General features: G+C 36.3%; 6 protein-coding genes across 13 annotated transcripts in view; 2 read left to right on the top strand and 4 right to left on the bottom strand.

The window, feature by feature from the left end:
* Positions 1-14, bottom strand: part of LOC128211177 (uncharacterized) — a 2,042-nt gene extending 2,028 nt beyond the window's left edge. The window contains exon 1 of the mRNA XM_052915631.1: positions 1-14. This exon is cut by the window's left edge and continues 2,028 nt beyond it. The gene's annotated coding sequence lies outside the window, so the exon portion shown is untranslated.
* A 10,681-nt stretch (positions 15-10,695) lies between these two features.
* On the bottom strand, positions 10,696-22,742 carry LOC128212143 (pre-mRNA-splicing factor SLU7-like). 2 transcript variants are annotated; one of them, XM_052917435.1, is made up of 14 exons: positions 22,697-22,742; positions 21,142-21,340; positions 20,641-20,791; positions 20,175-20,255; positions 19,620-19,784; positions 19,240-19,320; positions 18,824-18,946; positions 17,925-18,019; positions 16,194-16,261; positions 15,506-15,702; positions 14,282-14,386; positions 13,814-13,924; positions 13,105-13,353; positions 10,696-12,739 (listed from the first exon to the last, which is right to left on the bottom strand). In XM_052917435.1, exons 2-14 carry the CDS (start codon positions 21,309-21,311, stop codon positions 12,566-12,568), a joined length of 1,770 nt encoding a protein of 589 aa, XP_052773395.1. In that variant the 5' UTR covers positions 21,312-21,340; positions 22,697-22,742; the 3' UTR covers positions 10,696-12,565. The 2 variants fall into 2 exon arrangements, with proteins under 2 accessions (XP_052773395.1, XP_052773394.1); XM_052917434.1 differs by lacking the exon at positions 22,697-22,742 and adding an exon at positions 22,254-22,506.
* Positions 22,743-24,388: 1,646 nt separating this feature from the next.
* LOC128212243 (dentin sialophosphoprotein-like) lies at positions 24,389-38,381 on the top strand. The gene is made up of 7 exons (XM_052917605.1): positions 24,389-24,678; positions 32,027-32,140; positions 32,470-32,667; positions 33,197-33,342; positions 34,324-34,496; positions 34,892-34,951; positions 35,250-38,381. The coding sequence occupies exons 1-7, from the start codon at positions 24,479-24,481 to the stop codon at positions 37,302-37,304; spliced, it is 2,946 nt and encodes a 981-aa protein (XP_052773565.1). The 5' UTR covers positions 24,389-24,478; the 3' UTR covers positions 37,305-38,381.
* Positions 38,382-39,410: 1,029 nt separating this feature from the next.
* LOC128212373 (nucleolar protein 16-like) lies at positions 39,411-85,018 on the bottom strand. The gene is made up of 7 exons (XM_052917809.1): positions 84,880-85,018; positions 82,435-82,543; positions 81,326-81,407; positions 80,805-80,911; positions 79,148-79,262; positions 42,236-42,436; positions 39,411-40,848 (listed from the first exon to the last, which is right to left on the bottom strand). The coding sequence occupies exons 1-7, from the start codon at positions 84,978-84,980 to the stop codon at positions 40,766-40,768; spliced, it is 798 nt and encodes a 265-aa protein (XP_052773769.1). The 5' UTR covers positions 84,981-85,018; the 3' UTR covers positions 39,411-40,765.
* Positions 42,943-77,683, top strand: LOC128212372 (testicular haploid expressed gene protein-like). 6 transcript variants are annotated; one of them, XM_052917802.1, is made up of 11 exons: positions 45,015-45,363; positions 47,815-47,889; positions 55,079-55,109; positions 55,407-55,454; positions 69,874-69,936; positions 70,169-70,303; positions 70,636-70,773; positions 72,119-72,166; positions 72,955-73,102; positions 75,744-75,851; positions 76,188-77,683. In XM_052917802.1, the coding sequence occupies exons 1-11, from the start codon at positions 45,348-45,350 to the stop codon at positions 76,476-76,478; spliced, it is 1,101 nt and encodes a 366-aa protein (XP_052773762.1). In that variant the 5' UTR covers positions 45,015-45,347; the 3' UTR covers positions 76,479-77,683. The 6 variants fall into 6 exon arrangements, with proteins under 6 accessions (XP_052773763.1, XP_052773768.1, XP_052773762.1 ...); XM_052917803.1 differs by lacking the exons at positions 45,015-45,363; positions 47,815-47,889 and adding an exon at positions 42,943-43,101; XM_052917807.1 differs by lacking the exon at positions 47,815-47,889.
* Positions 85,019-86,081: 1,063 nt separating the features above from the next.
* On the bottom strand, positions 86,082-115,580 carry LOC128211628 (phospholipase DDHD2-like). 2 transcript variants are annotated; one of them, XM_052916615.1, is made up of 20 exons: positions 115,428-115,580; positions 109,588-109,896; positions 109,125-109,364; positions 108,853-108,969; positions 107,835-108,019; positions 104,892-105,035; positions 103,689-103,712; positions 97,420-97,570; positions 96,958-97,099; positions 96,466-96,568; positions 95,937-96,042; positions 95,503-95,627; positions 94,515-94,652; positions 93,896-93,991; positions 93,448-93,551; positions 92,645-92,879; positions 91,192-91,285; positions 90,756-90,938; positions 90,247-90,385; positions 86,082-87,459 (listed from the first exon to the last, which is right to left on the bottom strand). In XM_052916615.1, the coding sequence occupies exons 1-20, from the start codon at positions 115,567-115,569 to the stop codon at positions 87,003-87,005; spliced, it is 3,234 nt and encodes a 1,077-aa protein (XP_052772575.1). In that variant the 5' UTR covers positions 115,570-115,580; the 3' UTR covers positions 86,082-87,002. The 2 variants fall into 2 exon arrangements, with proteins under 2 accessions (XP_052772575.1, XP_052772576.1); XM_052916616.1 differs by lacking the exon at positions 103,689-103,712.
* Positions 115,581-144,179: the final 28,599 nt, after the last annotated feature.

Below are 144,179 nucleotides of genomic sequence, written 5' to 3'. Positions count from 1 at the left end.
TTTTACTCGTGCGATCCGACTGTCGTCTGGAGTCAGGGGGATTTTACAGCCGATATTTATAGCAACGCGGCGCTCAGTTGGTACAGTTGGTACACTCAACTCAGATATATCGATAACAAACGCACCTATTGACAATTGTAACAAGCATGGTAAAAATAGCTATTTTTGTTAAATTTTCAGGATCGAATATCAAAAGTTCAATTAGTGTTAATTAGATGTATGCATAACTTAGATAGTAAATACGAAATGTTCCAAATACCGTTCGAAATAAATAAGATATTGATATTGTTTCGATATTAAATTATAAATAGGCTTGCCAACCTCAGCGGTATTTATATGATCAATTAACATATTTCAAATAAATCAAATAAAACATTATAAACTACTACGGTCGGTGACCGGTACCAAAGGCTCTTATTGCGACGTACCGGCTACGATACTGAGGATATCATAATAAATACAAAAAAAACAACACACATCTACGAGCGTAAATACGCAACGTAGCGGTTTTTTTTTTTTTTAAAGCTGCACTCTCACAGATTGAACGTTTTGACAACTTTTTTTTTATTTTTTTTGTCTTTGAACGAGCAAATTTTTGCGTAAATATCTGCGAACCATCAAGAAGACTGCTGACAAAAGATCAGATCGCAGCTTTTCATATTTCCGTCCCAAAATTGATGTTTGATGCATTTTCCTTAAACCGTTAGTTTAAGCCATAAAACATTAAATTTGGAATGGAAATAATAAAATCTGCGATCTGATCTTTTGTCAGCAATCTTTCATTACTGGTTAGCAGTTATTTACGCAAAATTTTGCTAATTCCAAGACAAAGAATAACAAAGTTATATCTCAATATCACAATACGCAAATACACGTTATTTTATGAAAAATGTTGAGCTCCGGTCCCAATATCACAATACGCAAATACACGTTATTTTATGAAAAATGTTGAGCTCCGGTCCCAATATCACAATACGCAAATACACGTTATTTTATGAAAAATGTTGAGCTCCGATCCCAATATCACAATACGAAACTACGCGTTATTTTATGAAAAATGTTAAGCTCCGGTCCCAATATCACAATACGCAACTACGCGTTATTTTATGAAAAATGTTGAGCTCCGGTCCCAATATCACAATACGCAACTACACGTTATTTTATAAAAAATGTTGAGCTCCGGTCCCAATATCACAATACGCAACTACACGTTATTTTATGAAAAATGTTGAGCTCCGACCCCAATATCACAATACGCAAATACACGTTATTTTATGAAAAATGTTGAGCTCCGGTCCCAATATCACAATACGCAACTACACGTTATTTTATGAAAAATGTTGAGCTCCGGCCCCAATATCACAATACGCAAATACACGTTATTTTATGAAAAATGTTGAGCTCCGGCCCAAATATCACAATACGCAAATGCACGTTTTTTTATGAAAAATGTTGAGCTCCGACCCAAATATCACAATACGCAAATGGGTTGAGATTCTGGCCCAAATATTACGTAACCTTTTAGTCAATTCTCAGTCTCTATCTCAACTTATTTTACATGTTTTCCCCTTTTTAAAATTGCATTCGCTTATAGAGTATGTTGATAACAAACATTTGGTCAATACTTTAGAGAGCAGAAATAATACTTGACTCCAATCTATTACTTATTTTTTTGAGTTATTACTTGAGTACACTTTGTGCTCTATATTGAACATTTTGAATATTGAGCAATGATGTTTATTAAAATAATACACCAGAGAATGTGTTTTGAAAGGAGTAAAATGTTTGTATTAAATTTAAAATTTGAGAATGTTGTTACGTCAGTGAATTGAGCGTGAGATTAAAAATAAATGACATGAGTATTTTGAACTATTTCCGTGATATTGGGCTTGTATTGTTAAACATTGAATTGTTTTAACATGCGGAAATGTAACAATAGTAACTTATTTCGTGTATGTATTTAGGTTACAAGTATAATTGACATAAGTAACACGTCATAATTGAATATTTTTACTGTATTTTCACCCCATTCATTCCGAGTTTCAGACCACGGTTACTCAGACTTGCCCTAGGTCAGCGACCTCTGCAACGATATGACAACAAGTTGTTCACTTTAAATTAAGGCAGTGTGTGATACCAGAATTACATTCAATTAGGGGAGGTCTCGGGGTGGGGTCCTGGGATTGACGTTAGAGGGTGCGTAACTTAGGAGTGCAACATATTGACATGCGCCCCTCCATCAGAACTGAAATCAATAGGATTTTAAATGGTGGCGGGGGGGGGGGGGGTATACTCCCCCAAGACAATTTTATTTTGAATAATTCAAATCCAAAATGGTGCATTTTATTACTTTTTTCTCTGATATTGACATGAAAAGTAAACTTCGACGATTTTAGGGGGATACCCCGGATCCGCTGGTGGGTCTGATGGTGCCGGGGTTAGGGTTATTGTACGCACGTGTTTACTGGATTATTTCCATTTGTAAAGCTAGATTGACACACTAGCTGTGACCCAGGTCTGAGTTAATATTTGAACAACTCTCGATGACCTCTCCGAACACAACACTTCATTACTTCATCGAGCTAAGAGTGCGACAAAATATTTACAAATCGTATGAACATACAAACGTTTGTGTGAGCGAAAGAAAACTTCCTTCAGTGTCAATAATAAAAGCCGGATGTCTTAGACCTATCAGACTGCTTCGTCTTATCGTATAGTGACCCCTCGCCCTTTTCGGTTAAGTGTTATTAAATAACATGTGGGATGGTGTGACAAACGTTTTTGGTACGCGGTACTCGTGTTTTAGGAGTATTCGGGTAAACAGTTGGATATGAAGGAGTATTCAATCAGTTTTCGTAAGCAAGGAGGGTTGTAACACCTCAATAAGCAGGCACGCCAGAGGGAAGAGAGTTACACCTCAAGTAGTAGGTACGCCAGAGGGAGGAGAGTTACACCTCAAGTAGTAAAGGTACGCCAAAGAAAGGGCAGTTACGCCTCAAGTAGTAGGTACGCGAGAGGGAAGAGAGTTACGCCTCAAGTAGTAGGTACGCCAGAGGGAGGGCAGTTACACCTCAAGTAGTAGGTACGCGAGAGGGAGGAGGGTTACACCTTAAGTAGTAGGTACGCCAAAGGAAGGGCAGTTACGCCTCAAGTAGTAGGTACGCCAGAGAGAGGGCAGTTACACCTCAAGTAGTAGGTACGCGAGAAGGAGGAGAGTTACGCCTCAAGTATTAGGTACGCCAGAGGGAGGGCAGTTACACCTCAAGTAGTAGGTACGCGAGAAGGAGGAGAGTTACGCCTCAAGTATTAGGTACGCCAGAGGGAGGGCAGTTACACCTCAAGTAGTAGGTACGCGAGAGGGAGGAGGGTTACACCTTAAGTAGTAGGTACGCCAAAGGAAGGGCAGTTACACCTCAAGTAGTAGGTACGCGAGAAGGAGGAGAGTTACGCCTCAAGTATTAGGTACGCCAGAGGGAGGGCAGTTACACCTCAAGTAGTAGGTACGCGAGAAGGAGGAGAGTTACGCCTCAAGTATTAGGTACGCCAGAGGGAGGGCAGTTACACCTCAAGTAGTAGGTACGCGAGAAGGAGGAGAGTTACGCCTCAAGTAGTAGGTACGCCAGAGGGAGGGCAGTTACACTCAAGTAGTAGGTACGCGAGAGGGAGGAGAGTTACGCCTCAAGTAGTAGGTACGCGAGAGGGAGGAGAGTTACGCCTCAAGTAGTAGGTACGCGAGAGGGAGGAGGGTTACGCCTCAAGTAGTAGGTACGCCAGAGGGAGGGCAGTTACACCTCAAGTAGTAGGTACGCGAGAGGGAGGAGGGTTACACCCCAAGTAGTAGGTACGCCAAAGGAAAGGCAGTTACGCCTCAAGTAGTAGGTACGCGAGAGGGAGGAGAGTTACGCCTCAAGTCGTAGGTACACGAGAGGGAGAGCAGTTACACCTCAAGTAGTAGGTACGCCAAAGGGAGGAGAGCTACGCCTTAAGTAGTAGGTATGCGAGAGGGAGGAGAGTTAAACCTCAAGTAGTAGGTACGCGAGAGGGAGGAGAGTTACGCCTCAAGTAGTAGGTACGCCAAAGGGAGGAGAGCTACGCCTTAAGTAGTAGGTATGCGAGAGGGAGGGCAGTTACACCTCAAGTAGTAGGTACGCGAGAGGGAGGAGAGTTACGCCTCAAGTAGTAGGTACGCCAGAGGGAGAGCAGTTACACCTCATGTAGTAGGTACGCCAAAGGGAGGAGAGTTACGCCTCAAGAAGTAGGTACGCTAGAGGGAGGAGATTTAACCTCAAGTAGTAGGTACGCCAGAGGGAGGGCAGTTACGCCTCAAGTAGTAGGTACGCGAGAGGGAGAGCAGTTACGCCTCAAGTAGTAGGTACGCCAAAGGGAGGAGAGTTACGCCTCAAGTAGTACGCGAGAGGGAGGAGAGTTAAACCTTAAGTAGTAGGTACGCGAGAGGGAGGAGGGTTACACCTTAAGTAGTAGGTACGCCAAAGGAAGGGCAGTTACGCCTCAAGTAGTAGGTACGCGAGAGGGAAGAGAGTTACGCCTCAAGTAGTAGGTACGCCAGAGGGAGGGCAGTTACACCTCAAGTAGTAGGTACGCGAAAGGGAGGAGAGTTACGCCTCAAGTAGTAGGTACGCCAGAGGGAGGGCAGTTACACTTCAAGTAGTAGGTACGCGAGAGGGAGGAGAGTTACGCCTCAAGTAGTAGGTACGCCAGAGGGAGGGCAGTTACACTTCAAGTAGTAGGTACGCGAGAGGGAGGAGGGTTACACCTTAAGTAGTAGGTACGCCAAAGGAAAGGCAGTTACGCCTCAAGTAGTAGGTACGCGAGAGGGAGGAGAGTTACGCCTCAAGTCGTAGGTACACGAGAGGGAGAGCAGTTACACCTCAAGTAGTAGGTACACGAGAGGGAGGGCAGTTACACCTCAAGTAGTAGGTACGCCAAAGGAAGGGCAGTTACGCCTCAAGTAGTAGGTACGCCAAAGGAAAGGCAGTTACACTTCAAGTAGTAGGTACGCGAGAGGGAGGAGAGTTACGCCTCAAGTAGTAGTTACGCGAGAGGGAGAGCAGTTACACCTCAAGTAGTAGGTACACCAGAGGGAGGGCAGTTACACCTCAAGTAGTAGGTACGCCAGAGGGAGGGCAGTTACGCCTCAAGTAGTAGGTACGCCAGAGGGAGGGCAGTTACACCTCAAGTAGTAGGTACACCAGAGGGAGGGCAGTTACACCTCAAGTAGTAGGTACACGAGAGGGAGAGCAGTTACGCCTCAAGTAGTAGGTACGCCAGAGGGAGGGCAGTTACACCTCAAGTAGTAGGTACACCAGAGGGAGGGCAGTTACACTTCAAGTAGTAGGTACGCGAGAGGGAGGAGGGTTACGCCTCAAGTAGTAGGTACGCCAGAGGGAGGGCAGTTACACTTCAAGTAGTAGGTACGCGAGAGGGAGGAGGGTTACACCTTAAGTAGTAGGTACGCCAAAGGAAAGGCAGTTACGCCTCAAGTAGTAGGTACGCGAGAGGGAGGAGAGTTACGCCTCAAGTCGTAGGTACACGAGAGGGAGAGCAGTTACACCTCAAGTAGTAGGTACGCCAAAGGGAGGAGAGCTACGCCTTAAGTAGTAGGTATGCGAGAGGGAGGAGAGTTAAACCTCAAGTAGTAGGTACGCGAGAGGGAGGAGAGTTACGCCTCAAGTAGTAGGTACGCGAGAGGGAGGAGAGTTGCGCCTCAAGTAGTAGGTACGCGAGAGGGAGAGCAGTTACACCTCATGTAGTAGGTACGCCAAAGGGAGGAGAGTTACGCCTCAAGAAGTAGGTACGCTAGAGGGAGGAGATTTAACCTCAAGTAGTAGGTACGCCAGAGGGAGGGCAGTTACGCCTCAAGTAGTAGGTACGCGAGAGGGAGAGCAGTTACGCCTCAAGTAGTAGGTACGCCAAAGGGAGGGCAGTTACACCTCAAGTAGTACGCGAGAGGGAGGAGAGTTAAACCTTAAGTAGTAGGTACGCGAGAGGGAGGAGAGTTACGCATCAAGTAGTAGATACGCGAGAGGGAGGAGAGTTACGCCTCAAGTAATAGGTACGCGAAAGTGAGGAGAGTTATGTCTCAAGTAGTTGGTACGCGAGAGGGAGGAGAGTTACGCCTCAAGAAGAAGGTACGCCAGAGGGAGAGCAGTTACACCTCAAGTAGTAGGTAGGCGAGAAAGAGGGGAAGAACGCCTCAAGTAGTAGGTACGCGAGAGGGAGGAGAGTTACGCCTCAAGTAGTAGGTACGCCAAAAAGAGGAGAGTTATGTCTCAAGTAGTTGGTACGCGAGAGGGAGGAGAGTTACGCCTCAAGAAGAAGGTACGCCAGAGGGAGAGCAGCTACGCCTCAAGTAGAAGGTACGCCAAAGGAAGGGCAGTTACGCCTCAAATAGTAGGTACGCCAAAGGAAGGGCAGTTACGCCTCAAGTAGTAGGTACGCCAAAGGAAGGGCAGTTACGCCTCAAATAGTAGGTACGCGAGAGTGAGGAGAGTTACAACTCAAGTAGTAGGTACACCAAAGGAAGGGCAGTTACGTCTCAAGTAGTAGGTACGCCAAAGGAAGGACAGTTACACCTGAAGTAGTAGGTACGCCAAAGGAAGGGCAGTTACGCCTCAAGTAGTAGGTACGCCAAAGGAAGGTCAGTTATGCCTCAAGTAGTAGGTACGCGAGAGAGAGGAGAGTCAAACCTCAAGTTGTAGGTACGCAAGAGGGAGGAGAGGTACAACTAAAGTAGTAGGTACGCCAAAGGAAGGGCAGTTACGCCTCAAGTAGTAGGTACGCGAGAGGGAGGAGAGTTACACCTCAAGAAGTAGGTACGCCAGTGGGAGAGCAGTTACACCTCAAGTAGAAGGTACGCTTGTGGAAGGGCAGTTAAACATCAAGTAGTAGGTACGCGAGAGGTAGGAGAGTTACAACTCAAGTAGTAGGTACGCCAGAGGGAGGGCAGTTACACCTCAAGTAGTAGGTACGCCAGAGGGAGGGCAGTTAAACCTCAAGAAGAAGGTACGCCAGAGGGAGGGCAGTTAAACCTCAAGAAGAAGGTACGCCAGAGGGAGGGCAGTGACACCTCAAGTAGTAGGTACGCCAGAGGGAGGGAAGTTACACCTTAAGTAGTAGGTACGCCAGAGGGAGGAGAGTTACTCCTCAAGTAAAAGGTATGCGAGAGGGAGGAGAGTTACACCTCAAGTAGTAGGTACGCCAGAGGGAGGAGAGTTACACCCCAAGTATTAGCTACACCAGAGGGAGTGAAGTTACACCTCAAGTAAAAGGTACGCCAGAGGGAGGAGAGTTACACCTCAAGTAGTAGGTACGCCAGAGGGAGGAGAGTCACACCTCAAGTAGTAGGTACGCCAGAGGGAGGAGAGTCACACCTCAAGTAGTAGTTACGCGAGAAGGAGGAGAGTTACACCTCAAGTAGTAGTTACGCGAGAAGGAGGAGAGTTACACCTCAAGTAGTAGTTACGCGAGAAGGAGGAGAGTCACACCTCAAGTAGTAGTTACGCGAGAAGGAGGAGAGTTACACCTCAAGTAAAAGGTACGCCAGAGGGAGGGCAGTTACACCTCAAGTAGTAGGTACACCAGAGGGAGGAGAGTCACACCTCAAGTAGTAGTTACGCGAGAGGGAGGAGAGTTACACCCAAGTAAAAGGTACGCCAGAGGGAGGGCAGTTACACCTCAAGTAGTAGGTACACCAGAGGGATGGCAGTTACACCTCAAGTAGAAGGTACACCAAAGGGAGTGGCCTGACACCTAAAGGAGGGGGGTAGTCGCGCCTTAACTAATAGGAACGCCTCAGGTAGGAGAGCAACGTTTGCAAGAGATTCGGATATAAAACGGGGGATTAGTCAGAACGCGAGTGGGAGGGGGTTACATTCGTGTTTGGTATGATCGCATGGAAATGTTTCTGAGCAAGGGCATCTGTGGTGATGATGCGTGTGGACTGTGGAGACATATAGTTTAAAGTATCCTAGACAGAGGATTTCATGTATGCACTGAAAAGTTCCCTTTAACACGCAAGAAACGTCAGATTATCTTTATTGGCACGGTATGTGCATATTTTGCGGGATATACCCCATAAGAAGCTATGCTGTATAAATTGAATGCTTACTCGAAAATGATTAAATTCCGTAATTAACAGGCCTTGGCCGGGGACACTGCCTTGCATGTTTACATGCACGTTTTATGTTTCCAGATTTATTTACATTTGCACCGACAAAGGCGAAATAGGTCAACAATGTAATGCCATCTGCAGGTTGTTTGTTATTAATTGCTATTGTTTTTGATGAGGTTAAATACATCGGGCATTTAAAGCCTTAATAAACAATTACAAAATACGCGTAAACAAGTTCGTCATTAAAACGTCACGTATGGAGCAGAGTAAAGGAAGAATATTCTAAGAGATTGTTGCAGTTCTGCTGAAAAAGGGCAGAGCAACACAAACAGAGCTTTTTTTTCAAACGGTCAAGACGCTGAATAACTCAAGAAATAGTTATCTGGATTGATTGGACTTGCAAACACATTGCGGCGACTACAACGGCGAATTCCGGGCTGTGGTAATAACGAGACGTGTTCTTAGAATCTAGCTAAGGCAAATGACGTAAAAATGTAAACAGCAATACAAATTTCAAGTTGTTGAATCAATTATTACGTTCGTTCACCTTGCCGTATAAGCTGTAGTATTTGCATCCGGAAACAGCCCCGTAGAATCCTGGGGGTCGTAGTCAGTTCAGCCCGTGACGATGCTAGCCAGATTACCGATCACTCAGTGTGTAAATACTGAATACTTCAACAAGTCACAAGAACAATCACAACATTTACACTTTGGATAAAAACAAACGTCATAAGTCCATAGCATTCGTTAAAACAAACACGAAGGACATAACATTGATATTACTGGACATGTAACCAGCCCGATCGAAGAGCTACGGTCAACAGCGAGCAAAAGGCCAACACTGACGTTTATACACTAAAGTCGTGTTTGACATAGAATCTGCACTGAGTTAAAAATGCTGTATATCTGACCTGAATAGCTCAACAAGCCCTGCTCCATAGGCCACCATGGAGATACTCACTAAATTGACAATCATGCAAGTCTTCGAATCAGCTCATGTCTGAGTCTTTTTAGATGTCATCAGATCATTGTACATGTGTATAAAATAGTGAGACTTTCTCGAGTGTTATCGCATCCAGCAAAATGCCACCATCGTCGCAGCATCAACACTATGCAAGAAGGAAGTGTACAATTAAACTCTGACTTCTTAATATAATTGTTTTTTTCTTACTGATTACTTTTTCGATTTTTTTAACAACGAATGTCTGTTTACCCTCTACTTTACATCAAGTGTATACATAACTAATACCTTTATTTTGTGGATCTTTCTCTTGCCTTTATCATATCAATGGTGATAATGGCGCATATTATAGGTTGAGGATATTTCTAATCTTTATTTGAATGCATTATCATTTGTAGCTCATTTGACTTAAACGATAGAAACGACATATGGATTGTGTACACATATACAATAGTTAGCCTTTATAAATGTTTAATTTTAATTAATAGCTACGTGGCCCCAAAACCCAAAATAAAAAGCGCCAAAATACTGAAATATCGCTAGTATTGTTTATATATGTACACTAGCCATGTTTTTTTTACTTCTTTTTTCATTAAAGTGAAATGAGTTTAACAGGATATAGCATTAAAATCAAACATTTTTCGTTTGCATCAAACTATATCGTGCGCCTTTAAAACATTGTTAAGTTTTCCTTTTATCTAGGAAAACATATGTTTCCCTTGGCTGACTTGAAAAAAATCATTAAGATACTATATGAATACGGCCCTGGTTTCTATTCTGAACGTTGGCATACTAGAGACAGTCCGTAACAACAGCGTCACATAGCGATCGCCAATGCTCGTCTGTTATTGTTTTTCTTATCCGAACAAGGGCATAATTCAACACATTAAAATTAGTTACGGACCCTGCGTATGCGTTCTTTCACTGACAACATTTGTACCAAGTTTCATTAGAATACCTTGAAACGTTTACCCCAACGCCGGCGACGACGACAAAAACTCCAAGGCCATCATGCTACCTTGACTTTCAATCCGAAAACAGGCTGTCATATTTGGCACGCTATCAACTGCTGTTGTTTTTGTGTTTTTCAATTAAAATTCTATCACGTTCTCTGCTTGCATAATATATCATGTTGATTAAGAAAGAAACAAAATACTCGTTTCCTTTATCAATATGCAAATGGCTAAAGTATGTAAATGATTAGCTACAAACTAGTTTCTATTTACAGGTACAAACAACACATTGAGTGATGAGTTGGTTTTCTTCACATATTGATTTGTGTGCAGTGATTCAAGAGGAGAACCAATATGCCTCCACTAGTTTTTATCATCTTATAGACCGTTATTATACCAAAGGAATTGGAGACATGTGTTTTTCTCCATAATTAACAACACCTTCTGTCACGACCAGTGTTCGAGTTCAGACGTACTGAAATGTTATCAATGGTTTTCTCAGATGACATTGGCCAAGGTTAGCTGGAAGACGGTTATCAACTGAAATATTAGTAGCCATTATTTGATTAATTTTCCATTGAATTATTCAGATTAAGATGTTCAAATAATCATAACGGTTATAATTGTTTTATTTAACATTTAATATCGAGCGTTGGTATGTGATTAAAAAATATTCACTGTACCTATAAGCATTTCTGAAATCAACATTTCAGTCCAAATGGTGAGAGTTTGTACATTATTATTCCTATTGTCTAGGTTAACATGGTTTTGATTATCATATTAAGGCCGTTGCATGGATGTAGAAGTATATAACATCAGCAAATTTGCCATGATAGGGAAACATACATACAACATATACATAATTATATACAACATTATTTAGTTTATTTTTAAGAATCCCAATTCGTTCATGATGCTTATATAACAATGAAATACCCATGATAAAACATTGTATACATTTTAACGAAGTCCAAGGCTTATCAGCATGGATACTGGTAGTTTCCAATAAATAACCAGGTTTATCCACTTGTTTTCAGGTAATATGACATTAATCAAATTATGTATTTGACTTGTTCAAGTTATAACATACAACATGAAATATTTATCATCTATTAGATTTTTAGAGTAGTCCTATACAACTAATATAAATAAGATTAAAACATGTTTGTGTACAAAATAATTTGTTTGTCCAATGGAAAGGCAGTATTTTTTAATTTTGCAGAACATTTGTTTTGTTAAATCAACAGTCAGCTGTAATTGATTTTAATCAGGCAGATTGACTGATTTCGACAGAGGCTGGCTCTCAGACAAACCATTATTTTGAACACTTTTAAAGCAAGTTAATGTTTATTTATATGCAGTTATCAGATTAAAGTGGTCACCGAGTATGCACCAAGCCTATCCATGTTTAATTTGATAAATGCATATTAACAAACATTTAAATACATTCTTAAAACACACAGTTTTGTTGTTTATATACATGTAGTTAAAACTAGCAAGATTTAAAAAGAAATTAAAACTGATCAATGCGGATCATTTTGGCCCAATAACCATTTCAACCATGTCATATTAGGCCCTGTGACAAACTCAGCATGGTCCATTTTAGCCTGGTTTTATTATGTATTGTATCAGCATATATGTTCTCAATCCAAACAGAATAAATATTATTTTTAAGCATTTCCGTTATTTACAGACAAAGATTTGATTTTGTGTATGTTCAAGTTAACATGCTTGTCCATGCAATATATCAGGACATATTTCATATATTTGTGATAAAAATATACATGTAGAGAAATTAGTTTGCACCAAACTTGTTTTTGGGATGATCTGATGCACAGTCTTATACAACAAGTTATAATTTCAGAATGAATTCAATAAAACAATTAAAAAACACAATATAAGGACATATTGTTCCAGGGCCGAAATGGTAACTTGGCTTATTTGACCCAATTACACGTTTTTCATGGTTTCTACAGGAAACTGGCTTAAAGATGCATCGGTGCAAACAGTTATTTTTCTTACTTAAAACAGTAAACAGCATCAGTAATCCATCACAGTTGAATGAACTTTGCTTGAAAATATAAAAATAAATGTATCACAAATTGAACCGTTACAACTTACACGTACCTCCATGGACCTTAGAAATATATCAGAACAACACTGCATATAGAAGTCTGAATGTAGAGTCCATAAAGTGTCCAGGCATACCCAGTACTAACACAATAAGTTCCAATTGGTATGATGATTCACAATCAGAATCCTTATCTCCAATGTTATTACTAAGGCAGAAGTTCATGAAGTTTATAACATGAATCCTTATCAGGTCGACAACAGCGTCCTTTCATTTTCCATTTTTATTTATAAACACTATAGATAATGTCCACGAACTTGAACCACATTTTAATCATTCCGAGAAGTGTTCAGGTGAAGTGGGATGATCAAGTGTCCCACGACAGAGTGTCAGTTGAGTTCAAGAACATAAATTTATGATAAGGTCCATTATAAAATCATGAGAATAGCTCAGGTGAAGTGAGTCATCGGGTCCTCCATTCGAGGACGCTTCATCCTCCAAGCCTCCATCTCTTCCTCCGTTGGGGCCTTTGCCTCAAACATGCTGTTGTAAGGACGTTTACGCTCATCAATCGCCAACAGCTGCTCCGCCCGCCGCTGACTCTCAGCTTCCTTCTTTAAAGCCTGAAATAGTCACAGATCAGCATTTTAGCATGTTTTCATGAAACACTCTATAAACATATATATATATATATCACTCTATAAATATACATGTAACTTCATTAAGAAAATTTAGGCATAATACTCATGATAATCGTTAATAAATATACATGTACATCAAAGGTGAAAATACATGTATATCTAATAAACCTGTTAACTAGATTCTTTATCTAGAGCAAGTTGGATCATTTACTATTGTAACAATGCTTTTTGATTAGAATAGAAAACTGTTGTATGACTTTATTCCAGTTTGTGTGGTAAACACTCATTATATGAATGTCAGAGTGAAAGATAAACAGAGGTGTTCCAAATATAAACCCTTGCCCTACCTTTGCCAGTTTCTTCTGTTTCCTTCTCTCTTCCTCCTCACTATCTGCGTCACTCTCTTCGCTGGATGAGCTGCTCTCACTGCTACTGGCTCGCCTCTTCTTCTTCCTCTTCCGATTCTTCTTCTTTTGTTTCTTCTTCTTCTTTTTCTCCTTCAATCTCTCCTGATGTTCCTCTTCCAGAGACTTCTGTTGGCTTTCCTCTTCTTCCTCACCTTCTGAGTGCACAGCCTCAATTGGTATCAAACTTTGCTGTAAAGATATAACAAATAATGTTTAATAACCTGCAACAGTAAACTGAAAATTACAACCTTAGGATTGCTTTGGCATTAGTATGGATGCTGTTCATTTACATATATTAGATTTCGAATGAACATATACCCAGTAGGTGTATTTTATTCATAGCTTATAGGCTAAAAGCCAAAGAGTAGAAAAATACAGTACATAATTATCATAGTGAAAAACTTTATCTCAACTTTATGTTCATTTTTGCAACTAGCTAAAACTTTCCACTAATATGTATCAAAAATAACGAAAATATAACACTGAGATAATTCTAATATATGACTAAAATCTTTATTGCCGGAGTAAAACTTATATTTCAACATTTGTCATGTACAGATAATGTCATGTTTAAGAAATTCTAATGCCATCAAAACAATACTTCAACTCGGAGAAAAGTTCTACAATCCTTCCAATATTGGAGACATACCTTCTGTGCAGCCTCAATGCCAGCCAGACCTGTGCAGTAGGACTCTTTAATGAACGAACAACAGCACTTGAAACCCCAGTGGCCCGCGCTCCAGTACGAACCCCATACGCTCTGTAACATATCGTATCAGATAACATACATGTATTAATGTATACAAAATAATTCCATAAAAAGCTAAAGAAGATTCCTACACAAATTTTGTTACTCAAATGTTACCAAAATGGACAAAACTGTGTTAAGCCTAATCATGTTTCATAATTATGACATTTTTTCAATATACATGGAAAACCCTTTTCAGAATAAAGTCTCAAATGAAAAATATCTTAATTTCAAAACGTATATAAGAACATTTTTAGTGCAGGTAATGAGATATTAATTTATTAAATTTATGAAAGAAATATTCCGAAAACCCTTGGCTTTAAAGTATGTGAACACAAAGGTTATTCTCTCATTACAGTGTGTACTTACGGTGTGATTGTTAATGAGGACATCCTCCTGGTACTTTGACCGAACCACAGGCTTCTCTGTGCCCTTGATAACCGTGCCATGTCGCGAATACTCCGTGTAATCCTCCTGTAAAAATAGCAAATGTTCAAATGATTGATTTTTATGACATTGCAAAGGTATCTTGTAAGTAAGGCTATAAGGATGTTTGTTTCAGTGTAATATCGCAATATATATCTCCGAGTGACCATCAGAAGCTTTATTTCAAGAGAAGCGTAGCCAAGAGTGAAATAATTAGTTTTCTGTGTTAATGAGGTGAAGAATCTTGCACTCTTGTGATCTTACACTGAAATATCTTTTTGTTTCATTAAATGCCTCAAAAGGATACAAAATGACAGTAGTTTTTCAGAAAAACTGCAAAGCTGTATGCCAATGTAACATTTCAGAAATGACCTCATTAAAATTGAATCCCAGCCCTGTGTGCACTGACATTTGATATGGATGTCAGAGTGGGCTAAAACTTCAGAACTGTTTGAAACAGTGAAATATACCACAGTGCTGGCATGAAGCATTACCAAAATACCACATACCTAAATGAATACTACTTAACTAAACACAGCTAAATGCTGTTCACCTAAATACAAAATTATCTCTCTCATATACATGGAAATAGATGCATTTTTTCATTGCTGTCATGTAGCAATTGATCATTAAAGATTTGATAATGGATAACAAGAGTACCTGCATGACAACACTGAACAAGACCAGGGCTATGACTAAACCTCAACATTTTTCCTTAAAAAGAAAAACAGACAATCTCAAAATCATAGGAAATCAAAATTATTTTCTGAGACATGACCAACAAGTCCATTCTTTTCAGCTATTTCTGGAACATCAGCACTATATTCATTTCAGACTCACGACATCTGTGCATGGCCTTCAGTAGATGTATCTTTAAATATTAACTTTTATACAGCATGTTTGTATGTTTACTATTCAATTTTGTGAATGTTTATTATACACATCTTGTGATCAAGGATAACAGATAATTCATTTTAAATAGGGTCCATTGACTTTTGCTGAAGAGACAACATAGTTAACCAGACAGTATGAAATATAAGGACTTAGGTTGGAAAAGGACTTAGGTTGGAAAACCCAATCCCGTGGATTTTTAACATGTTCAGCATTAAGTTTTGAATCAAAGGAGACAACTTTTCTGGGTTTATTAGACTAACAATGAGTACTAACCGTTTGTGCGAGAAGGAGCTGTTTGGGTGGGGCCTCAAGATGTTCCTCCCCGCCATAGCGATCAAGAATTGACTGTTTGGCATCTGTTTTCGTGTCCTCCTTGCGTTTTTTCACCTCCCGGGACAGCAGGGCCAGCTTGGTCGGGTCTGCCTGCAGGTGCACGTCAGCCCCGTGCTCGTAGGCATCCCAAGCAAACACTGCAAGTAAATAGTTGTGAAAGTAGAAAGCTTTGTTTACTATTTAGTTTAAACTCTATTTGTATAATAAAGTGCATTGAAAGGGAAAACCATCTGCTTCCATGTCCACAAAATGTTCTAAAGAAATTGCTCAAAAACAATGAGTTGTACTTGTCCATTTCTTGCACTAGAATGAGTTGTGATTGAGATTTTTTGGGGGAAATTGAGTCCTGCACAGTTTTGTGGACTAACTTTATTTTTTAAATGCATCCTGCTGATGAACACTTTACTGTAGAAAAATGATCATAAAAGACCAGTGAATAAATGACACAGCAAAATCAATCACTGCCTACTATAGTTTATCAATGCCTGTCATTCACATATGTAACACATCGTGTGTAGGTTTCCGTAGCTTATGGCCAATACCAGCATCGTAAATAAGCTTACTTCTTCGACTGAAATGATGGAAGCTTATGTTATATAAAGTTGTATGTGAGGGAAGTTCAACTTACTTTGGTTCTTAGCAAACTGCTTGGCATCTCCAGAATACCGAACAAAATTGTCTCCGTGGAACTCAGCCCTGGAAACATGATACATGAAGTCAATCATTCAAAATATCTAAACATCTCTTAAACGTATACTTAATATCAACATAAGCTATTGAAATACCATATTGTTTACAGTGAAAGACAGATACTGAATGTAAATTTTACTTACTGAAACAAACAGGAATATATATATATATGTTTAGTATGATCTGTGAATGACAGCGAATTCAAAGAACAGCAACATCAGATGTTAAGTGAAATAATTCATACAGTGTTAATGCTATGTATGTGCATTCTGCTTGAGAAAAAGGTAAATGAGACTATTTGGAAAGTCAATAGCACCACAGCCAGATGCCAAAAGGGCATGCTAGTAACTCAATAAATACTAGTTTAAGCCATGCGTTAGTAGCGAAGAATTTGAACATAATGAATTTCAACAAAATAAATGTAGGAATTTTGTTTATTAAAGAATTGATAGTTTTTAACTGCCAAATACGTCAAGTTTGTATGAATTTATAATACGGTAGTACTTTAAGTTTAATCAAAACAAAAAGAAAGTCTTGCATTTAATTCTATGCAGGCAGGAGGGTCCATATGCTGGTCTCCATGAGAACAGAAAGGTGCTTAAAAAAGGACAGGGCCAGCACCCTTCCATTTCTCTTTCACTAAAACCCTATAATAGTGTCTATATACATGTATCTTTATGTATTGTTACTGTTGTGATGTGAACAAAGGTTCGATCAATATCTTGCAGTATAGGACCAAACTACAGGTGGTTGTACAGGTAGCCATATTGAATTGACCACCTAAATGCCAAAAGCCCAAGCCCCTCCTCTTTTTCTAGTCTCAAAACTTACAATGAAGGATATGAACAAGCCCACACATTCAATGAAACGAAATATGATAAATATAAAAGTTGAAAGAACTAGAACTGTAAGCCATAGGCTAACGAATACCCCCCACCCCTCCATGTCTAGGTTGTTTGCCCTGGAGTTAGGCCGGACAAAGCTAATTTTGCCTACAAGGGGAGATAACTCCAGTCAGGGTCATGTGACCTGTACCAAATTCACAGAGGCGAATGTTTACAACATGGCCATTAATTTCTGAAAGTTTGATAAAGATTTGTTGAATAATAACAAAGATGAATCCCGGACAGGGCTTATTTTGCCTACTTTAACACATCAAGGGGAGATAACTCTGGTCAGGGTCATGTGACCCGTACCAATTTCACAGAGGCGCAAGTTTACATCATGGCCATTAATATCTGAAAGTTTGAAAAAGATTTGTTCAATAACGACAAAGATGAATCCCGGACAAAAAAAACCGGACGGACAGACGGACAGACAGACGGACAACCCAATTCCAGTATACCCCCCCCAAACTTTGTTTTGGGGGGTATAATTAAGGGAAATTACATAGATATGTCATTTTTCTCAACTCTTTATGGCATATTCCAAATATGCTAACAAACTTTATTGACTTGAAAAGAGCATTCAATTTGTGGTTTCTAAGTTATTTTCGCAAGGTTCAATCATACATTGCACTTTTTAGGACTTGATTCAAGTTTGGTTCTGTCAATTAAACTACTGCTTATGGACCTAAAATTAAAAATTAGGCATAACACCCCTGCCAATAACACCTACAGAAGCCACTGAAAATACTTCCAACAGACAAGCTGTAATGACAAGGACTTACTCTTTCTCTTTGCTTGTGTTTTTGAAGGGATCCTCTCGCATGGAGCGCGTTTTCGGGTCATAATGGGCAGAACTTGTGTCCAAATTGAACAAATACTGAAATGGACAAGTAAAAACTCTATTTTTAAGATGATGAGATCATATGTTATAATCTTTAAAAAAAGACTTACCTTTACTTAGAAGCTCAATTGGTCAAATAATACAGTAAACAGGGGTGTACCATATCAGTATACATGTAGTTCATTACCAAGGCAATTTAAACTATTTATGCTAGGGAGTATTATTCGAGGGTACATGCACATGTAAGAACCTTGAAATCAATCAATAGGCCAAGTTAACTGGTAATAGTAATTAAATAAAAGAGTAAAACATATAATTATGCACATTACATATATGTTAGTATTGTATTCAGATCTTGCGATCAAGAATAGCTGTTGAAAGTATAATGTTCTTTTTCCAATGGGGCCTTTTGGTTGAGACAGCAGAGCGGAAGGTCGTGTGAGATACAAGGGACAGTCTAGCTCCTATTTTGAATATGTTTAACAACATGCCCAGTGTAAAGCACCCATACACAGGGAGACAACTTTTCTGGGTTAAACCAGTAATAAATCCTCAAGTTGCAAAATACTACCCTCAGCACATTGGTGATCCCATACAATTTTTGTATCTTTTGAATGTTTCATTGGCTGATTACAATTTGTATATTTGCTTATTCATTCATGTTAAATCGGACATGAGTGACACATTTGTTTGGTGATTTTCAGTATTTATTTTTTCTGCACATAAAAACCTTTCAAATGATACCTGAATAAGATGGGGTCACCAGGCATATTTGTGCAATGAATACCTTAATAAGATGCACCAGTACAGCAATACACGAATCAATCCTGTAAACCTTACCTTAGCTGTGTCTTCTCGAATACGTAGATTTCTGACTGTGATTCTCTGTTTGGTTTCAAACTTCTGCCCGGGCATGTCCACATCATCAGCATACTTGTCTTCATCATCAGAATCTCCAGCCACCTGAACAACAGTACAAATATATGTAAGTAGTTTGTGAATCAATGTTTAAAAACAAAAAGAATAAGAGAATAAAAAAAATACATATTAACAACATAATCATCTGGACATTTGATAGCATTTTATCATCATGATAATAAGTGATTTATATGCTGTCATAGAAGCCATACAAGACCTGTTATAATAAAGACAAATAAAGGACCATTACTTTACACAATATACATATGAACAAAATAAGAAGAAATATAGTTGATTGGTGGTTCATTCAAAATAAAGAATATGTAGTTCTATCATACCTTTTCCTCCTCTATAACTTGTTTCTCACTTCCATCAAGGAAGTTTTCTTCTATCTTCTTTTCTTTAAGCAGACGTTTAGCCTGAAATAGAGAAAAATGGAGTGACATATATGAGTAACCAGTAGTAATTAATTTTGATGATATAGATACTGGTTAAGCTGTACCTGTGACTTCAACCAACAATACACAGGAGATCATGATAGTACAAGTATAAGTTAACTTATTCAAGAGACAAGTATGAATGCTTTCTGGCAGGGTGAAGTGAATAATCAATACAATTTGGTTTCAATAATAGTAAACTTCATGACAAATCAAAGAAGGGTAAACAATGAGGACAGGGACATGTGCAGATACACAGCTAGTTTTTAGGCCTAAAGTACCTCTTCAATTTTCTCAAAATCCTCATAGATTTTCTGATGCTCGTCTGGGTTGTAACCATTCCAGCGGTCACGTTTCCCCTCATAGTCAAACGCCAGATCTGACTGTAGGTGCTCATCTGGTGCAAAATTATCACCAGTAAATTTGGCTCCTATCTTTCTTGGACGCTGTATTAAAGAATAAAGTAGTTACAGTTAGTTCATCATAGTAATGCACGGCTAATACATAAATGTATGTGTACATCAAGTCCATTTGCTTCATCATGACATGAGATATTGTAGATAACTGGCCTTTTGCAACCGAAAAATTATTTCTGTATGTGTAAATATGAACAAATATACTGAGCAAAGCAGAGTGTGAAGCTTTGGGTAACAATATCATTAGTGCATCTTTAATCAAGTTGGTTTAAACCTATTACTTTCATAAAAATATACAAATGACAATATATATTACATTTTAAATATTTAAGAATTTGATTGGAAGCTTAAAGCTTAAAAAGACCATCTTCTCTAGAAAGTAGTGAATTATTTCTATTTTAATTTAAGTGTCCTTCTTACCTCAAGGCAGTCTTTTTTCTTGTGTGTCATTGCTCCACAATTTTCGCATGCTCCCTTCCGAAACTTTGTGGAAACTGGACCCTGGAATTATACATTTTTTTGTACAGTTTGTATTTTCATTATACATTGAATACAAATCAATTGTCAGATGTGTATAAAGAATATGAAGTTAAGTCAGATTATATCTATCTTTGCAAAGTGCCACTATCAAGAACTTGGTAGATGAGTGTTGAAAATAGGAAACATCATTAAGTCTTCATACTAGTGCTTTCTTACATCAAATATTATTTTATTTCAAATGAGAAGTCAGATTGAGAAATTAAGTCTATTAAGCTTGTCAAGTTACAAAAACCAAGCTGTTTACACAGAAGTTAAATACTATCATCAGCATCAGAGTCTTAATTAACAGAAGTCTGCAATATAATTCTGGAGAACTACAAACGAAATTTAAAAAAAGACAGTTTACCTCCTTTACACCTTTCTTGAACCATTCCTGCAGGTCGGAGAACCGTTTTTGTTTCTCTGGCTGAGGGCGTTGATGTTTTAATGTTGGACGCTGCTCCCCAAAAAACCAGGGCACCTGCATGATGTACTGTGGAATGTGAGGGTTGATGTCACTGAAATATTATTGTTGTATCTATAAACAATGTAATCAATACAACAAATTATGCATGTGAACTCAGAGTAAAATATTAATGTTATACATAAATTACAATTAAATTAAATGTAAGACATGAAACGGATTTAACCTTTTAACACATAAGTACCTGTAATATAATTATGGTTGTCCAAAACTCTTCACATGATTTTGTTTACATCCCACAATAAAAAAATAAGTTAGAATCAAGCAAAAAAAATACAATAACTATATGATGAAGTTATTCTTTATTTTGTAATTCTCAAATCCTTTAATTAAAGAGCTTATAATGGAAATCTTTTCATTATCTTTTCGAAACGCATGACTTACTTGCCATCCTCATCCTGCATAGCAGGGACAGTACCAGCCTTTCGTGCCTCTTCTAGCTCCTTCATCTTCTTGTAATCCTCACGTGATTTCTTCTGTGGCTCATCACTCTCCCCTTCAGTTCTCCCTTGCTTTGCCACCACAGAGGGTGGCAAGTTTGAGATGAACGACATCTTTATTTCTTTATGTTAATTCTTGTTTACTGAAAACAGAAATTGTATAAGAAACAGACGATGTATCAATTGGTGTTGCTTATTCTTTTCCTTTATTTGAGTAAGTAATTGCGTTTCGCTTTAAAAGGTCAATAAAACAACACGATCACCAGCGATGCCAGCAATAAAACCCGCTGTAGCAGTCTTCCCGAAAATGTAAATATTCTGCCTGTCACTTCGGAAGTGGTTGCCTGTCCGAACAAATATTTGCCTGTCTGAACAAAAATGTCATTACTTAGGCCTAAAAAAAATTACATTTGGTTCGGGTTACCTGACCCTACCTACGGAATAGGTGCGGACCCTACCATGTCAGTTTGAAAAAAAAATGAAAAACTAAAAAAAACCTACCTTTTTTTGAAAATGATGTAACCCTAACCAAACATGTTTATTTTTTAGGCCTTAGTATACATAAAGAGTAAAAATATGAATGTCAACTGTTTTCAATGCTTGCCTGATATAATTCACAAAAAAACAACATATAAACACTACATGGACATGTCGTTTAGTAAAAATAAACACACTTGGCCTCAAAAAACTATTTTAACAATTGGCGAAAGACTATATGTATAGTTATATTATGCATCCATGTTGGATAATAATGACAAAGATGTTCAATATATACCCAACAGTGATCTTAACCGGATTGAATTTGTCATTAGTGTCGTTATTTTCACATAGATATATTCTGGCTCACAGAGACCTTCTACATGTACACAACCTGTCAGATTTGTCCATGATTTATAGATATCAGGAAACTTGATAAACAATTGACACATGTAAGTGTTTTTTGATATCTGAACATATTTCTTTTGGCATAATGACATAAATAAATGTGTTGAACAGTAGGCAATAATATTTTCGTAGAAATTTGAATTTTTAATGGAAATAATTTCAAAATTGTGCCTGCGAAGATTCTCTGTGCAAGGACCATTCGCTACTTTTTGCTGGGATGGTGGAAGTCATAAGAAGTCATTGTTAAAAAATCATCGGAAGACTCGTTGGCGGCCAATTAGATGGACTAAGAAGAAGTGAGAATGATTTAAGACACTCTACATAACGATATTAGGCTATATGGTTTCTGACAGATTTCAATTCCATCCACACAAAATAAAAATTAAATAATGAAATGCAGTTCGTTGAGTTGTCAAAGCAAATGAAATTTTGCTTGGGTCACTCGCGAAAATATATTACTGGCCAGAATTTTTTTTTAAAGGTTACAAATATCCAAGAGGTCCAACCATTATATTGATTAAATAAGAATGATGTTATGATGCCACAGATTCAATGATTTTCCTCTAACAAAGTAAAAACATATGATAAAAAATAGCAAAATAATGTTTATTTACGTTTGCGTGAAATATTTCCTTGTAGAAACCGCAAATTTGTGGTGACATACAACTAATCAAATAAAAGCTAAGCAGTCGTTATTTAAAACGTTTATGGTACGATCGATCACCAAATTTTAAACCTGGTTTTAATAGTCCGTGAATCTATTTATGATTTACCGATTGTAGCAAATATTGGAAAATATTTCTTTCTTTTTTTTACACAATTAGGCGTACTTAATTAGTGTGGAAACAAGACTTTAAATGTCTAAAAATAATGTCGGCCGAAGTGAACCATCTATAGCAAATAGCTAATTATAATAATGCAGTTCACTCAGATCAAAGTGACATATGACACAAACATTCTTTAAATACTAGATGGTCTGTAATAATTCTGGCCTTTTTCTTTGTGTCATCAGTCAATGTTTCAATATAGACTAGCATCAGCCATGTCCGTTGGATACCCATATGCATCTCGTGCGCTTTGAACGTAACCGGCAGAAGTCACGCTATACGATGTAATATATGTGAGCGTTGGCAACATCGCAAATGTGATACTGGCGTGTTTATATTTATGTTTATATTTCATTATTCTTTTTTATAGCATTGATGTTTTTAAATAATCGCTATAACTTTGAGTTATCGATTACATGATTAAATAATAAATATAGGATGCTACATAAATACGATATAAATATATAATGATTTTAACATATTCTTATGAACACACATATATATCACAGTGATCACTAACGTCCAGTATCGCCAGAAGCAGCTGATCACCATTTAGTGGTCATTGCAAGGCGACTGAGAAGTAGCTTCAACACCTCACTTAAAAACCGAATGCGGAGTGGTCCATGCTTGATTATGAAGCAGGTACATATAATAACATGACATCACATAAAGATATGTACTGGGTCCCACTTACTACATTTATACACATATAATAAAAGTTTAAAGGGCTTAAATCATATCTACCGCTGATTAATATCTAGATGTAAATATGAACGCTATTTATAAATCTAAGGAGTTATCGGATACTGGACTTACCGAAAGTTTTTTAGCGGACACAGAAATGATTCCTTAACATTTGTCCATACATACATGTACGTACAGGTCTGTTCTTGAACTAAGTTTATATACCGGTACATAACCAAAATACACGTTATAAATGTCGTCTCAATGAAGTTTCGGACCAATAACCTATAAAGCTACTCCCGAGAGATGTGAACTTTTTTTCGAAATCATACGGTCGAGAATGACTATACACCACTTAACCTCTCAGGGTGGTATTGATTTTGAATGGTGACACATCGGTTGAGCAATATTGTGAGGATTCAAAACCTGCTATATACTGAGAGTAGCTTAATTATTAGGAAGTGGTTCACTTAGTCCTGCATCCCTGTGTGGGTCCATTTCTTGGCGACTGGAAGGCAGAGGCGGCTGTTTCAAAATTATCATTATTGAACTGGCACGAAATGAAGCCTTATTTACATTAACTAAATATGTTGCCTTACTGTTTCAATTTACTTTCTACATTATGTAATCTGTGATTTATATGCCATATAACATGACCCATGATTGGAATAAAATTTATCTTATCTTAATATTGGAATCTTGTGATTCGTGAACGTTCTCACAATGGTTGGCGCGGGCCGCTGACTGCTGAGTAACTGAATCGTTAGAAAAATTGTAGTGACATGTAACCGAAAACGCGCACCTGCTTCATGAGATGAAAACAAAACATTTTAATCAGTTTTAATTGACTTACCATTGTCAAAAGGATTGTTACATATTGATTCTATGATGCATCGAAGCAGGCAAAGTTCGTTTATCACTCGGCAAAACCGAGAGTATGGGTATTCATCAAGGGTTGGAGATACTGCGAAAATATGTGCAAGTTTGACATCCGCAATCAAAGCCCATCGAACCTGGGACCCAAGAAAGACTGTCAGCGACACGGACCATGGCGGTGTATTCAATTTTGGTTTCTCCAAGAACGGGTAAATTTTAAACTTACGAAAAAAATCATGTCTGCAACTGTTGTTATGACTTACTTAAGTTACTAGCCAAGAGATGTTGGTGATGATGGGTGGGTAAGGGTTTTTAGATGGGAGCAAGACAAATCGGCCCCTTACCAAATCGGCCTACTACCAAATCGGCCCCTAAGACGTTTCGGCCCTGCCATTTCGTCCCTTTAATTAAAATGACTCGAGACGTTTCGGCCCCTTAGTGATTTTCAACAGAGACATTTCGGCCCCTTTATTTTATTTTTTATCTTGAGTATAAAGAAAAACATTGTAGGTCGTCTTATAAATGTAAATGAGATCTGTAAATAAGTTGTAAATAACATCTTTAAATTTACAAATAGACAAATATGCATGAAAAACATTGATATGACTGATATAAAAAATATAATTAAAATCTAAATAACTATTAACCCTGATTTTTAATATAAAATGTTAGAAAATCTAAGAAAGTTTATTTGTTATAACTGTTAATTATTAATTGATCATTAAAGACTTCAAAGAAAATGTGTCTTTGAACCATGCATTCTTTACAAGGCAAACGGTAAGTGTTGTGGGTGTGAAAAAGACATTCAAAGAGGGTCCGTTCAAAGACGTGTGAATGAATAATTGTCTTTAATTTTTTATTGTTGTTTACAGTTGATTAAAGAAGATTTGAGTAATATAAACACCTTAAGTATATATATTAAATCGTTTCTAAAAGTGGGTACCATTTGTTTTAAACGTGTTGCTGTGCTACTGTTAAATTTTCGTGTATTGGACATTATTAACGCGTTGTTGTTCTACTTTTATTTTATTGTGTAATGGAATTTTGTTAAAAATTGTAATGTCTGATTCGGATTTTTGTATTGAGTGAGATAAGGTTGTGAGACCGTTGGCAGCATTGAGTCTGCTATACAGGTAGGTGCAAGTAATATGTTTTATAGACACAAAAAACGTATATAAATGTATAACACTATCCAGGTATGGCTATGTTTACCGCTAAGTACTCCCATAACTCCCATGTAATTTAGATTAAAATGCACATACCGCCAAAGGTCTATCAAAGCTGTTGTCATTGACACTGGACTGGCTTTCGTGGTTTTTATTTTGCAATCTTTCCTGATTACACGCGTGTCTGACTTGTGATTCCCTAGTATAAATTTTTTGCTATGTTTCTTTGTTATGTTTATTGTATCAAAAACGGTAGTGTTTAAACATAATTCTGTAGATCCTTAGGACATACGCGATGTACATATTCTTGTTTCTTTTGTGTTGTATGTATCTTGCAGTATGTATAACACCGAAATCATTACCTTTTCATATTATACCTTAATATCGATAACATTCTCACAATATTTTTTATCAAACTTATGATAGAATAGAACTTATGTTATTAAGCAAGGTTTTTAAAAATGCCTTTACGTTTCAACCATTAATTTGTTATGTATGTGGTCTACTATTGCTCCAGAATAATTATAAATTATTATTTTTGACAATTAGTGTTTTATCTATACATAATTAGAAAATAATGTTTGTTTTATAGATGTGACTTGCAAACAAGTGACAACTTGATAGTTCTACAGATATTCTACAACAAATATGCATTTTAAAAAGAGTAAAACAATATATCCATAATAAAATAATCATATTCTGTTTGAGGTGCGAAGAGATAATTGGTATTATTCTGTAAGTGTGAGAATTAGCGGTTGGGAAAGTCGGAACAAACCTTGTACACGTATTCATAACCTTGTAAACACAAAGTGTCATAATTCCAACGTCTGATACCCCTGTGGAATGTGACAATTCGCCATAAGACCGTCTGTCTAAAAACACCTTTTAAGCCAGTATGGTTTTGCATACGTATTCAATATAAGATTAATAATAGTTTTTTTTCATCCTTACCTGATTTAAAATATAAATTCATAAAATGTATAACTTATGTCTTATAACTTTATTTATTATTAAATTGTAGTTAATAAGAAGATGTACTGTATATTAATTCTTATAAAAAATCTGTTTTCTTCTTTTCATAAATCATTATCCATCAATTCAGATGTTTCGCAGTTCGCCACTGCGGAATCGTTCCTTGATGAAACTTCAAATGAAGTATCCGCTCTAGACGCCAGGATCATGGATGAGTGGGACTCTTACGATTCGCATGATGTCACCTGCGAGGAGTTCCTGAAAAATGTTGGTGCCATCTACGGCGGGCGATAGGTGTTTGGTCAAGACTGATGTTAGACAATGGACATGTCATTATACATAATATTACCAACATAGTTATATGTAATATTTAAAGATTATTTAAAAAAAAAAATGAAGTTTATTTTTTTTTTCTTCTACTCTTTTTCATTTTATAAAAATATCTCGTGAATAAATTTTTACATGTTTTCAAGTGTACAGATATTTTCTTTAAATCTATTTTTATCTATACCTTTGTATGTATGTATATAGCTTTGTCTATTAAAATAAAAAAAATGAAATTACATGTTTTTTTACTTATATTTAGAAATAAAAAAATAAAATGTAAAGAAGGGCCGAAACGTCTCGGTAATCAGGGGCCGAAACGTCTACGGGATGGGGCCGATTTGGTAAGGGGCCGAAAAGGTAACCGTTTGAGCTAGGGGCCAATTTGGTAAGGGGCCGATTTGTCTGGTAGCCTTTTAGATTCTTGGGTCGGTTTAGAATTTCAGGTTATCGGTAATTCCACCGACCGTAGATTCTTTCCAAGTTTATTCTTTATTTGTTCAATTTGACGTATGAGGCTAATTCAGTTGGCAAACTAAACAAAGTTGAGGTTGTCCTAGAATAATTAATTATGTTCTGAGTACATGATATTTCCTCTTCTGCATTTAAAATACAAAAATCCCAATGGTTGACAATGGTTCTCAAAATATTGGATACCACCTTGCAAGTGTGGTATTCCATTAGTATTTAACGCTCTTAATTTGTGCAAAAAATTATGAAACTTGCCACCGGGTATTGAAGAAAGTATTACTTGTTAAATCTGTGGATATTCAACGGAACATGAGACATCCCTGCACACTCAACACTGATTGAATAAAATTTAACTACACTTGACTGATTAGCTTGCATTTAACTTTAGGTATACGGACACCCTTTAATGTGCATGTGTCACCAAGCTGTAAAAGTGGGTGTCCTCTGGGCTCTCTAGTTTCCCCCACAACACAAGACCACACTCTTGCGTAAAATCTTGCCAGCCAGAGTGATTAATATAATGTTGAAATAACTTGTTTCACAATTGATGTAAAATAAAAAAAAAACTAAGTATAAACTAACCCTTTCATCACTGTGAACATTTTATTAGGCTTATACCAGCATGTTATAAAATTTTATCATTGGAACACATCCATACCAAAAGGAAATTATATAGATTTTATGAATATGACATGTCATATGCAGAGATTTTTCATCGCGTCAATTAAAATGTGTCAGAATGCCAGCTCACTTTTTGACGGATGTCTGCCTGGGAGTAATATAGGTTTGGTTAGGACTTAGGGTAAGGTTTAACAGGAATTAACTTATCTGCCTCAGTGGGTATTTGACTGTATGTCATTGATACCAATAAGCACTCTTACGTGGCAAAAACTCAACTTGAACTCTGACCCTGGGTTATGAGGTACACATGTATGTACAAGTTTTATTGTCTCAAACTTTTAGCTGTGTCTAAAACATGTTTTATTGCATGGTTCATTTTTGCATGCTCCGCGAGTTGACTTTTAAAATAACTTCAAGTTGTTCTGTCTGTCAAATGTGCTACTTTAGGGTGAATGTATTTGGGTGTTGTTTTTGTTTGTGAAAGTTTTGGAGGATTGATGCATATTTGGACATCATGCATTGTTTTGATAATTTTGTAACCTGGTTTTGAACCTGACTTGATTGCAATGGATATAGCCAGCTCAAGGACAGTAACATTGATAATAATAATATGTTGTTATCAAGAAATTACTCAATTGACTGTCACATTTTGTGAATGATACAAATGGACCAAGACTATTTAATACCAGTTGCAACTGGTTTCATATGTTTAATTATCTAATAAAACAAGACATTGACCCTGTAAGACAATAATCTAGAGCACAGAACAATGAGTAAATGAATAGATACCCTTTAATACTGATTTTTTTGTAAACATTAATACTGCAATATATTTTACAGTATTTTTTTTAAAACTATATGAGGTCAAGGTATTGACGAAGCCTTGGTGTCACTTTTGTTGTTTTTGTCTGCAATGCAGAGTTATGTCCCTCAATCAACTGAGAAAAATGGACAGGTGTTTGTATTGCCCTGTGTTTTCTTGTTTTTAGAGTCATTATTGTTAATCTCCATAAGTACCTCTTAAGATTATCTGCTATACGAAGATATTCTTTTTCTTGACTTAGTTTATGAAGTCGTCATAACCCTTAAAGCTGCACTCTCAAAGATTGAACATTTTGACAACTTTTTATACCCCCCAAAACAAAGTTTGGGGGGGGGGGGGGGGTATACTGGAATCGGGTTGTCCGTCTGTCTGTCTGTCCGTCTGTCCGTCCGTTTTTTTTTTTTGTCCGGGATTCATCTTTGTCGTTATTGAACAAATCTTTTTCAAACTTTCAGATATTAATGGCCATGATGTAAACTTGCGCCTCTGTGAAATTGGTACGGGTCACATGACCCTGACCAGAGTTATCTCCCCTTGATGTGTTAAAGTAGGCAAAATAAGCCCTGTCCGGGATTCATCTTTGTTATTATTCAACAAATCTTTATCAAACTTTCAGAAATTAATGGCCATGTTGTAAACTTTCGCCTCTGTGAATTTGGTACAGGTCACATGACCCTGACTGGAGTTATCTCCCCTTGATGTGTTAAAGTAGGCAAAATAAGCCCTGTCCGGGATTCATCTTTGTTATTATTCAACAAATCTTTATCAAACTTTCAGAAATTAATGGCCATGTTGTAAACTTTCGCCTCTGTGAATTTGGTACAGGTCACATGACCCTGACTGGAGTTATCTCCCCTTGATGTGTTAAAGTAGGCAAAATAAGCCCTGTCCGGGATTCATCTTTGTTATTATTCAACAAATCTTTATCAAACTTTCAGAAATTAATGGCCATGTTGTAAACTTTCGCCTCTGTGAATTTGGTACAGGTCACATGACCCTGACTGGAGTTATCTCCCCTTGTAGGCAAAATTAGCTTTGTCCGGCCTAACTCCAGGGCAAACAACCTAGACATGGAGGGGTGGGGGGTATTCGCTAGCCTATGGCTTACAGTTCTAGTTTATTTTTTGCCTTGGTACGAGCCAATTTTTGCGAAAATCCATGGAAACCAGTTATATAAGACTTCTGACAAAAATTTGATTGCAGATTTTTAGCTTGACTATTCGAAGAATAAGGAGAGCTATGCTACTCACCCAAGCGTCGGCGTCACCCCTTGGTTAAGGTTTTGCGTGCATGCACACATAGGTTAATATCTCATCAACTACTTGAGGTATTGCATTGACACTTTATACAATGGTACTCAACCATCCAACCTATTTAATTAACCAAGTTAGATAACTCTAGTTTGCATTTAATGCCAATAATAGGCCTTTTTTATTTGACTTAGAAATTCTGGTTAAGGTTTTGCGTGCAAGCACACAGGTTAATATCTCAGCAACTACTTGAGGTATTGCATTGAGACTTGATACAATGGTACTCAACCATCCAACCTACTTTATTTACCAAGTAAGATAACTCTAGTTTGCATTTAATGCAAATAATAGGCCTTTATTATTTGACTTAGAAATTCTGGTTAAGGTTTTGCATGCAAGCAGACATAGGTTAATATCTCAGCAACTACTTGAGGTATTGCATTTAGACTCGATACAATGGTACTCAACCATCCAACCTACTTAATAAACCAAGTTAGATAACTCTAGTTTGCATTTAATGCAAATAATTGCCCTTTATTATTGGACTTAGAAATTCTGGTTAAGTTTTTGCGTGCAAGCACACATTGGTTAATATCTCAGCAACTACTTGAGGTATTGCATTGAGACTCGATACAGCAGTACTCAACCATCCAACCTTCTTAATTAACCAGGTTAGGTAACTCTAGTTTGCATTTAATGCAAATAATTGCCCTTTATTATTGGACTTAGAAATTCTGGTTAAGGTTTTGCGTGTAAGCACACATAGATTTATATCTCAGCAACTACTTGAGCTATTGCATTGAGACTTGATACAATGGTACTCAACCATCCAACCTACTAAATTAATCAAGTTAGATAACTCTAGTTTGCATTTAATGCAAAATAATTGCCATTTATTATTCGACTTAGATATTTTGGTTAAGGTTTTGCATGTTACAGCATTTAAGTCAATATCTCAGCAAATATATCATGTCTTGCATTGAAACTTTACATTTGTATTCCCAACTATATAACCTACTAAATTAATGGAAGTAAGGTAACACTTTTTTGAATATAATGCAAATTATGGGCCTTTATTATTTGACTTAGAAATTCTGGTTAAGGTTTTGCATGTAAGCACACATAGGTTAATATCTCAGCAACTACTGGATGTATTGCATTGAGACTTTATAAAATGGTACTCAACTATCCAATCTACTTAAATAACCAAGTTAGATAACTCTAGTTTCCATTAAATTCAAATAATGGCCCCTTTTTTATTCGACATAGAAATTCTGGCAAAGGTTTTGCATGTAACCACTTTTAAGTCAATCCTTACACTGAAAAGCGGCGGAATAGTCGAGCGCGCTGTCTCTGTGACAGCTCTTGTTTATATTAAAGTTCAAAAATTGATGTTTTAGATTTATGCATTTTTCTTAAACCGTTATTGACCCATAAAACATTAATTTCTGAACGGAAATATGAAAATCTGCGATCTGATTTTTTGTCAGCAATCTTATATCATTCGTTTGAAGATGTTTACGCAAAAATTTGCTCTTTCCACGACAAAAAATAAAAAAGTTGTAAAAGTGGTAAATCTGTGAGAGTGCATCACCCATATGTGTCTTTTGCATTCTAGATATAAAAAAAACATGAATTAGTTGGGATGGTACATGTATCTTAAGTACACATGTAACTAATGTATGTTATGAATGTTGATTGATAATGCTAAAAAATGTATATATATATATGTACTGGAATATGTTTGAGGGCTTTGAGCAAGATAAGTGTTCCTGTAACTAATTCAATATGTATATAGAGTTATAACCGTATTGCCCTTAGCTATCAGTAGCCCCTTGTTTGTTTCTGTTTCTTTTGTTTTCAATCTCAAAGGCAAATTTGTGAATTTGTGTCTTTGTGAAACAGACTCTTACTTCTATTTGTGTTTCAGGTCATTGCTGGGTGTTGCCATGGAGAGGAAGAGTGTTCTGTTGTTTGATGCTCTCAATGGAAAACTTGTGGCCAAGAAGACCAATGCCCACACAGACTGCGTCAATTGTGTCAAGTATGAAATCACTTATAGCAAAGATATGATATTGTTTACAATCACGTGAACATGGCCATTGAGTATATCATGAGATGTATAATTTAGATTTGATAATCTTAGACCATTTTGTTAGCCATTCTTATCTTTTATGTACACTGCACCATATAAGTAAAAATAAATTTATCATGACCAAGCTTAAAGTTAAATGACATACATGTACATGTATTTAAGTTAAAATTAGATTATGATCAATTGGTTATCAATGGCAAACAGCTCAGTTCAAATCAAATTAATCAAAATATTATAATTATTAAGTAGATTTTAAACACACCATTGCCCCTTTGCAGGTTCCTTGATGACCGTCTGTTTGCTACCTGCTCTGATGACACCACAGTTGCATTATGGGATGCCCGTTACCTGAAGCACAATGTACAGACATTCCGGGGCCACTCAAACTGGGTGAAGAATATAGAGTATGACTCTAGCCAGGGGGTTCTCCTCACATCCGGCTTTGATGGCTGTATCTACACCTGGAACATTAACAGGTAGGGGTCAACACATTTGATTGGAGCACAGTATAATGCTTTTAAATCTGTTCTAATGTTACACATGTATATTAAAATGATCAAATAACATGTCAAGGGTTTATGTTATATAAAATATCAGAGTCACCCTGTTAGTTTGTCAGTACATGTTTTTATAATGTTCTGCGTGTTGGTTCATTGGTTGGATTCCTGTCTGGGCTATGAACAAATTATGATTAGTAAATTTGTAAATTAATTTGAAGAAAAACTGTTTGTACAGCTTGTATTTTAATACCAGATTTACCTTCCAATAAAATTTTAAATAAAGCAGAAACAAATGAAATGAGTTTATTAAAAATGTTCATGAACTATGTAAAAGCTAACAAGTTAAATTTTACTGAGATTAAACCCTTCCTTAATTCTAGATATAGTACATAGTTTTCTTGGTATTTCCTAGTTGTAGTAGAACTAATTTAAGTAAGTAAAATAATAACAATTAACTTGTGGATTAGTTTTAGATTTTAATTAATAGACCATTCTTTACCACCAGGTACAGTACAGAGGACACGTCTAACCGCGTGTTCTACACGAGCGGCCTGATGAGGTCCAAGTTGTCGCCCGACTTCTCCAAGCTCATCATCTCCACACATGAGGGCTATATCATCATCATACATGACCTAGATCTCTCTACCCTTGGTAAACTTTCCATGCTAATACAGGGCCTGGCTTTGCTTGCTTTTATTTAAGGACCCTGTCTCATTAAAGGATCTGGATCCTCACAATTTTTTTATCTAACATCTGTGGACATTCTGTGGGAATGTCACAGATAACAAGTCAACAAGTATAACACAATCCTTTTCCTCCAGCTTGTTTACAACTTAAATACTGGCTTAATTTAATTTTTAAGAAATGTATAGAAAAAGAAAAAAACTGACACTAAGATTATTTCACTTTACGACTTAATGAAATTTTGTTATCTTGCTACATATTGGTGTAAATTAAGCACCAGGAAATATGAACACAAAGTTGAGAGAATAGAAAAAATCTAGCTGTTGTAATTATATGTTAAATTTCCTATTAGCATTCTAAAAATTGTGTTTTCATCAACTGAGCTGTTAATCTTTAAAATGTATACATGCACAATGTAAAAATATGTAGAGATTCTGGATGATAAAATGACATGTACGTTTTACTTCAGATGAACTTAACTATTTTATCAGGGTGGCTTGACTACATGTTTACAATTGCATTGCAGCCACCATTTCAGTGAACTGAATCTGAAAAATGCATTAGTGTCAGGTCTTAGTAATTTGATTGATTTGAATTATGTAATAGTTGCTGCACCCACGATGAAACATGAGCACTTCAGCTAAAGGACAGCGTTCAATAACTAATAACATGTGGTATAAGTGAATAGCATTGTAAAATATCTGCATTCTTGTTATCTAGTTGTTCAACTCTGCCAAGTTGTTAGGGTTCTGATATGAAAGTTAATATCTAGAATAGAAAGGAAACACTCTTAAACCTTGTTCTATTACATAAAACATTACTTTAGCAAAATTATTGTAAACAAATAACGTACCACACCTTGAAAGCCATAAATAAGCAAGAAAAGCAAACAATATAGACATTTTGTAGTAGTCAGTTTTATGTAAATGGTATCTCTTGTTTTTCTAGGTGAGGACTTGAAAGGGTTCAAGCCCAACATGTATCGTCTGATGCAGCGTAGCCAGACACCGCTGAAGATCGGCCTGCAGTACAACCATGTGTTTGAGCAGGACAGGAACCGAGTGGAGTTCATAACTGACTGGCCAGCGGGGAATGAGGCCAACATCATATCATCACTGCAGGTTTGTGGGATAGAAAGTTAGTTTGTACTAATTTCTTTTAGTTCAATTGGAATGAAAGTTGACTGGTGGAACAAGTACCAACTTCCATTTGAGTGGCCACTACAAACTTTTCCTGGTGGGGTTGATCCCATCACATCTTTTGCAAGACATAGACATATATATGACCATTCTAGGTCATATCTAATAATTAGATAATCCTCTCAGAATTGCTATATTCAAGTGGATAGCGTCCACAGATCAGATTAAGGATCAGAGAGTCCCGCATTAGATGACCACTTCAAGTTTTGTTAAAAGTTATAATTTAGGAATGGTGAATGATTCTTAATCATATACACATAGCTTAGATTAAACCTGTTTGTATGTTTATGCGATCACAGCACTGTTGTATATTGTAGGTTCATCCCCATGGCTGGTCCATCCTCTCACGAAACACAGACTCATCAGAAAATACAGAGGTACACACTGGGCAATATGCAATGTGGAGCCTTTTTTTACTTACATTTGATTAAGAGGCGATTACTAAATGCTTCTTTTAGTTGGTTGGTTTATACCAAAATGTTTCTAAAATAAAGTTGTGCTCTAGCTAAAAAATTACTTGGAATTAGAATGGGTTTTTTCATGTCTAATTTACTGAATGAAAATATATGACAGAGTGTTAACAAATACAATTCTATGCTTAAAAATAAAGTAAAATGTTGCTTTTATTAAAACATTTTAATACTATTCTTAACAGTTCTTTGTTTCTATTATCAGTGGACATGTGTCCATGATCTTCAAGACTATGGTGAGGTAAAGAAGACCCCATCCCGCCCGTGGGAGGTAGCATGGACAGCCCCTCACACTAGCTCAGCCTACTGCACCTCAACAAACACACCTGCTTACTCCTCCCAGGCACCATCTGCTAGAGCTAGAGGGGGCAACCAGTCTGCTGGCTCTGTCACTGAAAACACATCCTCTGCTGCTGGAGATGGAAATCAGTCAAATGAAGAAAACGTAAACCAGTCAGATGATCCTGGCACTGAAAACCAGTCTGCTGCTGGAAATAACGACCAGTCAAATGAAGAAAATCTGAACCATTCTGCTGACTTTGTCACTGAGAACCAGTCTGCTACTGCATGTAGTAACCCGTCTCATGAAGAAGATAGAAACCAGGCTAAACCTGGAAACAGTAACCAGCCAATGGAGGAGAACATGAATCAACCTGGTGTTGATGAGAGCTCTTCTGTATCAGCTGGCAATCAGTCAATGTCTACGGGGAGTAATGAGGAAAATGAAGGTAGTAGCAGTGCTAGTGCTAACCAAGAGCGGAATCTTCAGTCACTTAGTCAGGCTACAAATGCTGACAACTTAGCTAATGATGGATCACAAAATAATTTGCAAAGTGACCAAAATGATAGCAGCAGTGTCCCAGTGAGGGACAGTCTACTACCAAGAGAAGACATTGAATCAGACAGTTCAGAGGGTGAAACCTCCTCAACTCAACCGTTGAGAATCTCGCGAGGAGTGGGGAATGGTTCTGTGAACCCAAGCCTGAGACCCGTGCCCCCTGCTAGTTCACCCCTTATTGCAGGCCCCATGCATAACTCCCTGATTCAGATCAGGCGGGGCTCCAGACAGGATGACGGCAGTTTCTCATTCTCAATATCTGTGCACACATCAAGTGGACGAACCATCATGTTCAGTCAGGAAGATATTGAGGCAGATGATGAGGAGGATAGAGACTTCAGAATTACACCTGTTAACACCGAGTCTAGAAGGCAAAATGAAAGTAATGGTACGGATAATAGATCAAGGGTGCAGGATAGAAGTAGTGAAAACACCGCCCAATCAGGTTCAAGTAGTAGAGGCATTAACCAGAGTGATCAAGTCTCAGGTTTGAATCTGGGTATAAATGGGAATAGAAGTAGTTCATTAAGTATTGAAATTAATGACATGGATAGTGTTGATGTTGACAATAATGACAACTCTGACGTTGAGAATGAGAGTGAGCATGACATTATTGATGATGTGATGATGTTCCCAGATACTGACAGCTCTGATGGTGAAGAAAATGATCCAGTTCAAGGGAGTGTCAATATAAACTGGCCAAGCCATGCAGGCCTAAACAGTGGTGTCAATATTTCCATACAGAGTAATGATGATTCCAATGATGAGCCAATGTTTAGACACACTGGACCTTCAAGAATAAGGCGAAGGGCGATAAACACTGTAAGGCAAAATGCATCCCCCTGGTCGAGAGCTTCTAGCAACCAGACAGACAATTCATCAAGTTCTAATTCCAATTCACAAAATGTTGGTAACAGACGTGTGAACACTGCCGCCAATAGCAATAACCCGGCCCCTGGAGGGTCGGTCGATGTTCAACCACGAAGTAATTCCTTTATGTTTGTGCTGGAGTCAAACTCAGGCACGAGGAGACGGAGAGTGCTCAACCTGAGCTATCTGGACACTTTAACAGAGACAGAGAACTCACAGCTTAAAAAGAACATTCACACAAACACGAATCGCCTCCAAGGCTATATGGAAGAGTGTAATGTAGGTCGTGGCTTCATTAAAGAGGTGGCATTCAGCTCAGATGGCAGATTAATAAGTTCCCCATTTGGGTTTGGTATAAGACTGTTCTCATTTGATCCACAGTGTAACGAGCTCTGTGACTGTTATCCCAGATCCCCGGTCAAGCTCTATGAAGCCACTTGCTCTCTAGCTCATGTTAACATTGTGGTTGCCACACAGTTTTCACCCGTACATAACTTGGTTGTTTCAGGATGTCTCGATGGCAAAATAGCTTTCCATCAGCCTGTCCTTTAAAAGTCTGCAATATTGTTGTGTTACATGGTAATCAGATCTGAAAGTTCATCAATTTTATTTTTTGTTTTTATGTTACAAGTCAATATGTACATTCAAAGTATATGAACAGTTACTTTAACTGTTAAGTTGTCATGTACATGTAATTTTTATTGGAATTCTTCATGGTTTGTACAATCAATTTGTTTCTTGAACACAGTGGTGATCTGAGGATGCTGTTAATGTTAGCGGTAATTGAAGGATGATGTTTCATTAAGAAGGCAAAACTTTACAAAACCTTTGTAATGTGACAAGTTTTAATCTTAGTATTGTAAACTTGACAACTTCTGTTTTAAAAAGGCAATCAAGGAAAATGTTTTTTTGTTTAAACCAGTATTAACTGGTAATAATAATTGGTATACAATAAAATAACCCTGGTGCAGTTCACCTATGTTTATTTTTGTTATTGATTTACTTTCAAATATTTTTTTGTGTTCATTCAATTCCAGACATTATAATTATGGTAATGGTAAAATCATTGATTCTAATTTTAATTTCGTCTGTTTTTCGAAGAAGGAAATCGAGGTATTGTGATAGTCTTTGGGTTCTTGGCGCACGCATCGGTTTTGTAGGCGTCGTGCAAAAGAAACAATTTGGAAATTGCTTATAAAACGTTTCAATATATTTGAATGAAAGTTGATTAGAAGCAGCACACTGTAGTGCACATGAAAATCGTAGTAAGACCCATAACTCTGACTTGACTGAATGTCACGTTATGAACCTTTTTTGACTGAATAAAGCAGACGATGTGTGGAGTTCTTCTCGCAGTGTTCTTATTGGCATTGTTAAATTACCTTTTGATTGGATTATAAGAACAAACATTGCAAGGTTGATCTAGAGCATGTTTTGTAGCAATTGAGGTATGGACTGCTGCTCATTTTCCCTGATATATGATGCCTACATAAAGGTAGTGAACTAGTCTAATATCAATGTCAGAAAAGCGCTTCTTTAAACTATGCATGCAATTACAGATAACAAGGTCATCTTCATTTTGTTTTGTTAAGTGTGGTATTCCATGTCTTATTAAATAATGAAGAACTTTTAAGTTTCATTATTGTTTAGCAAACATTTGTCCATATCCCAAACCTTATACATACCGTCAATTATGTTGCCATAGTAACTTGATGTTTTTCTAACGAGTGGCAACAAAATGACAAATTCCAGCTTTGCTGGACCGTGGATCAAGATGTTGGAATCAAGCGGCCTGCATACATACAATGTTTTTGCGATCACGACTAATGCCGTTACCTTTCGGGCAAGTTTTATTGAAATATATTCTGCTGAGTACAGTTGGCGTGGGCAGTTATTCCTATAAAGTGCGTTATAAACCTATGCTTCGTCCTGTACGCACCACTTCGTTCCCCTATCGTCAGCTTATGTACAAAGTTCTACAAAGCATTAATGACAAGTTTTACATCTGTTTTTGTAACACTGGCCATGAACTTTCAGTATAAAAACAAAAAAAAAAATGTACGCAAAACATGTCTTCTCGTGGTGAACATTTGTGACAAATGAAACATCTATTTTTGTGACAATGACCACGAACCTTCAGTCAAAACCACTCTACGCAAAACATCGCCTTTCTATAAATATTTATGACAAGTTATACATCTATTTTTGTGACATTGACCTTGAACCTACATTGGTGATGAATGCGAAACATTGTCTCCATATGGTGAACATTTGGGGTAAATAACACAAACGTATTTGCTTGTAACATTGATCATGAACCTACAGACTTTGGTGGCGTATGCGAAACATTATCTCCGTATAGTGTACATTTCTAGCAAGTAATACAGCTGTGTTTGTGACACTGACCTTTGGACTTCAGAAATGGATGTTGTATAAGCAACATCGTCTACCTATGGTGGACATTTGAGGCAAGTAATGCACTGAATTGACAATCATTTTGATTGGCACGTTCTCTGTTCGGTGAAATGCTCCAGTAACCACGCATAATCCCCCGGGAAGATGCAGACATCAATTAACTGTGTAATGCTAAACGGCATCACTGGTGTAAGTATCCGTCATGTCGTGACAGAAAATGGGGTGCAAACAAATACCATCACGGCAAGTTTAAACTTTTATTAAAACATTAATGAATAATGAAACAACTTGTGCAGATCTATAACAAAATGATAAATGGTAAAACACCGAGCTTATGGCTGAATAAAACAGATATAAAGGAATTAGCAAATATAAAACCTTAAATCGAATATGCATACAAAAAGAATGCCCACGACCTGTGGACTATCAATACAAAACAAATAATAAAGTAATGTCAATAAAACAATGCGTAGGAAATTGCGCTGAATGTTTTCTCTTAATTGGGGTTTCGTAAACTAGAACTTTCGCAGTCTGGTACCATAGCTCGTCCATTTTTCTAAGTTGATTTAGGGGCCACAACTCAACACGTTGTCGACAGAGTAGTGGGACTTGCTACTCATGTTCACATTGCCACTGTTAACACGCGCACCAAGTTTCACGTCAATTCTCTTATAACGTCCGTGGACGACACCGATGCAATGACAATACCTCCAAAAACACAGACGACCTAAAATGGTTATTTGAAATTCGCCAATAAATGTTGCCAATGATGTTACTAAATGTAAGATTGGATTTACCTCATTGTACCTGTTTCCGAAAAGTATTACTGTAACATTAGTCTGCTTAAATCCTTTTAGTAGTAATGCAAACAATAGTACATAAAACCTTCAACTCAAAGTCAGTTGGTGGCAACAAAATTTCAACAAATCAAAGAAACAGGGAATCAATCAGCAATGTCTAAGTGATAAACAGAACAATTAAAACATGAATATAATCTAAGTACAAAGTTAACAACATAACGATGGAAACATGTTAACAAAAGTGCGTCAACATATAAAACGGTATCCAAAAATTGCCATGTGAAAAGTTACAAAATTTACTGCATTTTAAATTACAAAAGAGCTCTCACACGTTAATAAAAATAGATAAAATCACACACGTTTTTTTTCCAGATTTTCACTCTATCCATAAATCCATATTCCAGGGCTTTAAGATGGAAACCGGTTTGGCATTACTGGAGATAAAAACAAAACAACACACACATACAACACAGCTCAGTCAAATAAATGTGTGTTTAAGTGTAAAACTATGCAAACACTTAAAGGGTAAGACTATCTAGCACTTTCTCGTAAATATGGTTTGTACCATGAACACATCTTCAAGAAGTAGTTCATGGTCTTTAGCAAGTAGTTCAATACTTTTCGTGAATAACCGCCACAAAAATGCATTTAGTTTTGATTAAAAACCTAGTATTCCTTTGTACAAAATTCAGGAAAAACTTTTACATGTTTATAAAATTTAGTCACGACTAAGTATACTGTTCATCTCAAATATCGTCATTCTTTTAATGATGCACGTGGGCAGGGTAACAACATTCATCATGTGACTTCCGGGGGTGCATCCCGACTTCGCGGTGGCTTCCGGCCAAAGTTCAGCTTCCGTCGAACTCTACTCAGTGTCACTGTAAAAGAAAGGTGTACAATTGTAAGGTTGGACACATAAAGGCCCCCCCCCCCTACCCTGTGAGTGTTCTTTTACTCCCTTCTCTACCCAGTGAACCCTCTTTAACTCCCTCCCCTATCCAGTGACGCTCTATCACTCCCCCCCCCCCACCCAGTGAACGCTTTATCACCCCCTCCCCTACACAGTGAACTCTCCTTTACTCCCTCCCCTACCCAGTGGACGCTCTATCACTCCCTCTCCTACACAGTGAACTCTCTGTTACTCACTCCCCTACCCAGTGAGCGCTCTATTACTCTTTCCCCTACGCAGTGAACGCTCATTTACTCCCTCCCCTACACAGTGAACGCTCTTTTTCTTCCTTCCTCTACCAAGTGAACGCTCTATTCCTCCCCCCACCCAGTGAACGCTCTGTTACTCCCTCCCCTACCAAATGAACGCTCTATCACTCCCCCTACCCAGTGAACGCTCTTTTACTCCCTCCCATACACAGTGAACGCTCTTTTTCTCCCTCCCCTACCAATTGAACGGTCTTTCCCCCCACCCAGTGAACGCTCTATTACTCCCTACCCTACCAAATGAACGCTCTATCACCCTCCACCCATTGAACGCTCTATTACTCCCTCCCCTACCCAGTGAACGCTCTATTACTCCCTCCCCAACCAAGTGAACGCTCTATTCCCCCCCCCACCAAATGTACGCTCTATCACTCATTCCCCTACCAAGTGAACGCTTAATTACTCCTTCCCCTACCCAGTGAACGCTCTATTACTCCCTCCCCTATCCGGTGAACGCTCTATTACTCCCCCTATCCAGTGAACGCTCTATTACTCCCTCCCCTACCCAGTGAACGCTCTATGACACCCTCCCCTACCCAGTGAACGCTGTTTTACTCCCTACCCTACCCAGTGAACGCTCTATTAATCCCTCCCCTACCCAGTGAACGCTCTTTTACTCCCTCCCCTACTAAGTGAACGCTCTTTTACTCCTTCCGCTATCCAGTGAACGCTCTTTTACTCCTTCCGCTATCCAGTGAACGCTCTTTTACTCCCTACCCTACCAAGTGAATGCTTTTAAACTCCCACCCCTAACCCAGTAAACGCTATATTACTCCCTCCCCTACCCAGTGAACGCTCTATTGCTGATAAGGATTTGTTTTCTTGTGACATTTTGTGACTCCTCGTGTGCCTTGACTCTTTATATGTCTTTAAATATTATCAACGTTACCAGTTTGGCTGTCGTATTACAATATTGCTATGGTATCGTTACAGAGTGGTCAATATGTTTTACCATTTTTGCACATGTTGATTTGCCTAAAGAAATAACTGACATATTGTATGAGAATTTGAGCATGTGATTTTTTAAATGACACAAATACAAGTTCTAACCAGGCGGCTCAACAGTCAAGTTCTCGTTCTCAACTACTTCCGGCGACCGCGTGTAGTGGCCATTTCGGCGCGCCGCCTCGTATTTCCGCGTGACGCGGCGGTGGCAGCTCCCGCTCGTGATCGCGGCACAGGGTAGGGAGCGGGGGTCCGAGGCGACAGGGCTGAGCTGAAATTGCTCACATGCGCCACACGCCGTCTCCACTGAAATAAATAAATAAAATTATGATGATAATAAGTATATTGTATAAGCGCTTCAAAGATTATGGCTGAAATAAAACATGTTCAAGACGTTAGGTCCCGACCGAACCTGCACACGCAACACGTATTCAAGCGATCCCTGCGCTCTTAATGTTTATTTGGAAGCAGTTATCTGAATAATTCTTCTCAGCATCTATTGACAAATAGATGCATTTCCTTGACATTTATACAAAAACAAAGAATCTTAATGTTTAAAAGTAACTTTAGGACAATATACATAAAAGTGCTGTGCAAGGCAATATCAGTTCTTGTATCGAATCCAAGATTTTCATCATCTTTGATATCACGTACACGTGATCTAATTGCGATCTCAATCAAACAATGATCGCTTGATAATGAGCAGGCATCAAATACAATATTGAATTTCAAGGATATTGCCAAATTTAGGGGTTTGTTTTTAACTCTTATTACATATGTGTAAGCTCAGAACAGTGGATCGCACACAAGTAGCTCATGTCGAACATTCATTGCAAAAAGGATATGAACTTATTGTATAAATGTAATACGGACTTGGTTGTACGACAGACGTTAGTGTTTTAACGTCAGTGTATGGACGTTCTAGATGCAGGCAAAAAGGTCGCCGCGGAGTCTTACTGCCGGCTTTGTAGGTAATGAACCATTAAAATATACTTTATTTAGATGCCCATTTATTAATTTACTAAAATTATTTTAGGAAACAAGCTTAATTTTAAAAAGAAGGAATCAAATAGTCATTGCTAACGAATCTTTAATACCACTGCTTATTTCATAAAAGCCACCGAAGACAGCATCAATATCAGTGTTGTCATAGCTCACACACATCGTTATATACATGTACGGGCAAGACGGCGAACCGTTAAATGATGTTTTGTTAATATGTGCAAAATTAAAATTATCAGCTTTGATGTTTATATAGTTATTTCCTTCATTTTTGAGAAAGAGTTTTACTAATGAGTAACAGATCTTTTAGCAACATAAACGTTGCAATATTACACCAACAGTACAGTTCTTTTTAACGTTTTAGCCGCTTTGCAGACACAGTATACTGAGATAACGTCATTATTTTATGTTATTCAATTTGCACTTTAAGGTGGCAGGGAGGGGGGATGCACAACCGACAAGCTCCCTCAAAACTTTCATTTTATTGAGGTATTGTAATGACACGTATATACAATCGTTCATGTATTTTAACCCTTCATTCAAAAATACCTTTTCACACCTTATAAAGTGGGTCAAAATAAGGTATCGGTACTTCCTAACATTCAACCAACTGGGGGGGGGGTGCACGGGCCCCACTTCCCTGATAGACCGCCACATTCGCTGATGTAAAAAGCAGAAATGATCTTGCAGTTATGTTGTTGGCATCATTTTTTAACCTTGAGTGATTATTTATATGTTATTTCTGTACCAAAAATGAAATGTTTATATCATGAAAGATACAAACAAATGTTGTTACGTCCATATTTCGACGTCATCCGTTTCTAACACTCACTTCGGAAATAAAAGTTTGATTTTTAGAAAGTTTTTCTCAGACTTGTTTACCATTATTATATTTTACCAAGACATGTAGATAGAACGCTCCATGTCGCTTCTATTTCTTCTGCTCGTAATGTCAAGACTTTTGTCACATTTAACGATGTTATCATAACTGGTAAGAACAGAATCCATAAAATGCACATTGTGAGGGAAAAGCCAATGTTCTGAAATACCAAAGATATTAACATCTTTTTGCAGTAGACATCGGATAAATAAGATGAGCTAGAGAATATACTGTTATATTCCATGTTACAGTATTCAAGTTCATAATGGCATGGTTATCAAATAAGTACTGTATAAAGTGCGGTGATATTTTAACTTAGTAGGTATAAGATCATCTTTGATTGGAAGCATTATCATGAAAATAGCCATAAAGGAGTGACTACATTTCATCAGACCACTACGCGATTTTCTATCTTATGACCATTACACCTTAAAGCTGCACTCTCACAGATTGAACGTTTTAACAACTTTTTTATTTTTTGACTTGGAACGAGCCAATTTTTGCGAAAAGCCATGGAAACGCGTTATATAAGACTGCTGACAAAAACTTAGATCGCAGATTTTTGTATTTAAGTTCAAAAATTGATGTTTTATGCATTTTTCTTAAACCGTTAGTAACAGTTTAAGCCATAAAACATTAATTTACGAAAAGAAATATGATAATCTGCGATCTGATCTTTTGTCAGCAATCTTGTATCATTGGTTTGCAAATTCATTTTATTAATAATTATGAAATTAATTATGAAATTTTAAGAATAAAATGCCATAAACGGGCTGAATTGAAAGTTTGAAAGTTTTATTGCCTTTCTGTCAATTGGAAAAATATATTTATTAATCACATTTATACAAATGTACTTTCACTATTATATACAAATGCTTTTGAATGGTGTTATAGATTTTATCTATTTGATGGCGTTATACGTTTGACCTATTGTATTTGAATCACAATATATAAATCGGCTATATACAAATCGATCGTTAGAACTAAAGCCGCCGCGCATATTGGATTTCATTTGTCATTAACTGAGTTAGCGTATTATCAGAGCATGCTTTATTTCATTTCAGTAATTTAAAACCGGACGTTTAAATAACAATTGAAATGCTATATGATTTACACTTTCATTGAAAGTAAAAACAGAAGATCACGTGACGTTGCGCGCCGACAATAGAACGTTGCTAGGAATCCACGTGACGTCGTTGAGGACAAGGCCGCCAAAACCGTACCATAACATTGACATGTGCTTAAGTGATTCTCATTTAATGAGATTTTAATTTGGCTGAAAATCGTGTTCATATAAACGATATAATAACTGGATTTATACTCAACTACTGAATAATGGCGACATTACAAGGTATGGAAGTTAACTTATTTGTGTTCAAGATAAGATTAAGCAAGCAGCCTCTTCAGACCCACTTGTTTTGTTAGGATACTTGATTTAGTCTATTGGTAGACGTTAATTTATCTTATTTTCTCTCAATGTTATGTAATGCTGAACTTTTAAATGACCTTATCTCGAAGGAATCGGTATTACAGAAACAAGGCTCGTTAAAGCGCTTAAAGCGTATGTATAGACAGATTAAAGAATAAAGCTATTATGTTACTCTTGGAAGAAACCCATGATTACTTAAGCGCCTAGGCGTTAAATCATCAATACATAAGACATAAAATCGTTGAGTCCAAACAGCATTCATGTACATAAAACGTATTGAACAAGAAATCATGGAAGTCGGATAAGAATAAACAATTATACAAATAAAAAAGTGACATACATGAAAGCAGCTATCGAATATACTTGACAAGTGACTAGTTGGTTGCAGTATGTTAGCTGTACAAAAAAAGATTCTATACAGCGTTCAAAACCCTACACTTGTTAACAAAACCTCTGAGACAAAGTCATTAATAAAGAACACTAGTACATTATGCACCAGCGCAATGTATATGTACAGGAATAGCAACTTATTAAATGCATAAAGCTAGTCAGACCTTAATGGGAATCATTTTAAACTATTACCGCTTGATTAATTCTTGATGTGTATCATTTCCTGGATTCAAAAACATGTTTTATGAGAAATTATCAGTCAAATAACAAGTTTATTTAAACTTGAATTACCCTACCTCCATTTCAGATTTTTTTTATAAAAAAACGACATCACCAGAGAGACAAGAAAAATATTTATTTTGCAATGTTTTGGGTAATAATTTGTATCATAGTAACAAGAAATATATTGCTTTCAGAAATATCATTATTGGCCACATCACCAACACATAAAATCAAACTGTATATGGTATTTCAATTTTAACATACTGCTTTGACCGCGTACAGATTTGAACATCGACGTTTTATAGCCAAATCAACAAGTTCAAGAACTACGCCTGTCTTTATTAACAATTAACTTTAACCTTTAGGAATCATAATACAAGGAATCAATTTTTTTTACCGTCTTGTTTAAACAAAGTTTGAAATTTCCAACCATCTATTTAAGCCGTGCCTGCAAACAATGAAATCTTTAAAGAAGCTTATATTTATGTGTAGAAATGTATACTTATTGAATTACCTTTTAAAACAAATACAATATACACTCTATAAAAATGTTACTACCTAATATAAACAAAGAAGAAAAAAAAGAAAAAAAAGAAATGTGCTTCTGTTTGGATTCGAACCCCTACATTAAAACCCTCAAAGGATTTGAAGTCCTGTGATTAAAACATATGCTAAAGCAATAATATTGAAGAGAATCACGTGGAGGTTTCCATAAGGGATGTGCTACCTTTAACATACAAAAAAACAACGAACCACAACTGATTTTGTTTCTGAACTTTAAAAGACCAGGGTTGGAGTTCTGTTATTCACGGGTTAGAAACCCCGGGTGGTATAAATGTCTACTGGCTTTCAGATACATGAGGTAATATACGCCAATCAATATCACCTTCTTTGCCAAGTCAGATCCAAAAAAAGAAGAGATTGCCTAATACAAATCCAAGTTTATCGCTCATATTATTGCTAGTTGAAAGTATAGAGCCTACAAGTCGGATATTGCACAGTCTCGTTAAAAGGTTATCCTTGCTTTAATTGTAAAGATATGGCATACACTTGAGAAGCCAGGAGCGATCTGGTTAAATAACTTAATAACGAATCGCAGTGGCCAGAAGCTGCCCAAAATACTGACCATTGGTGTACGAAAGAAAACAATGACAGATATACTAGATTAAATCGAACTGACGTTTCGTGAATTTATAGGACAAAAATAATGTTTTTCCCACCCAGATAAGTAGATCCAAATATTTGGCCATACTGAAAATCCTTATCTTGCCAATGGTCAAAATTAAAAAGTGTTACCGTATGTACAAAATGAATTAAAATACAGTTTTACTAAAGTCTGTACTTTGTTTAACTGAGGTGGGAGAAAAGGCATCTACATGGCCGCTCGTGTAAGATAGGTTCATCCGAGCCCTCGAGAGAGGTATAAATATTAGCTCTAAGCTCCTTAATCCTTACTTATCATGTATGTAATTTGTCTTTGCTTTATGTACTTATATAAAATAAATATTGTTTAAACCAATGCTCGTGCAGGGTAAACCTAGTTGCCGCAAAACACTCAACTCTCGGGTTGGGGTGAAACTACATTACTAGGGAGGATACTTATATATTTGGAATGCTGAAAATTCAACAGACAATCCTGGACAAGTCTCCGAAAAGGAAACATTGTTTGCTGATTTAGGGATTCGGTCAATATGACTTATATTAGACCGTTCAAAGATTTTCGCGCCAAAGCTTAACACCAGCCCAATTTATCCATTGTAGAAGTAAGCTTTAGGGGCTCGGATAACGAAAGCGAGGCCCGCCTATTCAGAGATACGACCCCAAGAAAGAGTGGTGGTAAGCAGGACGGCACTGGGTGCATTGTAACCACTGTCGGTATACTTAACTGATCACTTTCTGCCTTCGAAAGTTGTGTGCTATTATACGTCGGTTTCGTATTACATATGATTTGATATGATCCGTGTATATTTGAGCATTCACTCTGTTACCAAGGTTTCCACTCTGGTACCAAGGTTTCCACTCTGGTACCAAGGTTTCCACTCTATAACATACATCACGTCTTACTATTGAGACAATGTACAGAAATGTAGTTCATGCACCAACAGATTGGACTCTGAAAACTAACGTTGATTTCTGCTTGTTTGCTTTGCATGTACATGCAATTAAATACCTGTTCACATCACGAAATAATAATCATACTGTGATTCTTTGCGTATAGCGCGATATATTTATAATGTATACACATGTTTTAGCTTTACAGCAGCTTTTTAGGGTTCTTTATCAACCACTACCATTGAGTTCTTTACCAACCACTACCATTGAGTTCTTTACCAACCACTACCATTGGGTTCTTTACAAATCAATACAATTGGGTTCTTTACCAATCACTACCATTGGGTTCTTTACCAATCACTACCATTGGGTTCTTTACCAACCACTACCATTGGGTTCTTTACCAACCACTACAATTGAGTTCTTTACCAATCAATACCATTGAGTTCTTTACCAACTACTACCATTGGGTTCTTTACCAACCACTACAATTGAGTTCTTTACCAATCAATACCATTGAGTTCTTTACCAACTACTACCATTGGGTTCTTTACCAACCACTACCATTGGGTTCTTTACCAATCACTACCATTGGGTTCTTTATCAATCACTACCATTGGGTTCTTTACCAATCATTACCATCGGGTTCTTTACCAACCACGACCATTGGGTTCTTTACCAATCACTACCATTGGGTTCTTAACCTACCACTACCATTGGGTTCTTTACCAATCACTATCATTGGGTTCTTTACCAACCACTACCATTGGGTTCTTTACCAACCACTACCATTGAGTTCTTTACCAATCAATACCATTGAGTTCTTTACCAACCACTACCATTGGGTTCTTTACCAACCACTACCATTGGGTTCTTTACCAACCACTACCATTGGGTTCTTTACCAACCACTACCATTGGGTTCTTTACCAACCACTACCATTGGGTTCTTTACCAATCAACACCATTTGGTATCGTTTAACTTCACTAATCACTATAATTGACTTTCTTTACTTTGCCAATCATTATCACTAGTTTTCTTAACATAACCATTGGGTTTCCTTGCATTACAATCACTATCATTGGGTTTATGTACCAAACCGTCGGATTTCTTAGGAATCCCTATTTTGGATTTGTTTACTCTGCTAATCAGTTACATATGGTTTCTTCACTCTACCAATGCAATGACTTCCATCAGGTTTTTGTACTCTACCAGTCACTTCCAATAGTTTTCTTTACTTTACCAAGCAATACCATTTGGTCTCTTTACTTTACCAAGCAATACCATTTGGTTTCTTTACTTTACCAAGCAATACCATTTGGTTTCTTTACTTTACCTGCAATACCATTTGGTTTGTTTACTTTACCAAGCAATACCATTTGGTTTCTTTACTTTACCAAGCAATACCATTTGGTCTCTTTACTTTACCAAGCAATACCATTTGGTTTCTTTACATTACCAAGCAATACCATTTGGTTTCTTTACTTTACCTGCAATACCATTTGGTTTCTTTACTTTACCTGCAATACCATTTGGTTTCTTTACTTTACCAAGCAATACCATTTGGTTTCTTTACTTTACCAAGCAATACCATTTGGTCTCTTTACTTTACCAAGCAATACCATTTGGTTTCTTTACATTACCAAGCAATACCATTTGGTTTCTTTACTTTACCTGCAATACCATTTGGTTTCTTTACTTTACCTGCAATACCATTTGGTTTCTTTACTTTACCAAGCAATACCATTTGGTTTCTTTACTTTACCAAGCAATACCATTTGGTATTCTTTACTTTACCAAGCAATACCATTAGGTCTCTTTACTTTACCAAGCAATACCATTTGGTTTCTTTACTTTACCAAGCAATACCATTTGGTCTCTTTACTTTACCTGCAATACCATTTGGTCTCTTTACTTTACCAAGCAATACCATTTGGTTTTCTTTACTTTACCAAGCAATACCATTTGGTTTCTTTACTTTACCAAGCAATACCATTTGGTCTCTTTACTTTACCAAGCAATACCATTTGGTCTCTTTACTTTACCAAGCAATACCATTTGGTTTCTTTACTTTACCAAGCAATACCATTTCGTTTCTTTACTTTACCTGCAATACCATTTGGTCTCTTTACTTTACCAAGCAATACCATTTGGTTTCTTTACTTTACCAAGCAATACCATTTGGTCTCTTTACTTTACCAAGCAATACCATTTGGTTTCTTTACTTTACCTGCAATACCACTTGGTTTCTTTACTTTACCTGCAATACCATTTGGTTTCTCTACTTTACCAAGCAATACCATTTGGTCTCTCTACTTTACCAAGCAATACCATTTGGTCTCGCTACTTTACCAAGCAATACCATTTGGTCTCTTTACTTTACCAAGCAATACCATTTGGTTTCTTTACTTTACCAAGCAATACCATTTGTTTTCTTTACTTTACCTGCAATACCATTTGGTCTCTTTACTTTACCAAGCAATACCATTTGGTTTCTTTACTTTACCTGCAATACCATTTGGTTTCTTTACTTTACCTGCAATACCATTTGGTTTCTTTACTTTACCAAGCAATACCATTTGGTCTCTTTACTTTACCAAGCAATACCATTTGGTTTCTTTACTTTACCAAGCAATACCATTTGGTCCCTTTACCAAGCAATACCATTTGGTTTCTTTACTTTACCTGCAATACCATTTGGTTTCTTTACTTTACCAAGCAATACCATTTGGTTTCTTTACTTTACCAAGCAATACCATTTGGTATTCTTTACTTTACCAAGCAATACCATTTGGTTTCTTTACTTTACCAAGCAATACCATTTGGTTTCTTTACTTTACCAAGCAATACCATTTGGTCTCTTTCCTTTACCAAGCAATACCATTTGGTCCCTTTACCAAGCAATACCATTTGGTCTCTTTACTTTACCAAGCAATACCATTTGGTCTCTTTACTTTACCAAGCAATACCATTTGGTCTCTTAACTTTACCAAGCAATACCATTTGGTTTCTTTACTTTACCAAGCAATACCATTTGGTCTCTTTACTTTACCAAGCAATACCATTTGGTCTCTTTACTTTACCAAGCAATACCATTTGGTCTCTTTACTTTACCAAGCAATACCATTTGGTTTCTTTACTTTACCTGCAATACCATTTGGTTTCTTTACTTTACCAAGCAATACCATTTGGTTTCTTTACTTTACCAAGCAATACCATTTGGTCTCTTTACTTTACCAAGCAATACCATTTGGTCTCTTTACTTTACCAAGCAATACCATTTGGTCTCTCTACTTTACCAAGCAATACCATTTGGTTTCTTTACTTTACCTGCAATACCATTTGGTTTCTTTACTTTACCTGCAATACCATTTGGTTTCTTTACTTTACCAAGCAATACCATTTGTTTTTTTTACTTTACCAAGCAATACCATTTCGTTTCTTTACTTTACCAAGCAATACCATTTGGTTTCTTTACTTAACCAAGCAATACCATTTCGTTTCTTTACTTTACCAAGCAATACCATTTGGTTTCTTTACTTTACCAAGCAATACCATTTGGTTTGTTTACTTTACCAAGCAATACCATTTGGTTTCTTTACTTTACCAAGCAATACCATTTGGTCTCTTTACTTTACCAAGCAATACCATTTGGTTTCTTTACATTACCAAGCAATACCATTTGGTTTCTTTACTTTACCTGCAATACCATTTGGTTTCTTTACTTTACCTGCAATACCATTTGGTTTCTTTACTTTACCAAGCAATACCATTTGGTTTCTTTACTTTACCAAGCAATACCATTTGGTCTCTTTACTTTACCAAGCAATACCATTTGGTTTCTTGACATTACCAAGCAATACCATTTGGTTTCTTTACTTTACCAAGCAATACCATTTGGTTTCTTTACTTTACCAAGCAATACCATTTGGTCTCTTTACTTTACCAAGCAATACCATTTGGTTTCTTTACATTACCAAGCAATACCATTTGGTTTCTTTACTTTACCTGCAATACCATTTGGTTTCTTTACTTTACCTGCAATACCATTTGGTTTCTTTACTTTACCAAGCAATACCATTTGGTTTCTTTACTTTACCAAGCAATACCATTTGGTATTCTTTACTTTACCAAGCAATACCATTAGGTCTCTTTACTTTACCAAGCAATACCATTTGGTTTCTTTACTTTACCAAGCAATACCATTTGGTCTCTTTACTTTACCTGCAATACCATTTGGTCTCTTTACTTTACCAAGCAATACCATTTGGTTTTCTTTACTTTACCAAGCAATACCATTTGGTTTCTTTACTTTACCAAGCAATACCATTTGGTCTCTTTACTTTACCAACTAATACCATTTGGTTTCTTTACTTTACCAAGCAATACCATTTGGTTTCTTTACTTTACCAAGCAATACCATTTCGTTTCTTTACTTTACCTGCAATACCATTTGGTCTCTTTACTTTACCAAGCAATACCATTTGGTTTCTTTACTTTACCAAGCAATACCATTTGGTCTCTTTACTTTACCAAGCAATACCATTTGGTTTCTTTACTTTACCTGCAATACCACTTGGTTTCTTTACTTTACCTGCAATACCATTTGGTTTCTTTACTTTACCAAGCAATACCATTTGGTCTCTTTACTTTACCAAGCAATACCATTTGGTCTCTTTACTTTACCAAGCAATACCATTTGGTTTCTTTACTTTACCAAGCAATACCATTTGTTTTCTTTACTTTACCTGCAATACCATTTGGTCTCTTTACTTTACCAAGCAATACCATTTGGTTTCTTTACTTTACCTGCAATACCATTTGGTTTCTTTACTTTACCTGCAATACCATTTGGTTTCTTTACTTTACCAAGCAATACCATTTGGTCTCTTTACTTTACCAAGCAATACCATTTGGTTTCTTTACTTTACCAAGCAATACCATTTGGTCCCTTTACCAAGCAATACCATTTGGTTTCTTTACTTTACCTGCAATACCATTTGGTTTCTTTACTTTACCAAGCAATACCATTTGGTTTCTTTACTTTACCAAGCAATACCATTTGGTATTCTTTACTTTACCAAGCAATACCATTTGGTTTCTTTACTTTACCAAGCAATACCATTTGGTTTCTTTACTTTACCAAGCAATACCATTTGGTCTCTTTACTTTACCAAGCAATACCATTTGGTCCCTTTACCAAGCAATACCATTTGGTCTCTTTACTTTACCAAGCAATACCATTTGGTCTCTTTACTTTACCAAGCAATACCATTTGGTCTCTTTACTTTACCAAGCAATACCATTTGGTTTCTTTACTTTACCAAGCAATACCATTTGGTCTCTTTACTTTACCAAGCAATACCATTTGGTCTCTTTACTTTACCAAGCAATACCATTTGGTCTCTTTACTTTACCAAGCAATACCATTTGGTTTTCTTTACTTTACCAAGCAATACCATTTGGTTTCTTTACTTTACCAAGCAATACCATTTGGTCTCTTTACTTTACCAAGCAATACCATTTGGTTTCTTTACTTTACCAAGCAATACCATTTGGTTTCTTTACTTTACCTGCAATACCATTTGGTTTCTTTACTTTACCTGCAATACCATTTGGTTTCTTTACTTTACCAAGCAATACCATTTGGTTTCTTTACTTTACCAAGCAATACCATTTGGTTTCTTTACTTTACCAAGCAATACCATTTGGTTTCTTTACTTTACCTGCAATACCATTTGGTTTCTTTACTTTACCAAGCAATACCATTTGGTTTCTTTACCAAGCAATACCATTTGGTTTCTTTACCAAGCAATACCATTTGGTTTCTTTACTTTACCTGCAATACCATTTGGTTTCTTTACATTACCAAGCAATACCATTTGGTCTCTTTACTTTACCAAGCAATACCATTTGGTTTTCTTCACTTTACCAAGCAATACCATTTGGTCTCTTTACTTTACCAAGCAATACCATTTGGTCTCTTTACTTTACCAAGCAATACCATTTGGTCTCTTTACTTTACCAAGCAATACCATTTGGTTTCTTTACATTACCAAGCAATACCATTTGGTCTCTTTACTTTACCAAGCAATACCATTTGGTCTCTTTACTTTACCAAGCAATACCATTTGGTTTCTTTACTTTACCTGCAATACCATTTGGTTTCTTTACTTTACCAAGCAATACCATTTGGTTTCTTTACCAAGCAATACCATTTGGTTTCTTTACCAAGCAATACCATTTGGTTTCTTTACTTTACCTGCAATACCATTTGGTTTCTTTACATTACCAAGCAATACCATTTGGTCTCTTTACTTTACCAAGCAATACCATTTGGTTTTCTTTACTTTACCAAGCAATACCATTTGGTCTCTTTACTTTACCAAGCAATACCATTTGGTCTCTTTACTTTACCAAGCAATACCATTTGGTCTCTTTACTTTACCAAGCAATACCATTTGGTTTCTTTACATTACCAAGCAATACCATTTGGTCTCTTTACTTTACCAAGCAATACCATTTGGTCTCTTTACTTTACCAAGCAATACCATTTGGTTTTCTTTACTTTACCAAGCAATACCATTATGTGTCGTTTAGTTTCAACCGTCTTTCTAAGAACTTACATATTATAAACTTTAACCTGCCAATTCCACGTCAGTAGACACAGATGCAAGCCCGACATATACGTATAGATACTATACACGGAAGTTAAGTTTGAAAGTCGCTTGCGAAATTCCGCTATAAACTTGCACGTGTTGGCTCGCTGATAATCTTATACATGACACTCCACGGGTCATTCTGGGAGTGTACAATTAACACATACCTAGATGACGTAGTGTACACGTACCCATGTTTCCCCAACAGGCAATGCTGCGCAATATCTCAGCCTCTCAATTCTTTCGTTCTATATTACTTCAACAAACCACGACCGTGTTATTTTACCATTAAATGAACCATTTTCTATTTTCAGCCGAATACGAGAGGATTCGTGACTCCGGAAGGTAAGAATTTCTTATGTTTTTTATGAATATTTAATATTTGATTGATAGGTTTCAACTATTTTTAGAGAATCAAGACCATCATTTTCATTTTAACCTTTAACATAAAATTACAGACATATACACGGATTTTGCGAACTTAACAAATGTACTTATAAATATTGCACTGTATCACTAAATGCGATAAATGGACATTATGTCTAGTGTACTTAACGTCAATGACTGAAAGTTTGTTGCATTGAAATATAATGCAAATACATCCATTGTTAAACATTGATTCACCATATTTCCCGTATAAAGCCGACGGCCGGGCTACGGTAGGTCCCGTACAACCATCGTTACGAACAGGTATCTACATGCACGCGTGCTTCATTTGGCGGTTGGATGTACGGGAGATCACTTAAAGGGACTCTCGTGCGAATCAGGTTCAGATCTTGCGGGTGTGATGCGAACACAGACTGCTTACAACAATGCTCAAACATCATTGGATTTATAACAAAAGAGTTTTGTTCAGAAGTATTTGAAAAAAATGCTATGCCTTTATTTGACGAATCCCGCTATTTAACACTATACATATTGAATGGCATAATTTTTCTGTCAGTTGTTGTTTGGTGTTTATTACAGAACAAGAAGGAAATAATTTTAAGATCTGAACAGAATTTTAGAAAATGTCGCCAGTGTAAAATCTGTGAGAGAGTCCCTTTAATTGTCTCTATGTTTACGGCAAGTTTGGAGTGTAGTTTCCAGCATTTAGCATGAGCATTTAAAGCTTGGTCATGTCTGTTATACGTGCGACAAGAGCGCCAAAAGCGGATGTCAACGCCCGTCCGTTTTCTCAGTCAATTAATATACGTAACTAGATATTTATATAAGCCACGGTTATGACCATTGCTGCACATCATGCGTATTGTGTTGAAGTTAAGGCAAAACTTATCATTGTTACCTCGGCGATTACGCCTCCGACGACTACATCAATGTTATGACAATATCCGTATATTGAGTTTTCCCTTGAGTAAGAGACACCTTCCGATATTAAAGTCAAATGGAGAAACTCTCCACTATAACGATCAAATGGAGACATCCCCCACTATAACGGTCAAATGGAGACATCCCCCACTATTACGGTCAAATGGAGACATCCCCCACTATTACGGTCAAATGGAGACATCCCCCACTATTACAGTCAAATGGAGACATCCCCCACTATTACGGTCAAATGGAGACATCCCCCAATATTACGGTCAAATGGAGACATCCTACACTATAACAGTCAAATGGAGACATCCCCCACTATTACGGTCAAATGGAGACATCCCCCAATATTACGGTCAAATGGAGACATCCCCCACTATTACAGTCAAATGGAGACATCCTACACTATTACAGTCAAATGGAGACATCCCCCAATATTACAGTCAAATGGAGACATCCTACACTATTACGGTCAAATGGAGACATCCCACACTATTACAGTCAAATGGAGACATCCTACACTATTACAGTCAAATGGAGACATCCTCCACTATAACGGTCAAATGGAGACACCCTGCACACTTTCAGTCAAATGGGGCCACCCTCCACTATAACAGTCAAATTGAGACACCCTACGCTATAACAGTCAAATGGAGACATCCTGCACACTTTCAGTCAAATGGGGCCACCCTCCACTATAACAGTCAAATTGAGACACCCTACGCTATTACAGTCAAATGGAGACACCCTCGACTATTACAATCAAATGAAAAAACTCTCCACTATTACGGTCAAATGGAGACACTCTCCACTATTACGGTCAAATGGAGACGCCCTCCACTATTACAATCAAACGGAGACACCCTCCACTATTACAATCAAATGGAGCCACCCTCTACTATTACAATCAAATGGAGACACCCTCCACTATTACAATCAAATGGAGACAAACTCCACTATTACAATCAAATGGAGACACTCTACGCTATTACGGTCAAATGGAGACGCCCTCCACTATTACGGTCAAATGGAGACGCTCTCCACTATTACAATCAAATGGAGACACCCTCCACCTTTACGGTCAAATGGAGACAGCCTCCACTATTACGGTCAAATGGAGACACCCTCCACTATTACAATCAAATGGAGCCACCCTCCACTATTACGGTCAAATGGAGACACCCTCCGCTGTTACGGTCAAATGGAGCCATCCTCCACTATTACAATCATATGGAGCCACCCTCAACTATTAAAGTCAAATGCAGAAAAACTCCATTATTACAGTGAAGTGGAGACACCTTCCACTATTACAGTGAAGTGGAGACACCCTCCACTACTACTGTCAAATGGAGACACTCTCCACTATTACAATCAAATGGAGACACCCTCCACTATTACTGTCAAATGGAGACACCCTCCACTATTACTGTCAGATGGAGACACCCTCCACAACTATTACTGTCAAATGGAGACACCCTCCACTTTTACGATCAAATGGAGACATCCTCCACTATTACAGTCAAACGGAGACACCCTCCACTATTACAATCAAATGGAGACACCCTCCACTATTACTGTCAAATGGAGACACCCTCCACTATTACAGTCAAACGGAGACACCCTCCACTATTACAATCAAATGGAGACACCCTCCACTATTACAATCAAATGGAGACACCCTCCACTATTACTGTCAAATGGAGACACCCTCCACTATTACAATCAAATGGAGCCACCCTCCACTATTACGGTCAAATGGAGACACCCTCCGCTATTACAATCAAATGGAGACACCCTCCACTATTACTGTCAAATGGAGACACCCTCCACTATTACAATCAAATGGAGCCACCCTCCACTATTACGGTCAGATGGAGCCACCCTCCACTATTACAATCAAACAGAGACACCCTCCACTATTACAATCAAATGGAGACACCCTCCACTATTACAATCAAAATGGAGCCACCCTCCACTATTACAATCAAATGGAGACACCCTCCACTATTACTGTCAAATGGAGACACCCTCCACTATTACAATCAAATGGAGCCACCCTCCACTACTACAATCAAATGGAGCCACCCTCCACTATTACAGTCAAATGGAGACACCCTCCACTAGTACAGTCAAACGGGGACACCCTCCACTATTACAATCAAAATGGAGCCACCCTCCACTATTACAATCAAATGGAGACACCCTCCACTATTACTGTCAAATGGAGACACCCTCCACTATTACAATCAAATGGAGACACCCTCCACTATTACTGTCAAACGGAGACATCCTCCACTATTACTGTCAAATGGAGACACCCTCCACTATTACAATCAAATGGAGCCACCCTCCACTACTACAATCAAATGGAGACACTCTCCACTATTACAATCAAATGGGGACACTCTCCACTATTACAATCAAATGGAGACACCCTCCACTAGTACAGTCAAACGGAGACACTCTCCACTATTACAATCAAATGGAGCCACCCTCCACTATTACAATCAAATGGAGACACCCTCCACTATTACTGTCAAATGGGGACACCATCCACTATTACAATCAAGCGGAGACACCCTCCACTATTACAATCAAATGGGGACACCATCCACTATTACAATCAAGCGGAGACACCCTCCACTATTACAATCAAATGGAGACACTCTCCACTATTACAATCAAATGGAGACACTCTCCACTATTACAATCAAATGGAGACACCCTCCACTATTACAATCAAATGGAGACACTCTCCACTATTACAATCAAATGGAGACACCCTCCACTATTACAATCAAATGGAGACACCCTCCACTATTACAATCAAATGGGGACACCATCCACTATTACAATCAAGCGGAGACACCCTCCACTAGTACAGTCAAACGGAGACACTCTCCACTATTACAATCAAATGGAGACACCCTCCACTATAACAATCAAATGGAGCCACCCTCCACTATTACAATCAAATGACGCCACCCTCCACTATAACAATCAAATGGAGACACTCTACACTTTTACTGTCAAATGGAGACACCCTCCACTGTTATTGTCAAACGGAGACACCCTCCACTATTGCGGTCAAACGAACACACGTTCTACTATTACTGTCAAACGGAGACACCCTCCACTATTACTGTCAAACGGAGACATCCTCCACTATTACAATCAAATGGAGCCACCCTCCACTATTACAATCAAATGGAGACACTCTCCACTATTACAATCAAATGGAGACACCATCCACTATTACAATCAAATGGAGACACCCTCCACTATTACAATCAAATGGAGACACCCTCCACTATTACAATCAAATGGAGCCATCCTCCACTATAACAATCAAATGGAGACACCCTACACTATTACTGTCAAATGGACACACCCGCCACTTTTACTGTCAAATGGAGACACCCTCCACTATTATTGTCAAACGGAGTCACCCTCCACTATTACTGTGAAACGGAGTCACCCTCCACTATTACAGTCAAACGGAGTCACCCTCCACTATTACTGTCAAACGGAGTCACCCTCCACTATTACTGTCAAACGGAGTCACCCTCCACTATTACGGTCAAACGGAGACACCCTCCCCTATTGCGGTCAAACGGAGACACCCTCCACTATTACTGTCAAACGGAGTCACCCTCCACTATTACTGTCAAACGGAGTCACCCTCCGCTATTACGGTCAAACGGAGACACCCTCCACTATTGCGGTCAAACGGAGACACCCTCCACTAATACTGTCAAACGGAGGCACCCTCCACTATTACTGTCAAACGGAGACACCCTCCACTATTACTGTCAAACGAGTACACCCTCCACTATTACAGTCAAATCGAGACACCCTTTACAGTCAAACGGAGACACCCTCCACTATAACAGTCAAGCGGAGACACCCTCCACTAGTACAGTCAAACGGAGACACTCTCCACTATTACAATCAAATGGAGCCACCCATCACTATAACAATCAAATGGAGCCACCCTCCACTATTACAATCAAACGGAGCCACCCCCCACTATTACAATCAAATGGAGACACCCTCCACTATTACTGTCAAACGGAGACACCCTCCACTTTTACAATCAAACGGAGACACCCTCCACTATTACAATCAAAAGGAGACCCACTCCACTATTACAATCAAATGAAGCCACCCTCCACTATTACAATCAAACGGAGCCACCCTCCACTATTACAATCAAATGGAGCCACCCTCCACTATTACAATCAAACGGAGACACCCTCCACTATTACAGTCAAACGGAGACACCCTCCACTATTACAATCAAACAAAGCCACCCTCCACTACTACTGTCAAATGGAGACACCCTCCACTATTACAATCAAACGGAGACACCCTCCACTATTACTGTCAAACGGAGACACCCTCCACTTCTACAGTCAAACAGAGACACCCTACACTATTACAGTCAAACGGAGACACCCTACACTATTACAGTCAAACGGAGACACCCTCCACTATTACAGTCAAATGGAGACACCCTACACTATTACAGTCAAACGGAGACACCCTCCACTATTACAGTCAAATGGAGACACCCTCCACTATTACAGTCAAACGGAGACACCCTACACTATTACAGTCAAACGGAGACACCCTCCACTTCTACAGTCAAACAGAGACACCCTCCACTATTACAGTCAAATGGAGACACCCTACACTATTACAGTCAAACGGAGACACCCTACACTATTACAGTCAAACGGAGACACCCTCCACTATTACAGTCAAATGGAGACACCCTACACTATTACAGTCAAACGGAGACACCCTCCACTATTACAGTCAAATGGAGACACCCTCCACTATTACAGTCAAACGGAGACACCCTACACTATTACAGTCAAACGGAGACACCCTCCACTTCTACAGTCAAACAGAGACACCCTACACTATTACAGTCAAATGGAGACACCCTACACTATTACAGTCAAACGGAGACACCCTCCACTATTACAGTCAAATGGAGACACCCTACACTATTACGGTCAAACGGAGACACCCTACACTGTTGTCTCAACAATTTTAGAGTCAACTTGAATTTATCTGCTGCCAATGACGAAGCTTTGTCAATAATGACGGGATCTTAGTGCACGACAACTGTGGAATTCAGCTTGTATGATATCCGCTTCTATAACAGTTTGTTTGGAGGGGAGGGGGGGGGGGGCAACAATACACATACATATATCATTTTTTTGACACATTAATATATCACCCTGCATTCTGCATTTCAAGCGCACGTTTATTATTTCTCGGCTTGTGGGTGCAGTAATTCATACGCAGTCACTGTGGCTGTAAAAATATACCCATTACAGGAATATAAAGCATTTGTTAAAGCCAAGATTATCGCAGCTGCACGAATGTAAACAAGTGCATACGTGTGAGTTGACGACAAAGAAGTTGTCCACGAGAGCTACGGTGGTGAATCAGTTGTATAGTTTCACTGTTGAGAGATTGCCCCGGACATAGAGCAGGAATGCTTGCATAGTTTCACTGCATTCGGAACTCCTCGGCCATTTTTTTCAAAAACAACCTCGGATGTATGCAGGTATATCAGTTGAAGTAGTTCGTAAAATTTTGAATTATATCATGAATTAAATGTAGTGTGTTAGAGTTGTATTTATTGATATAAGTTTAAATTGATTGCCATTGAATTGTATTATTGCAAACATAATTAAATAGCACAAGAGTAAAGTCACAAAGTTTAACTGCTAAATAAAATTACTACGCGATCTACTTGCAGCGGACTTAAACGTACCACTTTTTTAGTATCTAAACCGTCTAAATACATCCGAGGTTGTTTTTGAAAAAAATGGCCGAGGAGTTCCGAATGAGTTTCACTGGTGAGAGATTGCCCCGGACATAGAGCAGGAATGCTTGCCTTATAAGAAAAATAAGAAATCAATTAAGATCTGCCTCGAATTGCTGTTAACCATGTATAAGATAATTATTGACATTAAAACCAGACGTATGAGCGTATGACTCATTCCTCAGTCACGTGATTTTTATCAAGCCTCAGTTCCAGGGTTGGTATTTGGAACAACGCTTTCCAGTTGTTCACTTGTTAGATATAGATCTCACCTTGAGTTGAGTTTTTTTAAAATTTAAAATTCTCCACGTGAAACAGGAATCGGCAAGATAGCATGGGAGGCCAACGCGCCTTATTGGTTTGAGGACAGCACGTCTAGTGGGCTTGAACGCATCATACACATTTAACAAGTATAACATTGAACACTTAGACATGCACTTACAAATTCTTCAAAAACATTTGCATTCTCTACTCTCTATGAGGTTATATTATAAAAGAGACAGCCCTATATATGAGGACTGGAGCTCCATTCATTATTCTACAGACATGCTGTGTCTGATGCCTCAACATTGTATATGAATACTGGAGCTCCATTCATTATTCTACAGACATGCTGTGTCTGATGCCTCAACATTGTATGTGAATATTGGAGCTTCATTCATTGTTCTACAGACATGCTGTGTCTGATGCCTCAACATTGTATATGAATATTGGAGCTTCATTCATTGTTCTACAGACATGCTATGTCTGATGCCTCAACATTGTATGTGAATATTGGAGCTCCATTCATTGTTCTACAGACATGCTGTGTCTGATGCCTCAACATTGTATGTGAATATTGGAGCTTCATTCATTGTTCTACAGACATGCTGTGTCTGATGCCTCAACATTGTATATGAATACTGGAGCTCCATTCATTGTTCTACAGACATGCTATGTCTGATGCCTCAACATTGTATATGAATACTGGAGCTCCATTCATTGTTCTACAGACATGCTGTGTCTGATGCCTCAACATTGTATGTGAATATTGGAGCTCCATTCATTGTTCTACAGACATGCTGTGTCTGATGCCTCAACATTGTATGTGAATATTGGAGCTTCATTCATTGTTCTACAGACATGCTATGTCTGATGCCTCAACATTGTATATGAATATTGGAGCTCCATTCATTGTTCTACAGACATGCTGTGTCTGATGCCTCAACATTGTATATGAATACTGGAGCTCCATTCATTGTTCTACAGACATGCTGTGTCTGATGCCTCAACATTGTATGTGAATACTGGAGCTCCATTCATTGTTCTACAGACATGCTGTGTCTGATGCCTCAACATTGTATATGAATACTGGAGCTCCATTCATTGTTCTACAGACATGCTGTGTCTGATGCCTCAACATTGTATATGAATATTGGAGCTCCATTCATTGTTCTACAGACATGCTGTGTCTGATGCCTCAACATTGTATATGAATATTGGAGCTCCATTCATTGTTCTACAGACATGCTGTGTCTGATGCCTCAACATTGTATATGAATATTGGAGCTCCATTCATTGTTCTACAGACATGCTGTGTCTGATGCCTCAACATTGTATATGAATACTGGAGCTCCATTCATTGTTCTACAGACATGCTGTGTCTGATGCCTCAACATTGTATATGAATATTGGAGCTCCATTCATTGTTCTACAGACATGCTGTGTCTGATGCCTCAACATTGTATATGAATATTGGAGCTCCATTCATTGTTCTACAGACATGCTGTGTCTGATGCCTCAACATTGTATATGAATATTGGAGCTCCATTCATTGTTCTACAGACATGCTGTGTCTGATGCCTCAACATTGTATATGAATACTGGAGCTCCATTCATTGTTCTACAGACATGCTGTGTCTGAGCCTCAACATTGTATATGAATATTGGAGCTCCATTCATTGTTCTACAGACATGCTGTGTCTGATGCCTCAACATTGTATATGAATACTGGAGCTCCATTCATTGTTCTACAGACATGCTGTGTCTGAGCCTCAACATTGTATGTGAATATTGGAGCTCCATTCATTGTTCTACAGACATGCTATGTCTGATGCCTCAACATTGTATGTGAATATTGGAGCTCCATTCATTGTTCTACAGACATGCTATGTCTGATGCCTCAACATTGTATGTGAATATTGGAGCTTCATTCATTGTTCTACAGACATGCTGTGTCTGATGCCTCAACATTGTATGTGAATATTGGAGCTCCATTCATTGTTCTACAGACATGCTGTGTCTGAGCCTCAACATTGTATGTGAATATTGGAGCTCCATTCATTGTTCTACAGACATGCTGTGTCTGATGCCTCAACATTGTATGTGAATATTGGAGCTCCATTCATTGTTCTACAGACATGCTGTGTCTGAGCCTCAACATTGTATATGAATATTGGAGCTCCATTCATTGTTCTACAGACATGCTATGTCTGATGCCTCAACATTGTATATGAATATTGGAGCTCCATTCATTGTTCTACAGACATGCTGTGTCTGATGCCTCAACATTGTATGTGAATATTGGAGCTTCATTCATTGTTCTACAGACATGCTATGTCTGATGCCTCAACATTGTATGTGAATATTGGAGCTCCATTCATTGTTCTACAGACATGCTGTGTCTTAGCCTCAACATTGTATATGAATATTGGAGCTCCATTCATTGTTCTACAGACATGCTATGTCTGATGCCTCAACATTGTATATGAATATTGGAGCTCCATTCATTGTTCTACAGACATGCTGTGTCTGATGCCTCAACATTGTATGTGAATATTGGAGCTTCATTCATTGTTCTACAGACATGCTATGTCTGATGCCTCAACATTGTATATGAATATTGGAGCTTTATTCATTGTTCTACAGACATGCTGTGTCTGATGCCTCAACATTGTATGTGAATATTGGAGCTTCATTCATTGTTCTACAGACATGCTGTGTCTGATGCCTCAACATTGTATGTGAATATTGGAGCTCCATTCATTGTTCTACAGACATGCTATGTCTGATGCCTCAACATTGTATGTGAATATTGGAGCTCCATTCATTTTTCTACAGACATGCTATGTCTGATGCCTCAACATTGTATGTGAATATTGGAGCTCCATTCATTGTTCTACAGACATGCTGTGTCTGATGCCTCAACATTGTATGTGAATATTGGAGCTTCATTCATTGTTCTACAGACATGCTGTGTCTGATGCCTCAACATTGTATGTGAATATTGGAGCTCCATTCATTGTTCTACAGACATGCTGTGTCTGATGCCTCAACATTGTATGTGAATATTGGAGCTCCATTCATTGTTCTACAGACATGCTGTGTCTGAGCCTCAACATTGTATGTGAATATTGGAGCTTCATTCATTGTTCTACAGACATGCTGTGTCTGATGCCTCAACATTGTATATGAATATTGGAGCTCCATTCATTGTTCTACAGACATGCTATGTCTGATGCCTCAACATTGTATGTGAATATTGGAGCTCCATTCATTGTTCTACAGACATGCTATGTCTGATGCCTCAACATTGTATGTGAATATTGGAGCTCCATTCATTGTTCTACAGACATGCTATGTCTGATGCCTCAACATTGTATGTGAATATTGGAGCTCCATTCATTGTTCTACAGACATGCTGTGTCTGATGCCTCAACATTGTATGTGAATATTGGAGCTCCATTCATTGTTCTACAGACATGCTGTGTCTGAGCCTCAACATTGTATATGAATATTGGAGCTCCATTCATTGTTCTACAGACATGCTATGTCTGATGCCTCAACATTGTATATGAATATTGGAGCTCCATTCATTGTTCTACAGACATGCTGTGTCTGATGCCTCAACATTGTATGTGAATATTGGAGCTCCATTCATTGTTCTACAGACATGCTATGTCTGATGCCTCAACATTGTATGTGAATATTGGAGCTCCATTCATTGTTCTACAGACATGCTATGTCTGATGCCTCAACATTGTATGTGAATATTGGAGCTCCATTCATTGTTCTACAGACATGCTGTGTCTGATGCCTCAACATTGTATGTGAATATTGGAGCTTCATTCATTGTTCTACAGACATGCTATGTCTGATGCCTCAACATTGTATGTGAATATTGGAGCTTCATTCATTGTTCTACAGACATGCTGTGTCTGATGCCTCAACATTGTATGTGAATATTGGAGCTCCATTCATTGTTCTACAGACATGCTGTGTCTGATGCCTCAACATTGTATGTGAATATTGGAGCTCCATTCATTGTTCTACAGACATGCTGTGTCTGATGCCTCAACATTGTATGTGAATATTGGAGCTCCATTCATTGTTCTACAGACATGCTGTGTCTGAGCCTCAACATTGTATGTGAATATTGGAGCTCCATTCATTGTTCTACAGACATGCTGTGTCTGAGCCTCAACATTGTATATGAATATTGGAGCTCCATTCATTGTTCTACAGACATGCTGTGTCTGATGCCTCAACATTGTATGTGAATATTGGAGCTTCATTCATTGTTCTACAGACATGCTGTGTCTGAGCCTCAACATTGTATATGAATATTGGAGCTCCATTCATTGTTCTACAGACATGCTGTGTCTGATGCCTCAACATTGTATGTGAATATTGGAGCTCCATTCATTGTTCTACAGACATGCTATGTCTGATGCCTCAACATTGTATGTGAATATTGGAGCTTCATTCATTGTTCTACAGACATGCTATGTCTGATGCCTCAACATTGTATGTGAATATTGGAGCTCCATTCATTGTTCTACAGACATGCTGTGTCTGATGCCTCAACATTGTATGTGAATATTGGAGCTCCATTCATTGTTCTACAGACATGCTGTGTCTGATGCCTCAACATTGTATGTGAATATTGGAGCTCCATTCATTCATTGTTCTACAGACATGCTGTGTCTGATGCCTCAACATTGTATATGAATATTGGAGCTCCATTCATTGTTCTACAGACATGCTGTGTCTGATGCCTCAACATTGTATGTGAATATTGGAGCTCCATTCATTGTTCTACAGACATGCTGTGTCTGATGCCTCAACATTGTATAGTGAATATTGGAGCTCCATTCATTGTTCTACAGACATGCTGTGTCTGATGCCTCAACATTGTATGTGAATATTGGAGCTCCATTCATTGTTCTACAGACATGCTGTGTCTGATGCCTCAACATTGTATATGAATATTGGAGCTTCATTCATTGTTCTACAGACATGCTGTGTCTGATGCCTCAACATTGTATGTGAATATTGGAGCTCCATTCATTGTTCTACAGACATGCTGTGTCTGAGCCTCAACATTGTATATGAATATTGGAGCTCCATTCATTATTCTACAGACATGCTGTGTCTGATGCCTCAACATTGTATGTGAATATTAAGCTTCATTCATTGTTCTACAGACATGCTGTGTCTGAGCCTCAACATTGTATATGAATATTGGAGCTCCATTCATCATTGTTCTACAGACATGCTATGTCTGATGTCTTAACATTGTATGTGAATGTAGGAGCTCCATTCATTGTTCTTTATTCATGCTACTATGTCTAGTGCCTTAACATGAATACATGTATCACATTTCAATGAATGAACCATATATTGCATTATATCACCTCCAATCTGTAACTATTAAACGATTTGTTAGGGTGTCAATCAGAGGGAAATGTGTACAATATACCCAATCTTTCTCACAACGATCCAGCATGGGCTTTATCTAACGATTGTTTAAGTAAATAAATCATTTACCCATTTATTAAGACAAATATTATGACGATTGGTTAATCATTTATCCTCTTGAGTGCTTGATGGATTTGTTTGATAAACCAGTTACAAGTTTAAATACTACTATTACAAAGCGCATTGTCTCTACACACTATACACAAGTGCACATATTTGTCTGTTTCACTCATACATCATTTTGATTAAAGTGTGCATTTTTGTTTGATCTTCTCTTTTGCTTTATCTTTCCTAAACGACATTTAAAAGCCATTGATAACTTAACTTAAACTTGTAATCAAAAATGACAGAAACATGCTTTAGCAATTAGTAAAGCCAGTATTTGTCGGAATGAAATGGCATGGTTACAGACACATGATGTTAATACAACTGCACAAGTCCAAGCTTCAAACTAGATTCCAAACCTTCGTTGATTTGTTGTACTTGTCATAAAGGAGCAGCAAGAGACGAAACGTTTGGAGAAATCATGCCTCCGTAAATGGGATCGCCGGATGGACCGAGGTGATAGCCGAGTTTTATAATGATTTCGCGGTCAATATAAACTGCATAATTAGCAGCTAATAAGTAAATAACTGTTTAATAACATGCTAAACTGTTCCAGGTCTTTATAAACAGACGGGTTAATATGGCGTTTTTGAAGTGATTTTCCAGCGTTATTATGACGTCATTTGATTAGCTGTTTACGGTCCGAAAAAAGACAGTCAATATTGTCTTTTATTTTGTCTACGAAAACTTGCTTTTCGTCCAATCATGGACGTTTGTTTATAGCTCATGTAATAATATTTTTATTTGGCGGGTTTCGTTTAGACTTCGCGCATGCGCGCTGGCTAGAATAACAATTTCTCGCGCGAAACACCAACGAAAATAATACAACCATTGCAGGTTAATCGCCGTTAGATCTTTCGAAGAAGATACTACCTTGACATATCAAAGAATGATGTTACCTTCTTTTAAGGACACGTTGTTGTACTTAACATCAACATTCGGTCTTCCAGAGTTGATCCGCGTAAACAAGGAGAGAGAAGGATTAATTACATGGATTAGAGCTAGCGAATTTGCTAATCTTATCGGCTCTCATGTCTGCAAGTAAGGACATACTCTGGGAGTATAAAGCTTACATATGTTCTACGCAAGTTGGCTTTAATGCTTCTGAGGGGATTATGGACAACTATGTTCTAATGTTACCGGGCTAGTAAACTTGGAGGTGAATTAAGACGGACTTTGAACTTCTCTGGTCAAACATCTGAGTGATAATTACTTCGAAAATCAGGGTTCTTAGAAAAATTATAGCAAAAAGACGCGGGATTTAGCGAGCAAGACAGAGAAACAGAATTTAGCGAGTTAGGTAGAGACACGGGTGTTAGCGGGCAAGGAAGAGACACGGGAGTTAGCGAGCAAGGCAGCGACACGGAGTTTATCAGGAAAAGCAAGACACAATGGCACGCGTTTTGCCGCCGATTCAGGAGAAAGGGGGGAAGAAACATACCACATATACCCGTCATTCGCCCATCAACTCCAAGTATCATAAAGGATGTTACTTAACAGACATTGAAACAACGAAGAAAGTGGACGACTTCCCTATTCATATGGACCACTGGAAATTTAACTCGGGTGAAGCGAATGAGAAAATGTATGTTTAACAATTGTTGAAAATCCTTGTGTGAGGTTTCGAAGTTGATGTTTTTAGTACTTTTTACAGAGGAAGTCGAAGTGTGTATGATGAATTGCACGCTTGCGTGGTGTTGGATTACATTTGCATTGCATAGGTTGCCTCATCAGTCTGTTACTGTCATCATTATTTTCACGATCCAGTTGTTCACAATTTCACGGTATTCTTAAAACCTAACGTTGCCTTTTTATGCTTAGTATTATAAAGTCCCATATAATCATGATATCGAAATGCCATCTTACGTCCAGGTGCATGTACCTTCAAATAACATATCCATAATAGTAGTAACTAGAGTTTCAGTTATCTCGGTAACAGTACAAATATAGTTATTCAATCCTGAAGATTTTCGCCACAAGCTTAACGGATTAGAGGGTGGCTCATGAATTACAGACATATACATTGAGTCACTCGCCTGTCAACGAACTGTCAACGTTTTCAGCAACGAAAAAATGAAACGTTTAACCAAATAGCATCTGTTTCAGGGAGCGCCTGCTGCAGCTTTCCCAGCCTAAAGAACCCAAGGTAGAATGGTACACGAGTGTCGGGTGAGTTGCCAACGTCTGTGCCGTTGGCATTCCAGACTTTTTTTGAGTGTAGAATAGAATAACTTTAAATGAAAATTGAAGTTCCCAACGAGACAAATTAGTTCTTCAGTGACTACCAACTTATATCATGGCTCTATAGATCTTTTAGCCATTGTTGTATTCGTATCCACCGATTTTGATCCGACCTGTCTATTCCACATATGCCGTCCCAACCCTGTTTGATATTTTACAGACCACATGTGCGCTGGGGAACACAAGAGATGATCTGGCCAGTCAAACCAGAAGCTCTACGGGCGGACTCGACGGAGCGCCTCGAAACACTCGCCCTCCCCAAAGTTAACTTCCTGAAAGGCGACAACATTAACAGGTTGGAGTTGTAGTCCTTTTACATAGAGTCTTATGTGAACACGTGACACGTTTTAGATCTGGTCTATCCAAAGGTGAAGTCACATATACAACACCGCTTCTGAATTCAGATCTTGGTTTCCATGTATATTCCACTTGGCGTAGACATCCGTTACTTAACAGTTCAGACTGCTCAGCAACAACTTACGCGCAGTTGTTGCATGTATGCCTTATTAAAAGTACCATATACATGTACGAGAAATGACTATAGGCCATTTTCAATGCGCAACCGTATTAACGTCCGTTTTTCTTTCAAGAATATTCCTTTGTAATCAAAGATTTTTTCTGTTGCAGGTCGCAGTTTTTCTACAGCTGCGGCCGGTCGTCGGTGCTATGGAAGGTCCGCGATAGCGCAAAGCGTTCAACCTCCACGGAGCGCCTCAACATCCTGGCCGAGCCTAAGCGCGCGCACAACGAGTTCAAGGAAGATCGGTAAGGTCACAATATTCAATGTTAAACTTATCCGTGGAATGGAGGATCGGTCAAGGATGACAAGCCCTTTCTTTAAATACATGTACACTTGTACAAGGCCTGACACCGTAACACTAGACCATAGATACGGCCGCCTATGAACCCAGTGGGTTTGGTAAAACTGTAAAATCTTTGTCCATTACGTAGACCTGAAGCAAAGATGTTTGCTGAAACCCACAGGATCGGTGGTGTTCCAAATATAAGACTGCATGCTTTATCCGGCTAAGTCTATATACCACCGAGTCGGTCAAAACCGCACCTGTCGGGAATCAACCGCTCCTGTATGTGTTCATGTTGAAAACGGGAATAGTAACAAAACTATTCGGTTTGGTACCTGCGTTTCAGATTTAGAGCTGTGGTGCTTGAGTATTCTGATAAAGCTCTATGTACAAACAAGAGGAGTCTGCGTGTGACCTGTTATATGTATTATATGGAATACAATATCCTGTAGTCACTCAGTTTTTATGAACACGTATGATTTGATCACGCCAAAGAGGCAAGTACCATATAACATTATAAATATATAAGTATATTAATTATAGATTTCCATTAAGGTACGTATTTCCGTGCTATGTCGTCTGGTTACCTTGGTAACGTATGTGTTGTAACTGTTGAGTTGGGTACGTGTAACGGGTATTAATAGGGCGGGGTTCATTGGAACTAAATGGTGAAACATGGTAAAAAACATTGCTTTTAACCATTTGAATTAATGGGTTATAGTTTTAAAGGACTAGTTCCAATGTTTGTCAAATGAACGAAATAGACCTAGCAGAACAGAAACATGGGTTTCAATTTATTTAGCTGGGCTTTCTGCCGATGTCTTACCAAAGATGTCGAAAAAACGACGAATTATTAATTTAATGTATAATATTCCCCTGTACTTCTGTTTTTATTTAATGAGTTATAAAGGTTCCATAGAATTGTCGTACCATAGTATTTGTAAATATATACATATGCCTGGTCTTTTGTGTAGAGAAAACTTGACGTTTATATTGTATTACTCGCAAGAGGTTACAATACTTGGCTATTCTTTTACTCAAACGTATGTTTTCGATAAGCTTTCAGTAACAACAATTACTCGGCTAATTTGAAATCGTGATGAATAATAATTTTAAATGTTATTAATGTAAGGATTACCCGTCTTTCTCTCGTGTATCCCTGCTGTATGCAGGCAGGACAGCACGCGAAACGCGCTAAGCCCAATCGTTATGGTTTAACCCCCGTGATTCTCTGTACTTTGATTTAAATGATGAAGTTGAAAGGTATTAAGTTGTTCTTGTAATTGAGTTGTTGAATGTAATTTCAGAAATTTCAGAAAATATACACATGCAGAGAAGTTAACGTTTCCAAATATGTATGTGTTGCCTTTTATTGACTAACAAAGCTGTCTTGGGTTTTCAGCAAATAACGTCTCATATAACCCTGCAAGCTTATCATGTAACTTTGATAGATGTACTGTGGCTTCGAATGGCTTTTTTCTTCTTTGATATTCTGCATAATTCCTAATCAATCTTTTATGAAGCTGCTATGAGTGTAACATCTATTAATGATAAAACTTTGGCCTAACCAGAACACGTTTTTCATTTTATTTATTTTACCAATATTTAAATGAGAAAACTTTGGCCGACCCAAAATACATTTTTTATTTTATTTATTAAGCCAATACACGGGGTTATGCAGTTGAAATAAATGATCAAAAGTAATAAATGCCTCAAATGAGCAAATCGTCGGGCATGTATTGTCCTTTCAATAGGACCTGTATATCGAGAGGTGAAAGGGAAAGGGTCTTAAGTGACATGTAATAAAGCAACAAATACTAACTTACCGCTTTCACCCATAGATATATATATATATATATATATATATATATATATATATATATATATATATATATATATATATATATATATATGCATAATTTACCGCATCTCATTTTTTTTTATCGGGAACGATATGTTATGCAAGAATTATCAACAACGTAAGAATTAATGAATATGTTGCATGTAAAATTATGTTGCAAAAACTCATAAACATGTACATGTAATTTCTGGCAGTAATCCGAATAGGCGAAACCAGTTCCTGTTTGTCTGAATGAATCAATGTCACATGATCATTTTACTAACCATTACCATGTTTCCACAGCCCACAGTTCAAGTACAGCTGTGGACGTCAGAGCCCCATCTGGGCAACGAAATCCATGCCTTCCGGTGGTGGCGACAGAGAATACACCAGCGAGCTAGCTAAACATAAGAGACCCCACCGAGACTTCAAACCAGAGAAACCTATTCAGGTACATTGTAGAAACCATTCAGGTACATCGCAGAAACCATTCAAGTACATCGCAGAAACCATTCATGTACATTGAAGAAACCATTTAGGTACATCGTAGAAACCATTTAGGTACATTGTAGAAACCATCCAAGTACATCATAGAAACCATTTATGTAGAAACCATCCAGGTACATCGTAGAAACCATTTATGTAGAAACCATTCAGGTACATCATAGAAACCATTCAGGTACATCGTAGAAACCATACAAGTACATCATAGAAACCATTCAGGGACATTGTAGAAACCATACAAGTACATCATAGAAACCATTCAGGTACATCGCAGAAACCATTCAGGTACATTGTAGAAACCATTCAGGTACATTGTAGAAACCATACAAGTACATCATAGAAACCATTCAGGTACATTGTAGAAACCATACAAGTACATCATAGAAACCATTCAGGTACATCATAGAAACCATTCAGGTACATTGTAGAAACCATACAAGTACATCATAGAAACCATTCAGGTACATCATAGAAACCATTCAGGTACATCATAGAAACCATACAAGTACATCATAGAAACCATTCAGGTACATTGTAGAAACCATTCAGGTACATTGTAGAAACCATACAAGTACATCATAGAAACCATTCAGGTACATTGTAGAAACCATACAAGTACATCATAGAAACCATTCAGGTACATCATAGAAACCATTCAGGTACATTGTAGAAACCATTCAGGTACATTGTAGAAACCATTCAGGTACATTGTAGAAACCATTCAGGTACATCGTAGAAACCATTCAGGTACATTGTAGAAACCATTCAGGTACATCGCAGAAACCATACAAGTACATCGTAGAAACCATTCAGGTACATCGTAGAAACCATTCAGGCACCATTCAGGTACATTGTAGAAACCATACAAGTACATCATAGAAACCATTCAGGTACATCGTAGAAACCATTCAGGTACATTGTAGAAACCATTCAGGTACATTGTAGAAACCATTCAGGTACATTGCAGAAACCATACAAGTACATCGTAGAAACCATTCAGGTACATCGTAAAAACCATTTAGGTACATTGCAGAAACCATTCAGGTACGTCGCAGAAACCATTCAGGTACATTGTAGAAACCATTCAGGTACATCGGAGAAACCATTCAGGTACATCGTAGAAACCATTCAGGTACGTCGCAGAAACCATTCAGGTACATCGGAGAAACCATTCAGGTACGTCGTAGAAACCATTCAGGTACGTCGCAGAAACCATTCAGGTATGTCGTAGAAACCATTCAGGTACGTCGTAGAAACCATTCAGGTACGTCGCAGAAACCATGCAGGTACGTCGTAGAAACCATTCAGGTACGTCGCAGAAACCATTGAGGTACATTGTAGAAACCATGCAGGTACATTGTAGAAACCATTCAGGTACATTGTAGAAACCATTCAGGTACATTGTAGAAACCATTCAGGTACATTGTAGAAACCATTCAGGTACATTGTAGAAACCATTCAGGTACATTGTAGAAACCATGCAGGTACATCGTAGAAACCATTCAGGTACATTGTAGAAACCATTCAGGTACATCGTAGAAACCATTCAGGTACATTGTAGAAACCATTCAGGTACATTGTAGAAACCATGCAGGTACATCGTAGAAACCATTCAGGTACATTGTAGAAACCATTCAGGTACATTGTAGAAACCATTCAGGTACATTGTAGAAACCATTCAGGTACATTGTAGAAACCATTCAGGTACATTGTAGAAACCATTCAGGTACATTGTAGAAACCATGCAGGTACATCGTAGAAATAATTCATGTACATTATAGAAACCAATTCAGTTGTAGAAACTCAATCTTGAAAGTTGTAGAACCCCCTTAGGTACGCAGGAGAAACCTATTCAGGTACTTAGTAGAAACAGTTGCTGATACTTATGCATAACTTACAAACTGCCCTAGCTACGCTACACTTCAAATACAATCCCAGTGGGAATGACCATATCGGATAGATATCAGCTTCAAGTCGGCAGATCAGCCCAATGATGCCCGATTATGGTCCAATATTATTCAAGTATGTGTACTGGTACACTGTTGATAAATTGTGAATCATTTACTTGAATAACTAAAATACTTTATATATTGAATACTTTATGAGTGCTTTTGAACCGATCAGAAAATAAAGAGATCCATTATCGGACCTTTATAGATTATTTTTTTATACAAATTGATAATCAACTAAGTATCTTTGAGCTTGAGCTTGTCTCGCACAGGGCGTCAAGTCCACTGTGGCAATAGTGGAGCGAAATGTGTTAAGTATTTAAATTTACTAAATAGAGAAAAAATAGATTTATGTGAAACCACATGTTATCTGAAAGAAAGTCGAACCGATAATGAACATAAACATTTACGTTATATGAAATATACCGGTCCGACATCTATCCGATATGGGGTTGCTTACTGGGATGAACCGTCACAAAACATATCCATGAACATATAACCTTGTAGGGGTTAAAACATACTAGTTTGCACAGTGTTGAATGTGACACGTTATCCTGTCGCCAGTACTTGAAATACAGTCCAGGGAATCCATATGCATTTTCAATTCCTTCAATGTTCATCGATTGATGTTGCTTGCAGACAACCATCCCGCACGCTGCCTTGAAAGCGGAGGCGACTGAGCGCCTTTTGACTCTGTCCACACCCAAGCCACGGCCTGACGGACCCTTCCGGGAACCAGACTGGGAGGTAGGGGACTCCACAAAGTTTGCAAGTATTCAGGTTGTATGTATGGGTCCAAAACCATAACCATGTATAGGCAGTCAGAGTCAATAAGAAAAAGGGAACCTTATTTAAAAGAAGTGCAATTGTCACATTCTAGTGGTTTTCCTTACGGTGCTGGTGATCTTCAAGTTCTTCCAGTTCCAGCAAAGAGGACCAGTACGGGGAGCAGTATACATCCACATAATCATGACCAAATAATAATAAAAAGACATTCTTGTCTCTGTGAAAAATACATTGATATAAAGAACGTTAACCTTAAAAGGAGCCAATATCAGTTAATTTAAAACTTTTCTCCTGCAGGTTCCGGGCAGCGCAAAAAATGCGACCGCCTCCTCCCGTTGCCTCGAGCTGGCACGGCCCAAGCCGGCGGTTGACGGGTACCTGCTCCCACGTGACGAGCAGTGGGGCGTGACCAAGGCGGCCAAACGTGCGTCCTCCACCGGAAGAATTGACGAGCTTTCCAGACCAATCGTCCGGGCGACCATGGATCACGTTCAGTTTAACCCAGACGCTTTCCTCGTGAAACCATTGGCACTTAAAGGCGCTTTCCCGCCTAGAGTTGAACAACTTTCTCGACCGATTGAGCGTTAATGGTTGAACAGTTTAGGCAAACAATTTCTATAATTGAATACAAAGATATTGTTTTAAATTAAATCAAATTTAAATAAAGAAATACTTACAAAATACTAATACTTTCTTTTTCAAACCATTCCTAGAGTTCTTTCAATCGGATCTGCCTGAGCTAAAGGTGCAATATTAGGAGAGTACCGTAGTTTACATAATTAGAACATAATTCTAACAAATATTTAGGCAAGTATACGTACGTCGTAGTTGTTTTAGTGAACAAAATACAACTCTTTTATTGCGAACTTACTTTAACGGGCGCATAGATCTAGAGACTTCCTTTAATCATGCATCTATTTTTCTGTCAAAATATAGCAAACTTCCTGCCGTAGTATGTGTATATCCAATATCATTTCACTGTTGATATTTGTTTGAAAGTGACTTATTCATTATGATCATGTCGACAAGATCGGATGGACATTAAAATCTACAGATTACATTAAAAACGCCAAACAAAGTGTTACATTCGGCCTAAATCAAAGAATATTCACATTTGCTTTATAATGGGCAAAACGTCTGAATCCGTCTTGTGTTACTATCTATTTACGAGGTGAATATTTCTGTTTGAATATTATATTCTAATGTATAACTGTGTGAAATACGCATTTGATAAAACCATACAACGGAGAGAACGGACACTGTATTCGCCCCCCCCCCCCCCCCCTGTGATATATGTTTTGTTGAGTTTGTCTGTTGCTGTTCTCTGTTAAGCATATTTTCTCTCTCTTTTTCTGTATAAAATGTCTGAATGTATTAAATACCTTGAGAGGTCAAATGTGATTCTGCTTTGTAGGTCAACTTTGCTCTTAAGTAAGTGATGTTTTATACATGTAGTATGTTTTATTGTTTCTTATCCATGTAAATACATGTTCCTTTTGTTATTTATTACCAATGAAGTATTATGAATACTGTCAGTATTAATTCAAATTTAAGTGTTTATGATAGCATGATTGATAAAGCAATTCAAGTTGTGTGTTTGACATTCAACTTTGTACTTGTCTGTCTTATTCAACCAGCACTTCACCTTAAACAGTAGAAGGTATTTTGAAAGAGTAGAATGCACATTTACTTGTTATCATGTACTAGTAGTTTAAACAAATTTTGGAGATTTTTTATTTATACTGTTGAAAATAAAATGTACACGGTTTCTAGAAATAACCACAATAAAGAGTATGCTCTATGTGAGAGTTTGTGTTGTAAATTCTTGAGAAACAAAACCCCAAGAGAGCCAACCATTCCTGTAATGGGCGAGGGTACATGTTACAACCAAGTGCCCAGATATCATCCTAACTAACAGGAAGCCGAACCAACCCGATATAAATATTCATACAGGCGAAACATATATATGGAGATATTTACAAGTTACATGATAACCCTATAACACATGCAAGTAGACTTGATTTAATATATGCTTTTGTTAAACAAAGTAGGTAATTACCGACGGCGGTCAATAATTAGAATCTTTCATAATTTGATTAAGCTTATCAATTTCATTCTTCTTCAGACCAGCTATTGACACTAGTTTAATTAATGACGCTAGATGTTAACTTTTAAAGAAACAAGACAGACTTCCAACATTGTGTACAACTATTCATGTTTTATGCAGCATGTGGGGCACATATAGGAACAACATTAGCCAATATCAAAGCTCATCTGTTTTTCTAGGGTATGTTAAGGGGCCTAACTAAGGGTATAACTTGATGAATACTTAAGCAGGAGTTATGCAACTTACATGGTGTCTCCATATTGTAATGTGCAAGGTTTTAAGTGAATGACTTCACAAAGGAAAATGATTAATTGCTAAAGGCGTTTTTCATGCCAGTAAAAATAAGGTCATATGGTAAGATTACTGCATTTTTTTGTCTAAAACATGAACATTGATAAAACACCAAGTAATTGTTCTATATTTAGCACTTGATTTTGTGAGCTCGAGTTCACTTAAATGCTTCAACAAGACCAACTGCTCATTGGAAAACTTTGTGAAAATATAACTTACCAGGGCTGATTTTTGTTAGCAGTGGAATACATGAACAAGAGACATACATACTTCAATATTTATTCAACAAACAATGAAATCCCATTTTCACACAGTTCCTACAAACACTTTTCAAGAGACGTATTCATTGACATAATCTTATAAAAATTAAAGAATTGTTTTTTTTTTAAACTTTTGACACAGTTTTACATTTACAGGTAAACATTCCTTCATTATATTAAACAGAAACAAAATCTTCAAGATGTACATAGAGTCTTAACTATTTTTTATAACTTACAAATTCTTTTTAAAAAAAACATAGGATCTGTAATATATATAACCAGTAGAATTAGTGATTGCCTTATCAAAGCTTGAGACATTTTTTTAAGAAAGTTTTCACTTGAAATTTCCCTGCATGCATTGATATAATAAGCTGAAAAGTGGATATTCCTCAGGCGCTTTACAGGATGTTTCTTAAATTTAATACTGCCAGGGACAGAAATGTGCCATCTATTCTGTATTCACTTTCAAAACTTTTCAGCTCTGGTAAGCTACATTTATACACAGTCTATGGTCCACAGTGCCAGCTGACTTCTTTCCATGCAAGATATATAAGTTTGTGCCCGAAACACTTCTGTGGCATAAGTTCATTTTGCTTTACCTTTGGACTTTAAATATGCAGCATACTGTGGGCCAGTGTTCTTAAACATATTGATTTTCTTCTTGATCTGTTTAGGGGTCTCCTGGTAGTGATTTCTGGGGTCCCTTGCCATTGCCTGTAACAGCAACAAGTTCATTGAAATCTCAAGTTCAAGTGTAAAGTGTTTGGCCCCAATATCACAAAAACACTCCAGTCAAATCTCAATCTCAACTCATTTTACCATACAACATCAATAGCTATTCCAAATTGTATAGGTTTCTAACATTTATAAATCCGTATAATGTGATGATAAAAAATATTTTGTCAATATTTCAAAGAAACCATATTCTAGAGTCAATATTTCAAAGAAACCATATTCTAGAGTCAATATTTCAAAGAAACCATATTCTAGAGTCAATATTTCAAAGAAACCATATTCTAGAGTCAATATTTCAAAGAAACCATAATCTAGAGTCAATATTTCAAAGAAACCATATTCTAGAGTCAATATTTCAATGAAACCATATTCTAGAGTCAATATTTCAAAGAAACCATATTCTAGAGTCAATATTTCAAAGAAACCATATTCTAGAGTCAATATTTCAATGAAACCATGTTCTAGAGTCAATATTTCAAAGAAACCATAATCTAGAGTCAATATTTCAAAGAAACCATAATCTAGAGTCAATATTTCAATGAAACCATATTCTAGAGTCAATATTTCAAAGAAACCATATTCTAGAGTCAATATTTCAATGAAACCATATTCTAGAGTCAATATTTTAAAGAAACCATAATCTAGAGTCAATATTTCAAAGAAACCATAATCTAGAGTCAATATTTCAATGAAACCATGTTCTAGAGTCAATATTTCAATGAAACCATATTCTAGAGTCAATATTTCAATGAAACCATGTTCTAGAGTCAATATTTCAATGAAACCATGTTCTAGAGTCAATATTTCAAAGAAACCATGTTCTAGAGTCAATATTTCAAAGAAACCATAATCTAGAGTCAATATTTCAAAGAAACCATATTCTAGAGTCAATATTTCAATGAAACCATGTTCTAGAGTCAATATTTCAATGAAACCATGTTCTAGAGTCAATATTTCAATGAAACCATAATCTAGAGTCAATATTTCAATGAAACCATGTTCTAGAGTCAATATTTCAATGAAACCATAATCTAGAGTCAATATTTCAATGAAACCATGTTCTAGAGTCAATGAAACCATGTTCTAGAGTCAATATTTCAAAGAAACCATGTTCTAGAGTCAATATTTCAAAGAAACCATGTTCTAGAGTCAATATTTCAAAGAAACCATGTTCTAGAGTCAATATTTCAATGAAACCATAATCTAGAGTCAATATTTCAATGAAACCATGTTCTAGAGTCAATGAAACCATGTTCTAGAGTCAATAGTTCAAAGAAACCATGTTCTAGAGTCAATATTTCAAAGAAACCATGTTCTAGAGTCAATATTTCAATGAAACCATGTTCTAGAGTCAATATTTCAATGAAACCATGTTCTAGAGTCAATATTTCAAAGAAACCATAATCTAGAGCAAAACTGTACTTGGGTCAAGAGCAATGAGTTGTATGAAATTACTTCTCTTGCTGTAGAATTATTTTTCTTAGGAAATTTTTTGTGATTGCCGTTCACACACAAGCCTACCTTATAGTCATCGCCATATTTATCCATCATATATGTGCAGTACATGACCTCTGGCTCGGATAACTTGTTTGTCTTGGCTGCTGGAATATTGGCCTCCTGCTCCAGAGCTGTAAATATGTCAATAAAGCTCAATTACCATAACATTCTACTTGTATGTGCAAACTCATCTAAAAGAGAGTAAATGAGGAAAGGGAACTCTTTCCATGCACCGGAAATGAGGCTCAAATATTTTGAGATCTGGTAAGCCTTAAAAAGTTTTAACCAATAGAATATAAACAATAACATTAGACTTAATTAAAATTGATTTTATTTTTACTTGTACTCTTAATTGCCTCGCTTCTAAAACAAAGATTCTGAGAGACGCAAAGACGTAACAAAAGATGGCAGCCAAATCCCATAATCTCAAACTCTTATGTTTTCCAGTTATCTTGCAAACAATTAATTTTTATAATTGATTTAATTTTGTACAATGTGTTAAACTATGAAATGATTTCTTTTTGAAAGAGGAGAAGACACCTCACCTTTGACAACAGACTCTTTCACAGGCTTTTTGTTGATTTTCTTTATCTCAGAAATATCCATTTCCATCGGTGTTATGAGCTCCTGGAAAGTTCAAATGACAATGATAAAATAAAAGAGAAAGTTAATAACCCTAGTTAAAATGTGAATTTGTAAGTATTATTTGTAGTAAAAACAAAATGGACACAATTGTCTTTCTTCCAAAGTCCATAGATCAACAATAGTTATAGCCAGATCTATTGGCAACGAAATACTACACATCATGGCTATCACAAAACATCAACGCCTTTCTTTTAAAAGATTAACTTAATAATAAAAGCTATGTTCGATATTTTTCAAGCATATTTTATAACGATTTTCTGTGGGACAAGTTAAAAGCTAAAATGGCAAGAATCACACACCTTTTCCTCATTTTAACTGTTTGCACTCTTAACTTTAATTGTTTGGAATTATATTCCCTAAGTATTCATTACGGCAATTTCACTACCTTTTAAAGCTATGTATGAAATAATATGGCAGCCCAGTTAAATTCTATCGCCAAACATGACATCTTTCACCATTTCTCATGGTTGGTGAAAGCTTGTAATTCTGATGTACATGTACCTTATTGTCTTATTTTCATAAAATAATGTTATCATTTAATATTAAAGATGCACTATTACTCCAAAATAACATTTAACACATTTAATTCAATTTTTTTAATATACCCCAAAGGAAGAACGAATGTCGAAAAAAAAAAGGTTTTTATGAAGGAAACTGAGTTTAATTTACAAGAAATCTGCAGAAAACACGATATTTCTACCTTATGAGACCATAGTAAATCGCGGTAAATCTTTTAGCATTCACCAATCATTTAATATTTTTGCGTTTTCAGCTATTAAAAACACAGTTATAATATTGTTAATAGTAATTAAAATTTTCCATAAATGCATTATTTAGTAAGTAGTTAAAGGTTTATCACTCAAAAGTTATGATTGTTTTACATGTGTATGTATTGATTTTGAATAAGAGTGTCACTTTAATAAATTATTCTTGTAATCACCATGTTTAGCTTCAATAGGTTACTCAAAAAACAAGCAATGAGAATCTAGAGTCCAGATGTAAAACTCACCTTGGTAGATTTAATGTGGAGAGTTTTATTGGGATCTGCACTGAGGCCCATGTCAGCTAGATTGTTCAGCACCGACTTTTTATCATCCCAACATTCCTTGATTTCTTTACTGAAGTTATAGAAAAATGACATTTCAAATGTAGAGCGCACATGGTAATATACTATAAATAGTGAAAACAACTATTTGTGGAGAGAGAAATCCCCCCCCCCCAAAAAAAAACAACACTCCAGACTATACAGGTGAATTTAAAAAGAAAATGTGAGAAATTTGTGACATTAGATGACTTTGGTCAATATATTTTCTTACAACATAATAAGTCATTACAAAGCTTTCCACTTTAGTAAGTATCTAGCAAGATAAAATTTTTTTTGTATCTTTGGACCTATTCCTCAAGATATCCCAGTAGTTGAGGGCAAATTCCTCTGGGAAGCGTTAAATATTACTGGTTAAATTTATACAAACTCAACACAACAGTAATTTCCCTTTTTAACTTGTGTTAAGACAAATCAAATTTTATAACATTGAATCATGCTTTGCTCATTGGCTTGCTGTTATCTCATAAGATTCAATATGTGTGATTTTTGCGCTTAAATATACATATAATATTGTTTGGACCATGCAGACACCAAATTTGAGCATGAACACTGAAGCACCTACCTGTCGATGAGCTCAGAGTCTCAATTAAATCGCTAAATAGCAATATTTAATTTGCTGTCATTTTCAAGCATCTGTTTGACACAAAAACTCCAGAAGTAAACAAAGCATGCTTTAATAACCAACAAAGTTAGTTTTAAAGTAAGAATAAGAAATATTGGGTGAATTAAAAAACAATTGTGTCCCCTTTATGCTTGTTGATGGAATATTTGACAAGTGCTATTGAGTGATATACAAAAATGTGTAGCTTTTCTGTAAAGGTTTGTACAGTTTGTTGATCCTATATGAAATTAAGGTTAATTATAATAAAATGACTAATATAAAAAAAGACTTTTGATTAACCAAAATCAACAAAGTATTGAGTTATTTATAAAAAAAAAAATGGAACACGCATAAATAAATATCCAGTTCAATGAAGATACACAAGTTCTAACTCTGACTATTGACCATGTTGTTTATGAATGAAATTCACCACGAAAACTGGCGAAAGTCACCCTACACGTTTTGTTCCAGGACTTTTTAGCTATTTTGATTTCTGAAAACATCAAACAATTTCATTGGCTGATTACAGCAAACACATAAAATGGCGCCTTGACAAATTAAAAGTGATTTGGGGAAAATCGATGTATTGTGCTCTTGTTCTGAATGTAATAGTAAGAAGTATGCAATGTGAATATTCTATGTTATTTTAATTATTTCAATGCAGTAATATTGGTCTATTGGTTGATAGAGGTACTTTTACAGATGTATTATTGCTTTGCAAACCCATGCCAAGACTGTGCATGCGCAATCCCATGTTATATCCCTTGTACTTGTTATACATAGAGTAAACAAATCGAGAGGACCCCCTCATATACCCATCATGGGTATTTTCATACTGCTACACCTTGACAGTACCGTTTTAACCGGTTGACATAATCATGGACCTATAAACCATGGATTGGCAACTGCCCCATATCGGTGAAACGATAAGAAATAATAATTTACCCACAATCCTTAGCGCGCGCTCGGCAAATATCTGAAAATTCCGCCAAATCTCCGATCGGTGATTAACGGCGATCATCGGTTATTTCCGCCAACTCTACTAATAATGCCTTGTTCGTTATAGAATTAATTATAATTAATAACTGGGATTTTCATCAGATTCAATTGGACTATTATCAACTCAAATGAAAGTACCGCGTATTTGAGTCAATTTTAATTATATATTCGGCCGATGTCGGACGTCTCAAAAATGCCACAGGGTAAGATCTCGGAATGAAATCCCGCTGCACGCGTGAGTTTGAGATTATCGCATTAACACAGATGAGAGTTGCCAATCCATGGTTTATAGGTCCATGACATAATACTGTCACAAAGCATGCGCGTCTAAAAATAGGCATTTTTTGGTCTTCCAAGTCTGAGATGGTAAGCGCTTATTAAAATGTGTTGTAAATCTTGTAACTACCAGTGTTTGCATTATTTGAAGCAAAACGACAGCTAATGTAAACAAACAATAATTACAGAATAAACTGATTAAACTTGAAAGTTGTGTAATGGTGAAAAGTCTTAAATTTTGAATATAAATGGAACTGTGTTTGGTATAATAAAATAAATATTGCATGGCTTCCAGTGTGACAGTACATATTGTCAACATGAGGGAGATGTTACCCGAGGCGAAGCCATTTAACATTTCTATAATAACACGCGTTACATAATCAATTAAATGTTTGTCCGAATCTTTTTGTCCGGAATAAAATCCCTTCTTGAAAATATCACTCAGATCAAAGAATTTACTTATACACACTCACCATCCTATTGCAGGAAGTTTCTTAGACTTTTTCCACAATTTTTTCCTGTTGATGTCATAGTTATACTTCTTTCTCGCGAGTCGTTTTGTAACTTTTCCCATGTTGTTTATAAATATTGTACTTTCACCACGTGTTTAAATTGCTGTGCCGAAGTTCAATAGGCTACAAACTACTCTTATTATCCTGTTAAAAGTCAAACAATGCAGCGGTTACTCCCCTTTGCAATAGGAACCTCTGAAAGGAGTTGCAGTAAAAAAGAAATGTTCTAGTAAGCAGGTTTTGAGTCAGAATTACTGAGTATACAGTCGTGTTACGAAGTAATAAAATTTATTTCTTTTTTAAACAATGCCATCTTCACATGTTTTGGGCATCAGAAAAAGAACATTTTGTATTTCATACATAAATGAGGATGAGAACAAGAGGAAAGTCGGAAAATAGCTCATTGAGCTAACGTTTCTTGTCAACATATAGCCGACTTTAAATTAAGATTCTTGTATCTTGAAGGGTTCAGCAGCCTGCCCTTTTTGGAAGTACCCCTGTGCCCTGATATAAATCAGCATGAGCACCCTTCTGCCTTCATATAATCAAATATTTATTTTATTTTGATTGAAACTGAACATTTAATAACCAAATCATACTTTTTTAAATTGACATATTTGGCAATTGAAACCTAATATTACTTCAATTAATCAAAATTCATAATGTTCAAATTTATTTCAGCCAGACACAATGTGCCCTTTTTCTCCCTTAGCACCCTGTCCTTTTAAAGCCCGACTAAAACGATCATGGTCTATCTCCCTTATCCGAATATGCCTCATATTCCTGCACAAATCTTCCCTAACAAATAACATGAATGGAGTATGGGAGTCTGTAAAAAGGTTGAATTATGACTTTGTGAGTACCATGTTCCACCTTCCCCCAGGTACTACAAAATAATTTCCTTAATATCTTCGAGGCATGGGAATTAAGACTCATAGAGTTTTACCGTTTGTTTATCATGTATATATTTTTCTCTGGACAATTTCGAACGGAGTCACATTTTCAAATCTGATGAAGGAGTCAAAAAATGGATACAATGGTGCACTACCTTAGTATATGAGGCACCGAAGTTCATGTTGCACAGGCTATTATTAAAGCTGTATGCCAGACTGCAAACTTGAATTCTAATAGGACTTCCAAAAAATGATATAAAATGGAGCAAATTAGGTTTGTCACAAATTTATTGCACCATCAAAATCAACATTTTAAAGTGTCAAAAATGTTCGGATTTTCTTTTGAAACAAATAATATCTATGTCTTGGAAATGTTGAGTATCTAGAAAATATTGCTTGAAATGAAGAATCATACTCAAAGATAAATCTTTAATGTTAGAAATAAATTCAGTTTTAGATCATGATTTTTTCTTATTAAACCCTGAATTAACCAGTTTTAAATTGTAAATGAGATAAATATCTACATCATGCATGTTTTAATTCGAATTTTACATATATTGGGAAAAGACGGTAACAGTATCCTACAATGTACTTATTTTAATAAACTATGAATAACAAGTTTAAATCCTGCCAGTCTGCAAAAAAACTTTACACATCGGACATAAACTTTGTTGAAACTTACTTATACTCACAAAAAAACAGTGGTTCAGTTAAAAATATAGTCAACTGTCATTTTAACAAGCATACATAAAATAAATACCATATATACAGATCATTTTAAAAATATAAATAACACATTTTCCAATCACCAACAACTTTACAAGTCACATGATAATTGATCAGCAACGAATGTATAACAGATTTTGCCTTAATGAGAAATGGTTGGTTGTATTCCTATGCATATAATACCAATCATTTAATGGAAATATACAACCTTCGACACAGAAAGTAAAGCAAAGTTGCATCATGGAAACACTCCACTCTGTAAGTTTGATACTCAAGATTAAAAAATAAGAGTTAAAGTAACAATAAGTGTTTAAATAATTCACTTTTTGATAATACTTTGTCAAATCCAGATTTTCAAGTGCTATATGATACAGAAAATGTAACCAACTATTGAGTGTTGTCAAGATTAAAATTTTATGATTTTAAATATAAAAAAATTATTCCATGAAAGTTTGGAGCTCTAATTTAAGTTTTTTTCATAAATCCTGCCATTGGTGGAGGGCCAGCCATGGCTGGGGGCGCACTTCGTGATTGGCCAACACTAAAGGGCGGAGGCCCTGAAGGGGGAGGTACGTTTGAGTTCAAATTCACCTGAGGAGGCCCTGACATGGGCCCTGAACCAGGGTTGTACATGTGGGAAGACCCATGCATGGGTACCGATGGCCTAACATTGTTTGTCACTTCCATATTTGATCCATAACGAGGCCCCTGTGGGGGTCCATGCCCTGTTGTGAATGGAGGCCCCACTTGAGGTTGTGAGCGGGAAGCGGGGGCGCCGTATGAGGTTCCCATTGGTGGTGGGCCTTTAGGGGGAGGCCCAACCACACTTTTTTGTGAGTGTTCTGCTCCAGGTATAATGGGCGAAATTCCAAACAAGGAATATATTTCCCTTAGCACCAATAATACAGTGTCCTCAGAGGTCCTGGAATTGGAACAAAAACTTGACATTAACATATAGTTTTCTTCATAAAACAGTTACAAGTACATTATAAAAAATTGCTCAGTTTTATAAACAATATCATCATCATCATCATCATCATAGCAAACTCAAACAAGAGCTGTCACAGTATGTGACGAATGCCCCCGAATGTGACATTGACCTATGAACAAGGTCAGTACATGAAAAGTTGATCTTGTCTTTACGTGTCAAATACATATGGCAAGTTATTTTAAATTGCCTCTGAACATTAAAAAATACCACCCATACTTGACAACCTACACTGTTATGTCCTTATATTCAGCATTCCATTGTGAATAAACACTAAGAGTATCTTTCACCAGAGGTAGGGACATGGGTCTTGTACGCGACACGACGTCTTGGTATGTCAAACACATGTGGCAAGTTATTTTAAAATCTTTCCATACAAGAGAAAGTTACAGCTCGGACATGACAAACTATACTCTGTGTCCTTATATGCAGCATTCCATTGTAAATAAACACCTAAGTGTGACCTTGACCTTAAAGGTAGGGACACGGGTCTTGCACGCGACACGTCGTCTTGGTATGTGGAACACATGTGGCAAGTTATTTTAAAATCTGTCCATACAAGGGAAAGTTACAGCCCAGACACCACAACCTATACTCCATGTCCTTATATGCAGCACTCCATTGTGAATAAACACCTAAGTGTGACCTTGACCTTAGAGGTAGGGACACAGCTCTTGCACGCGACACGTCATCTTGGTATGTGGAACACATGTGGCAAGTTATTTTAAAATCTGTCCATACAAGGGAAAGTTACAGCCCAGACACGACAACCTATACTCTATGTCCTTATATGCAGCACTCCATTGTGAATAAACACTTAGTGTGACCTTAACCTTAGAGGAAGGGACATGGGTCTTGCACACGACACATCGTCTTGGTATGTGGAACACATGTGGCAAGTTATTTTAAAATCTGTCCATACAAGGGAAAGTTACAGCCCGGACATGAGTTATCGGACACACGGATGGCCGGACGGACGGTGCGATTTTAATATGCCCACCTTGGGGGGCATAAAAATCTTCACTATCATCCAGGTGAGCAGATTGGGTGAAGTATTTAGGTTTTGTGAGTTACTAGTATCGGGATTTCCTTATCAAAATGTTCAAACAATCGTTTCAGTGGCGATGTTATGTTCATATTTAATGCCGATATAATTTTGGAAAATATATATTTGAAAGGGTTTTGACTGTTGATTGCTTATTAATAGAATGTAAAAAGGTTATTGTTTGAAACAACCTATGCTCCTCAACACAGTACTTATTTGGATAAGAAAGCACAAAATAGAAAGAAAAATATATACTTTTTTGCATTTTGATTTTCTAGGGTGTTGATATTTAAATGAACATCAACAAAAAAACTTGTTTGTTAGTATTGGTTAAGTCCATGTTTAACATAGTCTATCTTATTATAAAACTATATCAAATGTTAACAAAGTAATACTTGGTTACCAGACATCAGAAAATCAGAAAACTGTGTATTGGATATACCATAAGGAAGGAAAGACATACATGTACATAAATTATAGTCATTATTCAAAAAGTATAACTATGAAAGTTGAACTCAACTGGGTAAATGTAGCACAGTTTGAATATGAGTATATTTAGTCTAGGGATGCAAACGAATATTCGAGTATTCGATGAAATGTTTGGTATTCGAATGTCAAAATAGGTATTCGAATATTTGAAAAAAAAGAGTTGAATAAATAGAATAAAAAAACCTTTGACCTACAACGCTGCTATTGTATATATAGTTTGTTTGTCATGTTTTTACAATGATTGGCCCCTAATGCCAGAGGTGTGAATGTGATGACAATACACTTAACACGCGTCATATGTCATTTAGGGACATATCGTCAGGTCATACAAAATGTCCCCTTAATTTTATAACTAACTATTGGACAAGTGACACCAAAAAATCAATTATTTTCGTTAGATTTAAATGCCTTTGCCAATTAAGGATTTAAGGAATCGTCCTTCACACTGATGTTTTGTCTTGGCTGCAAATTAAGCTGTGCAACATTGCTCAAAACGCCGTGATACTATGTATGGCATGTGCTACAATTATGAAGTTACATGTATGTGCTGTTAACTGTTTTCCATGTTTTTATGCACTGTTCTTGCTTTGAAATGTAACTGTATAGTATAGCTTTTTAGGATATATTTCCTCTATTGATGTACAACAGAAGAATCAAATTCATATAGGTTTTCGTTTTATTATTTTACTAGTTCCCGAGTTGGTTCGGTATATTAGGTAGAGGTCTATCCCAGAACGAGGCTGCTCATCCTACGGAAAGACCCTCGGTTGGCGCATTACGCCATTTGATTAGGATCCATCTAATTTCACATTTTTTCACAATATGAAGGCAGGGAATTATTCGATTTTGATTTTTGATTGTTTATAATGTATTACCATTTTCTATGTAAAAATGGGGAGGCTCATTTGGGGAAAATCAGGGTCCGCTGTGCTTACTTGCTACGACACAGTAGGGTTAAAATGCCTTGGCTATTACTTAAGCAAATGATAATAATAGTTTACTACAACTTCTAAAAGATGTATTTTGATTATTGAATAATCAAATATTCGATCGAAAGAATTACCGAATATTCAAATATCAATTTAGCCATTCGTTTGCATCCCTAATATTTACACATTTTTTCATAGTATCATAACCATAAAGTTTAAGTCATAAAAAATCTAGAATTGTATACTACATGTACATACCAGTAGCATCCATGACTAGTGAGTGAGAACATGTAGTCGTTGAAGCTCTCTATTGGACGTTCCTGAAGTACATAGTCAACACGACGACCCTCGTTCAGTTGACCTATATACACCTCCTCCTCGGCACCGGACACAATTGCTGGAAATTAAGTTATGAAAAAAGTTATCAAAAATACTTTTCCAATACATCTTAAATGTAGTTTCCTAGCAAACTAACTTTCAAGTAACTTAAGATATCCATGAATGTTTTTGCCGCACACTGTGAGACTGAAACTCAGGCTAAACAAATTTCAGCAAATTAAATGGAAAACCTTTTATTTAAACACTTAAAAGACCTTTGTTTTAAGTTAGCTGTAAGTGATACAAAAAATAAATACACGTTTATTATTATTTGGACTATTTTTCCGTATTTTTAATATTTCGTATTCAAACATTGATAGTTTTCATTCAAGTCAACATGAAAAGGGCAATTCTCCATAAAGACGACGAAGGGTGACTGAGCTACTCACAAACATTATCATCATCAAGCTGTTGGGCCATCTGGGACATCTCGGCATCAACATGGCTTTCTAAGCTCTCATCAGACTGGTGGGCCCGTGCGAAATTGTTGATCGATGTCCATGTGGTCTTCAGAGAGTCTATGATCTTCTGCTTTATGTCTGTTCCCATTCTGGCCAAGCTTTCTTTTAATTCTGTAAATAAAAGGGAAATAATTTTTTAAAAATTGCTTCAAAAGCAAAAAACCAAATACACCAAAAAAACCCCACTTGTTTTAAAGTTATTGTTTGGCATTTAGTTTAGCTTTAAATTACATTTTTTGATAGAACAGTTAACATAAGTACCTCATTACAACATTTGGCATGCTTAAAAGAAATTAAAACGTTGGCATTAGACCTGCAAACTAACATGCAATGGCAGCCAAACTCTTAAACACAACACACTTACCTAAATGAAGCCTTTTCCTGCCTTTGTGGTGAGGCATCAAAACCGGTTTAACATTCACCACTGATGGGTTAATCAAAGGTTCTAATCTGTAAGCCTGAAACATGGATATATGTATAATTAAAAACATATTTTTGTGAAATTCCAACATAACATGATTATTATTGATTGAAAGGCAATGACAGAGCATTCTACATACAAATGTATATGAAGGACTTTCTACCAAAACAGTTATGCCATTCATGTACTTGTATTTGCACAATCCAAATAAAACAAATAAAAAACTGATAATGATTATTCAACAAATATAACAAGAGCTGTCACAGAGACAGCGCGCTCGACTATTCCGCCGCTTTTCAATGTAAGGATTGAAACGTTTTGGCGAAACATGCATGGATCACTGTTAGATTAAATTTCAATGCAATACTTGGTGTGCTGAGATATTAACATAAATGTGGTTACATGCAAAATTTTAACGAGAATTTCTAAGTCTAATAATAAAGGGCCATTATTTGCAAAATACAGTTATCTTACTTGGTTATTCAATTAAGTTGGGTGGTTGAATACCATTGTATAAAGTCTCAATGCAATACATCAAATAGTTGCTGAGATATTATCCTATGTGTGCTAACATGCAAGACCTTAACCAGAATGTCTAAGTCAAATAATAAAGGCCCATAATTTGCATTGTATTCAAAAAGTGTTATCTGGGAATACATATCTAATGTTTCAATGCAATACATGATATAATTGCTGAGATATTGACTTAAATGTGGTTACATGCAAAATCTTAACCAGAATTTCGAAGTCGAACAATAAAAGGCAATTATTTTGCATTAAATGCAAACTAGAGTTATCTAACTTGGTTAATTAAGTAGGTTGGATGGTTTACTACTATTGTATCAAGTATCAATGCAATACCTCAAGTAGTTGCTGAGATATTAACCTATGTGTGCTTACACGCAAAACCTTAACCAGAATTTCTAAGTCAAATAATAAAGGCCTATTATTTGCATTATATTCAAATAATTGTTATCTAACTTCATTAATTTAGTATCTTAGATAGTTGGGAATACATATCCAAAGTTTCACTGCAATAACTGATGTATTTACTGAGATAATGACTTAAAGGTGCTTACATGCAAAACCTTAACCAAGGTGTGACGCCAATGCCGATGCCACCGCCGACGCCAGGGTGAGTAGTATAGCTCTCCTTATTCTTCGAATAGTCGAGCTAAAAACGAAGAAAAAAATACTGTCCAGTAAAAATTTTGAAAAGTTAAGGGAGTTCTATTGGCTGCATCATGGCCTGACCCTCCCATGACAGCATCATCACTTTTGTTGTGTTTGAATGTATGAGTGACTTGAGTTAGCCGTGACCATAAATACCAGTCAACTATCTCATTTGCATGCTTTCATACTGTAACAGATCTATGATGCATAAACTGCCACTTACAACAGGATCAAAGGGGTGGAACACGTTGAAGTATTTCTGACAGGTAGGAAGCCTGAAGTCCTCTCCGATGGTCTCCACTCCACGTGCAGACAGTATGAGGCCCATTGGGGATCCAATTGCAAAGCAAGATACGGGGCTGAACTTGAGCTGGGGGTACTTGATGTGGGGCTGCCCAGTCCCACCCTCACCCACAATATAATCCACCGACATGCTGGAGGAACTGCCTGTTGCAGGTCTGTGGAGATACAAAACATAATGAAAGCTTATGTTGGCACCTACCTTTATACCTGTGGAATTTAATGTAATTATAAATCACGATATAGAGTATTCAAATATGTGACGTTATCATTTTGAAATAGCATCAATTTGTTGAAAATATTGGTCAATGATAACACAAAATTGGTTGAACTTAAAAGTATTCTTGGACATGGTGATACTATAATGCGTTAAGCACAGATTGAACGCTATTTCCTTCGAATTGTCATTTTTTAAGCATTAAAAACAGACAGAATACTGTACTCTTCGACATGGAGATACAATTAGGCATTTAAAAGAGGTTGAATGCTGTTTCCTTCGAATTGGGATTTTTTAAGCGTTACACACAGACAGAATACTGTATTCTTCAACATGGAGATACAATAAGGCGTTAAGCACATATTGAATAATGCATCCTTTGACATGGCAATGCTTTAAGGCTTTAAACACAAAGGAATGATGTATGTTCTGAAAAGGCGATTATATAAGGCTTTTCATACAGACAGAATGAAGTTCCTCCAACTAAGGACACAAATATCCTAACCAACCTTTGCTCCTGTTGTTGCTGCTGAAGCAGCTGCTGTTGTTGCTGCAGTGCAACCCTGGCTGCCTCCTGGGCTTCCCTTTGTACCTGCTGCTGTCTACTCTTGTCCTGAATGCACATGGGAGACTAGTGGTATGATGGTGATATACTTTGAATGTATGTAGTCATGTAAACCATTATATAAAAATCTCACCTTGGTAAACCTTAGCATGTCAATTCATTAGAATAAGCATGAGTGTTTTTCAGATTCTTAATGGCAATGTATTTTATGAAAAATGTATGACCATTATTTGTAGGATGTTCAACAATCATGTACGTTATTTTCAGGCTAGAGACATGAGATGGGGCATAAAGCTGTGAAATTATCTTAGCAGGTTGGCTAGAGAAAAGCTTAAATGATGCCCAACTCTCATCTATGTCCAAACTAACCCATTGATCACTGTAACTCTCACCTTTTTGTTTGCCTCCTCTCTAACGAGCCCCAACAGCTTCTTCCTTGGCCCCATCCCCAGGCCGAGCTCCTTCAAGTCAGATTCACTACACATGCTCTGTAACAAGGATTCAAGTTATCATGCTTATATCTGATTATGAGAGCCTTTGTTTGTTTTAAGCTTGAAAGCTGCACATATTCTAAGGCCCATATTCATATAGTGTCAGATTGCCAAACTCAAAGCACTCATCTGCCAATGTAACTTCTAGTAATTAGTTGGCATAGAAACAGTGCCAGTATTCATAGCATATCTTAAGACTTTCTCACTTTGAGTCATTTACCTAATTAAAGTATTTCACTGGCAAAATAATATAATTACTTAAAAAATTCTGAAATACTTTGTTTTCAAGACCTTTATCAAAATTAAACATTTTTATCATAAAACTCTTTCCAATTTGACTTGCTGGTTAGATGTTTCCTAAATACCATAATATAATTAGGTACTAATCACCAATAAATTTTGCGCAAAAAAATGGGCATGATTTTCAAAAATACCTTTGGAACAACATATGGTAGTTTATGATTGAAAGAATGATTTATGAACTGTACAGTAACAATCAGAAACATCCCAGAAGACCTACCAGGGACTCCAGGTCAATCTGCTCTTGTTCAAACAGCTCTACTTTCTCCTGTAACCCAACCTTGACAAGAAGGTCAGCCAGGGTAACGGTCTCATCACATGGTTCATCTACACTGGAGCTGGTACTTTCAATCTCCGGCTATAAACATCGATAATCATGTACATACATGTCCTTTACTATGTTATTGGCATGCAATATAATATATATTAAAGAGTCCAATAAATTACATTGCACTGATTCAAGAAATGTATACCAGTACATAAATCATTTATGTTTACATAAAATGTTAATGAATTTTCCAAAAAATGCTGAAGACATACATTTTATAAAAAAGACATCAACAACCCCTAAAAATTATTTCTTGATTTTTGATCTTGTGTTCATTTCCCATTGTAATGGATTTGCATTTTCATTGGGTAGTTATACCTGAGACCGGGTCAACACAAATGTTTTCTTTTCTATAAATCCTAAATATTGGGACATATCCCGTATTGTTTAAATGTTTCATAGCATTCGCTGCTTTTTCTTTTATCTGTTTAGTTTTACAATGGTCTGGTTCTCATTATATTAGAGCTATATTAAGCGACCTTGGATCAAATCAATTGACCAATCCAAATTGGAAGTCTCTTTCTAGCCCCTTCTTAAAACATCAGTATGAAACAAACAAAAATCTCCAAAAAACTAAGTCTACTCTGCTAATTCTTCAGTTACATGAATAAGTAACAACAATGCAGGGTAGCATATGTCTATACAAGTAAAGCTACACTAGACATTCCTGGGCAATGAACACTGCAAAAACACAGGCTTCCAAAATAGACAAAAGAAATCAGAAGGGTATAATTGAATTTAAAAAAATAATCTCACGATCACCTATTCTCCCTGATCGTAGTAGGACTGTTACCTAGTTACTTGTGGCTTGGCTTGGGCGAGCAATGTGAAGTATTCTTTACTATGATAACGAGGGCACTAGTAAATTCAAATGTCTTACAGTTATTTCCTTGGAAGTGTCAGATTGAGAATCTGCCTCCCTATTGGTTGGCTGCTCAACACTTTCAAACATGGCTTCTGATTGGTCACCTTGGTGTTGAAGAAGGTCAAACAAGATGCAGGAACCTATAAAAATGATATTTCAAAGTATTATAATTATACGTTGTAATGAATGCAACACATTTGCAAGAAATCAGTATCTTTCTTTAAAATTTGTTACGATTTCTTTTTTATAATTGTATTGTTGGTAAAATTTTACAGTTGATGTCTGACATCATGACATGCATGAAATAAAAAAAACAATATGGCTTCTATCCTAGTTTTATGGCCCTGGCAAAGAAAAGTTCTTAATCTTGCATCCAATTGCAAACAATGAACCTAAATTGATTGATTAAACTGATTTTGTCCATTCATCTAACATAGTGAAAACCGTACCTAGACTATGCCCAGCCACAGATACCCCACCCTGGAACGCTGGATTGCGTGAGAGAAACAGCTCGTACAGTCGGTTGATCTCATTCCCTACTGTATCAACCAAACGCTGAAACATACACATAGTTAATTTGTTTATACATATTTTCAGCTCAGCCATGAAGTCAACCTTAAAATACTAATATGAATCACTTTAAAAGTCTGTTTCCTACATTAAAACTTGAACCCCTTCAGTGAGAGGGTGATACCTATACCACAAGACAACTTTCACACTCTTGACGTGTATTTTTTTCATATCACAAGCCAATAGAAGCAATCTGTTTTATAGCATGCTATGTAGATTTTTTTACCATTTTACCATAGTTAGGATAGCTGTTCATATAACCTATAGCAAATTTAGAACTTCCAAGAAGATGAAACAAACCCTTATACCTAGATAATCGACAGGTTTTGTTAACTTACCTGAGATTAATCATTTTAAGTATTTACAGAAGCAATTAAATTTGGAATATAATTAACATTATTCCTGTACCTGGCAGTATGTCGGGCTGGTGTAGAAAAGTACGTCCGTAACTGTGTCATTGACAAAGTGTCGCAGCTTAGGAATACTGGGTAATGTAATCTGTTTTATGCGTCTGAAATGAAACGTATTGCAAATTAAGACAAGTCAACACAACTATGTTGTTTTTTGCAGTCAAAAGGCCATAACTCAACAAATATTGAAGTTAGAGTTAGGCTTTCATGAACATGTGCAAATTGTCTCTTGCATCATGAGTACAAAGTTTCATAGGAATATCTTGAACATTTATAATGTGAAAAGTAAAAGGTTTTGTACACAAACGACCACAAATACCAAGGCTAAAGTATTACCTTATCTATTATTTAAGAGTATAAATGACCTAAAAAGACAATACAAATGAGGCAATAGACTTGTATGAATATCAAGTTAGTGATAAATTTGTTTAAAAAACTGCTTTACACAATCCTGATGACAAACATGCTGAACATTTGTGCATGTACTAACTTGTCAATGCTGGTCGCGTCCCCATGGACTGCCATATGCCACTGAATGGGAATAAACTCAACACGTCCGATCCTGTTACTCTCCACGGCCTGGGTGAAGTGGCTCGACAGCAGTGAGTGTGACGTCGACCGGAAATCATCCACTTAAACAAAACACAACTATTCGTTAACAAACCATGATGGTTCTGATTTATTGATGCTTGATTATGAAGACAGCTTTGAACTGCTAGTTATCACTCTAAAAAATGATAGAAACTGGTTGCAAGTGTTGTTCAATTTTAAAGGTAGGACAAAGTGTTGACATAATAAAGAGGGTTGAAACACCAAAGCATGCCATTATAAAAAACAATCTGCAGGTTGTATCCACATATACATGAATATGTTGGTATCTGACATATAACCATAGAAATGTGTTCTAACGGTAAACCAGGAATCGAAAACAAAGGCCCTATTCTTTGCTCACCACATTCAATGATGCTACGGAAGCGTAGATCGCAAGTTGTTCCGATGCCGTGTACAACAAACAGAAGATGGTCCACCTGACGAGACTCCCCCTTGTCAATGTCAAAGTCTCCAACACCTCGCTTTACTACACGAGGTCGTGGCTGGTCTGTCTGTGTGTGGAAATGAGACAATATATAAAGTTAAAAAGCTTCCAATAGGGATCAGACTAAACTACTGAGACAAGGAGTCTTTCAGTCAGTTTCTATTATGATCAGAAAAACAACGTACTCAGTGATATCCGCATTGCAACCACAGTACTTTCTTCAGTTACACTTTATACTTACCATGGAACAATTGACTGACAAAATCTTGTTTTAAGGAACATGCATTAGGCAGGAGAGACAACTCTTTCCCAATGAATTTGCATGTTACACTCAAATTTGGTTCAATAACACTTCAGTGTCAGTAGCCTTCATGGCCGTGTGGTCTTAACTTTTGCCTAATATTACTGTACTGAGAAGGCAGACGCTGTTCAACTCCCATAATGGGCAGAATATTTTTCAACCGCATAGCATCTGGTACTTTGCGGAACCAATGAAACTGCCACATTAAAATTCATGATTACGAGATTTACCTAGCCAAATTGCACGCGGCAGACAACAAAGCATAGCATAGTGTGTATTGGGGGTATCCGACAATGTGATATATGTAAAGAGAAAATTTCTCCCTCAGCTCAAAACAGTTTAAGTGACAGTTCAATGACTTTTTCTCAGCCTGTTTCCAGAATTAGTGAGTTGAAAATATTGTAATAAATCAAAACAACATTTCAATTTGATATTTAAAAATATGACAGTAATAATTAAGAAAAGGAGTGCTGCAGAGGGAGCAACACTGCCAGTCTGTTTATTTAGCATACCTGGACATTTATTTAAGTAAGATTTCTTAACTTGGCTATACATGTATTGTCCCTTTAAACCAGTGTATCAAGTTTCATTGAATATCTTGAAAGTTTTTTTTAGTTACGGCACAACAACAACACCAAGCCAAACACAATATGTCAAAAAAGAAGATCTTCAACAGACAAACTATACACAATATGCAATAAGCACGGCAGCCATTACAACAGCCAACCTTCTCATAAGGCCAAGGTCACTTCAGTTAAAATCCTGTCTTGTTTTCAATATAATGCTACAGCCAAAGTTCATGATTCATGTTCAAGGTAAGCATCTTATTAAGCTGTTGCTCCAACATTAGTAGGAGTTTAAATGCTTATTTTTGAAATGTTGATAGAAGTCCTTCAAAAAGAAGCAAATAGTTTCTTATTGAAAAGGTTTTGGTTAAGGCAAACAAGTAAGATAGGAAAGGAGTTCAAACATAAACCACAACAGTTTTGATCCTGTTTTCCAAAAACAGACATGTGTAACAAACAAACTGATTCCGACTTTTCATTACCAAATTTATTTTGGTGAAATGATCAGAGTATTCAAAGGGCACTGATGATAAAAAAAATTCTGTTCTTGCTTCATGCCAAAAGCATATACACATATAGTCAAAACCCGTTGGCTCAATTTCCACATAGCTTGAACTTTATGTATCTTAACTCTTTGTAAGCACTCTGGCATGGCCCGATATTCACAAAGCTCGAAGTATTTTGGCCAGTCCCTTGGATATCAAGCCAATGGGTTTCCACTGTAGTTGAAAAATATTTAAACCATTTACATGAAAGAAGAAATAAATAAATAAAATAAAAATGTAAATGATGTGAACTCGGATTTTAAAATATATACTAAAGATAGTACTCATCAAAATTGACCTGATCCTTCTGACCTCTACATTCATAATGTCACAGCTGAATGATTTTCTTAATTTATATAGCTGACTTGATAGCTCAGTTGGTAGCTATAGGCTTGTGTATATACATGTAAATAATGGTAATTGTTAATAGGCTTGTGTATCACAAGTGTTCCAAAACAAAATTAATATGTTAATACATTTGTATGTATGGGTCTAAAGGAAAGGTTCTGCCTTGTACATTTCTATTGGATCTCATCCTTAATTTTTATACATGTATATCTTGCATTCTGGCTTGCTTTTTTTCTGAATTACTCAGGCGGTCAGCTATCAATTGATTTGTTTATCAATCTCACATATAATCATGTAAAATATTCTTATTTCAGCTATCCCTTTATTTCAGTTAACTATAGCTAGATTTAAAGCTTTCTTCCTTACTAACTTTCTTTTTTTCCTTGCTTAGTTTACAATACTCCAACACGAATTAGAATGTCAGCAAGCATCAGGACAAATACTGCATTGCCGAATTTAGCAAACAGGATGCAAACTTTTCCTTGCTTAGTTTACAATACTCCAACACGAATTAGAATGTCAGCAAGCATCAGGACAAATACTGCATTGCCGAATTTAGCAAACAGGATGCAAACTTTTCCTTGCTTAGTTTACAATACTCCAACACGAATTAGAATGTCAGCAAGCATCAGGACAAATACTGCATTGCCAAATTTAGCAAACAGGATGCAAACTTCAATAATATGAGTGTTTCATATCATTACACCAGGCTGCACAACTATGTGGGTAATTTACATAATTTGAAAAAAAAAGAAAAGATTTTATAAATGGAACAGAACAGGTTGCTTCTGGTCCAGAGTTTCTGTTTGGTCACAAATAACTATTGGAACTTGTGCCCTCTGTTGTCGAAAGATGGAGCTGTTTCTTTTAAAAAACTTGGCATGTTACAAAGTAGTTGCTTAGATGTGCTCTTCGGTCATTAGGAGAATGTGAAGTCTCTTAATGATTTGTAACAGATTATCTAAACTCCTGGATTAGCTTTGAAAATAAACTGAATGGAATGTAGCATCAAGCAAGATGACCAATACAACTAATGTTGATCAGATGATGAATTGAGGCTGCAATAAGGCAAGATGTAAATGTCTGAAAGCAAATTGTACAAGTCAAAACACAAGCTGTCATTTTTGCTTCAATACTCTTTCATAGGTCTATAGTTTGAAATGATGATTTACTAACTTAAACTTAAGATGAAATTGAATTGCTCATTGAAACCTTAATGTTGTTTGTAACCTCCATAAAATATATTCATGATAAACAGTCAAGGTCAGGAGAATTTGTCCGTATCAATATCAAAGATGTTACATGAATAGTATGCTGATCCTGGTTACATAAAACAATGTTATATTACAGCTCAGGCAAAACCCAGACCACACTACAAAATTTACAACAATAAATGGAGACAAAAGCAGAAAGAGACATTAGATGGAAGGGAAGTGGAGTGGGACATTAGAATGAAGGGAAGGCAGAGTGGCACATTATATAGAAAAGAAGGCTGAGTGGGATATTAGAATGAAGGGAAGGCAGAGTGGCACATTATATAGAAAAGAAGGCTGAGTGGGACATTAGAATGAAGGGAAGGCAGAGTGGCACCTTATATAGAAAAGAAGGCTGAGTGGGACATTAGAATGAAGGGAAGGCAGAGTGGCACATTATATAGAAAAGAAGGCAGGGTGGGACATTAAATAGAAGGGAAGGCAGAGTGGCACATTATATAGAAAAGGAGGCTTGGCAGGACATTAGATAAAAGAAAAGGCAGAGTGAAACATTAGATAGAAAGGAAGTGCTGACTGGGACATTAAATAGAAGGGAAGACAGAGTGAGTCATAAGATAGAAGGGAAGGGCTGACTGGGACATTAAATAGAAGGGAAGACAGAGTGAGACATTCGATAGAAGGGAAGGGCTGACTGGGACATTAAAAAGCAGGGAAGACAGAGTGAGTCATTAGATAGAGAGGAAGGGCTGACTGGGACATTAAATAGCAGGGAAGACAAAGTGGGACATTAGATAATAAGAAAGGGCTGACTGGGACATTAAATAGCAGGGAAGACAGAGTGAGACATTCCATAGAAGGGAAGGGCCGACTGGGACATTAAATAGCAGGGAAGACAGAGTGAGACATTAGATAGAAAGGAAGGGCTTACTGGGACATTAAATAGCCGGGAAGAAAGAGTGAGACATTAGATAGAAAGGAAGGGCTTACTGGGACATTAAATAGCAGGGAATACAGAGTCATTCCATTTAAGGGAAGGGCTGACTGGGACATTAAAAAGCAGGGGAGACAGAGTGAGACATTAGATAGAAAGGAAAGGCTTACTGGGACATTAAATAGCAGGGGAGACGGAGTGAGTCATTCCATAAAAGGGAAGGGCTGACTAGGACATTAAATAGCAGGGAAGACAGAGTGAGTCATTAGATAGAAAGGAAGGGCTTACGGGGACATAAGAATGAAGGGAAGACAGAGTGAGTCATTAGATAGAAGGGAAGGGCTGACTGGGACATTAAATAGAAGGGAAAACAGAGTGAGACATTAGATAGAAAGGAATGGCTGATTGGGACATTAAATAGCAGGGAAGACAGAGTGAGACATTCCATAGAAGGGAAGGGCTGACTGGGACATTACATAGCAGAGAAGACAGAGTGAGTCATTATATAGAAAGAGTCAGTTTGGGAAGGGCAGAATGAGTAATTAAACAGAATGGAAGGGCTGACAGGGACATTAAATAGCAGGGAATACAGAGTCATTCCATTTAAGGGAAGGGCTGACTGGGACATTAAAAAGCAGGGGAGACAGAGTGAGACATTAGATAGAAAGGAAAGGCTTACTGGGACATTAAATAGCAGGGGAGACGGAGTGAGTCATTCCATAAAAGGGAAGGGCTGACTAGGACATTAAATAGCAGGGAAGACAGAGTGAGTCATTAGATAGAAAGGAAGGGCTTACTGGGACATTAAATAGCAGGGAATACAGAGTCATTCCATTTAAGGGAAGGGCTGACTGGGACATTAAAAAGCAGGGGAGACAGAGTGAGACATTAGATAGAAAGGAAAGGCTTACTGGGACATTAAATAGCAGGGGAGACGGAGTGAGTCATTCCATAAAAGGGAAGGGCTGACTAGGACATTAAATAGCAGGGAAGACAGAGTGAGTCATTAGATAGAAAGGAAGGGCTTACGGGGACATAAGAATGAAGGGAAGACAGAGTGAGTCATTAGATAGAAGGGAAGGGCTGACTGGGACATTAAATAGAAGGGAAAACAGAGTGAGACATTAGATAGAAAGGAATGGCTGATTGGGACATTAAATAGCAGGGAAGACAGAGTGAGACATTCCATAGAAGGGAAGGGCTGACTGGGACATTACATAGCAGAGAAGACAGAGTGAGTCATTATATAGAAAGAGTCAGTTTGGGAAGGGCAGAATGAGTAATTAAACAGAATGGAAGGGCTGACAGGGACATTAAAAAGCAGGGAAGACAGAGTGAGTCATTAGATAGAAGGAGTCAGTTTGGGAAGGGCAGAATGAGTAATTAAATGGAATGGAAGGGCTGACTGGGACATTAAATAGCAGGGAAGACGGAGTGAGTCATTAGATAGAAAGGAAGGGCTGACTGGGATATTAAATAGCAGGGAAGACAGAGTGAGTCATTAGATAGAAAGGAAGGGCTGACTGGGACATTAGAATGATGGGAAGACAGAGTGAGTAATAAGATAGAAGGTAAGGGCTGACTAGGACATTAAATAGAAGGGAAGACAGAGTGAGACATTAGATAGAAAGGAAGGGCTGATTGGGACATTAAATAGCAGGGAAAACAGAGTGAGACATTTCATAGAAGGGAAGGGCTGACTGGGGCATTAAATAGCAGGGAAGACAGAGTGAGGCATTATATAGAAGGAGTCAGTTTTGGAAGGACAGAATGAGTATCTAAACAGAATGGAAGGGCTGACAGGGACATTAAACAGAAGAGAAGACAGAGTAACACATTTCATAGAAGGGAAGGGCTGAGTTAGACATTAAATGTGAATAAGGGTAGAATGGGACATTACATAGAAGGGAAGGCAGAGTGAGAACATGAGATGAAAGGGAAGGCAAAATGGGACATTACATAGAAGGGATGGCAGAGTGAGACATGAGATGTAAGGGAAGGCAAAATGGGACATTACATAGAAGGGATGGCAGAGTGAGACATGAGATGTAAGGGAAGGCAAAATGGGACATTTCAATGGAATAGAAGGAAAAATGGGACAATTGATGGTGAATAGAAAGAGTGGCATGTGAAAAAAGAGAGGGAATGCAGAGTCAGACATGGTAGGAAGGAAGGCAGAGTGATACATTACATAGAAGGGATGACAGGGTGAGACAGATTGCGGAAGAACAATTTTCACAACAAGCATTTCATTCAAATGTGACTGGTGACTAGATTTACCTGTGATGTGTTAATGGCGCTCACCTGTACATACATGTGCAAGTATTACTGTATTGTTAACAACAGCTTCATGTACATAAACAATGTGGTATCCAGGATATATACATATGCCTAACAACAAACATGTTAACCAAACAAATTGTTTATCATTGTTTCAAATATGATAAACTTTTTCCAGATACCGTCTGGTCATACTATTGACAGTATGGGTGAGGAAGAATAACTTTTTTTTTTAAATGATATGAAGTGTTTTTAAACCATCCTGGAAGTAATAATAAACTTTTGGTATAAATATAAGTTATGAAATGAGTCATTGTTGTCATTATCTGGGATATGAACACAGTGGGGATGGTTAAAGTATGCATGGTTTAAAGGTCTCAACTCACCTTAACACATAACACCTTCTCCATGGCCTAGTGGTTAAGCGTTCGCCTGCATGGTTTAAAGGTCTCGACTCACCTTAACACATAAAACTTTCTCCGTGGCCTAGTAATTAAGTGTCCACCTACGGAGCGGGAGGTCATGGGTTCGATCCCTGGCCGTGTCATACCGAAAGACTAAAAAGGTGGTACAAGTAGCTCCCTTGCCTGGCGCTCGGCATCTAAAGGGTAGTGCTTGGAAAAGTGGTTTACTCAGTACTGGTTTAACCAAGGAAAGTTGTAACCTGTGTATCAATGCTTTATACCGAGCACGTAAACCAAGGGGTCTCTTCCAGAAAGAGCTAGGGTATAGCACCCTGACTTCCTTGTATACCACCACTGTCTCTTCAGCCTGCTGTCCCTTCAGCAAAAACAAAGGACCCTAATGGAATTGAGTGCTTGCACTTTCACGGGTTATCCTTGACCACAAGGTGTAATAAAATACATACATACATACATACAACCAGCCCAACTGCATTCATACCTCGATAATGACATCAAACAAACCATTCATTCCTTAAGAATACCTGTGCATTTGAATAAACATATCTATATAACGTTCAAACTCTCTGCAGAGATAATCTAAGCCATGTCAAATGTTTTCACTGATAAAGGTTAAGGCTAACATACCATGACCAGCATATCAGTGAGGGTATGATAAAGTGTCTTTAGATCATACTTTCAACTATGAAGCAAGTGTCACAAATTATATTAAAATTGATACTAGCAATTGATATCAGTATAATCACAAAAATATTTTGTTTAGAGGTGCCATTGACCATACCTGTAAATTTCCCCACTCGTCTGGTTGTGATGAGGCCACATAGTGGACCATCACATTGGCATTGTGCATAACAACCGTCTCGCCACTCTCAAGTCGGATAGGCTTGTGCCACACACCGCTGGAAATGGCAGTCTTGTACTCTTCCTTGAGAAACATAGGATATACATTTGATAGAATATTATGTCTTGTTTTAAGTTGTGTGCTATTGTGTAACTGCATGATCACTCAGGGACAAGCTTATAAATACTGCATGATCACTCAGGGACAAGCTTATTAATACTGCATGGTCACTCAGGGACAAGCTTATAAATACTGCATGATCACTCAGGGACAGGCTTACAAATACTGCATGATCACTCAGGGACAAGCTTATGAATACTGCATTATCACTCACAGGGTTCGAATTTAGACTCGCATACTCGCAAAATGCGAGCGACATAAATGCAAATTGCGAGTGACTTTTATTCGAGCTCGCAAAAATCTGCGAGTGGCTTTTTCTAGACCACAAAATGTTAAAAGAAAAGTAGAATAAACATAAACTTAACTTCGCTACGTGGTCGAGTGTAAACAACCTATAAGTGGCATGTTTACACTACCAGTAAAGAGAAGACAGTACGGAGTCACGCTCAAGTAAGTTTTCAAAAATAGAACAAATACGGAAAAGGCCGAGTTTTCTCTCGAATCTTTCCAGGATGCTCCGAGGCTTGCATAATACAAAGTGAATACAAATGACGTAATCACCTAGCTCAATCATTGGCTAAATTTAGCGCATTTCGCGCACTTTATGTTAACACCATCAACCTTTGAATATATCCGCTTAACTGTCTAAGTGGGGTTTCATTAAGCGGACGTAGACGTATGATACGTCCAGAAAATCGCCAAAAAACATCCCAGAATTTGACCCCGGGCCTTTTGAAAATTCCTTATAATAGCCTTGTACGCCTCTTTTAATGTGACCGGACGTTTTCATATGCTGCACCATTGACTGCTTAAAATATGCCGTACTGCCCTTTCATCTTCCATTATGCCTTGTACGAGTCATGTGACAGTTTATTGTGCGTAAGGAGCAGACGACCTGTGTATTCATAAATGGTTCTAATCCGATAATTAGGAAGAGCCAATTAGAGAAATATCGCCAGGAGGCGGAGCTATTGAATCAGCAAATCAGAATATACAATGAGAACTCGTTCATTCAAAGATGAAAGTTTGGAAAATGCTATAGAAAATGCGAAGGGATGGTGAAAAATGTTGTCAAGCACTATTTCACCTTTTAAAATAATTGATAATTGTTCTGTACAGACGAGATTCGCTATTTTAATTATTGTTGATTTGAAGCAGATGGTAACTGCCAATTTGTAGACATAGGAAAGCTGGCGCTAACACAATCAAATACATCAATTTATCAGTAAATGTTTTGAAAGAGTATTTGTAAAATATTAATGATGAACATTCTTTTGTAACCTCCAAAATATTTTGATGCTTTATGTCGCGTTTTCATATCATGTCTACGATCATGTCAAAATTCGCTGAAACCGCCATTTTGTCGGAACGATTTTCGGTGTTATTTTATCAATGTTCTGTATAAGTGTTTTTTTAAGCAAGGGCAGTGATTTTTATTGTCATTTTATTCTAAAACATCAACATATTAAGCATAATTTTACCAAAGACAATTAAATAACAGCCAGGTTAATATAACATTCGTACTCAATCCTGATCGTACAAACTAAATTTCGTACCCTACATATTTGTGTTTTTTTGTGTGTGTATTTATGCCAATATGATTGTTTCAAATGCTTAACTTTCTGTTAAAATGAGACATTGCACTAATGAAGACTCCAGACAAGTACAGTCATATTACCACAGACAAGAAGACAAATTTTAATTTTGATATTTAAACACACCCTTCCAAATTTTGTGCAAAAGCAACAACATTTTGTAGAGTCTGAAAATCATGGAAAATGATTTTAATTGAGAATGAAAACAAAACACTCTAGGAGGAAACTCCACAAACCCCCCTTGTAACAGGGGTGGACCCCTCCCACACCCTACCACATGCGCCCCTATGCTAGTCTCTTGTAATGGTTGAATATAAACAATAAACATAAATATAAACATTTTGAATTACATTTTACCTACAAATTATATGAAAATTCCTGAAAATCAGACATCGAATTAAAGAAAATCCTGATTTGGGGTATTATTAAAACCCCCGACTTCGATATATTTTATAGTCCAAAGCATCCACGCTACATTTACTGTTGCTTTTATTTATTATAAATTTATAATGTTATTGTTTTTAATACTTATAGACTTAATCAGTTAATGAAATCTGTAGCGTGCTCGCCGAATGGGTATTACCCGATGGCGAGGGTAAATATACCCTCCTCAAAGTTAACAATGTCAAATTATTGGACAGCTTTGTTATCAAAAAGCGGCCAGCATCCGATGAGTCATCTGTACCCTCCAAAAATAATTTAAGCCATCAACAAGTTCTAGTAGTCGAGTCACACAAGATTGATACTTTTTTAATATTCATAATATGTCTTTATAGGTGTAAATATCTACTTTAATTAGACAATATTATAAGGGAATAAAGAAAATAATAAAATTGCAAGTTAATTTTTACTTTTGCGAGTTGCCTCAAAAAGCACTCGCAAAATTTTGCAAGTGCTCCTCAAATTTAAATTCGAACCCTGACTTGGGGACAAGCTGATAAATACTGGGACAAGCTTGCAAATCCTTTATGATCACTCAAGTGAAATCGCTCAGGGACAAGCTTGTTAAGTCTTCATATACATTTTTGTTTTCCTTGTAAATGAACTACAGAAATAAATTTTTGAAATTACATAAAATCTAGATAGCAGGACGAATCACTAGCAGAGGAATTCTCAGTAATGTGAAAAACATCAATCTAACTTCAGTTCAAGGTACACAGATACATACCTCCAACTTCAAGCACATATTCTCTTCATATGGGGTGTATCTAGTGTCACCCTCACGCTTGTAGAACCAGCTACATCGGCGCACCAGCCTTGGATCTTCCTCCCAGTAGACAGAGTACCGCTTGCGCTCTGATAAGTTCACATCATATCGACCTCCCTCAATAGGCACCACCAGGTTGGCTTGACCTGTAGAAAACACTGCAATGACAGACTGGCCCGAATTTCTCGAACAATTTTGAATCCATTATTACAGGATCCAGTTGAGCACACAACATTTTTGGCATTTCTTTTTTTTTGTGCAAAATCATGTTTGATTAAGTTATTTGACAAAATGAAGCCTTTATGCCTTTTGGGGGCAGAGGTTTAAGAAATATATGCTTGTTGTTAAATAGTCATTGCATACAAAAAATATTGTTGACTATGCTACTTTTACCCACATATGCTGGACACCATGGCCAGACACTATATGCATTGACAAAACATATGGTTGGCTTTTAATAAAGAAGAGAACTTAAGCTTGAACAAATTCTGATGTAATTTAATTGAAAACATATTTAATTAAAAATATTTTATGGATCATACCTTAAAAAGAAAATGTGAGCAAGGGTTTTATAATGTGATATATAATAATAACCTCGGACAATCGGGGTTAAGTGGTTAAGGTTTATTAAGGGATGTGATTGACTTGGCAGGTGTAAGGCTGGAACAATTTTGGATATGACTTATGGGGGAGCTTAATTGGGTGTCAAAGGGTGGAAGGGGGGAGGGAATACCCTGCCACAGAAGCATAACTGGTCTTTGAGAAGCCCTTTAAAGGGTTTTTCTGACTTCAAAATCGAAGCGAACTGGAGTGTCAATACTTAAAAAAATTAAGGTAATATCCAAAAGCAACCAGTTATCATTTAAAATAAACCAATCTTTTTTTTGTAATTATGTTTTTATGTCCCTAGAGCCATTAGATTAGCAGAAATCTGCTGGCAAATCACATCTGATTCTCTGTAAATGCCAACAAATGGTACCTGTATTGAAGGCATCCTCAAGGGTAAGATTGTCGGACATTGACAAGGGGTACCAGACATCCCGGCCCTCAACCTTCTTACAGAAACACCAGTGGGGGGACACAGGGGCGTATACACCTGAAATATCACCAATATTTTTTTATATGAATTGTGTTTAATGTTGAACATTAAAGTTCATTTAAAAAATATATTTTTTAACCATTTTAATAAGAATGTTTATAATTATGAAGACTTTATTCGCAGCATTTATTTCAAAGAGTAATTCTAGATACCTGTAGCATTTGGTACATAGCCCATCCCTGGGAGTGGCCCCATACTGGGCTGGGCTGGGATAGCAGGGATTGAGGGGGGGCCTGGGTCTGCCCTATGACTGGAGGAGCTGTTGAAATCAGGTGAGAATGGGATAGGAGCAGGCGGGTTGGCAATGAAGGAGGACTGAGAATTGGCGTATGTTCCGGTCGGCATTGGTGCATAACGACTAGAACCATGCTTTCTGTACAAGCCGGACAGACCTGAAAATTGAAAAATGAGGGTAACATATCCAAGTTTGACTTATTCGTAAATCAATGATTAAACATTAAGTCAACCATTTTTTTGTAATTTCAACATCATTTGTCAGATCACTTATCAGTACATGATACTCAACTATTTAAGGTTTACCATAACCAAAAAGCTAATCTGGAACCAGTTTATTAAATTCTATGAACAGTCTTTTAATACTACAATGGGTATTACCACTAGCATTTGGCATGGGCGGCATTGCAGACATGTGGCTAGAGGCAGGTACATGTGATGTAGGAGCTAGAGGACCTGTCCCAGAACCCTGTGAGAATGGTGGAGTCACCCCGGGGCTAGGCCTTCCTGGCAAACCCTGGTTTATCTGTGTAAAAGGGTCAGCGGGTGATGAGCCAGTGTTAGCAAACAGGTTGGCAGTCTGGGGCCCCTCCCTGTGTCCTGATACAGGCGGAGCTGTCATGGGTCGAACTGTTGGTGGAGGTGGAGACTGACCCACAAAACTATCAGCTTCACCCAAAATGTCATCCTCTAAAATGGAAATTTGGTAAAAGCATGGTGCCTGCTGTCTATGTGCAGATTACATACCAATCTTACAATGATGACAAGAACTCTCATCTAGTTCATGCAATTTGCTCAAGTGTTTGAAAGTATCTCCAAAATATCTCAACACTATGTACAGATGAAACGAACTGTACTTCTGACTTGGTGAACATTCCCTTTGAATGACTATTGGATTAATCCATGAATTGGCTCACTGCCTTGTGATTATTCTTTTATACTTTCGGAAACTTGAACAAATTTCTACATCTACATGCATGTGCAGATGAGGATTCATGTTGTACTGGTGTTTGTTAAAGTATTTTTTTGGATTTGATTTGTACTCATTTATCTTCTTCTGAATCCAGAGTTGTTTTAATTGCAGCTACTTAGGCCTTTCAAAATTTTCTGACAATAAATAACTGCAGTTATACATAGTTATGTGTTATGTTATGCTAGATTGCTGGTAGGAGTGACCTTTAGACTAGAGTGACCTCTTGAGTAAATATGAAGAACAAAAAAAGTATTTCAAGTTGAAGGTTAATATTGTTTTAAAGGTCAAACAACACAAAAGCAGACATATATTTCCATAAAAAAACTGAGCACAGATTTGGAAAGTAATTTTCGGCAAAAATGAAAGTAGTCTTATATCTGCTTTTATCTGTAGTCTGGGTCACAAGTCGGACCAACTAATGTAACGCCCTAATGAGCAGATACCCAGGTATGATTCTGATAAACTGTGTTGGTTTTAAGTAGCTATCTAGCAGTTTTTTTTAAGTATGTAGATGTGCAGTTATGTCAAAGGTTTCATACAAATATTTTAAATATAAGGTTTACCCTAACAAATAAGTTGAGCATTTCAGTCATCAATTCTTTGAAGATGCGACGGACAGTTACGACGAATACAGATAGTATTTTTGTCAGACCAATAAAGGACAAGGCCTTAAATTGGCTAAATACAAACTGGGACCAATAATACAGGGACTGGAAACGAGCCGTTATGCTTGAATATGTTGTCGTGCACATGCGCATTGCGCATTTCCGATATTGACGATTCGTGAATGTGACCGAAATATATCGTTATAATTTTGATGACTACGCTCTCGAGAAAGCATTGAGTGTTAAAATACCGTCGCATTGATCAACCGTAAGTGTTTGTGTTTATTGCTTTCGTGTAGTTTTGAGTTTTTATTCGGTACTTCTACCATTTTTTATAAGACAATGGGACAGTTCTTCGCATTCGGATGGGTGATATCCGAACAAAATAGCGAATTTGCCATTTTAGTGATAGGTTTCGTTCGTTACTCTACACATACTTAAATAAATTTCGACAATTCGTTATTGAAATGGTGTTGTCATAGCATGGCTTAATGTAGTCGTACACTTTTTAAAAAAAAATGATTTTAAAATTATTCGACAGTTATGTATTGAAAATGTGTTTTTACTGAATAAATTCTGCATCAATCTGGCTGGATTTAATTGCCTTTCAAAATGTATTTTTATATTTATTTTGGCATAATTTGGTACCTAACATATTGATGGTTGTACCGGGGGAGTTTTTAATAAGATTACAAGTTAACATGTTAGTGAATTTTTGGTTTGAAGTTAGCATTATTTTTTCTTATCATAAATTGGAATTTGATGAGGGTATGTATGTGGTAGCTGCAATAAATATTTTATATGTCAAGCTGAATAAAAAGTGACCATGAGTTAAAAGAATTGATATTATCCTTAAAGACAGATCAAAATGCAGCATCAATGATAATAGTGCTATATTTCATCTATATATATTTTTTTCCTTGGCTATCTTTTTTGTTGTTGCAGCATTTACTTATGAACGTTTTAACAGCTGTTTTGGTCTTCGAATGAACCAATTTATGCGATAATGCATTGAAACCAGTGATATAAGACTGCTGACAAATATCAGAATGCAGGTTATGATATTTATGTTACAAAAAGCTCATGTTTCACATTTAAATTGTGCTTTCAGGTCCAAATGCGTCTGACGTTTTCCTGGCAGATTCTTCATAACTGAGGAAGATGGACCTTCTACATTTCATGAACACCATTGACCATCAACTCACATTTGCTTAAAATGAATATATAAAAATGTTGAATTATGAAAAACATCTTTATTTCACTGATAAATCTCTATTTACCTCCAGAAAACATATATTAATTCATTTTAGAAGTACATGATTTTTGGTATGTATGACAGCAGTGATTTTTTGGAAATATTTTTACTGTTCATGTATGTGCCTTGCAAATTGGGAAAATAAGACACAATAGCAAATAAAATGGCAAATATACATGTTTTCATAATCAATAATCTTACTCCAATGTTGCATCGTACATGTAAATCACTTGAGTATGACATATACAATAAAACATTCCCACCTCTGTCGTTTTCCTTTCCATGTCTTGAACGCATGTGCCCATGTATTCCCAACACCAAAGCATAACTTTCATCACATACATATTGTTTCCGCAAATTACTTTTGTCACTGTCTCGAGGTTTTTGGAGATAAATTGATTTAGAAATAGTAGCAGAATTTTCCTCAAAATCACTATCTAAAAAGTTATATGCACTCTTAGTAAACCCGCCAAGTATAGTATCGAAATCCAAGTCATAAATAACGTAATCCTCTTTAAAATATGCCATTCTCACAAATGATAATGTTTGAATTTAACAAAGTGATCGAACGATGGTATTTGTTTGTCTACGTTTAATTTATTATAATTTGAGTAATAATTACTAATTACCCTTTGTGTTTTTCTTGCATGGCTCTTAACACCGTATTTACTTCTTAAGGTGTTACAAACATTTATCGTGTTAGCATATTCTAACATCACACTTGAAAAGACACGTTTACGTTCATACTTGAAACCAGCAACTTTTCATGTTTCCCAGTTCATTTTGGGGTAGTACACATGGATTTTTTAAAATTTCGTTTCATCCCCAGACATTTGTCTTTCGGGCATTTTATATCAAATGAAAGGTAATTTAATAAGCTTGATATCGGTATATTAGTTGTAAATTTTTCATGTTTAAAATTAAATAAATGATGATTTTTGTTAGTCATTTCCTGTTTTTTAAACCTGCACTGGCGGTCAAATATTGCCGACTTTCATTTAACCCTTTCCCTCATGCCAAATCAGCCATATTAGGCCTGCCACTGCATTGCTTATCAGTACATTAATAACCAGTAGCCAATAGATAATAAGCCCCTATAAGTACCCCTACTGCATAGGAGATTATTGGAGAATATTGAAAAATTGCCCCCTATGCATTTCTAACTTATTTTTCTAGTATTTCTTTTAGTTTAATCAATTATAGTTCAATATAAAGTTTGTAGGTAAATGAATTTCCAATCCAGTGGTATAATTTTTATTTTGTTGTCTAAATTATTTGGTTGAATACTTATAGAGAAACACAACTCTTGTGAAAAATTGAAGATGTTTCAATTGATTTCATATTTTACTATATTTCCATTGACACCTATGCGTAACAACTTTAAAGATTTTGTAGTATTTCTTTTGATTAAAATAATGTTAGAAATTCAAATAATGAATATAGTATTTGTAATGTATTAAATTTCGAATCTAGTGATCATAGTTTAATCTAAAAAGGTTTATGATAATAAACAAATATTCAAATCACAGAAATCATGCATTGTTAAAAAATAAACACAATTCAATTGGGCAAACAGCAAATGTTATTTCAGATTAATTGTTCTCATAAATAAAATTGGCATGTCCGTTGTTTTGAAATGAATTGAATAAAATAATTGTAAATATCAAAATAAAAGGCTGGGTCTGCTACTGGCAGAGTTTTAAAAACTTTGGGAACGTACTAGATATTGCCCTCAACAAGCCGAACAACTCAATTTTTTAATAGTCAGAATCGCTATTTAAATTAAATTTTGTGAATCCGTAATAATATTATTATTAAAATCTGTCAACACAAGGCAATAAATCAAGGTCTGAATTGCATGGACAATTACGACAACATTCTTGTGTATTTATCGAGATCGAGAGAACACATGTTTTAACAGCTGTCAAACTGGGTCAAATCACATATAATTTTATTATTATCTGTGTATTCACATCAAAATACTAACTTTGATTAACAGACATAAGGGGACATTTTTATTACCGGATTAACATTCCATTTTTGGAAACAGAAGTGACAAATGACATGTGTTTATTCAAGCCAGACTCTTGTTTACTACATCGTAAATCAGCCATTTTGACACATTTCTAAACCATGACAGGTGACGTCATTAGCGCGTGATCAATAGGATATATTTATATGATATTAATTCTTGGTAGTTTTAAATAGCTAGTGACGTGTATGGGGATTTTCCATTAAAAAAACGAGACAAGCACGCGTCGAGCATGCGCTATGAACTTTTAAGGCGTGTTTGAGCTCTGTCTCTTTTAGTCGCGATTTTCCGAAAATCTTGAATAGTAACATCATCTTTTTTCGTTATTTATATAATAATCGATGTTTATATTACACAAAAATGCATTTGTTGCGAAAAAATTAGCAACAGATAGGTTAATAAATGACCGTAAAAAAACATGGCACATTTTGGAACAATCATGCGGGAATCGATAGAGGGACATTTTGGAACAATCATGCGGTAATCGATAAAGGGACAATTTGGAACAATCATGCGGGAATAGATTAAGGGGCAATTTGGCACAATCATGCGGGAAAGGGTTAAGGACTTTTTTTACCTCTCCGGTTTAATGCCAAATATTTTTTTCATTAGTGCATTTCATGTCAAATGAAAGATAATGTATTCAGGTTTATATTGGTAAATAAATTGTCAAATTCTCATATTCAGTTTTAAATAAATGACTATTTTCATTACACCTTTCCTCTTTTTCAAACCTGTTCTGGCGGTCAAATATTGCCGATTTTCATTGAACGTCTCTTTTTTAACTCGCCTTTTCAACCCCACACATTTTTTTTCATTAGTGCGTTTTATGTCAAATGAAAGGTAATTTATTCAGTTTTATTTCGATGTATAAATTGTTAAAATTTCATGTTTATAATTAATTAAATAATAAATTTCGTTAGACCTCTCTTGTTTTTTCAAACCTGCACAGGCGGTCAATTATTGCCAACTTTCATTTAACGCCTCTTTTTAACTCGCCGTTTTAACGCCAAGCATATTTTTGTTATAAGCGCATTTTATGTGAAAGGAAAGGTAAATTATTCAGCTTTATATCGGTGTATAAATTGTAAAAATCTGAAGTTTATTACTTTAATAATGACCATTTTTGTGAAGTCATGTACATATTTCACTCCATACGGCATTGCTGTAAATCTTGGAAGCGTGCACTGATATCGATCGAATCATTGTTATCAGTGATGGAATCAATTGACGACAGCATATTCAGACTGGCTCATGCTGTACATAGCTTGGTTTCCTCTCCCTGTAATCTTACTCCCAGATACAAAGTTATACTTGTTAACCAATATGACAACATTTTGGGAACAAACTACAAACCTGGACCAAAAAGAGAGGGTTCTGATTGAACAACTGGCATAAAGAGACTTTGCTGGTCAGGCGGCGTTAACGTCAGGCCCCCTCCGGCCGGCATAAGCAGCAACGGAGGTGGAGTAGCTTCTTTTTTCGACCTGTCAGCCATTACACGTCAAATACCGGAAGTGTTCTACCGGTGATTTGTTTCACGATGTTTGTGTCGCTATCGAATTAAAAAAAAATCAACGCTGGTTACTTCCCCTACCTAAGATGAATGAGATGTGGATTGCTTTTAGGGGCAAACACGACAAAAAGTTCTGTATTTGTTCAGATTACTGTTACAGTAGTAATCAAAGATAGAAATATTTTATACACACTCAAGCAAGATTGCGTTGTTTAATTCAATGATAACACTAAATGGCATTCGGGATTCTATTAAGCACCGCCAAAAAAATAAGCGTTATTCCAAATTCCGGCGGGTACAGGGTGATACAGGAATCATATTGGAAAGTGAAGGGTTTATATTTCAAATTTTATTGAAATTGTTAAAAAAAATAAACAAGTTAGAGCATTTTTTTCTTCTTTTTTTTCGAAAATAGATCGGAAATCGAGGTGAAATCCAGATTTCGACAAGTGAAATCCACTCATAACTCATAAATTTTAATAAATAATTTTGTGTTTTGGTATACTTATTAGAAAGTGCCTCATAAAGGGTTCATATTTCAAATTTTATTGAAATTGTTAAAAAAAAAATAAGAAGTTAGAGCAATTTTTCGAAAAATGATCGGAATTCGAAGTGAAATCCACATTTTGAGACATGAAATCCACTCATAACACATTTATTTTGTAACAAATATTTTTGTTATTGAACAAATAATTGAAAAGGCTTTATAATAGGTTTATATTTCAAATTTTATTGAAATTGGTCAAAAAATAAGAAAGTTGAAAAAATATTTTGAAGAAAGATCAGAAATCGAAGTGAAATCTATTTTTTGAGAAGTGATATCCAATTTTGGAGAAGGAAATATTCTTAATATAATAAAATAAATACAATCAAGTATTGATATTAATAAAGTAGAGTCGTTTGTACGTTAACGTTATCAGCTATTACTGTCGCGGCTTCTTATTAGTCAGAACCTTGTAGACATGCATATATCAGAACAGAACAGAACAGAACATTTATTGTTAACTTGAACATATACAGTTCATCGTTGTCACAATAACATAACACATGACATGGCAATAGTTGATAAATGCGAGAGTGCATTATACATATATACATATATAAACTATCAATGATTTCAACATGCTAAAAGTTAAGCAGTATTCAAAGCAGTATTTGGTAGCTTAAAAGCATGTTTACAATACAAAACTAGTTTTTGTAGACATGCAGCATTTTCCGAGTTTAATAATTAAATGAATTTAAACATGCTTGGTCTTGCATAGTAAAATTTAGTTATGTATTTTTTCCTAATGCCATTATATTTCGGACAAATCAAAACAAAGTGATATTCATCTTGGATATCATTATGAACACATAAAACACATTTACGCTGATTTCTTTTAATATTAACATATCTGCCTCTTTCAACATTTAACATATGAGAGGATAATCTAAATCTAGCAATAATATTCCTAAGTTTATAGCTATACAATTTATCTATATACGATGACATATGAATAGTACATTTTAGTTCTCTGTATAACACTAGTGAACTTAATAGTTTATATCATTTTTTCCAATGTCCAATAAATGAGTCGAATAACCTTCTTCTAAAATTAGGAATACAATAATCAATATTAATCGACTCCGGATATAACCATACTTCATTGAATCCTGCATTTTGTAATATAGTGCGTACATTAGAACACCAATTGTTTGAATTTGCGTTATTTTCCGCATCATATCGAAGGCTTTGCAATGTATTGTATAAAATGCAATTGTCTCTTTTAAATTGATACAGTTTAAGAAAATAGTTTACAATTCGTACATGTCTAGTAACATACAGAGGGTACCGTCCTAGATCACCATATATTGCAGAGTTACTAGTGCTTATTTTTACACCAAGAAGTCTTTTCAGAAATGTTCAATGAACCCTTTCTATATTTTCAGCTCTACAGAAGCCCCATACTTCACAAGAATAGCACAAAATTGATGACACAAATGAGTCGAATAAACCCAACATAATTTTAACAGGAATTTCTTTCCCCCTAGTTATCCCAAATAAATTTCCCATAGCCTTAAGTCCTTTATCTGCTAATGTCTGTGTAGCGTTCATAAATGATCCCCCACTTGACAAAACAATACCAAGATAGTTAAAAGATTGAACCTTTTCTATCAATTCATCATTGTAGTAAATATTTACATTTTCATTGTTATTACCTCCCTTTTTATAAACAACTATTTTTGTTTTATTAACATTAACCTTAAGTTTCCATTTTTCACAATATGCATGCAAATTATTTAAAGATCTTTGAAGACCTTCAACAGTACCAGAAAATATTACAGCATCATCTGCAAACAATAACAAATAAATTGAAAGTTGGTCTAATGTTAAACCTGCTTCGTTATTTTCATTTAAGTATAGTTCTATATCATTAACGAACATTGAAAATAAAATCGGTGACAATATTTTTCCCTGTAAAAGGCCAATATCACAATCATAAAAATCAGATAGCGAGCCCATATGTTTTACACATAATCTTACGTGACAATAAATTGATTTAATAACGTTAAATAGACGACCGTCTAATCCAGACTTCAATAGCTTATACCACAAACCATTTCTATAAATAGAATCAAAATACTTAAGTAGGTCAACGTAACAACAATATAGTTTCTTTTTATTTTGCAGGTGTTTGTCAATGAACGACTTCAACAAGAAAATTGCATCTATTGTACTATAATTGCTTTTAAAACCGAATTGAGCATCGGTGAGTAAGTCTGTTTCCTTAACCTTATGTCCAATTAAGACAAACTTATATTAAAGGTTATTATAGAATAAGACGTAGTATGTTTAAACTTGTGCAACTTCTTAATACACAAAATACATCTGAAACATTTAGGTTAAGCAAATATATGTCGGAAGCATTATAGGTGCGTTCTACTTTATTAATGAATCAATAATTATAAGCCTTGATACACATATTTATCTCAAGCAAGTAGTATGCTTTGTTAACATTTGTAACCATTGGTTACTATTTATGTTGATATCATTTGTTCCAACATGTACTAGTATATAAAAAGCAAACTATTGGTTATTGTATTGTATACTATTATATTTTGATTGATTCGTGTTTTCTATTCCAGTTCATCCTTAAAAATAGATGATTATAATATTGATTTAATATTTCACACTACATTGTATAATTGTAATTGTAATTTATTGAATATGTATATGAAACACAAAAAACTGTATAGTTTACGTGTAATAAAATTCTGTTCTGTTCTGTTCTGTTCTTAACCCATCGTTTCAGCCTTTCATTTATCAACACAGTAAAAAACTTAGCGAAACAGCTAGTAAATGTAATGCCTCGATAATTATTAGGATCTGAATTATCACCTTTTTTAAATATGGGTAAAACTACGCCTTTTGACCACGAACTCGGAAAGCATTGCTTTTCTAAAATGTAATTAAACATAATCTCCAAAGGAGTTTCCAATATGTTAATCCCCTCTTTAAAATATTCATTAATAATGTTATAAAAGGGCATGCTTTATTTGTTCCTAGTAATTTCACCGCTTTTCTAATTTCATCCTTTGTAAATGGAGAGTCGAGTTCTTCGAATGTAGTTAAATTCTCAATAGAAAAGTTTTCAACAAAATTTTGGATGTCTACGTCTTCTTCAATTACCGTTTCACTTGATAATTTTTTAAAGTGCTCAAAAAAGGAACTGATATTGACATTTTCACTGTTATCGTTTACTGGCGCCCGTCGAAACATTTTCCAAAATTATTTTGGTTTTTTATTTCGCATATCATTCATTGTTTGTGCCTGTGCCTGATTATACTTGCGTTTACTTAATCTGCATTGATATTTATAATCTTTTTTTGCCTGTAGTACTTCAGTTCTACTTTCATTAGTTGTATTCAAATTATAAGTATTTTAATTGACGGTATAAATAATTTTCTTGACACGACATTCTTCATTAAACCATTTTTTTCATAGTTTTGTCGCTTTGCGTAAAATATGCATTTTTGCTTCCTTAGTGCGCTTTTCAAAGTACTTATTTCCTTTAGAGCTTAAAAATACCGTAAATGTTTGTACCATTTCATCCGTATAACAATCATTGCTTTTCATTGATGATAACTGTCCACATAAAATATCAGAACAGAACAGAACAGATTTTTTTTGACTTAAGCATATAAACAGCTCATCGTCACATTACACTACATACACAATAGGCATACACATACAAATAAATAATAAATAGATGAATAAATGCATGAATCATTTTTCAATTTCTATATATAGTGATAGAGAAAAAACAACAACAAAACAACAACAACAACAGCTTTCATCGCGCCTATAGATACCTGTGAGAGTGTTCACTCCCTACTCTCCATAGAGGAACGTTTAGGCAAATGTTAGGCAAGGGTTCTTTAAAAGAATACAGTGGTTTGATCACTGTGCTAAATAGTTATAAGTGCAAAGATAACAGTACAAATACAACTAATATTAAGACATTTACAAAACACATGGAATAACACCCAGTACAGAATATAAATATTTCTAGAAAAAGCATATATGTATTCAAACAATCATTTCTTTCTTTGAAAGCTTTTAAACAATAAATAGCTAGTTTAACCAGAAGAGATTTATCATCTGTTTGCAGTAGAGTAATAATTTTTTCCATACTAGGATGTCTTGAATAGTAATTTGGCAAATACGAATATCAGCATATAGTGGACATCTTAAAACGAAATGGTACTCGTCTTCTATATCGTTAAGGTTGCAATAGGTACATTTTCTATCATGTCTTGCAATACCATTATGTCGGCCAACTTCAATATTTAACCTATGGGAAGATAGCCGTAATTGTGCAAGCACTTGCCTGTACTTGATATTGTCTAATAAAGAAATATAATTAGAAATTTGGTAATTACATTTAAATTCTTTATATATATTTAATGAACTACAGCTACCCATACTCACTCTTCATTCTGAAATATAAATATCTCGTAATCTATTCCTAAGCAGAGGTACAAATGCAGACATATTCACTGATTCGGGGAATAACCAAATATCAATATCTCGACTTATATCTTCTTAAATTTTTATCGTAGATTTCAACATAGGAACGCTAAGCGAAATAGTGGTGGAATAGTTTTATATTACAAAGAGCACTTAAGCGATAGAATTGAAATAGTTAAAAATCATTTCGATACAATTATTTGGTTGAAACTTGATCACACCTTTTTTAATATCCTCGAAGACATTTATTTATGTGGAACCTATATTTGGGGCGAGGACTCGCCCATATACAATACTGTAAATGTTGATTTATTTGATATTTTAGAAAACGATCTGTTTTTATATGATTGTCTTGGATGTGTATTTGTATATGGTGATTTGAACAGTAGGGTTGGAAGTAAAAAAGATTATGTTGTTCATGATAAATATAATTGTTACACTGATAGTCACGATTACGAATTTGATTGCACCCCTGACAGGGCCTCAATCGACAGTTCACATAATAATCATGGGATAAAATTATTAGATATTTGTAAAGGGTCAAGTTTTCGCATTGTTAACGGTCGTATTGGTAATACCAATCAACATACATTTTTGTCACATAACGGCTGTTCTATGATTGACTATTTGTTGTCGAGTGAGCGTAATTTTTCACAGATCAAAGACTTTGAAATAGAATCTTTCAATGAATGGAGTGATCATGCCCCGTTACAACTCAACTCAACTCAATATTCTTTTATTATATCACAGTTTACATTTAAGTAAAAGCATATATGCTCTTTATTTCCTCTGATCGAGATACATATATTAATTAACATATAAATATATAAATGCATATGTTAACAAAATAAACGAAAAGAAATATGTCATGATAAGTACATGTGAAGATATACTAATGATACGATCAGATATACATTTGCAAGCAGAAAAACAACACAATATGACAAAATGTGCATTTGTAAAGAATATGTTTATATCAAAAAAGAGAGAAAAATGCATATGTGAACAAGCATAAATGTTACATTATCACGATAAACTGTTGTGCAAGCAGGGACTCGAAACAGGTTTACAGACATTATTACAATGAAATGAGGTTAAAAAGGAACATTTACGATATCTACTTATTGTAACATTTGTATTGGTATTATCATACAGCAAACAAATTCTTACATAAATATGCAATCAATAAAATATCACTTGCGATAAAAAGAATCATAAGAGTCATCATCGAAATCTTGCTAACTTATGTTTACATGCTAATTGAAATTGAAATGTAATTTCAAGATAGTTAAGCATTTGTAGACAAAGTGAATTGCTATTCTCAAGAAATGTTTGTGTACCTTCTTATCTATGAAAGCTAAATGTTTTTTCCAATCAAATATTGCAACTTTGCCTCCTCATTTCCAAACGAAATCAACGAACATATGTCGTGAGGAAAGTCTTCTGAAAGCGTATTTTTAAAATTATTTCTAATATCAGACGATAAATTGCATGAAAATAGAACATGCTTTACGGCATTATTTATAATAACGCCACACGCGTGACATAACATAACTGACTTATTTTCGTATATGCTAGGTTCAATCCAAAGTTTACTAACTTCAAGAGCATGTCGCCTTGATTGAAAATCGTTTGCACAAGTCCATATAATGGCCAGTTCGATTCTTGTATGTAGGAGCATGAAGCGACAAAAAGTTGCGTCACTTTGAACTCTTAGTTTCCAATCGTCTAATTCCGTATTATACTCTAACATTTTGCATTTACGTTTCCACATTGACTTTTTAGGAAACATTCCTGTTTGTATATATCTAATAATAAAATCAGATAACTTGTATTTTGACAAAATTCTTATAATGTCAGGAACAAATCCTTTTTGAATACACTTATCAGTTCTGCAAGAAAATAAGGCTAGTCTTTTATTGAAGATCTGTTTTGTAAGCACCGTTGTCGGCATATTGCACAGCCGTTCGAGGAACATAAGCTTCTTTAAATTTATTTCGCTTTCTATACGTTTCCAGCCTAACATCGCTAAACAGATATCGGTTCGTGTTCGAATGGGAAATCGTTGAATAGTTTTTGCCGCCATTCGTATAAAACGTTCTAATTGCATGCAGTTTGATTTTGTTAGATTGTTCCAGAGTTCTGCTCCGAAAAGAAGTTTTGGTATACAAATTTTTGACACTAACGATGCTGATGTAAGGGGATTGATGTGAAACGTTCCGATGTTGATTGATAGTAGGGAATAGAACGATGATTCTGCATTCTTGCACGCTCCCGATATTTTATCATTGTCTGTCATTTTGTCGTTTAGTTGTATACCTACATGTCTTATTTTATCTGTGCGTTCAATTTTGTTTGGCCCTAGATAGAAATTAATGTTCGTTTTATTTTTGGCAGTGTCACCGAAAACCATTACAAAACTTTTTGTCGAGTTTATTATGTATCTATAATTACATATATAATCGTATGTAATGTTCAGTAGATTTTGAAGACCATTTGGTGAAATTGCCGCTAACGCGATGTCATCAGCCAACGTAGTGTTACTTGTTATTACGTTTATAACATTTAAACCTTGTCCACTTCGCTCCAGTGAATCTAAAAGCCCATTTATGAACAGATTATATATCCAAGTTGAAATAATTCCCCCTTGGCGTATACCTTGCAACACGGGAAAGAACTCGGCGGTTAAACCGTTTGCAATGATACAACTATACATATTACTGTGCGCGTCAACTATAAGGGACCAAATTTTGCCTTGAATTCCAAGTCCTGCAATCTTGTAAAATATTGCATCCAACCATACAGTGTCAAAGGCCATTTTTGTGTCGAGCATAGCGACGTATACTTTATTGTGGAGCTCAATATTGTGATAGATGGATTCTTGCAAATTAAAAGACGCAGTTATTGCCCCTGTATTCTTTTGGTATGCGTTTTGCTGTCGGTTTGGAAATTCAATGTTGGTTTCTTTTACCCATTTTGCAATTATGTCATGTAAGACTGTTTCAAATAGTTAATATATATTTGGTAATAGCGTTATAGGTCTATAGTTTCCGGGGTCACTTCTTGGTTTACCATTATCTTTGTAGGCAGGAATAATTAATCCCTTTTTAAACATTTTTGGAATCTTGCCTGAGATTATTATTGTATTGAATAACGTTGCCAGGGCCTTATGCAATGCATCGCCTCCATGTATTAAGTGTTCATTAAAAATAGCATCGTATGATGAGGCCTTCCCCCTTTTCAACGTTTTAATATACGTTTTAATTGTTTCGCTAGTGATAGTTGGATTTATTTCTGGAATGCTATTTGCGGTACTGTTTTTTATTTTTAGTTGTTTAACTTTTTCCTCTACAAGCTTTTTAAAATCGTTATCAAAGTGTTCACATTGAAGAGGTGAGTACACATCGCGAAAATAGTTTGTAAATACCTTTAAAATATCGCCTGGTTCTCTAACAGATGTGTTTTTGTAGAATAGATGGGTACAGGCAGATGGTCTTTTGTTTTTCCTAGATTTAATTAAGCTCCAAAACAATCTGCTATCGCATTCAGCTGCTTCGATAAGCTGACTATTGAAGAACTTTTCAACGTTTTCAATTGCTGTTTTTTGTGTCGTTACAAAAATTTTCTTGCAGCGTTTATATTTCGCGTATGATTCGTTATGCCATCCTCTTGGCTGTCCTTCTAGAACCCATACTCGTCGTGCTTCGCGTTGTAAACTATATGATTTTTTCACTTCTGGCGTCCAGTAAGGTTTCGCATGGCGATTAAATTTAGATTGTGGAAGACATTGGTTAGACGATAATATTATTGCTTTAACGATAGCTTCGTACATTTCATCAACGTGAATTGTATTTCTTATTTGTAAATTTATCCCTAGTTTTGCTTGATATTCTGATATGTGTGTCTGATTTATTTTTTGCCATGCTATGTGGCGATTTACATTTTCATTGATTATCCGTATGACTGGTACTTTCACAATTGCAAAAACAGGCAAGTGATCAGAAACATTAAACATGACATCGTCTAATATATTTACACATTCAATAAGATTTTTATCTCTATTTGAAATAATAATATGGTCTAACATAGATTCCATAGTAGTATAGGTATATCTTGGACCTTTACAAAGTGGAAAATGTACTAAGGTTAGCAAATCATCTGTACGTAAAAAATTCGTGAACACTTCATTTCGAAAATTACTTTGATTATTGCCTACAACAATATCAGCGTTCATGTCTCCTAGGAACATTACTATTCCATATTCTGAAAAAGTATCATATATAGCATATAAAGAATTCATGTAATTATCGAAAACATCATTAGCGTAATTTCCTGAAGGCATGTAAACACAGAAAGCAAAAATCTTTACAGTTCTACAATCTATTTCTATTCCACAAATTCTATCGTTTATGGATTCGTTAATATGTTTAACGCTAAAGTCTAGGTTGGATTTATACATAATAGATACGCCCCCTTTTCCACAACAAAGGTTATTATATGTGTTGAAGTTTTGGTCACATATTGTTATATTTCGATAACCATTCTGAATCGTGTCGAAAAAATATTTTGAGTGATCGAAAAGTTTATGTTCTGTGATAAAAGCTATATCAATTTGATATGTTAGTAGAAGATTTGAAAGACTGGCAGCTGGGGACATAACACCTCGGACATTCCAAGTGCAAACTCGTAGGCTATTATTGTTAAGTACATTTGTATTAGTTAATGTCATTTGATTCTAGTGGATACGAGGCATGATCGTTGTTTTCATCGTCATAGTATTGGTAAGCCTGTCTATTGTCATACCCATAATGGGTTTGTTCGTTCCCATGGTCCCGAACGTTTTCCGGTCGATAGTTGTTTGATTGGCGACGCTGGTACCATTGACGTCTCGACATCCACCGTCGACACTTCATAACATTCGGCCAAAAGTTATAGTCTTCAAGTATATAACCTTGGTGAGCAGGAACAACTACCTTTGCTGAAGGTCACCAGATTTGCACTGAAACACGTATGATTCAACAGGAGTTAGAGTGTTGTCCGTTAGATACTGATTAAGTCCATGTTCGGACGAATCTGGGTCAATATTACTAATAAAGTAGCTTCGTGTTCGCCCATGATACTTGCCTTTGAATTTAAAGCTTGATGACTCATGCGGATTGGTATTTACATTAGTAGTTGACTGTCTCTTAGACGTTATTATAGTTTCAATTTTGTTCGTGTTTTCTTCCGAGTAATATTCATCAGCGTCTTGGATATTCGTTTGCTGCGATTTTCCCTGCTCACTTCTCTGTTGCCGTACCCAGCGCGACTTCTCTCTATCAAAGTACATGGTATTTTGCTGTATCGTGCGTGTGTCTGCCATAGGAATGTTTGTATTGTTTACACAATCGCCATTTGGTGTTGCCTCATATTTGCTAGAGTCATTTTGAGAATTTTTGCTCTGTATGTTGAGCTCCGACATGTCCTGTTGCTCATGTCTATTTTGTTGGTTAGTCTCTTTTTCAGGAGCTACCTTTGGTTTAGATATGAAGTTGCTTTCAACTATTTTCGTACCATTCCGTACTACTTCCGCATACGAAAGGGATTGCGTTTCGGATAGAGCGTTTGTAGCATCTTTTGCTTTGCAATTTTGTACTTGAACTGCTTCAATTTGGCTATCAATTATGGACACGTACGTCTTCAGCATGTTTATGTTTGTGTCATTTATTGTATTAATTCTTTCTTCGTGTTGAATAAGGGAATTGTACGTTTTGGCAGTAAGGTTTTTCATTTCTTGCTTAAGTGCGTGATTTTCATTCATCTCTAAATGCAGTTCTTCACTTATCTTGTGAAGCTTCTCTCTATCGGTTTTAACTTCGTCTTGTAGGGCCGCGTATTTATTTCCTAAATCAATGACAGAGGACAGCACGTTGCTCAGTTCCATTGTAAGGTCGATGCCAGACTTCTTATCTTCCGGTAGGTCGATTTCGTTGTCGTTCATTACAACTTGTGTTTTCGTTTTAGTAAAAATCGTTTCGATTTCACTAGGATCTCCTTTGAGAAAACTGTTTAAGATGTAACAATCATGTGCTAGCTTGTCGTATGCTGGCGTCTTTCTGGAGCCACGTCGTGTTATCAGCTTTGAGTCTGGGCAAGTTGGTAATTGTTTTGCACGCCTATAAAGTACATCTCTATATGATGTTATATCTGGTTCAGAACTGTTAGTGAGCCTTAAAAGTTTATCGACATAATGATCCCTTGGTAGGTTTAACAATTCTCTATCTAAAATACACGAGTTCTGTGGGCCCGGTATTTGCGACATAAGGTAGCTGTCATTATGGCTAACAATCGACTGTGATTGTAAATACGGTGTGCTCATTAGCGGATCTGTTTGGTTGGCGTAAACTTGCTTTACATACGTTTGTTCAGGGGTCCGTTGGTACACTGGGACTGCTTCGTATGCCCTACAAAGTCCTGCCGCGGGCTGTAATTGGTGATAACATGCATCACCGGAGCTATTAAGGAGAGGCGACAAACCCCTAGCCATTCTCTATTGCTGAATAAAATCCGTTAATCCGATTTGACGACCATTATTCCTAGATCTGATTTTTAGTCACTGGTCAGATCACAATAGCGCAATGGTATGCATGAAGAAATAATGCATTTTCGTGTTATATAAACACAATGGTGAAAACATTTTTGCTTACAAAATTCTTATTTTATCAAATAACTTTCTTTGAAAAGTTTACCAGATAAAGATCATACGTTCATACACAATATATCCATTTTTGAACTATAACAAAAATCACATTTTTCATATAAATCCAATATTTTACGAGCACTTTCAAAAGCACACCCGCTCGCTCAATGCCCTTTTAGCGTGAAAATGCAATATATATATGTTAACACAGGTATAAATATGTGGGTTAATGGCGGCTTCACAACAGGTTTAGAGTTTATCATTATACAAAACAAATATAATTAGTAAGGGGAATGTGGTTAGTTTAAATATTATTATTTTTTTTTTTATAACAAAACAAATTCATTTATTTGAATTAGGATACAATATAATCGATATAATTATGAGATATCAAATGAAAAACTATAAAATACATGATCAGATTCGTTTAAAGTGATTAACTAAGATTTTAACAAAAATTGCTGTTTTCCTTAAGGTATCCGGGTTCTTACAATTTAAAACTTCACTAAAGTGTAAGACATTAGGTCTTGAGTAAAAACGACTACTTATGTATTTTTTTCTGGTAGGATTAAAAAATGGACATGTAAGTAAATAGTGCAGTTCGTCACCGATATCGTTTAGATTACAAAACGTACACTTTCTATTGACATGTGGTACAGCATTCTGTCTCCATCTACCGACTTCGATAGGGAATTTATGATTACTAGTGCGGAAATGCAAGAATGTAAAACGTAGAGATTTGGGTAAAATATTTAGGTACTCCTCAAATTTAATATCAGACTTAAACAGAGAATATATTTTACCTTTAGACGAAAGATTAAATTGTTCAAAACAGTTCTGCTGAAATTGGTCTACAAGGTTAGATTTCACAAGTTTACTGATATGTTTTACAGGTACTCTTGTTTGGTTATGCCAAACGTATGAATAACCTATTGAATCAAGTATTGACTTGATGTAACTGGTCCAGGCTGAATTATTACTATGTAAAATGCCTTTATATATCAAAAAAACTTATTTTCGAGTCATGGGATGAAACGAGTTTACTCCATTAACTAATCATTCTGGTTTTAACTATGGTGTTAAGGGGGTATCTACCCAGTTCCGAGTAGAGCATGTACCGTGGAGTACTTTTTCTAGTATATGTAATCCGTCGCAAAAATTACAGTGTAGCTGCTCCAACAGATCAAGGTTTTCAAAACCCCAGACTTCACATCCGTACGTTAGAATCGGGACAATGGTAGAATCAAAAAGCTTCAGTTGTATGTCCAAAGGCAAGTCTAGGTTATTAATTCTAAGAAATAGAACAGAACAGAACAGAACAGAACAGACAGAACAGACAGTTTATTAGACTTATACAATAGTATATCGTCTTAATACATAATAGTATACACAAATCACACACAAATAGAGCATACATTGCTTTGTTAGCCTGGCTTATTAAATATTTACGGCAGTATAAAAAGCTACCGGTGGACGAGAAATATACACCTAGGTATTTGTATTCCTTGACTATCTCTAGCGCTTGGTTAGCGATGCTAAAGTTTAATTTCTTCAGAAATCTGGCACCAAAGACAATTATTTTAGTCTTTGAGAGGTTAATATTTAGTTTCCATTGCAAACAGTAATCTTGGAAACAGTTAAGACTTTTTTGAAAATCACGTTTATTGTCTGTAAAAAGTACAGTGTCATCAGCATACAAGAGAATAAGTAACTGAAGGTACATAATTGTCTCATTAGCATCTACTCCTATAGAAACAGATAAAATAAAATCGGAGAAAGAGAACTCCACAAAAGCTTGGGAACATAGGAGACAGATGCCCATTGATGGAAACGCATGATTTTATATCATTTTACATATTTTTTATGACTGTGAGAATTTTACCTTGTAAGCCAGTTTGCATTAGCTTATGCCACAAGCCAGCTCGCCAGACAGAGTCAAATGCGGCCGAAAAATCAATAAATGAGCTAAACACTTTCTTTTTCTGGGCCCTTAGTTTACTTATAAGGAAATGCAATGTAAGAATATGATCGCAGGTTAAATAATTTGCGCGAAATCCGACTTGGTTCTCGTTTAATAAGTTATTATTATAGAGGAATGTGTTGATGCGTTCATTAAGGATAGACGTGAATAATTTGCCTAAACAACTAAGAATGGTAATTGGCCTATAATTTTGGGGGTCGGTAGGAGAACCCTTGTTTTTAAAAATTGGCTTTATTGTCCATACATTAGCCATACATCCGGGGGAAAACCAGTGTCAAGAATTATATTGAAAAGTGTACAGAAGGTTGGGACCATATTGGCGCGCGAGGCTTTAAAGTATTCATTGATAATATTATCAAACTGCGACGATGTTTTACCATTTTTACTTTTCAGTATCATTTTGTTAATTTCGTCATGTTCTATTGGCCTATTTAACAGATCGGTTTCGGCGCTAGAGAAGCTCGGGTGGTTATTATCCGATATATGATCATTCGCGTCAACGACGTCATTGATTTTTTTGAAATAATGATAAAATTCGTCTATAGGGGGTGACTTATGTTTAGATACGTTGGTAACCTTGTTCAAGTGGTTCCAGTAATCTTTAGGATGTTTTGAATAGAGTTCTCGAAGTTTGTATTCTGCTGTATGCTTGTGTTTTGCGACATACGTATTCATTGTAACTTTATAATGCTTACTCGCAGTATGTAATTTTTCTTTGTTCGGAGTCGATTTATTCATATTATAAGCTTTCCGTGCTTTATTGTATAGCGACCGCGCCTTCTTGCACTGTAGGCCAAACCACGGCCTTTTCGTGCTATATGTATATTTTGTTGGATAGGTGTTATTACTTATGTTTTGAGAGAATGTTTTAAAAGCCGATTCTTTGAACATATTAGCAATATCTTCAGTAATTGTATTGAGGAATAATCGCGTGTTTGACCGTGGGGGATTACGCAACCGGTTATCAATAGATTCTTTGTCGGTACTGTTCAGGTTGACCACGAATTCCTCGTGTTTTTCCTGCTGCCATTTAGGATGACGGGTTGGATTTCGCGAGCTAGAGGTAATGTTTACATTTGTTTGTGTATTGGAAATATCGATAGTGACAATTGTTGACAGTAAGCTATGACCATCCAAAAAAGTGGATCGACTTCAATTATTTCGAAGTCATTCACAGAACAGAGTAAATGAGATGATGCAATACTATAGTCGATAACAGAACTATTACGAAATGTGTAATTTCCAGAGTTGGCATCGTTACCAAGACGTCCATTTAATAAAAAAAAGATTGTTGGACTTACATATATTTAACAACTTATATCCATGGTTGTTAATTTTACGACATTGTGAATTGCGTGACAATGGCAGATTCAGGTCAGTTTAAACTCGTGATGTATTAAGAGAACTTTATGTTTCTTCGTCTAATCTGAAGTGCTTTGATAGAAAATCATCAAAATCTTCAAAATCGGGAATATTAGATGTGTATGCATTACAGTCTCCTGTCAGAAAAATCTTTTTCTATGTTATACACTTGTCAGAGACATCATTTTGGAATTCTAAAAATTCGTCTTCATTAAAAAATCTAGACTGATCGGGTGGGACATAGATGTTGCCTATTATTATACAATCGTTATTTGATAAGCTTAACTTTAGCCAATGAACATATTCATTATTAGATTGGATAATTTCCACTTTATGATTTAAACTATTGTGAACAAAGAAACCGAGACCCCCGGATTTCCGGAGATACTTTTGTGACCTTGGTTTAGAATAAAAGTGATAATTATCCAAACTTATGATATCAAAATTGTCAATTTTAGTGTCCTGGACACAGAAAATATGACAATTCTTAATTAGATCAACAAATTCTGGATAGTTAAGCCTTGTCTTTAAGCCACACACGTTGAGTGAACCAATATTTAAATCTAAAGCATCCAATCGAAACTCCTCGGCTAGTATCAAGATATGGCCTCGGATATAATACGGGTCGTAAGAAAATAGTCCATCATGGCCGACCAAGAAGATGTTTAAACAACCTGAGATATGTTAGTCCAAAGACAGAATGAGGAGCGAACTTTTACCACTTATTTGTGTGTAAGTGTTATTTTTATACTTATTGTATTTTAATAAAATATAAAAAATAGTTTTAAAAGAGCCCTAATGAGAAACTAATTGGAAATGTCATTAATTCTTAGTGGGTGGGGTAAAGTCTTCTTTCATTTGACATATTCTAATATAGTAAATAACAATTTTGAAGCTCCAGTGATCAGTGGCAAAAATTAAGAAAACAAATTCTCTATTGGATTTTTTTTAATAACAAATAAGTCTGAACCTGACTTAGATCGATAATAGGTTAGACTTTCTTTCTCAGTGTATTTATCTCATACATTTCATAGGGTCACGGACACTACGGACCATGGACATTACGGACCTGACATTACGGACCAGATTTAGGGACACTACGGACCAGATTTAGGGACATTACGGACCATCTTCAGAAACTTACGGACCATCATTTATAATGTTTTTAAACATTTGTTGTTGTTTTTAATTTATTCACTCATTGGTCTTAAAATTGTTAATAAATACTTGAATATTAGTGCCCAGTATGAAAATTATCTTTAATGTAACTGAACAATCCCAGGAAGTTCCAATGTTAAACATCAATGTATTTTTAATAAAATATTATAATACATGTAATTTGAATAATAATGAACGAAATATGTGTTTATCCTATAATTGTAAATGTGAATATTAATGTTTTCATATGTGATCGATTGCTTTCTGAAATAAACTTAAAATCGTCATATTTGTTTGTTTTCCGTTTTGTCTGTTTTAATTGAAAGGTTCAGTCAGTGACCAAATGGTTGGTTTCAGTGCAAGATGGCGTCACCAAAACGCTCGACTCGACCCAAAAATCAACGTAATACCTATAATTATGATAGTTTCTTGGAATTTAAACATAGCCTATCATATGCCTACCTACCTAGTGTGTATTTACATATCCATATTTTCCTTGAAACTGATACCGTTTTCGAGAACACTTCTGCAATGTTTCCAACATGTACACAATCCGACTGCATGGTAGGTTACAGTTCCATTTATCATTTTGGCTCAGATTTAGTAGAAAATGAGATAAAAGTTCGGGAAAACCGCATAAAACACTTAAGTTTTGTTTAAATATAACAGGTACGGGTATTTGTGAACAATTATATAATGATTTTAAAAGATATGAGGACGAAAAGAAAATGATAGGTTGCAGCTCCGATTTTTACAAAGATAGGTTTGCAGTTGCATATACTGGACAGTTGCCTAATTCCGAATCAATTTTGAAGTTTTATTAAAATACTGTCGGAATTACTGAAGTATAGGCTTCCGTCTTGACTGCCAATTCTTTGACTTTTTTTAAGTGTCCAAACCAAAAGTATAACCTTTAACTTTTTTACTTACGTTTGAACAAGATCAACGAATTACACTCGACTGGTTTTTAATGTCAACATGCCATAACCTCATTTTCCGCTAAATCTGAGCCGAAATGATAAATGGCACTGTAACCTACCAGTCGGATTATATATTGAGCCGTGGGTTCAGTGAAAGTGCGCCGTTACAATGGGTTTTCACACTTTTATGATTGCCAATTAAAGGTTGTCAGTATAATGTTTGTTTCTTTTGTAATATACCGCCGATAATTACGGGTACAATTATAACTAATAAACACTAATTAAGGCAACAGAAATTGCCAGTTTTAAACATCAGTTTGCAAGAATTGCAACAAACACACATCGTTTTTTTAATATATGCTCGATTTATTTTGGTAAATAAACTGTTTTGGAAAATATTTCTGCTCGATTTATTTTGGGAAATAAACTGTTTTGGAAAATATTTCTTCTGTTGCTTTTTACTGCCGATCTTTCAAATTGCGTTCATTATTGTTATAAATGCATAGGTCTTTAACACCTTTTGGAATTTCACAAGATTTTATATAACATAACATAACATAACATAAGTTTTATTAGCATTAATGTTGTGGCAACATCATAGCCATACAAAAGATAACATACAATGAAATACAGTGGTACAAGTACACAAGAACACAAACTTTTACACAGAAGAAGAGTGAACATTTAATTTCCACCTCTATTGCAAAATGAAAAATAAACAAACTTTGATAACTTTAGGAGTAATTTTGGCGATTTAGTTGTCATAAGGTTTTCGAATTTTGTTAATGTTGGCCATCTGCAGTAAAAATTGCTTAAATACTTTTTTCGCAGTTCTCTGTGTTTAGGGCAAACTAGATGGAAATGGTATTCATCCTCAATAGTTCTCATGTTACAATTATTACATAATCTTTCGTGCCGACGAGTATTAGTATATCTGCCTATTTCTATTTGTAGATCGTGAGATGAAGTTCTTAGTTTGGTTAAAGCAATTCTAAATTTATTTTCAGTGATATCACTAAGGTACGTTTCCTGCTCAAACTCGTGTTTAATTAATGAATATGAGCAAAGTTTAGGTAGGTTGTTTATTTGTCCATACCATGTCTGTTTATAATTGTCGATTATTCTTATCCTTATAGGTATTATATCAATAGATAACGTATCTTGATTAAGCCAAATGTTAGTCATCCCAAGGCGATTCAATAAGATTTGTATATGATAAGCCCAATTATTACCGTTATACGTAGTATCATTGCTAATGTCATCACGTAGCATATTATATACTATTTTGATCAGGCTATTATTCGGGGAGTTAAGAATTTTTATCCAGTATCTGATCATTATAATCGTTCTATTAATTTTCATTGGGACCCTTCCTAATTCACCATACAAACATTCTAAATTTGTTGATCGTTTAACACATAATAATTTTCTGCAAAATTTAGTATGTATCATTTCAACATCTTTGGCATCGTGAAAACCCCATACTTCTGCCGAATAGTTAAGAACTGGTGTCACTAGACTATCAAATAATTTATTTTTTTCTTTTATAGGTAGGTGCAGTTGGCTGAATACAATAAACAAATTATGCATAGAATATGAGGCGTGCTGTGCTAATCGCTTTTGTGTTCTGTTCCAGTTATTGTTCTTATATAAATGCGTCCCAAGATATTTAAAGGAAGTAACCATTTCTATCTCGGCGCCGTAGAGATAAAATTGGTAGGCTGTGTGGCGGCCCTTTTCAAAAATCATAGCTTTCGTTTTTTTAGCATTAATTTTTAACCCCCAGGTGTTACAATAATCTTGGAGATCATTTAACATGCATTGTAGAGAGTTTGGGTTATGTGAAAATAAAGCTGCGTCATCCGCAAACATTAGGAGAAATACCTTTATGTCGTTTATAGTAAATATTCCTTCCTGGTTACTGTTAATATAAGACGTGACGTCATTCACGAAGAATAAAAATAATAAACTTGAACTCGGGCAGCCTTGCTTCAGGCCAGTGCCAGATTCGAACCAGTCTGATCTTGACTGTTTGTATCTAACACAACATTTGACCGCAGAATATATCGCCTTAAGCGAAAGTACTATTTTAGAGCTTACATTTTCTTGTATGAGCTTTGTCCAAAGCTTAATTCTATCGATTTTGTCATATGCCTTTTCATAATCAACAAAAATGCAATACAGTTTTTTACCACCATTAAGGGTTTTAGCAATGATAGAGAATAACACGAATATACAATCAATAGTCGATTTTCCTTTCTGGAAACCAAATTGTGAATCGCTTATTTTTTCATTGTTAATTGCCCATTTAGTCAGCCTATTTAATAATATCTGAGAATACACCTTACTTAATATATTGCTTAACGTAATGCCTCTATAATTTTTAGATTCACTAGCGTTACCACCTTTAAATATTGGTGTTATTATACCTTCTCCCCATGACTGCGGGTATTCTGCGCTATTAAACATTCTGTTATACAATTTGAGCAAATATGGGGAAGTAATTTCAAATGAATTCTTAAAAATTTCCGCAATTAACATATCATTGCCGGGACTTTTCCCGCTTTTTTGAGAAAATATAGCATTCTTGAGTTCCGATTCCGAGATAATCCCATCCAGCGATTCATCCGCCAAAAAGGGCACATTAAAATCTTGTTCATTATTTGTAGCACCAAAAAGGTTATTAAAATGATCATACAAATCATCAATAGATAAACCTTCAGAGCTGGGTATATTTTTCTTGTACTGGTTTTTGATATTTTTCCAAAACTGTTTTGGTTTTGTTTTTGCCAGCTTAGCAATTCTAACACCCTCATTTTTAAGGAAGAGTTTCTTTTCTTTTCGTTTAATCCTATTATATGTTTTTTTTAACATTAAAGTATTCCTGACGTAACTGGATATTGTGTTTATTTTTTACGAATCTATTTCGAGCCTCCTTAAATGCTTTTCTAGCATTGTAACACTCTGAGTTAAACCATTTCTTTTTGTTTGCTATATTCTTATTATTATTATTATTAGTAGCAGTAGTAGCAGTATTACAATCATTAACCGTATTTCGGTTTTTACCCATAGTGTTTTTTTGCACAATTTAGCAGTATTTCAGTAAATGAATTAACTGAGTCATCAATGTTTGTATTGTCGATATTGTCACACAATGAGACTAATCCGTTACTGTGCGACTGTAGTAAATTTATGAATGAATCGCTTATCGTCCTCCCACGCGATGTGTATACTGGGGATATCCGATAGATCACGTGATTTAGCTTCCGTTTGAAAACAAATACCCTGCAAACATACTTTAATTGCCGAGTGGTCAGAAAATTCTGTAGGGAGGAGTATTTCAAAATCGCTCAAATGAGAGAAATATCGATAATTTATGATAAAATAGTCTACCAAGCTATTTCCGTTAGTATTATGGAAAGTAAAGTCGCCTACTTTACTATCCTTATGTAATCGACCGTTTACTATATGAAGGTTTGATGCCTTACATAAGTCTAGTAACCTTTTGCCGTGATTGTCCAAACATGTATCCTTACTTATTCTGTTTGGAACTTTTGTCAACATTTGTTCAAATTCCTCATTGTCTATGTAATAGTCAAAATTTAAGAAGTCAATTTCATCCGCAGTGCGGCTGTTAAAATCGCCATTTAGTGCAACTATTCCATCAGTGCTATATTTTTCGATTCCCTGTTCAATTAGATCGAAAAAATCTATATCAAATTGTTTTAAAATAATAGAATTACTTGGTGGTAAATATACACTGCATATATATAAATCTTCGTTTCCTGAAAGGATACTTCTACATATCTTAATCCACAGAATACCATTTTTATGCCTTTCAATAATTCAAATCTTATCTCTTAAACTTTCCTTAAAATAAATGGAGATACCCCCACTATAACGACCTTTTCTTGTATTTTTAGACTTAGTACCAAATAAATGCTCATGATAAAAATTTCCTATGTCTAGATTTATAGTGTGCTTTTCTGATAACCATGTTTCTGTTAAAATAACTATATCATATTCACAAATAATGTCCAAAAAGTCAGTATCACCAAGTTTTCTACCAAGTCCATTTATATTCCATGATATAATGTTAATATCTTTCCTACGACGCCCCTAGTGTGTAGTCGTCTGGGCTCTCCCTCTCGTCTGCTGTCCCCCGGCGCGCGCGTCCGTGGCTCGTGGCACCGGTCCGTTGTACGGCTCCCCGTTTACGAATAACTTTTTACCAACGAAATATGTCCGTTTTCCCTTCCGTTCTTCCTCCTTTTGTATATGATACAATGCTTTTCTGGCATCCCGGATTTCCTTGGGCTGTTGTATCCCCACTCCGTAACCGGCTTTTTTAATGTCGTCCCTTTTCTCGTACGCCATTTTTCTAACGTCCTCTCTCTGCCTATAATAATGGAATTTTACTACTATTGGCCGTGGTTTTCGTGTTGAATCCTTTCCTACCCTATATGCATTGCCAACTACAATCTCCCGGACCCTTTCTTCTTCCATATATTTATTAAGAAAATCTTTAACTAAGTGCTCGCAGTTGAGACCTTCGTCTTTCTTTGCCAACGCTGGGTCCTCTTCAAACCCATAGAACATTAAACTGTCCCTCATTGCTCGTGCCTAGTTTTCAAGTGATTTATTTGCGTAGTCGTCCATTTGTTCTTGCACAGATTTAAGACCATTTTCTATATGGCTAATGTTCTTTTTTGTTTCTTTTAGATCAGTTTTTGCCTCTGTAAAAATAGTTTTATTTTGTTCTACTATGTCGCTCATGGTTTGGCAGGACGCTTCTATTATGTCTACCCGCTTATCCATCTTATCTTATAACTGTCTTGTCGATGTTGTCGATTTTTGGCAACGCTTGTTTAAGACACTGAATTTCTTCTAATATCGTCATCGCCCATGGTGGCGGCTGATTGGGTGTGGCACTCGCTCCTGCCGGTTGGTACATTTGTGGACCCGGTGTCATGTACGGGAAATTCTGTGCCATATTCATAATAGGTGAAGTCATTAAGTTGTTCATTGTGCTCAGATTTTCATTCCATGAGGGACCTATGTACTGACCGCTATGACCATTATATTGGCCTAGATTAACTCTCTTGTTTATCTCCGGGGTGCTCGGTACATGTATATTGCTATAACCGGTTTGACCACTATTGTCCAAAGGAGAATTTGCTTTCCGTTTATTTTTCTTATTTTTCTTTGAATTTTCGGTCTTCAAATTATCAGACATGAATGCATACTATAAAACACTATTAACTAATGCAAAAAACACACTTTGTAATCCTTTTTAACCACTTTATGTCCATTTTGTTTCGGAGCTAAATTTCCATGTGCACTCGCGACTTGACCACGTGACTATATTTCTACAAGTAACCGTTTTGGGGATTATTTGCTTGATATTTGCAAATCAAATAATATATGTATAATGAATGGCAGGTCGGGAGATAATGGCTGTTACACTTGTTTTACGCACAACGGTGAAAGTCAGATAGATTATGTTTTAACTAGATACAGTAATTTCACCTATGTTAAAGACTTTTGCGTTCACCCATACAATGAACATTCGAACCATACCCCTATTACGTTTACTCTCACTGTTGGGAAAACAGGTACAACCGGACAGCAAGAATATAGAGAGTTCTTTAAATGGAATGATGAGACAAAACACTTGTTTTTGCAAGATGTACAAAGTAGCATACTAGATTTGACGGATAATCTTCATAATGGCGAACAAACGTCGGAAGGTGTAGAACAATCAGTGACATTTTTTACGCAATACATTGACGCGCGTGCAGAGAAATACTTCAAAAAAGTAGTGAGAAGTAAACCAGGGACATTTCAAGATAGTTCATGTTCAGAGAAGAAGACATGGTTTAACGCAGAATGTCGCGATAAATTGACACAATATAAAGACGCACTTTCGCGCTTTAATTGTAACCGATCACCGGTAAACTTTGAATCTATGAAACGTTGCAAAAAGGATTACAAATATACAATTCGGAGAACAAAGCGTAGTTATGAAATAGCTAAAGGGAAACAAATGCATGACTTAAGACGAGAAAAGCCACGGGACTTTTGGAAACGTTTTAAAAAGTCGAAAAAGCAAAGTGACCCTACCATTACCTTAAATGACTTTTACGAACATTTCAAAGATTTAGCGGATGATTCTGAAAATCTACCAGATGTTGAGATTGAGACATTCTTAACCGAGTTTGACAACGTGCAAGATAGGAATGTTATGTTTGATGAACTTGATAACAGAATAACAGAAAGTGAAATCACACGCGCAATTAAAAAGCTAAAACGAAATAAGTCTTGTGGGAAAGACAATATTATTAATGAATATTTTATCGAAGCGGCGGACTTATTATTAGAGCCATTGTGTATATTATTTAACAGCATTATGGACACGGGTGTGTTCCCACAGTGTTGTTCGCAAGGTATTATTGTACCTGTACTTAAAAAAGAACCCAGAGACGAAGTAAACAACTACAGGGGAATTACTCTTATTAGCTGTTTCGGGAAGCTTTTTACTAACGTTATTAACGAAAGACTGAAAACGTGGTCGGCAAAATATGACAAAATCACAGATGCTCAATTCGGGTTTAAAGGAGGTCATAGCACAACGGACGCCATATTTATACTTCAAAATATCGTAGAGATGTACCTTAACGAACGGAAAAACGTGTATGCTGCGTACGTCGACTACTCCAAGTGTTTCGACAGGATATATAGGGATGGACTCTGGTTTAAGTTGATTAAGGAGGGAATAGACGGTAAAATATTAAAGATTGTCCGGTCTATGTACAGCACGGTCAAATCGTGCATAAAACACACAAATAACCTCTCGGAATTCTTTGACAGTGGAGTAGGCCTTTTCCAGGGGGAGATAACCTCGCCGATAATGTTTTGCCTATTCGTAAATGACATCGAGACACAGATGCAACAGAATATTAACGCAGGACTTACGCTAGATGAACTGACAATTTTTCTCATTATGTTTGCAGACGATTGTGTCTTATTAAGTGAAACTGCAGAAGGATTACAATGCCATTTAGACTGCTTAAGGGATTACTGCGATAAATGGAGGCTTAAAGTAAATGTTGACAAAACAAAGATCATGATCTTTAAACGAGGTGGTCAAGGTCGAAATAATACTGACTTTGTGTATAACGGTGAACTGATTGAGATTGTTGACACTTTTTGCTACCTAGGATTTAATATTAGCTCAAACGGTAAATTTCGAAAAGGAATAGACGCTATAGCTAATAAAGCGATACAATCGGTGATGTCACTTAAAAGCATTACGGCTGGAGGTTATATACCAGTCAATATACATTTTGATTTATTTGATGCATATGTATTGCCTGTACTTGAATACTGCTCTGAATTGTGGGGGTTTGCCACGGCTGACAATCTTGAACGTATTCACAGGAAATATTTAAAGCAGATACTTAATGTTAAAATTACAACCAATAATCTTTCATTGTATGGAGAAACTGGTCGTTTCCCTTTGATGATACATAGGAAATTGAGAATTGTTAAATATTGGTTTAAACTGATGAATAGTTACAACACTAATTGTATATTATATGCAACATATTGTAAATTAATGAATGATTGTGTTAAAGGGCGAACGAACTGGTTGAGTAATGTGACACGGCTGTTACAATCAACGGGTTTCAATGAGATATGGCTATATAGAGATTCTGTTGTTAATATACCATGTTTTATAAACCAATTCAAATTGAGACTAAATGATATTTATGTTTCGCAGTGGTTAGAAGGTTTAAATAAATCATCAAGTCTTGTGTTATTTAGTGTTATGAAAACAACATTTGCAATGTCTCCATATTTATGTTTAGTTGACAATGTAAAACACAGACATGCTTTAAGCAAACTAAGACTTTCATCACACAGACTCAGGATCGAGGACGGACGTTACCGAAATATACCAAGAAATGAGAGGAAATGTGAACTCTGTACCTCTAATGACATTGAGGACGAATACCACTTTGTGTTAATATGTGACAAATATGTACACTTACGGTAACAAGATATACCGCGCTTTTATTTTAATAGACCAAGTGTATATAAACTTGTGCAACTATTGAACACTACCAAGAAGACTTTGCTACACAGATTAGCGATATTTATTCTTAAAGCAAATGAACATAGAGATGCTTATTTAAACGTTCCGGTATAAGAAATTTACTCTCATGAAAATTATGTTAAAATATGTACTCTAACTTTGCTAATATTTGCTCAATTGCTTTTTGTTTACTCCATTTATGTTATCATATGTATTGTATGTGCATGCATTACTAAATATTCCTAATGTTTATGATCATAAGCTGTATATGCTTGTATCTAAATAAATATTCTGTTCTGTTCTGATAAAAAGCTTTTGGTAAAATCAAGGCGTAGCACCAACTAACACGTGCTGCAATTGGTGTCAATGAGAAAACCGGTGTTTTTGAGAAAACGAGCGATTTCCGAAAATTTTATGGCGTAATAAATGCTTCTTCACCTTGCATTGAAATCGTCCAAATCCTTTGTATATGATCTTTTATAGAACAAAATGTGTGTTTGTCTTAATTCGATGCCACCGAAAGCTCCGTGTGTACAGATAGCTCGGTGGTTAAGCTTGCCGGACCAGTGGTTGTACGTGCGGACCGTTCTGTGTAAGTTCAAACCCTCTCAGCAACACCATTTTTTTCGTATACATTTTCTGTCTTATTAATGTTTAATTACATTTGTTGACATTTTCGTAGTTTCTTTAGCCTTACCAAATTTAAAAAGACGTCCACACAAACAAGATCCGTCATATGCGTGTGTTGGAAATGTACACCATGTGACGTAATACCGTAATACGTTAATTAACGTTATATTTAAGATATAATTAAGATTTCATTAAATGGATATGTGTCTACATACTGTATGTTTAGTAATGTAGGGCATATTTGATTGTCATTTGAATATGGAGGTGGTTGACAGCCGACCTGGTACAAATGTACAAAATGGTCATGTTAATTACAAAAACGTGTATTCCTTGGGTTGTAAAGCTGTCATATTTATACAAAAAGTAGTACTTAAGAGAGCGATTTTCGATGTGAAAACAGAGGGGTTAGGCAAGGTAAGGAAAGCGGCCTTGGGTCCTTAATGGACGGCAGTTAGGATGCAGGATTACCTTAAATGTCATGCTGTATTTAGAACTTATTATTATACTTAGAAAGAACGTGGAACAATAAAGAACTAACATTCGAACGGTTGTTGTTTAATAGCTTAAAGACTTCCGACAAGTTAAGTGAAAAGAAGCATTACGTGGCAACCATCGACAAGGCCAACGCAACAGTGTCGACTCAGACATATGACGTAAGGTCCTTGCCACTTTGTTGGCATGATTTCCGTTTAACTACAGGACGTGAACATCATATGCCTCAATAGGTGACAATATATTGAAAAACTTTTACTATTTATTGCATAGAAAATATGGTCATGTTCAAGCTCGTTTTAGGTGCATTTATGAAATTTCACGTATCCAGAAATCATAATATTTCCAGATAGTTCAGTGAATATAGTAAACGTGCTTCATACTAATCTAAATCACTCTGTACTGAACTTGAATATGAGTATTATTTCAAATGTTGCCAATCGGTAATCTATCGCTACTAATGCATTAAGGTCATGCGCTACTAATTGATTTGCATATACGTTTGAATGCAATCGGAGAACACTCCAGATTGGAAAACAATGCCATTTCTAGCGTTTCGCGAATATGACAAGCATTCATTTCCTTAAAATCCAGTTCAAAACCAATTGATTAAAAAAAAATTATATCGCTTTTATCTTACGAAAATTCACTCACTTTGATGTTTTCCACCGTTTATTGTTCAATGAATTCATGTTGCATCAGGTCGAAAGACAGCCATGTTTTGGTGTAGTAAATCTAATCTCTGAGATATTTATCATTTCTTTCTCTCTAAGTGTAGGTATTGGAATTATTTTAATGATAGTAACTATAACGTGTGTGCATCACTCAGACGTATACAATATGATAACATATCAATATGAACTATCTATATCTCAAACTTAAATATAGATAGGGAATCAGGCCTAAGACGTCAGTTATTTCTACTATATGCCTCGTATAGACATTTACCTGGCTGTTTCCGACAGGCATTGATTTTTTCCTTTATTTTCACTGAGAGCTATCATTATTTTGCAATACATTGTCAATTTGTCATTTTGTCCCCATGCATGTTCACCAATTTGTGAAGTACAGATGCAAGCAAATGCAAACATTTTAAATAACAGGTAGCCCGTTGTCTCTCTTGAAGTAAGCGAACGACACGTGTTTTGCTGCGCTTATTCGTGCATTAAGTAATGATGCAGCTTTTGAAAAGAGGATTAAACATTACATATTTGTTACAAGTTTTGACTGTAAGGAGATCTTTATAGTATTGTATAAATGATTTATCAATATCAGTGTATTTAAATTTACTTTATTTACAAACTATGTTTTGACAGATACTATTATTTAATCCATCCTCACTAATTTGCACAAGTAGTTTTCATGTATGTATAGTGTGATGTTTGCATGGGCTGGTGGCCTTCTAGCAAATACATTGTTTGTCTTTGTCTTGTCAGATATAATAATGCACAAATGATACTGTTCGGGTGTTCACCCTACACGTGTAAATTATGTAAAGTTCATGTCTCTAAAATGGCCAGACACATTATCGTAAACTGTAATAACACAGGTTAGTTGGTGGAAAAACTGTTTATTGGGCTATGCTCTTTATTAGACTCTTATTTTGTTAACTTTCATAGAAGAGCTAAACATGAAAAAAAAATACTTTTGTTGGCAGAGACTCTAAATGTGTTCCATTTTTACCAATATGACGCTTCTATTAATATTTGAAACGGTAAACATGGACTACCGATTTTAATGTGCAATAAGTCCAATATGCATCATGTTTAACATGTTAAACAGAAAAATGTTTAAATGATTCTGACTCTATCTAGCTTCTGCCATTTTCCAAAGATTACATTTTATTATTTCTATTAAATAATTTCCCAATTTTGAGCCATTTAACATTTGCTTACTGTTGATTATTCATTATATATATATTCTCTTTATTTTCACTTTTCACTGATTATATATGTAGCAAATTTGGGCCGAGCGATACATTGTTAAACTGTTGTCTTCTGCTTTTACAGTAAGGTATATATTTTTGCAATTGTAAACTTTCACTTTCGTTTTGAATAGTTGGAAACCCGCTATTTTTTCAATCATCTTAGAAGTTATTATTTCATTGGCGAATACTTTTCGAAAGAATAGGAGGCTAAAGGAAATAGTAATTAGTCATAAACAAATAGTATTTGGAATACTAATATATTTGATATGCACTTAATGCTTAACTTTTAATATGGGGTATGGAATTAGTGAAGAGAGTGAATTTCTCAATAAAA

The sequence above is a fragment of the Mya arenaria genome, chromosome 12 (genome assembly GCF_026914265.1).
Source record: "Mya arenaria isolate MELC-2E11 chromosome 12, ASM2691426v1".
NCBI classification, from domain to species: Eukaryota; Metazoa; Mollusca; class Bivalvia; order Myida; family Myidae; genus Mya; species Mya arenaria.
This window is presented reverse-complemented; position numbering and strand designations above follow the sequence as displayed.

Bases quoted from the DNA above. Each gene is read 5' to 3' on its own strand.
- LOC128212143 (XM_052917435.1), bottom strand. From the start codon at position 21,311: ATGTCGTTCATCTCAAACTTGCCACCCTCTGTGGTGGCAAAGCAAGGG. The intron at 18,020-18,823 runs GTAAGGTTTACA...TGTCCATTTCAG, and splicing joins TTCGAGAAGACACAGCTAAG to TATTTGTTCAATTTGGACAC. The intron at 15,703-16,193 runs GTAAGTTGAACT...ATTTACTTGCAG, and splicing joins GCAGTTTGCTAAGAACCAAA to TGTTTGCTTGGGATGCCTAC.
- LOC128212243 (XM_052917605.1), top strand. From the start codon at position 24,479: ATGATGCATCGAAGCAGGCAAAGTTCGTTTATCACTCGGCAAAACCGA. The intron at 24,679-32,026 runs GTAAATTTTAAA...TTTGTGTTTCAG, and splicing joins TTTGGTTTCTCCAAGAACGG to GTCATTGCTGGGTGTTGCCA. The intron at 33,343-34,323 runs GTAAACTTTCCA...TTGTTTTTCTAG, and splicing joins CCTAGATCTCTCTACCCTTG to GTGAGGACTTGAAAGGGTTC.
- LOC128212372 (XM_052917802.1), top strand. The intron at 55,455-69,873 runs GTATCTACATGC...CATCTGTTTCAG, and splicing joins ACAACCATCGTTACGAACAG to GGAGCGCCTGCTGCAGCTTT. The intron at 70,774-72,118 runs GTAAGGTCACAA...ATGTAATTTCAG, and splicing joins AACGAGTTCAAGGAAGATCG to AAATTTCAGAAAATATACAC.
- LOC128212373 (XM_052917809.1), bottom strand. From the start codon at position 84,980: ATGGGAAAAGTTACAAAACGACTCGCGAGAAAGAAGTATAACTATGAC. The intron at 81,408-82,434 runs GTGAGTTTTACA...TGAACTTTCCAG, and splicing joins TCCACATTAAATCTACCAAG to GAGCTCATAACACCGATGGA. The intron at 80,912-81,325 runs GTGAGGTGTCTT...ACATATTTACAG, and splicing joins GAAAGAGTCTGTTGTCAAAG to CTCTGGAGCAGGAGGCCAAT.
- LOC128211628 (XM_052916615.1), bottom strand. From the start codon at position 115,569: ATGGCTGACAGGTCGAAAAAAGAAGCTACTCCACCTCCGTTGCTGCTT. The intron at 96,569-96,957 runs GTTAGTACATGC...GTTTCATTTCAG, and splicing joins GACGCGACCAGCATTGACAA to ACGCATAAAACAGATTACAT. The intron at 87,460-90,246 runs GTATGTACATGT...TTCCAATTCCAG, and splicing joins ACTAGTCATGGATGCTACTG to GACCTCTGAGGACACTGTAT.